The 144179-nt window shown below is 38.0% G+C and overlaps 1 protein-coding gene across 3 annotated transcripts; it reads right to left on the minus strand.

The window, feature by feature from the left end:
- Nucleotides 1–17728: 17728 nt before the first annotated feature.
- On the minus strand, nucleotides 17729–103685 carry LOC138938924 (opioid-binding protein/cell adhesion molecule homolog). Of its 3 annotated transcripts, none has more exons than XM_070306329.1 (7): nucleotides 103601–103685; nucleotides 97202–99698; nucleotides 41451–41620; nucleotides 38777–38987; nucleotides 38191–38302; nucleotides 37553–37731; nucleotides 17729–18436 (listed from the first exon to the last, which is right to left on the minus strand). In XM_070306329.1, the coding sequence occupies exons 2-7, from the start codon at nucleotides 97266–97268 to the stop codon at nucleotides 18327–18329; spliced, it is 849 nt and encodes a 282-aa protein (XP_070162430.1). In that variant the 5' UTR covers nucleotides 97269–99698; nucleotides 103601–103685; the 3' UTR covers nucleotides 17729–18326. The 3 variants fall into 3 exon arrangements, with proteins under 3 accessions (XP_070162430.1, XP_070162429.1, XP_070162431.1); XM_070306328.1 differs by having other exon boundaries at nucleotides 41451–41623; XM_070306330.1 differs by having other exon boundaries at nucleotides 37549–37731; nucleotides 41451–41623.
- Between the last annotated feature and the right edge of the window lie 40494 nt (nucleotides 103686–144179).

A 144179-nucleotide genomic window follows, 5' to 3' on the forward strand; every position in this document is an offset into this window, starting at 1 on the left:
CCCCCTTCTCCAGTTTTACCCCGTTAACGGTAGATCGTCGGCTTTTCAATTTAATAAATAGACACACATTGGTTCTTGCAAATATACGCTAAGTAGTTTCCTTCGTGCATCAAATTACATTTATAGCCTGAAAATTTAACGAAGGAAATTTTGACATTTAATCGAATTCCGTTATCATCGAATTTTTGCCATAGTCGATCTTGAATCGTTACAGGCGGTCAAGAAATATTTTTACACGTGAAAAATATAAAGAATATTTTCAAGGAAAAAAAAACAAAAAAAAACAAGAGATTTTTTTCGTAACATTTATGCATATTCAGCACGTTGTCATTGTAAAAGCGAGAGGAGTAAACTGTGTCGCTGGACCGCGCGTTGTCGGGTAACGAGAACAAATTGGACCATTATTAATTGCAGACTCGCGGCGGCGCACGCTTTTAATTAATGCTCTTTTAATTAAGGCTATGATTATGATTCCGGTATAACGGCAGCTCGTTCCGCACTCTCGTTTACATCGCGCAAGTATTTCGATGTATGTGCATCGTGACCTCGCGTTTCCTGCGCTCTTGTTTCGGTTTGATAAGCAATTAGATGTATATAAATTTCTTTTCGATATGACATCTCAACAAGTATAATAAACGCGAACGCATTTCTGTTATTATTCGTCTTTTTACATCGCTTTAGTAATACGATCTGGCATGTGAGAAAAGGCCAGTCGAAGAATATACGATTTCAAGTAGTGCAAACAATGATAAGTCCGGCAATAAGTCCGACGTTCCATTGATCATACGAATGCTTACAATGACAATTTTTAAGCACGCGGGAATTATGCGATAATTAAAGAGATAATGAACAACATCATTGTTAATTCCGCCTAATACGTATAAATAAACGAATGGATATTTTGATGCGGTTATATATCATCGACGCAGCTAAACAAAACATTCTCGACATATGTACCTTCAAACATCACGCGCGTGTACGAGTTGCATCCAATCTGATATATAATATTTCAGTATGTATCGTTGCAATGATAATATTATGTTTGGAGATTGAGTGCTGTCGGGGAAACTGTGAATAAGCAAGTTATAGGTTTTAACTGAGCGTTTATCCGAGCTAGCGAACGGTACAAGCGTTGGATTTCAACTGCGAGGAATTCCACGGCTCGCGTGTTTTTCGATGGTGTAAAAACATTTCGGGAAATCACGTGTATTGTCCGCGTGTGTATATGTTTCGTCTAACAGTAACAATTGAAAGTGATCAGGAGGGGAAACAGAGGCGATATAATCATCATATTTTATGGACTATAATAAATCTCGGTAATAAATCACAGATCGTTTTTTTCCCCAGAAGTATACGAACTGTCTCATAATATCATAAAGTCGTATGTTTATTTACACGCGCCGAAGATACGGCAGTTTAACGATTGAGTTAATAAATATTATTCTCGGTATAAATAATCTAATCCACGTTTTATACACAGGTGCGACTCTTGGAAATTTTTTTACATAATATACGAAAATTCGCGCGTGACGAAAACGGATTCTACGGTAAAAACAATTTAATCGGTCATTTCTAAAAATATCTTTTCTCATATTTTGCGATATAATCTATACAAATTTATTTAACAATAATAAAAACTAAGTGGATGTATAAAAATGAGAAGAAATATGTAGTAGAAAAAAATATAAATATCGAGTATCGCGACTGATTATCAATAATTTATAAAGCAAGTTTTACATAGTCGACTCTGTACGATCTTCTTCACAGTCAGATATATCATATGTGATACATTTTAAATTAAAATTCATCTCGATACGAAATAGAAATATTAATATTTATTCAATAAATAAATATCTTCAATCATCAACAATGCGTGGCATTCGAATTTGGGCAGATGATGAAATCGAATTCCTCTAACGAGAATTATTCCGTTCCTCCTTTTTCCTGGCATTTAGTTACGTCCAATGACTCGTCAATAACGCGATTCGAGCGAGGGACGGCTGATTAAACGAAAATCGGATTCGTTCGAGTGGGAAGACAACAACAAGCGCACGGTTTATAGTGTCGATGCGCTGAATAATGGTACTCGTAACAACTCGTATCCCGGGCACTTTACTTTCAATTGGCCGTCGCTTATTAACTAAATATTCGGGTCGAGTACGGCCGCGACCGCGTGTGCTGAATCGCGCATATCCGCATGCCTCGGTGAATCGTCGGTGTTCGATTGTTTGTCCCGTGTATATCCGATTATCGTAGCCGAAAGTCGCTGTCTCGTATGTGCGATTTAAATGTAGACGTATCCGCTTAAGGCTGTCGTGCAATTTTTCACGCTGTAGTTTTCGTAATATCCCCGAGATTTCCTGCCGCAATTACCGAGTTCCCCTATACCGTTTCTGGCAACGACGCAAAACGACGCGCGCGGCTGAATGTAATAATTAAAAATTGTCGGACATTAAAAAACGCTTGTATCGTATTGTATGAGTATTGTATTATTATTTTCATAAGAGCGCCGGGTTTTGATTTGTATAAAAGAGCTCTCTGTGAGAGAAAATTATGTTTTATCCCTTTTTATAAAAAGAGAGAAATCTTCCCTTCGTATTTTATCTTTAATGTACAGTGTTTGTCTCCTGTTTCTATTCTTCGTTAAATTTTTTTGCCCAACGATAAAGGTTTCATAAAACATGTCACGCAGTTTCTCATCTCTATTGTAAAATAAAACATATTATCTGGTTATGCAATTTTTGAAAAACAAGTAAATCAATCAATCTCGATCGGACGAAACTTACGCGATATCCCGCTCGCAAATTCTCGATTATATCGGATGGGAAATAAGTAGGGGGAGTACCGTCGCATCGTCCGTTCGCGAATTTACGACTCGTCTGACAGTTGAGGCGGGGAAGGGGAGGGGGAGGGGGTGGGGGTGGTGGTGGTGGGGGGGGGGAGGAACGTTTTACCGCTACATTTACATAGCAATCTACGAGCTGTATCTCGAAAAACGTAGGATTCCCGAGGATGATTTCGAGGCCGGGCATTTTACGAAAACATTGTATTTACAGCAAAAGTAGGACACTCCTCGCGACATTACGCGAGCGCTATAATTTTCTTGTCCCCGTCTAAATGCAAGGCACGTATCGCCATGTTCCTCGCCTTTTGAAATCGTAAATGCGAGCGCGAAAACGCATCTGCCGCTGTAACACTGTTCTCGTTTAGGTTACACCATAATTTATGAACTCGCCGTGTATACACGATGCTAATGCGCACGATTTTATAAACAAGAACAAACGTGCGAAATACATTTTTTTTTTTTTCCCGATATACAATAAATAGACATCTCCGATTACAAATAATATAAAATAAAATCTCTTCCCTCTTCTCTCGCGTTCTCTATTAGACTCCGGATTGCGATTAACACAAATTACCGCGGCAAAGGATAATTAGCAAACGCGATCGAATCGATTCATCGCGATTTTCTTCGTTCAGAGAAATCGAGATGCGAGTAACTTCTGATAACGAATTATTAACTTCGCGCCGATATAACGGTAAACTGCGACGGCCGCGCGATTCAAATCATTTCATGCATCGGCACGCGAAATTCGAGATTCGTATTATCCTGTTTCGTTCCCAAGGCGCTTCCGTTATCGTGGCGCGGTCAGTACAGAAATTACTTCATTATAATTTATAGTCCTGGGAATTTGCATCCGGGGAAGTTAATGCACTTTGCACACCATTTTGCGTGCTGTATCGGCCGCGGTGGGTGCTAAACAGGGATCCTTTTTTGCGGCGACTTTAGCCGCGCGTACACCGCGTATCTAACAGCCGATGCCGAAACATTTGTCGGTCAATTTTAAGATGGCCATCGGACAAGCCAGTTTGCTTTACACGCGCGCGATATAATTAACATTTACAGCTGCGAATAATTCTACAAATTCCTTATCGCTATTCATTAATTAGGCAAACACTAAGAAATATCCCGAGTGTTCAACGTTGATGTTACATCACGTTTAATTAATTTCATAAAATCCTGTATTTTGTTTAATTAATTAATTTTTTTTTTTTTTTTTCGTTGAATCCACTTTCTCATTCAATTTGTATAAAGGAAAAAGTTATACGCTAGTTATTTAATTTGCAGCACATTTTCATTTACAGCAGATCTTCTTTCTCATCAACACAAAAAAGCTTAATAGAAACTTTACAAAAAGTTTTCATTAACATAATACAATGTATAACCGTGTCGTATCAGTAGCGGATCTAAATCAATAAAACAGAATTTGTTCCGTTATATTAGACCATGGTTAGTTTAACGATACACGTGGCATATAAAAATTCGAGAACAATCGTATAAAGTGTTTTAATCCCTGCTAAATAAAAACAAGTCTAAAGAGTACTATAAAGTAGCTATAAAATGAAACTCGTAAACTATAGTAAAAAAATACAATGCCGCACCATTTGGCGGCGAACTATCTGAGTGATTAAAATTTAATTGCCTGTGCAACTTATTACCGTGTTACGGGTGACTGGCTTGCTTTGCTTCTTTGATTCCGCTTCGCGTCACCGACTGGCGAGAATTTTCATTTCGTTCCTACGGGTAATTCACCGTTTAACCAGGAATGAGATAAGACCATTGGTTTTCGTGGCGAGAGCGCGGTCGCTCAAGACTTTCTTTCCGGATCGTCTCGTTGATTCTCGATGATCCGCTTTAATTAACGCCGCGCGCAAGGCGGAAGTGTACGAGAGACGCGGTTACCGCGCCCCTTCCTTCCGGATCCCCATCCTTCCCGCTTTTTGCGAAACCCGTCTAAATGCTAATTGGTTTCTCCGTTTCCGTCCCGCTCGCCCCGTCTCCTTCTCGTCGCCATCGTGTATCCGTGTATATAATTTGTCCCCTCGGCGAGTAAGCCAATTTTTCCGAAGCAATCGCGATATTACCGTCTGGCCGAGTCGAGCGGTAAATACTGAGGTTTATATTCGTCGCGAATTTTTCCCATGGAAATGATAATAGAAAAAGCGTGGATCTAAAGCAATCGCGATCTAAAATGTAACTGAATTGATTGTTATATCGCTTATATCAATTATTATATCAAAAATAAAAGTAAAAAAAAAAAAATACATTTGCGTTAATTGTTACTAAATCAATGCACTATATAAATATTAATAATTTAAGCGATAAAAGCTATACGAAAGTGAGAGAAATAAAACTATAACAATATTGAGTTTTTTCTCTCTTGATTAGCGACAAAATGCGTAATCGCGTGAAACATCGATGTTTAGCCGCTGTACGCGATACATTGTTCGACAATCGAACGCATGTATCACTGATTATATCCACATCTAATGTCGTATGAAGATGTTCTAAAAAGGAAATAACGATTTGCACAAATTGATACAGAAAGATTCGCATATTAGCGATAAGATTCAAAATGCCATAATTTCTGTATATGATATCGTCTATTAAAAAAATTGACAATTCGTAATATATACCATATATTGTCACATATGTCGATTAAAATATTATACAGATTTAATATGGTTCAATATGGTTAGACAGATATATTTGAAATAAATTATTGCATGTATATTCAGTTTATGTTATCGATCATTAACTCTGTACAAAAAAAATTGCATACGTGGTAGTTTGCGAGAGATTTATCTTCGCGAGCTTAAAATACGAGTTGAACAAAAACCATTTTTTTGTTGAGTTATATCGTGACGCGTATTTATCATTTAAACGCAAACTTCCGTTTGCCTGACAAATAACAGACGGGATGTGATTATATGCTGGATGCAAGAATAATGGGAATAATTTTATTAAGTCAATAAAATAATTAATTTCAAAATAAACGGTGCTAAGCTGGCCTTTCTGCTCGTGACGTTCATCATATTATCATCTTTGATCACGTATGAATAAAATAATATCGGATAGCAATTAACAAATTATCATAATTTATAGAAATAATAAATTAGGCAAACGATGTAACAGAATCTTTACGCGTGTATGTTGCGCGACTTGTCAATTGCCAGAACCTCGATTAAACGTTAACGCAAATCCATTATTAACCGAGCATTATCATGCTGAGGAATATATTAAATGACATTTACTCGGTGTTCCTCGTTTAATTAATATAAATTAGTAATATATCGATTCATAATTTATTTTAATTAGTTTATACGTTATTCTATGTATACGATGGATTATTTATTCACTTTTATCTTTATATTACGTTCAGAATTGTGTGTGCAGTATATGTATATATACGGTCACTATCCCATGATATTATTAACTGTAGTATTAAATTAACGATATTTTTGCACATTATTTTTTAAAGTTATCCAAAATAAAACTCAATAAAAATTAATAAACAGGTGAAAAATTGATTATAAAACATAAAATATTATAAAACGTTTCAAAATTAATAATAAGTTTATAATCTCTCAATTTTTGTATATATAATAAAGAAATTTTCAGTTTCACTTTCATCTGCGGTAAATATGGCGCAGTTAAAACATATCATGTGCAAAATCTAGCTCGAGATACGAAAGGCAGCCGTTCGGAGCGTGCTACCCTCGCTGGTTCAATGAATTCATTAATTGAATAATCCTAAGGTTCGAGCCGCTCAAAGACAAGCACTTATCCTCGTCCCACAGCGGCTACCCTCGATCTCGTCGCGGTCCCGCGCTATATATGCAAATTCCGGAGCGAATTCGGTGTTATGGTCTCTCACTCGTTCCTCGCTTTCACCCACCCTTTCTTCCTCCCTCTTCGCCGTATAGCAAAAGAGGGGGGGGGGGAGAGAGAGAGATAGAGGGAAGGGAGAGGGAGTAACGAGCTAATGCGAGAGCAGTTTAGACGGCGCCGACCCCAATTCCGCTATATCCCCCACCACTTTCCCCCCCTCCGCAAATTCATTAAGCAATTGTGATTTCATCCACCACCGCGCACTTTTACACGCGCGTCCCCGTATAAAGCCTTGCCGCCCTCCCCCCCCCCCCCACTCTCGAATCGAGCAAGGTGAGCGTCCGGGGTCCGGGGTCTTAGCATCAGCGATATATAGCGGGTGTACGTGCTCTTTCCGAGTCGCGTCCGCATCCCACGGGAACAGCATTCCCGATATCCTTCGATCTCGTTTTCGCGTTACTTAACGTCGCAAGTTAGTTGCCTCCGAAGCGGATTTCAGAGATCTTCCCCGCTTTTCGATGAAAATTGTCGCCGTAACGGACAAGCGGATAAACAGGCTCCGCGCCTTTACTCGTAACTCTCTGACTAATGCCGTAATGTCTCCGGAAATATGCACAGTACAGTCTTCGAGGATACACTCAGGCTCTCGTGCTCGGGATTACGTCGCCGTGTCATGAATATTCCGCGGGCCAGCTTCCGGGAATCGCGAATACGCTCGCTACTTCCTTTTTCTCTCTCCGACGAGACGAAGACGTTTAAAACGCGACAGGTTGCAAGGAATTAATAATATTCATAAGAAAATTATTACGGTAATTCTGTGTACGTAGGAGAAAACACATTGATTTTTTCAATTCAAAGAAATCTTACGAAAATACATTAATTCTTTCAATTCGAATAGATCTTGCGAGGAAGTCTTTCAAGCTAACGGAAAATAAATTTGTATATATATATAATTTTCACAAGAATTATATATATAAAAAAAATAATAATTTTTGTAGTAAAGAAAAACTCTTATTTGAACTACTATATTTAACCAAAGGAAGATTACAATCCTTTATCCGCTCACAGGAAAAAAAAAAAAAAAAAACGCTTTCTCGCTTCGTCGCTAGGCTGCGTTTTTATAATTAAAAGCGCGAATGTGAGACGAACTACGATTCGCAGCGTATGCGAATGCGGTGGATAAATCCGGTTGTGCTTTCTGTAACGGAGAAAAACTGTATGCTCAGCGAGAAAAAGCGTTTCGCTCTAAGCTGCGGATCCTAGGTTACGTGCATGCAGCATGTGCTCAGTGCCCGTTAAAACATAAAATATTCATCATTCGCCACAGCGAAACATTATTTCGGAGTTTCAACTTAATTATTTTCGAACAGCGGGAGAGGACACGTTTTGCTATCCGGTCGCTTCGAGCAACTGATAAGCGATGCGTATATTGTCATAATGAAACAACGAGTCGCTAATTATCACTCTGGATAGTCATATATCGAATATGTATGAAAAAATCCAACAGTGCAATAGGCAATGAATCTATCATTGAACATCCGTAACAATCGCGTTATACTCGTATGTAAATATATTGTATGACTATCAGCGTGATTGTAATGATAATGTGGAATTTGCGACGCGAATGAACATTCGTCGGCAGCTTAATTGAGAATTTAATTAGAAGAATCATTATGTTATATAAGCAAGAAAAGATATTAAAATTTCATTGGGATTTGAATTTTGCAATGGAAGAATTTCAGTTACAAAATGTTACGCGACTTTCACATCGCTCATTTTCCGGCGCTAATCGCCGGATGTTAAATAACCAAATGATCTTTAAATCAAAATGTTGAACACCGTATACGTGTAACGCGTGTAAAATGTAGTGTCATCTGTGCGAGACGCGTATGCGTAACTTATATGTAGCGTAATGGGATACTTAAATATTTAACTAACACAAATGCCGACCCAATTACGTTCTCTACTTAATTATGCCATTAATATGTGACCCTTTTATAAAATATTTTGCAAATGACACGTAACGATGCCTGTCATTCTATAAGAGATACTGTAGTTTATTGTTGGCCTCGCCGATAATATGCAAAGCCAAATCATTGGAAATGCAACGAAAGTTAATCGTCAATATATAGATACTTGAATGCAAGTGGATTGCATATCCATTTTCGCCAACAAACTTAAATATTACATACTGTTTATTGTTAATAACTACAAATAAATGCAGACTATCGAGTTACATTACATTAAAGTTTTATGTGGTCAGACTGTCTACTTGTTGCTAATAAAATGTCTATATACATTATACAAACATATCTTACATATTTTAATCAAAGATATATATATATATATATATATATATATATATATATATATATATTATTTATTATTATATATATTTATTTATTTTATCAAGCGCAATTAATTTTTCAAAATGTATATAATTTATGATAAATATATATGAAATTCAAATATATTTCTTGTAATAATATAAAAAAAAATATTATTGTTGTTATCATATTTTGGAAATATTTATCAGATAATATCATGATGATAATTAAAGACTGAAAATCAATACGTGTCGATAAAGCGTATATTAATGAAGATCATTTTCCTTCTGATTGATAGTTTGAACACAAAATACGTTTGCAAATTATTATTAAATACGGTATTCCAAAGTTTCAGATATTATATTACGAGAGTTATACAGGAGAAATTATATACGTGGATTTTCATAGTTGTATGATCTCTGCAAACTTGCTCGACATGAATATGAATATTGACGATATTCATTTCAAATATATTCAAATTATATATATTACGAGTAAAATTTATTAAAATTAATTATTTATATACATATAATTTGTGCGGGTCAAATGTCGCAAACATTATTCGCGTAGCTAATATCTTTATTAAATTTGCAACGAAACAAATGTACTTACAAAGAGAATATGTAAGACATAATAACGATATAGTCGATGAACGAACACATCTCTCGTACGTTTAATATTATTTCTGTTTCTATAATTTCATGAAGCTACGATAACGAAAACTGACGATTAGATTCGCTCGCCTTCGAACGAAGGATGCGAGGATATATAATTAGCGGACGTTAATTTTCTATAGAATTATATCCTTTGTTCGCGTATACGTGTATTACGTGCATTGTTCATACAATTACCTCATGCACATACAATATAGTATAGTCACGAGCGTGCGAGTACAGGCAGAAGCTACGTGTCTGCCCATTATTGCGATGTTAACTCGATAGCAAATGCCAAGCGCACCTTCTCAAACGCACGCGTCGTCAGATAGATCAAAAGACAATGCTGTATTTCGGATCAATCTAGCTTGCAAATCTGACTTTAAAAGTAAAAAATGCGCCCCAATGAGGATAACATATCTCTGATTGATTTGACAGAGTTGACAGAGCATTCTTGCGAATTTTATCTATGGAATTATGAATTAATTTCGATGCAATTTCATTTCCTTTACTAAATTTTTTTCATGTAAAATAATGACAAACTCAGGGGGAGAAATAAAAATTGAGAAATAATTAGAAGCTTAAATATAAAATAGTTTTTCTCGCGAGAAGGAAAATGTCATATCCTACGTCCAATTGTAAATGGTAAAACTGCTAGGAGATTGTGTTTCTCTACTGGCACTGCTACTAAAAATAGGTTGCGACTTGTCACTCCTAGCTCGGGGACGTTGTCTGTATACATTAAGAATATTACTTGCTTTAATATTTTTCGTTCTGAAATTCTCTGAGCTCGTCTAAAGATATGCATTTTTTAATTTCACAGTAGCATTTCGAGAGTAGGAAAATCATAACGTATATATCTATGGTGTATGAGATATTTTTTTCCTTATAAAAATTATAAAACACAACAATATATGCAAGTTCTTCTCTATACGAAGAAAGAAAGTATTGCGCAATAAAATTACACAATGTGAGAACACTCGCGGCGAAGTTTTACTAAGAATACTGTTTTAAACTACCCTTTTATCTCGATGGAAGATAAATCAAATTTATTTAGATATCGGAAAATTTAAAAGGAGAGAATGAATCGTACAATCCGATGCTACATTTACTACTTTAATACTCCATTCATAATCCGACTTTGGCAACTTTACGAAGATAAACAGCTCGGTTTGAACATTGGATAATCTTTTTTATCTGTGTATAGAATATATTATGGACAAATGATTAAACCACCGAGGCCGCGCACATTTGTTTTTGCTCTTTTATCATGGTATATCATCTGTGATAAGCAATATTGCTATTTGCTTGGCGAAAAAATTATTAATTTTGACGTCCCGCGTCAATACGTGACAACGGCAGAAGCGACATCATAAAAAGCTGTTGTCGTAAGGGATTATAGTAGTATTGCGGGCTTTTTTGGAAAATTCAGCACGTGCTGCAATACATTCGCGCATTAATATAATTTCGAACGAGGAAAACGAGCCCAATTGGATTTACGATTGCGGTAAATCCTGAAAAAAATCTCGCTTCTCTCTCTCTCTAACTATCTCTCGCATTCTCGTTCTTTATGACACTTGTTTACAAACGTATTTAAGCTACCTATCATGATTTACCGCTAGTGTTGTTGGCTGTTGTGAAACACGATTCGAGAGTGGAATCGACGTGGATTGCTATTCCTCACTCGCGGTCGGCTAAAGTTGAATTATCGCTGCGCTACAAAGTGTAATAAAAATCAGTAAATCCAACAAACGCCAGCTATGAAACATTACGTTGTATTAATCGAGAAATGAGGACAAAACCAGTTCGCTACTTTAATTAACATTCATCATAGCGTACCGTCGCGATCGAATTGAGATATATAACTCGAGTAAGAAATTCCACCGATATTTTTTCACTTATATCTCAACGGTGAATTTGCATTCTATTAGGTGCGTTCAAATGAAACATACAGACTGAGACTTTTACGAAACGATGAAAGCTTAATCCCTGTTTCAGTCGAACGTATCTAATATCTTTCGATAGCTTAATTTTTTTTAATGCTTTATATTCACGCTTGACGCACAAATATAAAAGCATATTTTTTTTAAATATCTTCTTTTATAATCGATTTGCGTCTTTTCAATATTCGATAGACGTTTCAAATTTCTATAAATTTTATTTCTATGGTTATAAAATTTAAAATCATGAGAGAGAGAGAGAAGGGAAGTTTATATACTAATATATGATTTAGTTATTAAAATATGTTGGATTAATTCTTAATCTGCTTATTTAAAACTAACTTGAACGTTCGTTTTTCTCAAAGTATAAAAAACGAATCATGCATGCAATATTACACAGAAGAAGCAAACTTTTTTTCCATTTTTCGAGAGCCGCGCAATTATTTAATTTCTCGGTTAAAAAATCCGAAAGCTATTTTTATAAAATCGCCAGCCCACTCGATAAGAGACATGGAGAAAAAGTTCTCGCTCGCGGACATTACGCTGCAGATCGCGATTGATTTTACGGATGTGAACGCTGAGCGGATTAACGTCAGGCGCAATCATATTTGCTCCTCAAGCGTATCCACGTGGTGACCTAGATCGATCCTAATCTAGTCGCACCCGTCCGATTGGGGGACGGGGGCGTACGACGAAATAATTCCCGTTGGCAACCGATCGGGCCGGCCGGCAACCCTCCCTATTTCAATGGATCCTCGCAGGTTGTGGGGTATCCGCTTAAGTGCCACTAAGTAGGTGCGACATAAGATATGAGGAACGGCCGGCGTGTGTATTCATCGACCGTGCGCACCTGAATGCCGACGTTCCTATCGAAGCGCGCATAGAGAAGCGTGTTTACGCAGCTATCCTGGCCGCTGTTTATCGACAGTGGCTGTATATGAGACTGGATGCAAATGACCTCCGTATATCATGTTGAGAGTACACATTCATGGACAAAGGACGAAGAGGTACTTACCTATAACGCATGAACTCGGTCAGTGCAGCGGTGAAGATATGCTCCCGTCTTCGCCGGAGGCTTCTTGCTTCCCGAAAATTGCTATTAGAAAATTTCTGAAAAATTCGGAGGAGAGGGGGAGATAGCTAGGATAAAAATGAAGATCGAGATACGTTCGTTATTTCGATGCGTAGTAGTGCAGTTGTAGTAAGACGAGATTGCATCAATATGTCCGTCATTACTAAAAAGCGAAATATAAATAAATAAATAAATAAATAAAAGAAGTACATGTCAACATGTGAAATGAATAGAATAAATAAAATTCGTATTTTTAATTTTTGCGCAAGGGATTTATCATGATATAGAGAGTATCAATCCGCATTTCATACATAGAGCGAGTTAAACCTGTAAAATGAATTGGACCAAAAATCTGATTGTTCGATTAAAAATGCGGTGAAAGTCGAGGAATGCGGAAGTTTATGTAAATAAGTGATTCAATTTTTCCCATGCAGATTTTTAAATGGCGGAAGAAAATCGATACATCGCAGTAAACTCAGGTAGAGGTTCGCAAAATGAGCATCTCTGTATATATCCCACAAATAATCGTTATTTCTTCTCTTTTAATTGCCTTAGGAATTCTGGTACAATTGGATCCAACATAAACGATAAATCAGTACTGCTCGTTTATATATATATACATTAACGGTATGTTCGTTAGTTTAACATCGTTCGAGTAGTGTCGCTAAGAGCGTACGCTGATCGCTCGTGTGCTAACAAGTAATTGATCTCGTACAATCGGGTTAAACTTACTCGCTACCAGTCCTTCACGTTCATTCGCGACTCAGACACGAGTCAATTAATCGCTGCCCGCATCCGAGTCCGTATCGTTTTTATATTTTTTCCGAATATACAGAAGCAGGATTAGCGGCACCCGCGCGTACGCGAAAGCCATTTACAAATACTAACGAGGACAGATCTCGTTTAGCGTATAAAAAAAGCACGAGGATTGGTGTGGCAGGATAGAAGGAGTATGGAAAGAGGGAGATATGGTGTGTGTGTGTGTGTGTGTGTGTGTGCGAGGTGATAGCGGTGATTTTGCAGAGCTCGTTCTCGTGATTGACGACGATCGTTTCATCGGGAACTCTTCTCCAGGAACATACAACCACGTCGCGCCTTCTCATCTCGTTCGTCAAAACGAGGACCTCTTGATCGCCCCTAGAGGTGCGCAAAATTTCGTCGCGATCTGTCGAATACGGCAAAAGTCAAAAATTACCTCAGTTTTTCTATTGTACTTTAGTTAAAAAATATTGTAGAATTATTTTTTGGAACAATATATTGTAATACGAAAGAGACAAAAGGCAATAAAGAGCAGTAATTTATTGTATTTTACTAGAATCAAATTACATTAATATTTTAAACGATAGACACAATCACAGAAAAAGTAATTTTTTTAATCTTTAAAATAAGTTCTTGCGTATTCTTTTCACCCTTTTCTAGATTAGGAGAAAAGTAAGATGTGAATGAAAAGATTGACCGTTAGTTAAGAAAGATTTAAATGACAGATTTTGTATCTTTTTTACGCACCTCTGGTTCACACGAGCAAAACATAAAATGATTCTTTTTATTTACAAGACTGTGTGCTGTATCTTCGTTAATTACTTTCCTCGAAAATCACTTTTTAATCTTTGATCTGACAATCGATTCGCAGAAAAATTAAGCGATTTCTTTATCTCGATTCGTGTACCGATCAATTTTGTTCAACGCTATAATCAAACGATTAATATTAATTAAATAACAATTGACATTCATTAATTTATCATCTTCCTTGACGAGAAAATTCACTTGTACAAAGGCGCGTCCAAAATTTCTTTCGACAAACCATGATTATCGCGAGACTATCCGCGTTGATAATTGATTCATGATGAAAGTTTCGTGTGATGACTGCGTTTTAGCTGACGAAGCACTCGATTGATCTAAGAGTGTAAATTAGTAAGAATTGCATCGTGTTTCTTAGTCGAATAGAGTTACAGCGATCGTTTATCGTTACATTTGAAAAGGTATGTACAGTACGACTATTCGTGGGTCGATCGTGCTGCTAATAATGTATATCCGACGCGTATCAAGTTTTTAAAACGACACTCGGCATGAAAACTGTTTTTATCCACTGGAAAAATAGAGCAAATAAAAACAGTCGAGAACATTTTTTTTTTCTATTTTTATTGTTACATTATCTACAGTATTTTTATATTGTCAGTGTGACGTTTATTCATTTGATAATTTATGTAATATTAAAAAGAGGAGAAAAAGAGAGAGACAATAGAAGATAATTTAAATTTCAAGATATATAAATAGAAATGACAAAAAACGAAACATACGTTATATTATCATTACGTTTAATTTATTTTTGTATCGTAAAAATTGATAGAAATAAAAATGTATTTTTGGAAAAAAGATGTATTATCTTTATCTATATCGGACCATCTCCAAATCCAAGTTTATAAATGCGATAAAATTTGCTTGTCATAAATATAATGAATACCGTTCATAATAATAATAATAATAATAATAATAATAATAATAATAATAATAATAATAATAATAATAAAAGTCAAAAAAAAAAGTCAGCAGTTATATCTATCTTTACCTAGATATCCGATACGTTTCCAACAAATATAATATGTACGAAATGCACATCGCTGTATATTTACATTATTTGTATAACTTTTTACTCGCTCGAAAAAAAAAAAAAAACGAATCCAAATATAATCAACGAATTACTTATTCCCGATTTTTCCGACTATCGAAGGCTCTTCTGCACATTTTAAACATTTAGTGAGCGATGCCAAGTAAATTTCTTAAAAATAGTATGTAGCGTAATACATTATTATCCGGAATGATGTGTTCTACATTACGTGTCATGCAGTTAGGTTCGCAAACGTCGCCTCGGATTCCCTATATGCTACGACCGACCCACTGCGATTGAAGATCTATGGAGACGTATACACGGATAGATCAGTACGATACGACTTTTGTTAATCACTTAAAGCTTAACATTATCTTAACGAGCGCGATTCCGAGCATCTACGCGCTTTGCTGGAAATTCGGAAATCCTATTCTCGCTTTCGTAGCCATCCCTTTACGTCAATCTATCCGCTTAGCACTACGATCGATGTGCAAACTCCACGCCCGTGACGCGAGATCTTCGTGTGATTAAAAAGGCGTGCTGGATGCGCACCCGGACATGCGGTAATTAGAATGAAATCGATTGACGATGATGGAAAATCTCAACGGTAATAGAGCGGATTAAGGTATCCCAGAGACTTGAAATACAGATTTCGAGATACATTTAATCAGAACCGCGAAAGATCTAAGAGCTTCTCATTGCATTGAAGTCAACGAAATCCTGTCGAGGGATTTAGCGCGACATTACATCGCCGAGCGTCTGTTTTCCAAGGGAAACTTTTTGTCACTTTCGCGACCGATATATTTCCCAGGTTGAGACGGGCTATTCAGATGCCGATGAACGACTGAACGTTGGTACTTTATTCGAAGAATATTCCGGGCGCGTCAGCTGATTGCGTTAATCGCGCGCCTGCCCCGGACGACGTGATATAATCTCGAACATCTCGATGGAATGCAATTAATTTGATGTATATATATATATGTATGAGATGCCATAAATTAAACTGTGATAAGTAGTAATTAAAAATTTATATTATATATAAATGTGATAAGCGATAAAAACCGTGTGAAAATAAAATGAAAAAGAATAAAATTGAACAGCTTCGATTTAATTACGAGAGAAAATAGTCACGCGTAAAACTAATATCTATAATTAAACGCGCGGGTCGGAAGCGCGCTGCCTTAGCATAATCGAGACCGCAGCTCACCCTGTATCGACTAGGGTGATATTTCCCCCTCACCAACGACGATATTTCGAGAGAGAAAGAGAGAGCTTAGTTATATAACTTATCGGGTCTATGATACGCGCACACGAATATGCGGACGGTCCCGTGACCACATCGTGGATCGACGACCCCCGGGCTCGTAAATTCCACGTTTTGAGATGCAAATGGAACGCCGGGCGAAACTGCGGGCCGGCCGTCCACCCTAGCCAAGCTACGAGTTTCGCGCGATCCGTACCCGCATAATTCAGAGATACTTGAGTGACTTTTTTCGTTTCTCGCGAAACGCGAAAACCGTTTATTGTCGTAGTCGATTCCGTTTACCAGTCCGTAATGGACCGTGGGAACGATCGATGGAAATATATATTCGAAACTCCGAGCTCGCAAACCGGGCGGTAACTATAGATGAATTTAGAAATTTTCAGTTGCGGCTAAAAAATAATATCTATATACGTATAAAGTTTTATCGAAATCAGAATTTTCGGGTTCGTAAAGTTTCCTTTGAGAAAAACGTCGCCATGTTCGAAATGCAGCACAAGAATGATAACTTTATTTATTAGTCAATAAATTTATAATGTATTTTTTAAAACTGCATAATTTACTTTCTTCTGTCCCTAACTAGTAATAGATCGAAATTAATTGTTTCATAAAAATATAATATGTGCGTAAAATAATAATTGTGCACTTTGAGCTAGAAAAAAATACGATATCTGTCAAAATTAAAATACGAATTTTCGATATAGCATCTCAATATTGTAATAGCGAGAATAGTATTCTATTGTTACAGACAGTAAGATTGTAACATATACAAAAGATGATCCGCAAACGATTGTAAAGGAATTGCATCCGAGGGCCGTTGAGGCAAAGTTTCAGCATGTCAGAGTGCACATCCGGCGTCTTACGAGATATTCGTATGACGCAGCGTATATATATACATCCCGGAAGTTTTCGCGAGCACGGGTAAGTCCGACGAACCTGAAAATATTTGTTCTTCTCGAGGAAGAAGCGATACCGCATCCGGCGACCAGAAATTGAATGGAATTCCCCGCGGTGGTTTTGCCAAGCGTATCTGGGTCGTCGGTCGGTCTGACCGGGCGGACGAAAACACGTTGATTCTTACCACTGTGAATCCGCGACAGCTGCATTCGTCGATAGATCTTCATATATAATCTACGCGCGGAGGATAGAAATGCTAATCCCGTCGTCGCGAATATCGATGTAAGAGAAATCATTCGGTTTCTCGTCGTGACGCATTTTATTCGGTTCGTTGGTCCTTCGAACACTCGCTATTCTACAAGTTGCATCGTTCACGCAAGAGTTCGTTCGTCGCCGCATCTTCACCAATTCGCCAATTCGTCGTCGAGTTTACACGAGTTGTCATTTTCAATAATCGCTTCGCAATCGATAGAAAGTCCGACGAGTACGATCGTTGCAGCATGTACCCCTTACCGCTTAAAAGTATACGAATCCCGCGCGATTGCACGGGACACGGAGAGAGATTGCTTAAGGAAACCGCGAACAGGACCGGCTGGACTCGTACACTCGGAAGCGAGAATTGACAGATTATTTACGTGCGATTTATTTACCGTTAGTCCCCGCGCATCATCTTCTTTCTCGTTTTCGTCTACCTTCGCGCACTTTACTACTCCGGCGATCGCAATACGGAAAGAAGATCGAGCTGATTTATATAGAGTCCAGCAGGTGATGGATACGTCCTCCCTCCCCTTCTGGTCTCACTAACCTCGCACCATCCTCGTAGTCGTTCCCTCAATCTCGTCTGGGTGAAACTGTCGGCCGTACTACTCTCTTACTGCAGCGCCTCGTGATCGACCAGTCACCTCGCGAAGGAGCCGGCGTGCAGGAGCAACAGGAGTAACGCGAGCGTCCTCGTGGCCGCGCCGCTGTTGCTAGAGTTCCCGTGCTGCATGGCCGCCGGATGCTCCCCTGAAACCCAAGAAAGCCGCATGCACATAAATTATTTTGCAGAGACGGAGGTTAGGCGATAGGGGATGCGGCGAATGGAAAATTTACATCCCTCGCCCGCGCGTTCGTTCTCTCTGCTCCTTGAGAAACTCGCATGCATGAGAAGAATGTACACAGCATGATCCAGGAGACCTTGCCTTCATTTTAATCATGACTTGTTTGACAAATTTGAAATTCAGATATATATTGTATAAATATATATATTTTTTTCTTATTATTAAATATTTCGACAATTAAAACGCGAATAAAAAATAAATCGAGAAAATATATCAACTTGAAGTTAAATAAACTTCAATGGTGAAGTGAATTGATTCAACTATATTTAATCGTGCATTATTCGTATCATTATCGAGGATATTATATTAGAATAGATTTCCGCATGCGTATGATAATCGAAGCCATACTAACGTTTGTTAGAATAATCACGAATAATTAATCACGATTGCGCGAAATTAACAACACCGTAGCTCTTGTACATAAATTATTTTCTCTATTACAAATACATAAATATTTGAGTAAAGCATATACATGGAATTTTGTCTCTATATTTATTTTTTCTATATTTATTTTACGAATTGTATTAGCGATAAACAAAAGGATGTGTGTGGCTGAGTATTGATGAATTTAAACATTTACAATTACAATAATATCTATCGAATTACTGTATCAATCTCAGAGTAAGTTTATCGTTCGTGAAATGGGTCAGTAGATATAAGTGAAATAACAATGATAGCGTAGCGACATAAAAAACTGGAGATTCCACTCAGAGATATTCGCGTGCGCTTTCGCAGACGTAAGGCCGAATGTTCGCCCAGGGCGAAGCCAAAATCTCCGTCGCGCCGGGTATCGATTTCAAATAAATCAAATGTTCAAGCGAACATTTACGTTAGATATTGCAATAGCGTTACCGTTTGTCCTCGAATGGCTCGCGAGAAACAGCGAGATTTCTGAGAAACTGCGACTCCGACTAAAATGTCGACGCCAGCGGCGTTTCCAGTAACCAAGTTGCATTGATACGAGGGCATTCGGCGTAACGACATAAGCGTGAGTCGTGCATATCCAACAACTACCATCCGAACTCACCGAGACGAGGGGAGGAGTAGGAGCTATAACAACGGATCCTTGGAGAACCTTACGCGAGAACCCTCAGGTGCTGTACCAGTAATCACTTATCGGTCGCTCCAAGTTGCCGTCGAACTACGAGAGTTCTTCTCGTACTTCTTAGAGAGTACGTAACCGTAAGTGTCTTATTCGGCCACGATGCTGAAGTTATTATTAATTCAACGTGTTGCGCGGGTATCGCGAAACTTCATTATCGCAGTGTACGTTTCCAAGCACGCGAGACACTCGAGTGCGTTACATTTACGCAGTTTCTTAATAATATCAAATTGCGATTGCACCAGAGTTTCTCCATGCACTGCACGGGCAATTAATTATACTATCGCGATAAGTTTTTTCATTAAGATTGGCATTAATCAAACCAAACACTATTTAATAAGAAATATATATATCGTGTCGAGAGAGAAAATTGTGAAAAAAAAAAAAAATGTAAAACGTCAAACATTCGATCTAAAAATAGAATAACTTTTCTGAATAATATTTTTAATATTTTCACATATTTTCTTTCTAATTTTTTTTTTTTTTTTTTTCAAATCAATTTTTAAAACGCAATCTCTATATTATAAAAATATCGTAAAATCAGATATTGTAATAAATCTTTAGAAATCGTGCACGCGAAGCGTCGTGTATTTTTCTTTGACGAGAAAATTTTCCAAACAATTTTATCCATAGCTATCTTACGCAATCGCTTGTCGCTACGCCGATCGAATTCGAGAGGATATACTAAAACTAACCGAGACCTAAAGATTGATGCAAGACGTCGCGCTAGAAGATCAATGAAAAAGTACAATATCAAGCGCGCGCGCGCGCGCGCTCACTTGAGCGAAAAGGTCGAATTTCTTTCGACCCCAACAGTGCACCTACCTACCCGCAATTCTTCCCTCCCCCTTTTCTGCGCGTATCCATTCGACGGGATGGATTTCTGCGCTGAAACGTATTTCCCCCCCCCTTCCCCCCTTCCCCCCCGCACCACCCCGACGTCCGTCTGGAGCGCGAGCTAATTTACGACTCGCAATTCGACGAACGACTGCGCGGCCGCAAAAAGCGCTCATTTTTCAGCGAAAACGAGCATCAGCGTCTCGGGGAAAAAAAAGAAAGTGAGAGAGAGAGAGAGAGAGAGAGAGAGAAAGGGAAGGTGAAGGGAACGATGGAAAGAGGTAAAAGATGCGAGTGAGCGACTCGCGAAGCGGCGACCCGCGGAAGTAAATCGACAGCAACGGGGATAAAACTGCTCGGGGCTTTTCGATGGAAAGCGGGGCATCGACGATACGTCCTACGCCCTTAGAAGACGCTGATGTAACGCAGCACCGGCCCCTGAGTGCTTACACAAGTTCAAACAGAAAATGCACGGCGCGTTGCGGTGAAGTGGAGCTGTATTTAGGATTTTAATTTATTATACACAAGGGAGTGTATATATAGAGTTACATCGTCCATTTATCTTCTTGTTATTACTCTACAAATAAATGATCTCTTTTCTAACTTCTCTGGGGCTGCCCTTTAAAAGCATCCCTTGATAAGCATTCATTAAATGTGATGAAAATATAATATATTCGTGCAATAACTCGACATAAAATAAAACAACAATACGAAAATTATTATGTATTATTTTTCAGAATAATTATTTGCATATAATAGTTTTTTTTTCCCAAAATTTTTTTTATTTTTGGTTATATCGAAAATAAAATATTAAATAAATACGATAGTCTACATTTTCAAAAGAATTAAGCAAAAGGTAAATTATTAATCTGAATGCACCGAGTATTTTTTTTATTTTTTATTTTTTTTTTGCAATCCATACACTGCAATTTTACATCGCGGATATGCTAATAGTGCGTTTTAATATTAACAAGCGTAATCGTCGCCGCGCTTACTCACGGACGCGAGTTAAACAAATAAAGCACAGCGGAAATCGACAGAGATAAATACGTTTTAAAATTGCACGAAACTCGAACGAGACATCATCATGTGTACGCGGAATAGGAAAATAGCGAATTTTCAACAGCAATCTCGATAATGTTTTCGATTGCGGATTATAAAAAATACGAGCCGTCTCTAATAACAGGAGCGAGTATCGATGGATAAAAAAAAAAAAAAAAAAAAAAATCTGTTAAAATTGTTACATGCAACAATTCTCTAAATATGTCGAAAAAATCTCGCTGCTCGAAATTATTTTAAATTATTTCATTCCTGACGCGGTAATTATTACGGCGCTTTTATTTACGCATGCCACCATCACGCCCAGTTACGTAACATTACTCTATATGTAATATTGGCCGAGCTCTTGAATCAACATTAGTAACAACGGATAACGCGGCTGACGTTGATAGATTAACCCGCGGTCGACGCTAATCGGGAAGAGAAAAGCTAATCTCGATATCAATGACGACGCAATTCGCATGCTTGCGAATTTCCGGCTCGCGAAATGATGTCGCAAAAATTCTCTCTCTCTCTCTCTCTCTCTTTCTCTTCTTCGCGTAATCATACGCGCATCCACAAATCCGATTTCGTAACTTTTGACTTTGACGTTTGCGCAGCCGGATTCGTTGGATCATAAATCAAACGCGTGTAACAGAAATATATCGTGTATGCTTTTCGGTCACTTGCACATCGTTTGGAGTTAGTCTTTTTAGGGCAAATGCGTTTTATACAAATAATAAAATAATTACTGTATAAAATCGCTGTATGAAATCTTATTATTTTTGTCATGAAATAGAATGTGTTTTGCTACCACAATAAACAGATGCAATTATCGTTCAACTACAGCGAGCAATGTTAAGTTGAATATCTAATATTACAGATAGTTAAACTTTAATCCTTTCGTCGAATAAGCTTTTGTCTGTAAATTAGAATAGATTGAACAACCGTAATCTATAAAATATTTCCTAAAATTTATACAGATATTCAAGAGTACTTTTCATCAATTTAGATTTTTGTAAAATTGACAACGCAATCATATAAAGTTACTTTATATACATTGATATTAGATGCATTGCAACGTGAACAATCGAATATACGGCCATAATAATCGATGAAAAAAAATAATCTTTGACATCTAAAAATAATCGAGTTTCAGGCAAACATTCGATCGAATTGGATTAATCGCGAGATTGGCAATTTACCGGCGCTATTTGCGGCCGTATTAACGGCCCTGTATGTGCCCGGATATTCAAAGGCTAGGCTCGGAGATGTATGGTACCAATTAGCAAATCAGTTGTCACCAATGTTTACTCGTGACTGATGAAGGCAGTGATCTCGCCGACGGTAGCGCACGTGAATCTGACGTAATGGCGAAATCAAGCGACCGAAAATTTTCCGCGAAATCGCGCACAGCCAGCGAAATTCTACATTTTATTGTAAGTCAGCCGTTTTAGCTGCGCGCGAACGAAATGGCGTGATTTCATTATACGACACTTGCATTGTCTCTCATACGTGAAATATGTAACCATCGGTTAAATTGGATTCGGTTACGCGAGAACAGGCTAAACAAAACATTTACCAGAAATTGCAGGAAAGTTACCGTGAAACTCGATAAAATTTCGATTAAAAGACACAATATGCCAACATTCCAACCGCAAAATAATGTTTTATACATTTTTGAATAATTATAATTATTATTTTGAAATTACCTTGACACGCTGAAGCGCGGTCAGCTTTATTCCTAGACATAATCATCGCGTAAAAATTTTACGTCAATGTGCAATTTACATTAAATTTTTTTACATTAATGAAAATTGCTCTCGCGTCGCGCACAAACGCGTGAATTAATTTTTTTTAAATTACTATTCAGGATTCCGAGTAATAAAAAAGTGTAATCAAAGCGCGTGCTCGTGTTATCGCAGCAACCTCGGAGTATCGTCGGTCGGACGAATACATCGATCGTCCCCCTCACATAGCACAACACCAAGAATTTCTATTAATCGCTGTTTAATAAACCGCGAGTTATTCTCTCCCCCTCTCCCCGTCTCTCTCTCTCTTTCTCTTGGTGTGCTTTTTATGCCTCCGCGACTTTCCAAGTGTCGCCGTACGGTCGCTTAAATCACGGTTGAACTTCCGGGCGCGCTTCTCGGGAGGAGGGGGCACGTTTTTTTCCCCTCGTCCTTGAAAGTAAAATATACCTACACCTATACGGGTACTCGACGATCCCCCCCGACTGTCCGTGTGAGCTGTCCTTATGAAAATAATCTCGATCATAAAACTTGTCGAAGTAATTTTCCTCGCGAGTACGGGTTGCGCGCCGCGGACCTTAATCCCATTAAGGCGATCCTGATTTGCAGTCAGCGCGAGTGTCGGGACGAGAAAAGGACAACGAAGAGGAGGTGGAGGAGGAGACTGGCACACGCTCTCTTATATAGCGCAACGCGCAGAGGCAGCTGCCGAGAATTATTGCCCGTTTTTTACGCGACATTAGTAGGAGAGCATCCGGCCCGACGATGAATAGGCGGGCGCGTTAATACAATGTAACCACCGCGAGGATACACTGCGTCGCGAACGAGCTCGTAACGCCCGCGTTGACCTTCTCCGGGTCTATTCATCTCGAAAAGGGCGAGCGCCGCGAGGATCCGGGAAGGAGGAAAATACGACCGTCGTTCACTTCATTCCCGCGGTAATCCCGAAATGCGCTCGCGTATGTTCGCTCACTGTGCACAAGAACGGATGTCTTCTACGTGATGACCAATGAAACTCGAGCTTCAAAGAGTCCCTCTTCATTCGTGTTGATCATCGAATTAAATTATTAAAATATCGATTTATTAGATTAATAATTTAATAGAATATATATATATTGTATATACAGTATATAAGCATAAATATATAATCTCTTTTAAAATACGTGATCGAAATTAATTATATTTCGCTTTTGCCAGACTTGAAATCTTACAATTCTTGCTCGTGATATTTTAACGTAGTTGATCGCGAGAAAATAAAATTTATATTCAAATGTCATAGTAACGAAACGTTTCTATCTGAATAAGAAAAACTCAATTAGAAAATCGTCATAAGACATGACGTTTCCGTTCATTATAAAAACCGATCTTTTATATTTGAATATGCCAAGAAAAATCACCAGGGTTCATTACGTTACGTCAGAAACAAATGTAAATTACGAATCAGTGATTCCTTCAGAGATATGATTACCTTGCAAAGTACAATTTGTTTAGGCGAGGCAACAAAGGGCCTGTACGTAAAATCCGACCGTAGAATACTGAAGAATAATAGAAATTACTCAGATTCTCCGATTATCGTTACGACCACGGCATTGAAAGTTCGTTGGAGTTAACGTAAAGAATTCTCGGAACCGCGCGTGCAATTAGTTTGCAACGCGAATCGATCGTGACAGGGGTAAAATACCGTGTTCCAACCCGGGCAGTTCGCCGGAAAGCTCATACGTGAGTTGCACGTCGAAATGTAAGAAACGCGTACGTAATTTTCGTATCACGCATCTCGATTAAACGAAGCGCTATCCCGTAAATGCATGCTCGCCAAATTTTACGATTATCTAAAAGGACATGCTCCAAATACTCCGATATATTCGTGCGCGAGAATCAAAATGAGAAATGTTCGATATCACATGCATTACATTGCACGGAATGATTGTAAAGCTGGGTGTCACAGATGTCACGTTCTCCGAACCACAGAGACCATTGGGAATAATAGTGGTAGAGCAACGTTAAAAGCGTCATACTCAAAATAACAATAATTATTGGAATTTGAAACGTTTGAAATTTAAATTAAAAAAAGTATTTTTTGAATCAAACTACGTTTGATGAAGAAGCGCGAATAAAAAGAGTTGGTTGTATTGAATAATAAAATATTTCTCCGCGTCATCTCTGTCCTCATTTTCACTGTTATTTTATCTTCAAATGTGCCAATGACACGGTGGAGAAAGATTTTGAGAGAGAATTCGCCTCTCGTGCAAATCGTGACAAATGTGGCTGCGTCTGGCGAAATTCTTTTTGTTCATCGCCATGTAATGGAACGAAGATCTAATTTCGCGCATCGCGCAACGAGTGGACGTAGATAGATCCGATTGGGCGACTTTAGCGCAAGCCACAAATGGTCGGAGCGATCAATCTCCATCGAACCTGTTTCGAGAATAGTGAGAATGACATATGAATACCAGATATATATCGTGAAGGATACCGGAGAAGCACGTTCGTCCTGATCCGATGTAAGGCCCTCGCGTTATCTTTTTGTAGTCTTTTTTTTTTCATATCTATAATATTTTTGTTGATCTTCCGTTTCACTTCTCGACGATACGGCGTTATGCGCAAAAGCGAGCCGTCTGTAGCTCGAGTTCGGGTATAGATTTCAGAACATCTGTCGACGTATCGCATTCACAGTTATCGAATGACACAATGCACATACGCGTAATTTGAGCTATCGCGGTATGGCCAAAACGGCGAACATACATTTCATTGGTATCGCTGAATGCTGAACGTTTGCTTGATTGACGAACAGTCAAATGTCTCGTTATGTTAACAAATCGAATAGCGCGAACAGTAATCATGTATACTTACGATATATCTATCCGTCTTTGTGCTCAACTTTTCGATATGTATTAATCCCACGCTCAAGAATTAATATTTTTGTTATGAAAGAGGTTTTTTTTTTTTTCAATTTTTCTTACTTTTCACAAATTAAAAATTCTAATATACATTTTGCCATTCGCAAAATTATGTAAAATATATATCGTCGTTTCGCTTCGTGTTCTAATGTTACTGAACATTAGTATACAATCCTCGTTGCTCCATGCGCTAAGTGTATCGAATAACCATTTGTATTACGATACAAGAGAAGCTCGGAGCACAACTCGGTCGAGCATAACGATTCGATGATGATAGACTTGGATCGTTTGAAGGCAAAGAACGGGCAAAGAAGAAAAGAAGTTACGTCGTCGGAAAGGTTCGTCGAAGGGAAGAAAGAACTCTCCGTGCCGGAAAATTCGCGGTGACGACAATGACGGGCGAACGGATTAAAACTTTGTCATCGGCATCGCAGGATAATTGGTTTGGTTATCGGAGCCCCCTCTCCCCCTTTCACCCTCACCCGTCTCTCGACACTGTATCGCGAACAACTCGTCGTACAATCTGGGGGTACCACCTCGTTTGGATATCGACGTCGCTTTCCACGCCTCCGCGCACTTTCCGCTTTGCGTTCCCCTCTATCTGTTCCTTTAATCTCGCGTATCCGCTTCGCTCTGCTCCAGGTTCCGCTTCGCGTAGCTCACAGCTCGAAATCATCCGTTCAATCTTTCTTTACGAACGCGATGTTTTCCTCGGCCTGCTCGTAACTCGCGCCGATGACAGATATGTTTTACAACGAAAATCCTTCATCAAACTCGCAAGCGTAAAACTACAGAATACGCGAGACTTTAATTAACGAATGTTTGCGAATATTCTCCGACGCATATTTTTTTAAATAAAAACGTGATTGTATCTAGGAAGATATATCAAAAATACCATATATAATAATATGATTGAGAATACATATACAGAAAGCAATATAAATTTACATAAAACTTTTCTAGTAATTTCATCGATAGTATTAATGTATAGATTTTTTATCTTTAGAATGGAAACTTTAGAATGAAGATTCTTATAAAAAGAGGCTTTATTATTGAAGATATTAATATGATGAGAAGAATAAGAACTTTTACATACTTTTAATCGTGTAAAAGTAATATGGCTTTGAAAAGAGCCCTATTTCAATGTTGATCCTATTAAATCACGAGAACAGACCGATAACAATCGAGAAATAAGTACGGTTCGTTAAAGCGATAAAATTTTCTCTGCATGGCGATAGAGATGAGTCCAGGGCCCGGTAATAGCATCAAAGGGTAGCTTTGTACGTCGATACGCGGGAGAAAAAGCCTTTCCCTCCTCATCGCTGTTAACTGACAAAGAATCGATGTACTCGAAACATTTATGGGTAGCGATGTCAAGTTGCGATACCGTAATTCGGCGGCGGTTACTACTGGCTATCGTTTTCCTGTCAGTCCGTTGCGCGCGCAATGGCCCATTTTCATTTGCCTTTATCCATTTTAATATCACCATTTCCATGTCCAACAGCTGGCGTTAAGCAGATCAGAGTCGCTATCGCGGGAGTTAATGGCGAAATGCAATGGGCGCGGCAAGATAACCGATTTCCCCTTTAATTTCATTGATGCTATCAATAAAATAAAGCTTATTCGACTTTATTAGATCGTTATTCTATTAAACGCGTCAAATTATAATATTAATATTTATATTTTGTGATAAATCGATGTGAATAAATCACTTCAATTTGACACTATTATAATTAAACGAGCTTCGAAAATAATTTACACGAGTAATTTCGATGAAAAAAATATGCGAGTGTATCCCCGTTTACGAATATGAAATAATATAAAGTGTTATGCAATGACGTATTATTATGTAATCAATGCTGTATAAAAGACGACGTTCTCGAATAGGATAGAGTCAGACGACGGGTGGGTGAACGAGGAGCTGAAGCTAGGTAGCTCTCTTTCATGTCTCATGATCGGCGAGGTCCATTTCTCAACGATAAAATATTGTAGCCGATTTTGCATTATCGCGCCATGTCGCAGCTTTAATTATGCGAGCGTCGTATCTACCCGCCGTAGGTGCACGGTCATTTATTGCTTTCAACGCGTCGTAGGCGTTTCTTCAAGCGCACCGGCAACATGCACTTGATAAGCTAACCGCGGTTTACCTTCGTACAGTGTCGACGTAAGATAAATGTAAGGTAAATATCAGTATATCTCTGAAACAATGCTTGACTCTTGTTTAATTCCTTTCCATATATCTCTCTCTTACAAAATATCTTTCAAGAGCTCTCTCAATTCTTTAAAAAATTTCTTTTTTCTTTTTTTTGCAGAATTTTTTAATTAAATTGTATAAAAATGTTTGTATTGTCTAATGGTTACGAAATAAGATCGCAACATCCTGTAATTTGTACGTTCGTCTTAAGCTATAATCCCCCAAATTGACGACTCAAACTTTAAAGAGAAAGCTCTGCTCGTTACGTCTTCTATTTCCTCGTTTTCCGTGCGAGGGACGACCTCGAGGTTGTACCAAGGGATAGAATTTTATCCTTCTCTAAGCATTATCGAAACGAACGGCGCTATCGAAACGAAGAGAGCATCGTCGTAAGTGTTATCGACAAACGCTTTCTCCGTTTTTCTGTCCTCCGTAAGTGGCGTCTGCGGGCAAAATTGCGGCTGCGTAAATTTAAATCACCGATGCCGTGTCTTAAGATCATTTGATAGAGAACAGACCGGCTAATTCTCTCTTGTACCATAACGGAATGGCCTTTGGTACAAAGACGTCGAGGACTAACCGAAGAGGCAAGTTAAAATAGTAAAAGTTTCTTAACTACGTCTGCAATCGTTACGGCAACGAGATGAAGCAACTTTAATTGGACCATGTAAATATACTCTTGGCACCTCGCTTAGCTTTAATACTCTTCTAACTAATTGGTATTTATTTATATCGTGACTTTTGCCAACTACTCGAAATACTCGACTTACTCGAAATTCGCGAACATTCTTAATAATCTTTATAATAATCGTCGGTACCCCCGATTATTCGCGAACATCGGAAAAATTATCTGAATATCTGAATAGTTCCAAAAATAATAAAAAAAAATTGAGTGTTGGGTTTGGTTGATATAGAAAATACCAAGATCTATATGCCGATAAACATAATCCTCGACAAGGTCTCGTTTCAGTTGATTCCGATCAGAAGCCTTCATCCATCACTTAACTTACTTTAGTAACGACTATCTCGCACGCAAATCGAACATAGAAGCCTTTAATTCGTGTCCCCACATTGGCCTCTGCTTAAAATAGAAGATAGAGTAATGACGAGGCGCGTGATAATAAAAAAAGCGTGTCGAGAAAAGCTAAATCATCGTCGCGATTATTCCGTAAGCGCGTCGATCGATTCGCCGCATCGAAGCGCAATACGTGGCGGCAGATTCCGTGGGAAAACAAATTGTTTTCCCGTAACACCCTCCGTAAACCGTCCTCGCTCTCATAAGGCCGAAATCATGGCAATAGTCCAGACTGCTAATGAAAAAAGCGTGTTTCCAACAGTATTCCAACTGTCGCGGAATCGTCGTGTTCCGCTGCCACTCGAAACAAAGCGTGGCAGAAATCGATACCCGGCGTAAAAACCATGGGCCAACGAGTTCAGAACTATTTTCCATCTCTCATTAACTTCTTCCGCTGTTAAATTTAGCATAAATTTAAACAGCGAAAAAAAGTTAAAACAATAAGATTTCAACAATAAAGTATAATACATATAATAAAATACTAAAATCTAAAAAAGTTTGTCCATGTAAATATCTTTAATATTTTTTTATATAATAAAATATGAAGCGAGATATAACGTCTTTCTGACCGAGCGGAGTAAATCTTGAACGTTACGGATTGTTGACTTCGGATGACAAAACTACTTGACTTTCTTATCGCGGATGCGTGAAAGAAGAAAAACGGAAGAGGGACGTTAAAGAGTTTAAAATGGGATTACGCTAATGGGCAACCAGAGGTATCGTCACGCCGTAAAGTATCACCGGCAAAACTCGGAGATTAACTCCATCATTCCTCGACAAGTATTTCGCACTCTCCGCGTCCAATCGCGATCGGAGATTACAAAATGTTCGGCGCGAATAAACCGTTTTCCTATAATCCTCTCTATAAGCCCCGTTATAATTCAATGATACTTGCGTATATTTTGTAACAGTTTGCATATTTTCCCAGAAGTTATTATTCCCTGCATGCAAATATACATACAATATATCTACAATATTTCGTCAATTCTTGTAATCTGTTTTATAAAGTTTACTCTAATTGATCGTTCATTCATTATATGGTGTTTCGAATACTTGTTTATTATTTCGTTCACTCGACCGTAGTAAATATCGTTAGACGATAAAAAAAAAAAAAAATGTATGGAAAATTGCGTGTCATGTTATTTTCTCGTTTTCCGAATGACATTATTTAATTGTATGTCTCGAGCATATACCTTTGTGCGTAGTAAAACAGTGGGAATAAGAGTTAAAGCTAATGTCTACAAAAACTTTTAGTACCAGAAAGAACAAGAAATAACAGAGAACATCGGGAGCGAAGAAGCTCCCTGAAATCATTTTATTATTACGTCGCGAGTGTCGCCTGTCGATCAAGTTCGCGACAAAATGAGGGATTACGAGTGGCAAAACGCGCTGAGCAAATCCCTACTCTGCAAACTGCCAATAACTTGTTGTCAGTCGCAGCACGTACCATGTCTCAAAACGAGGCGACCGTATTTACGATGCGATTTTATAACGTAATAAAAAAGGATCGAAGGTAAATCGAGGAGTCTATAATTCGTCTCCGTAAACTTACCGTAATTCAACATTGGATAGCGAATCACTTCTCGACTTTGCTTACGACCTCTAAAATTCATGGTGAGATCGTATAGGCTTACACAAACACATTGCCTATTGGAATATATAAAAACTCAACAGATATTTTACGCCAAGGTTGACAGGATGACAATATTTTAATATAAATACACGGATCATTTTGCTTGTGCTTGATATTAATATGCGATATCTTGAAATTTTTAACGATGTAAATACATGATTAATTTTTTAATCGGAATATTAATAATAAAGAAATATCGCAACACTGTCTTTCGTATTCGATTATTACATCAAGCATCCAAGTAATACGAGAGTTAAAGTAATACGAGAATATTCAACGCAAGCAGCAAATAAATCATTTTCACATTATTTTCTTTCTGTAATTCGACAAGTTCGAGTATTCTTGATGTCACATTCCTTCCTAAAATAGGTACTGACATCGATGTCAAGTACAAAAAATTGTAGATGGCGAAAACTCTTGATTACTGCCGCTCGGAAAAATGATGAAATAAAGTGCGATGATGATTATGCAAAACTAATTAAACTAATAAAATAAAAGAAAATAAATAAAAATTCAACAAATAAAATTATAGCCCCGCTTTCAAGCCAGGAATGACATATTGACCGTTCTTTGACAGCTCGAAGACGCTGACATGTAAGAAGCTGACTGACAAGTAACAAGACGGCGCATAAAGGAGGGTGCGACGAAGCACCCTCGCGGAAAGTTTGTCTTTCGTGAAGATAAATAGAAGCGAACTGGGACATGAACCTCTTTGAACCTCGTTGTCCATCTAACAAATCTAACGTAGTGATGGTAGCGGGGAAGAATTTCCAACCTCCCCGCTCCCCCTCCTCTCGTTCTCTCTCTAACCTTCTTTTTGTTCGCCGTTGCTCGCGATCGTAGACGGAAGACAATAAATTCTGGTGCACAGTTACGGCACGAAACGCCGTTAACTCCCGATAATGTCTCTGTATTAGTTTCGTCTCGTTTGATCGCGCAACTTTTCTTATTCTCGCGCTGTCGGGAGGGAGTCACGTCCGACCATAGCCCGACAAGCTCCACTTCGTCGCCATATCTCGCCAACTACAATAAAATCCAACGATCGGCTTCGAGGGCGCATCATACGTACGATTGAACATACGCGATCGTGTGCATAAGAGCCTTACGTGTGCGTCGGTCCTGTCAACTCGATTGCTCGTCGGGGCAAATTGAGGATTTGTTTGCGTTGGCAATCGCGTCGGTTGTCTTGATAAATCCTTAAGCCGTCATGCGGAAATATCGTTCCACGTAGTACGAAGTGTTTACGGAGATCTACATACCCTTAGAGCCTTAGAATAATTTCTGATACGTAAGTAAATGGCATCCTGATAAAAGGCCGCAAACATCGCTTTCGCAAACAAAACGTATTTCGTTGAACGTGAATTTAATTTTAAAATAGTGACATATACCTCTATTTCTATACATCCCGTTACAACTGTTACATCGCGACAGTTTATATTCCGATATTCTGATTGAAAATTTGTTTCGCAAGTGAACTTATATAATAAAGTTTTAAAATAAATAATTGTTGGAAAACAGTTATACAGAATATTATACGATAAAAGTGACGATTTAAATGTTTAAATTAAAATATTCTATAACGCGCGTTATAATTTTGTTAAATATTTCATCAAGTAAATGTTTCCATCAGATTTTGTAAAGTTTGCATGACGTACGCACGTGCAATATTTTCCCCCCCAAAAAAATATCTTTAAATAATTTATTTTCTATCCACAATGCCATGCAAAATTCAAAATTAACGATGCATGACAAAACCATTGTTTTTTTTTAAACAACATTTTTATTTTTAAAAAAAGTTGTATTAAGCAAAGATTTGATAGAAAATAAAAATAAATAATAATTCTTTCCTATAACATTAGATTTAAATCGGTCAATATGATACTTACAAAACTTATAGTATTCCTCGCATTTCTTTTCATTTCATCAAATTTATGCTTCTTTTAAAATCATATTTTATTTTTTAAACGCTACAATATTTTGAATTTCAAATTACCTATAGATTTATATTTCTTAAAAAAATATTAATCAAGTTTAATAGTTATCAAACAGGCGTTAAAAGTTATGATTCGCGTCGCAGATATTTACGGTAAAAAGAAAAAAATCTTTTACAGCATCCCGTCTCATAATTGATAATTGATTTCTATGGAGTACGGGGAGCATGTATAATTTATCGTTCTACGCCTTATCGAAGAACTTGGCAATGTTTCAGGTTACTGGAAAGTTAACCGAGGCCGCGCAGATGTATCGACATCTACTGTCCCGGCTACAATCGCGCTGATAAATTGCACGTTATTATTTTCGCGCGAGCTGCGCGTGCTTACCGATTTAACGACGAGAACGTTCATATAAATATTAATAGCTGTGTTTCCTAAAAGTCACGAACGCGTCATTCTCAAGATAAAGAATGGGCGAATTAAATTACTTATATCACTTTTTAAAAATTTACTTATAGAAATTTAAAAAAATCAAGTTAACTGTATATAGAATTTTCGATACTTATTTATTTTCTCCTTTGTGTCGATGAAACGATATATTCGTTTCCATTGTTCTGTCACGGTTATAATTATACTAGATCGAAGGAGCAAAAAGGGCGACAGTGCGTCACGTGTCAAAATTCGACTTGGTAGAAGCAATATTGTTCGACGAGGCAATTGCAAAATAATCCGTCCCGCGTATTAGACCGCGTGCGCAATGATAAGCAAGGCAGAAATAATTTAATCAAAATTGCATATGCGGCGCACCGCAGTGTCTCGACGCGCACCGTCAGATATTCCAACGGCTGAATCGTATATGCAGATTTTCGGGATCGGGACGGAGCTCTATCGAAGACGACGCGTGTATCTTCCACGCACAAAGTTACTCGCCTATCACGGCTAATTATACGCATAATACGCAGCCCACGGGCCGCCTTGTTATTACACGCCGCAAAACTCGTTACTGAAATTTCGCGGGCCACGTTATTACGAGAGTGTGCGTTATACGCGCTATTTCGCGCTTTAATCTCCATGCCGACATTATCCTCCCCGTATTGTTCTGATCAAAAGTCTTTCTGGGGAGAAAGTCGAAGTTGAAATGCAAAGGGAGAGAGAGAGAGAAAGATATATTATGTACTCGCGTCTCTACCCGCGCATATGCGGTGCCATTACGTCAGACTGTGGCCGGGGGTAAATACGCATTCCGCGTATATACGGTGGCTTTCCCGTAACTTCCACAATTTAACTCACGGATATTGCAGTACATCACGCAGTAACGTAGTCCTTTGATAAGTCCCGCGGAGATTACAAGGACTTACGTTTCCGCGGCCAGGACGTTTCTCGACAATCCTTTCGCGCTACATGAAATTTTTGTCGCGCGAGAAAGAGTTTCGCGACGCGAAAAATCGTTTCTCTCTGCAAGTCGGTACAAATTAATTAAGACTTCAGTTCAGGCCGCCGATTCTCAAAGTTTTTTTTCCATTTATGTGTCTCCCGCGATTAACATTGCAATTTATATTCAAGAATACACAAAATAATGGCAATACCAAGAGTAGAGCGATACTGAAAGGGTTAACCAAAGCCGCCCGGAGCGGCGTTCTGGGCCGCAAATGTTTGCCCCAAATCCGCTGTGTACGCCCGCCGCGATTTACTTCCGATGACTGCGGTAGTATTTCCGATAACTGCGGTATTACTTCCGATAACGTCGGTATTACCTGCACGGGAATCCAAGTAGTGGAGAAAGAAATGAGGGAAAGAGAGAGAGAGAGAGAGAGAGAGAGAGAGAGAGAAAACGTAGAAAGATATTACCTATAGCAGTTTGCGCGATCTCTCATACCGCCGAGCAGTCACTTGACGTGCATATCTCAGGAGTGCTCGCGTGCCACGACAAGACACACGGACGTGAGGAACGAACGTAAGAAGGGAAGGAGAGAGCACACATCATGCCGGGTAACCGGCGTTAACCCGGCAGGGATTTGCACGGGACAATATCTCGACTGATTTATCCCCCCGAGCCCGAAGAGGTGGAAAAGGGCAGACGTGTCCGAAGGATTTATTTCTTCGGCGTTCAGCGTCGCGAAATAAAGAGAGAAGAGCCGACCTTTTTTTCCCTTCCCTTTCTTCTCGACAAGAATATCAGGTTTATTGCCGCTTGTACGCGGGGACGCGCGATCACGAATGCTGCGCGCGCGCTGAGCGGAGTGCATCGACGCGACGAATACGACCGACGACGCGCGTTTACAGCCTTTACCATTTAGTTTATCGGTAGAACACTCTTCTCCCGACCCCTCCTTCAAGCCCCGTGGGATTTACGGCCCGGTACGTAAAGTCAGATTACGCTTACTCTCATCCCCGTGACCGTCCCTTCGCGCCGCGCGCGCGTTCTCGCAATCGAGATATCGTGTGACTTCGCGCGTTCGTCCGACTAAAGTCGCCGATAACGTGTCCGATGTCGTTGTCAATGTGTATTCGTTTCGCGACAATCTAGATGAAACAAGGTAAAAAAAAAAAAGAAAAAAAAACTTGACCCCGTCACGCTCGTAGTTGCCATTTCGTTCTGAAAATGTATTTCTGTCCGTTACGACAATTTAAATGACGTTACCCGGAAAGCAATTTTGACGCAATAAAACGAGACTATTGTTGACTCTTGTAAAGGCTCTCCCCTCCCCCTCGCGTACTCTCAGTGGACAATGTAACCGCCGACAAAAGATCCATGTTAGAGAGATGAATTCTGACCGCTACTCTTAAGCTCTCGTACGTACGCACGCACGTTATACGCGATTTTACGAACGGGTCCGAGGTCAATGCTATCTTGACGAGGGTAACAATGGACGAATCAGCCCCGAATTGAATGATTAAGCTTTCAGAACTCTGTAATTTTTATCCTTGCTACATTACGTTAAACCCAAAGGAAAATAGCGATGATGAGTATGACGATTTGGGGGACGAGCAACGCGGAGAGAGATGTGGTCAGGGACGTTAATAAATATAACGTCACACAGATGTTTGATTAGCGTACCACCTTATTAATAAGTCGCCTGTCGGATGACCCGATTTAATCAACTTGTTCGAGGAAAACTCGGGGATATATTACACATCACGTGATTCCGGCGAAATAATTTATTTGTTGGCGCGATTTAATCAAAGTTATGACCATTCCCCAATGTTTTTCGATCATCACGACGTCGTACCCCTATTAGTTCTCAAATGAAGCCGCGGACCTAATTTCGATGACTCTGCGCACAAACGTAAGAGGGCACGAGGGGAACGGTGGAGTTAGTTGGAGACTTCATAGTTTGTCGTTAGATGCGAGTACGTATATAGTTTGCTTGACGAGAGTTTCATTCCGGCAAGTTCTCGCGCGGCTTTCCCCCGCAGTAATTACTTGTAAATCTCTTACGAATAACGGCAAACGCGAGATTAATTCCGTCTAGGATGCGTAATAATTGATGTTCTTACAACTAGTATAGAAAGTTAAATTGTTAAAATTGTTAAGCTCGTATAACGAATCTTTCCCTCTCTCTCTCTCTCTCTCTCTCTTTTACGTTGTTATTGAACTGTCTTCAAGATATATTGAAATTTTTATTCCTCTAAGATTCTTGTATGATTCCAACTACGTAATTTACAAATACATATTTCGCTCAAAGGAATAGGCAAGATTCGCAAAATAAACTACAAGTAAATTAGATTGCACGCTGCAATCGAGCGAGTTAAGAGAAAATCGATGACGCGCAGTCGAGCGATTTAATTTCGCTTCTTGTGATTCTGCCGTTTGCTTCTGCTGCAGAAAATTTCAATTTATTTTGCCGATTTGCCTGCGTCGGGATCGAATGTACGTGTAAACTTTCTCGCCGTGTACGCACCCACACATTTTATGCCGATGTATTATTATTTAATTCAGACGCGATAGAAATTGTTTCTCTTCAGCGTCCCTTCAAGTGGTCCACAACTTGAGTAATATCGAAAACTCTTTCGCCGGAAACTTGATTAAAACGGGTACAAAGTTGTCGAAATTAATTAATTGACTTTATACTTTCGCGTTTCTGGCGAAACTTACGAGAATCTTTGTTAAATTTAACGACAAATATCGCTATTCTTTCGTATCTCCATGTATATAACCGATATATAAATTAGAAAAAATTATATCGATAATATTAGAAAAACTATTACAGCGACGATTTATTCCGTGATCCTCACATTTATATTTTTAAATCAATTCGAAAAAAGATAATTTGCTAAAAATACCGTGTACAAGTGGATGAATTATGTAAAACCCTTTTATGAGGCAAAATGCTGACACTCTTATAAATATCGCTTGCTGTATATCTCTTATGCAATTATATATTTAACATTTATATTCGTATTAATATTTTTAGTTGACATTATCGACAATAATAACTGTTTAAAGTTTTATATGAAATGTCAGCATCGAGACTATACCCAGAAAGACTTTTTTATAAAAGAATAATCTCGTGACATTTCGGCAAATATTTTCGGTAATTTTATTCATGACTCACCCACCATTAAGCACGTGGACGAGGACGCTGGCTGATTCGGCTGTAGATGGTGCACAGGTGTAATTGCCGGAATCGGTTGGCAGCGCTTTGCTGATCAAAAGACGTGACGTTCGCGTCTGTTTCTCGGTCACAACACTAATGCCCCCGCGTTGACTGTAGTTTATCACACTGTCGCCCTTGTACCTGTAAAATTATCGAGAATAATTCGAGCCATTAGTAATGTAGCATAGAATATAAAATGAAGTCTATCTTAAAACAGCTGTCTTTGAACATGCTTGCTTCATCAACTCCCTGTCAAATTGTTGAATAAATTATGTAAAAGTAAATTGGACGGATATTACGATGTAAGTATTCATGCGCGAATGTAAAAAGAAGCGAGAGGATTTATGCGAATCGGCGCGAATTTTCGAGGGATCTATGGATTCCCTAAAAAACATAACTATTCAAGGAGCGTAACTCCGTCGAAGATTCACTTTATCGGAGATTCGTTTTACCGGGCATTCGTGTTGAAATTTTTCGATAAAGCAGATTCCGTCGAATGGAGGTCACTGTAAATTTTGATTTCGCAAAACTCGGCCGTGTCGAAATAAACGTGGAAGAAATTCAATCGCGCTATCGTCAAGGGAGAACGCTCGAACTCACCAATAGATGAAGGACGGTGGTTCCGGCGTTTGCAGCACGATGCAGGTCAGATTGATGTCGCTCCCGCTTTTGATATAGAGCTCTGAATTACCGTTGATCTTTGCCTTCGACACTGCACACGGGAATAGAACAAAGTTAAAGTGGTTTTTGGCCGATTTTACGCTCGGTCGAATCGACAAGTAAAGCCCGAACCAAAAAGTATGATCGCAAATTTTCCTTAAATTGTCGCAAAGCTGCAATTAACTCGCGTCGAAGGCGGCCGCTTAAAAATTCACTTAGGAAACAAACGGCTTTGGAAACTGGTATCGGAGCGCAGTATGGAACCTGTGTAATTGCTTTAAAACACAATCCCGACATCTATCTTCACAGTTTCCTTTTTCTATTTTTATCAACGAAAATTACACAGATGTGACATGGAAAATTATTTTTATTACTTTTAAATAATTTACGCATGTATAAAAAGTGACGTGTGTGTGTGTGTGTGTGATCTCGATTGTATAATTTATTTTATAACTTTCTATACTTTTTTTATAATATACTTGAGAAGTCGTCAAAATATTCTTAAAAAGAGACACGTGCTACGCACCTACTACGCTCAAGTTAAAAGCTTGACTAATCTTGGGTTCCGTCGAGACTTGACACTCATAGATCCCGCTGTCTCGCACTTGCGGCGAACTGATCTTCAGGGTCCACTCGTCGCTGCCATCGCTATGCAACGATTGAAAACGTTGGTCGTTTGTGTACGTTAGAATGCCGACAGTAAGGATATGTAAATCCCGTTGCCTGATCCATGAGACCTGCGCAATCAAGAAACACCTGCTGTTTCAGCAAGATACACCAAACTAGACACGAAGCCGGAAAGTTTGGTAAGTTGTCTTGTGCAACTTTCATCTCACGATGGCTTTCAAACGTGCATTTACACAAATTTACAATAGCGAAGCAGTGTAAAGATCTCTCTTGCTAAATTACATATATTTTTCTCCTACATAAATAAGAGAAATCTAAAATTTAAAAATTCTTAATCGCGATTTAGTTTCCGATCGTCTAAATGATATATCATGCGCATGAATGCAACCTTTGACTGATACCGACTGTTATGCGACAATCCATAATTTGCGCGTGAAGTTAGCCCGAGGCGAAACGCGATCGCGACAGACGCAGACGGTGCGTAATCTGCGTCGATCACGTTGATTTTACGATCCCAGATATAAACGTTCAGACGCATGTATGTACATACATAGGTGCGCGCGTTATCGAGGGCCGATGGCGTGGCTGTGAATGGCGAACGGAATGGACGCGGGGGAGTTAAAAGGGGACTCTGTCGGGAGAGGATGAAGAGGGGATAGGCTGGGAGAGAAATTTGATTTATTGGCGATTACGATCGGTGATTGGACTCTGACGGGTTCCTGTGCGTCATGCGGTGATGCATGAGCAGCGGCCGATAACGCGTAATGTCACCATTCGCCCGGGTCACCTATGCGCCTACCCGCGAAATTACTTTGCATTAGGACCACGAGTGATGAATACCGGGTTAAACAGCCCGAATCGCTCGCCGATTCACCAAACTGCCCGAAAAATAAATATATATATATATATATATATCCCCTGCAACTATGTATTTTATGCAATACTTCGAACTTTTTTTTTACAACGTTCGCTCATACATTATATTTTACTTTGTATGCAAGTACAAACAATAGTGGGAAGTTAACAAAATATAAGCAGGGATGTATATTTTATTTGAAAAAATTGAACCCGTTATTATAAAGAATAGAAGAAAAATATAAATTACTTTTTTCGCAAAAATTTTCTCTTTTGCTCTCTCGCAATAATATAATATTAAAAGCATCGTACAAAGAGGTCATTTTCTAAGGTACAGTTTGATTGTATTAATTTAATAAATGTTTAAAAAATATCAAATAAGCATATACTTTCTTACTTCTTTTCTCGGACTTTGTTAGAATTTAAAAATGACATTTTACAGCACGATAGCCATAGCCAGAGGTATCTCGACGTTAACGAGATCATATGTTAATGTCTTCCCGTAACTTTCTAAGTATGTGCAAGAAAGTATATGCGCGTTGGACTGCGAAAAGTTATATTCACCCTGAAAGTTTGCGCAGCAGGAACAGCGGTTATGAGAAAAAAGATTGCGAAAAAGAGTTACAAAGGCCTCGGCCGGCGTGCAGCAAAGCTGTGAACTAGGTTGCTCTAAAAACGCGAGGCGACGCGACGTCGCGTCACACGGATAAATGAGGAATGAACTCCGAACTGCAAGCCCCGGCAAGTGCATTAGTAAAGAGAACATCGCGAATTAATGCCTCGTCGACGCAGTTTACGTAACTATTCGATTTCGAATCGTGCGCGATCGTCGAATATACGCGCGTACGAAAATTTATCAATGTCAGCGAAAATCGGTCGCGATAGAATACAGAAAAAAAAAGATAATCGGGGACCTCGCGATAATCAAACGAGCGATTTACTTTCGCAATGATAAATTTGTTTGTCGCTGCTTTCGCCCCATCAAGTCCCCTCGCAACGGCAAAATTTAATCGCGAGAACCTGTTGACGTATAATCGAGCGTTAAAGCCTCCATCGAGTTTTGCATAATTTATCTAATAAGCGGATTAGTCGGTTAATCGATTTTTTTTTTTTTCTAAAAACGCTGACGCCATTGACAAGACTATTTGTGAAAAGTTCGAGCAAAATAATTTACGGTACTTTGTGATTTTATATTCTTTTATAACTTATGTTTTGTCTTTAATCTGCTCATGAGCAAGCGTCCGTCAAAATCATGCATAATTGAATTAGTAAAGAAATAAATAATATTAACATAATAATATAATATTATTGTGTGTTGCAAGAACGTTGTAAATTGACTGTAAAACGAATCTTTGAGAATAAATCTCACTGAATATTAAGAAATGATTCTTGCGATTTTGCGAGATAAATAAAATGCCGGAAAATACAAACGGGAAAATGGGAAAAATGTGCAAATCTCCCAAAAAGTATCACGCTTGAGAAAAAATACAAAAAAAATTTTTTTTGAAATCAATCGATAAAAATAAATGCATTCTCCAACAATATCGGAATACAAATAAATGTCCCATAAGGTGAGAATAATCTTTAAAATCAAAATCGTTAGACGTTCGAGATGTTTAACAGACTCGCGATTACATCATGGCAAAATGCTAAATTCCCCAACTCGGGCGTTGTTATTACAACGACGAGCTCTTGATAAGGAAACTTGGGAAACTTACCGCGCGATCGCCAAGATTGCGCACTCTACAGTGCAGGTAAGCGGATTGGCCGACGGTAGTTGTGGTCTCCCTCTTTGTTGTGTTGTCGAAGTAAGGCTGACTAAAGGGTTGCTCCCAATAAGAGGACGGATGGTGCTCCACCACCGCTCTCCCGTTCTTGGCCGCGCATTCTGCTAAAAACAATAAGGCTCGTTAATAAGATTTATTTATCGTCGCTATTAATGAAATCTTGTCGCGCAGCATTGGCGTTGAAGTAAAACTTAAAAGCCTCGAGTAATAAAGTCTCTTAAAAATTGAAGGTAACAAAATATAGCTAATTAATCGACATTCAATATCAAGATAAAAGAGAAAATTCATATTATATTATTTTTGTATTTATTCGTTAAAGAATAAATGGGAAAAAACTCGTAAATAAATAAATAAGAAAAAACTCTTAAATAAATAAATTAGAAAATTTGATAGTGGAAATTATTAAATCGTATAATAGATAGCTTAATAATATCATATCGATGGTCGTTTAAAATTTGTATCAATCTGATTTCCATGCGATAATGTGAAAAATTGAGAGTCCGATAAGAAAAAAATATAGCAAAAAAGGAATTTTATCGACAACTGACCGAAGCGTTATTAGCTTCTCGTATAAAATCTCGCTTGTGTCGCTCTTTCATAAGGAAATCGATTCTTCTCGCTCGACGAAACGTCGTGAGAACGTGAGTTCCCATTACCGGAACAAATTCGGGTTTATCAGACTGAGTTTAAAGCTGAACCTGCATTGAAACAGGACGAATACAGAAATTCAGATCCGGGACGCTGTTTGAGATGTCGATTGCCGCGAACGGACGAACGAACTCTAATAGAACACCCTTCGGGAATTCTATTTCGTCCCTGGTATGTTACGCGAAGGTACATTCTTGCACGTGTGTGAAGTTTGCATCTCAAGTGTTAGCATCTCACAAATAAACTTCATATTAATTAGCATCCAGCATAGTTCCATAGTTCTTGATAGGTTTTAACAATAGTTCCGTCTAATTTACTATTAAAATCGTATTTTTAAGAAATGAGATGCTAACTTCCGGTAACATCTGATAGCATCTCATCGTATTTCGAATATTTGATCATGGGGGAGTAGGATTCCGTGGAGTTTTACAGCCTAGACACATTCTGTCAATAGTTCTGACGATTAAATTCTGTAGAAAGTAATTTATCGTCACAAAACCCATCTAATCCGCGCTACTGGCACCTTACTTTCAAAAATCGGAAGTTTTATTAACAGTTCTATTTGCATCCCGAAGAGTTCTATCGATAAGTATTAAGGCCCGAAGCTGTAAAACCAAAAATGAAAAAGTTCTGGCCACTTTTAGTTATACGCTCTTAAAAAATTTCTAAGTCCCGAGGGGTTGATATTTTTTTCTAATTTTCGAAGTTCGAATGGTAGTTCTATTTGCATCCCGAAGAGTTCTATCGATAAGTATTAAGGCCCGAAGCTGTAAAACCAAAAATGAAAAAGTTCTGGCCACTTTTAGTTATACGCTCTTAAAAAATTTCTAAGTCCCGAGGGGTTGATATTTTTTTCTAATTTTCGAAGTTCCAATGGTAGTTCTATTTGCATCCCGAAGAGTTCTATCGATAAGTATTAAGGCCCGAAGCTGTAAAACCAAAAATGAACAAGTTCTGGCCACTTTTAGTTATACGCTCTTAAAAAATATCTAAGACCCGAGGGGTTGATATTTTTTTCTAATTTTCGAAGTTCCAATGGTAGTTCTATTTGCATCCCGAAGAGTTCTATCGATAAGTATTAAGGCCCGAAGCTGTAAAACCAAAAATGAACAAGTTCTGGCCACTTTTAGTTATACGCTCTTAAAAAATATCTAAGACCCGAGGGGTTGATATTTTTTTCTAATTTTCGAAGTTCCAATGGTAGTTCTATTTGCATCCCGAAGAGTTCTATCGATAAGTATTAAGGCCCGAAGCTGTAAAACCAAAAATGAACAAGTTCTGGCCACTTTTAGTTATACGCTCTTAAAAAATATCTAAGACCCGAGGGGTTGATATTTTTTTCTAATTTTCGAAGTTCCAATGGTAGTTCTATTTGCATCCCGAAGAGTTCTATCGATAAGTATTAAGGCCCGAAGCTGTAAAACCAAAAATGAACAAGTTCTGGCCACTTTTAGTTATACGCTCTTAAAAAATATCTAAGACCCGAGGGGTTGATATTTTTTTCTAATTTTCGAAGTTCCAATGGTAGTTCTATTTGCATCCCGAAGAGTTCTATCGATAAGTATTAAGGCCCGAAGCTGTAAAACCAAAAATGAACAAGTTCTGGCCACTTTTAGTTATACGCTCTTAAAAAATATCTAAGACCCGAGGGGTTGATATTTTTTTCTAATTTTCGAAGTTCCAATGGTAGTTCTATTTGCATCCCGAAGAGTTCTATCGATAAGTATTAAGGCCCGAAGCTGTAAAACCAAAAATGAACAAGTTCTGGCCACTTTTAGTTATACGCTCTTAAAAAATATCTAAGACCCGAGGGGTTGATATTTTTTTCTAATTTTCGAAGTTCCAATGGTAGTTCTATTTGCATCCCGAAGAGTTCTATCGATAAGTATTAAGGCCCGAAGCTGTAAAACCAAAAATGAAAAAGTTCTGGCCACTTTTAGTTATACGCTCTTAAAAAATATCTAAGACCCGAGGGGTTGATATTTTTTTCTAATTTTCGAAGTTCCAATGGTAGTTCTATTTGCATCCCGAAGAGTTCTATCGATAAGTATTAAGGCCCGAAGCTGTAAAACCAAAAATGAAAAAGTTCTGGCCACTTTTAGTTATACGCTCTTAAAAAATATCTAAGACCCGAGGGGTTGATATTTTTTTCTAATTTTCGAAGTTCCAATGATAGTTCTATTTGCATCCCGAAGAGTTCTATCGATAAGTATTAAGGCCCGAAGCTGTAAAACCAAAAATAAAAAAGTTCTGGCCACTTTTAGTTATACGCTCTTAAAAAATTTAGCACCGGGCCCAAGTGGCCAGAACTTGTTCATTTTTGGTTTTACAGCTTCGGGCCTTAATACTTATCGATAGAACTCTTCGGGATGCAAATAGAACTACCATTAGAACTTCGAAAATTAGAAAAAAATATCAACCCCTCGGGACTTAGAAATTTTTTAAGAGCGTATAACTAAAAGTGGCCAGAACTTTTTCATTTTTGGTTTTACAGCTTCGGGCCTTAATACTTATCGATAGAACTCTTCGGGATGCAAATAGAACTACCATTAGAACTTCGAAAATTAGAAAAAAATATCAACCCCTCGGGACTTAGAAATTTTTTAAGAGCGTATAACTAAAAGTGGCCAGAACTTTTTCATTTTTGGTTTTACAGCTTCGGGCCTTAATACTTATCGATAGAACTCTTCGGGATGCAAATAGAACTACCATTAGAACTTCGAAAATTAGAAAAAAATATCAACCCCTCGGGACTTAGAAATTTTTTAAGAGCGTATAACTAAAAGTGGCCAGAACTTTTTCATTTTTGGTTTTACAGCTTCGGGCCTTAATACTTATCGATAGAACTCTTCGGGATGCAAATAGAACTACCATTGGAACTTCGAAAATTAGAAAAAAATATCAACCCCTCGGGACTTAGAAATTTTTTAAGAGCGTATAACTAAAAGTGGCTAGAACTTTTTCATTTTTGGTTTTACAGCTTCGGGCCTTAATACTTATCGATAGAACTCTTCGGGATGCAAATAGAACTGTTAATAAAACTTCCGATTTTTGAAAGTAAGGTGCCAGTAGCGCGGATTAGATGGGTTTTGTGACGATAAATTACTTTCTACAGAATTTAATCGTCAGAACTATTGACAGAATGTGTCTAGGCTGTAAAACTCCACGGAATCCTACTCCCCCATGATCAAATATTCGAAATACGATGAGATGCTATCAGATGTTACCGGAAGTTAGCATCTCATTTCTTAAAAATACGATTTTAATAGTAAATTAGACGGAACTATTGTTAAAACCTATCAAGAACTATGGAACTATGCTGGATGCTAGTTAATATGAAGTTTATTTGTGAGATGCTAACATTTGAGATGCAAACTTCACACACGTCATTCTTGCGATGAAATTTCTGCCGGAACGAAAATCCGATCGATGCCTGGGAATTGCTAGATTTTCAGGCAGACTTGATCACATCGTTCATTAGGCAAGTTACGCGAACACATGAAAAGAACTTTCATTCCTAATATCTTTCAACGCAATTTTTTTATTCTTATGCAATTTTATTACTTTTTATGTCGCGCGCAAAATAGTCTCGACTATAATCTCTTGCTTTTCTACATGTATTTCTCAAATGTCGCATTTAAAGTCGAATATAAATAAATTGAATATCGACGGGAATAAAATGAATGCAAAAAGAAAAAGAAAAAAAAATAATGATAAGAATAAGATATTGTATAAAGAGAATGCGAAAAGATATAATAAAGAAAAATTATTTGGTATACTATACAATATCGTCATCTCATTAAAAATATTTAATAGACTTTGAGACACGGCGTTTTACAGCGTCCTTCCAAAGTACGGTTGTTTTTCAAAGTAACGATCTACCGGTGTGGCGTAAAATTCCCTGCAACACTCTGTCATCAATTTTTTTCAGCCCACACTCTCATCTCTCCAACCGCTCGTCTCACTGATTACTTTATTCCGAGAAGACGATACTCTTGGTAACCGGCAACGTAAAAACCCTTTCGAGAAACCTTTTATGTACGTTATACGAGGTCTTAGGAAAGTGAGAAAATTTACTAAAGGATGCTACCGAAGAATCCGTATTCTCGTGTCGATACTTTATAAACACTATCTTCTGATAACGGTAATATAATATGGCAGCAATTATGGCAGTCAATTATCAATCGAATTTTTTTTATATTTAGACGTATCGCGTAATATACTCAATACTTCGATAAAGTGAAAATTAATTGTGTCAGAAATTAATGACGGTACCTTATATCAACGCTAGAAATATTTTCCATTTTCAGAAAAGGCTAAAAAATTTGTTTCCATCTTTTTCTAAGGCAATAATTCCGCTTGTATCGATACGTTTCGCGTACAATCGATCGATACATTATACAAATTAACAATCGTAAATTTCTTTCGTTTCAAAGGAAATTCGCTCGGAAATTCCCGAATGCGGAATCAAACCGCCGATATTCTCCGCGTTTGAAATACCGCGGAAAGTTGCACAATACGGGGCAAAAAGCACCCAATTCCAATCGCAGGCTGTTAATCGGGTTTTTCGCCGGATTGCAGCCGGCACGACTACTAACGTGGATGGCAAAAAACGTTTAAAAACTATAGGATGGGTCAGAGCGAACTCGGAAAGAATGAGTTTGTTAACCCCGGCTCTTCTTTCTCCACTGAAGGTTCGAGGCAAAGGAACTCCAGCAGGATGAGAAGCTTCAGGTGTTTGGTAATGGCCCGCGGGGCCAAAATCAATCATTCCTCGCTACCCTTCGTTTGTTCAATCGTGTCGTACTTTTTGTCAGTCCCGTCAGCGTTCGTTTCCGTATTAACGCGAAACTATCTCGAAAGAAATCCGGTGACGAACATCACTGATATTTTTATGCATATACCACAGCGCGCACACGCGTCGACCTACTTCGATTAACACGCTACTACTGTTCAAAAGAAGTCGCAGATATACCGTAAAAAAAATTTAATTTCAAATTCCAATTGTAAAATTTTACAATCTCGATTTGCACGCGAGCGCAACGAACAGGTTAAAGAAATTATTATTTGTTAAATAATGATTGACAATGGATACCGCTGTAAATTAATTGTCGCATACAAACGCAAAGTTTGTCCCGATATAACGTAAAGTTAATTAAAAATTTAGATAAACAATTTTCACCTTGTTTTATAAAATACACTTCATTTACAGTATAATTAAATAGTAGGAATGAAATTTTTTCTCTCTCGGACGGTTTTTCTTTGATTTTCGCTAGAGATGCAGCGACTCAAATGCAAAAACTTGAGGTCTCCCAAAGTTACATTTCAACTATTTTCTTATCATTTCATTTCCAACGAAACTGGCGCAGCAAATCCACTGAAGAAAAGAAATCTAAAGAACAGAAAACTAAACCGCGACGTATAATACAAAGGGCTTTTGGTCGTCTCGATGTATTCGCTCAAAGAATTTTGCAATCACTTATCAAAGATGCTCAAGATAGTACAACGATATCGTAAAAACAAAAATGAAGTTTTACTAAAAATCAGCGGTGTTGTTATTATGTATTTAAAAAAAATGTGATATAGAGACAAAGAACAGAGTCTTGGTCGCGAGGTAAATTTGTTTGTTTAGTTGCTCAAGACAAACGCGACCCTCATTCGAATATGTTTGTTAGCTACGGAATGCAATCCTTTCGGAGAGATTACGAAGCGAGGAACGCGGAGAATGTCGTCAAGATGTCCGCTTTTCGTGAAAGTAACGCAACACTCCTCGTTGAAATCCAAGTAGCTTATGTTCCCGGCCTCTCAGCTTCTTCAGTCGTCGCGTGAGGAACTCGAACGAAACGATGTGTCTTCGGATTCAGGACGCGTCTGCTCAAAAGACACGCACGAAATTTTCTTCAAGAAATCCAGAAAAGATCGAGAGAAAAGTTTCTATTTAAGAATGTGAAGAGGATTCGCTTCTGCTCTCATCCACGTTTTTCTAGACCAAACAAGGTTCCGCTGCCACCTTGGTTCTATCGAGTCATCTTTCGACCGAAAATAGCCCCAGGACGTGCAATCGAATATATATAATAACAAAGAATGGTAGTTTGGAAAAACTATGAAATAATTATTTCACGTTATAAAAATAGTATTCTTTCGATATAGTAATTTATCCGATGTAATATATTAAATTCATCGTTGGTATCGCTAGTTCATAAAACTCGCTCAATTCCACGATATTAATCCGGATAAGTTATTTAATAACATTGTGGTTGTGGGAAACCACTATGCTTTCGAAGATATCGATTAATTTTATCAATATAATGGCGTATCTATCGGATAATAATATAGGATACCAATTGTCATCGTTAATGGAAAAATTAAGAGTGAATTGAATTTTAACTTCATATAATATATAACAATAAAATTTTTAAAGAGGCGAGAAAATGTAGAGTTTAAAGAAATTAAAAGTTCAAATGGACTAAAATAACTTTCAATATCGTTTCTAATATTATCACATTAAATAGTATCATTGTATAAAGATTTAAAAATGTATGAAAAAAAGAGAAATGTTATTATATACGAAAGTCAGAAAATTATTTTTTTCTTAAAAAATGTGCGTCTTGTTTTGAGGCTAACAACATTATAAAATGTTGAACACGATAGAAACATATTTGCATTTCAGTTTACAAAATTGGAGGATATCGATAAAATTTCGCGGACGCATCTCGCGATAACGTGTCATTGAAAATGTCATCAAAATATTCGTCGTAAGTATCGAGTATAAGATGAAACCTCTCGCTAAAATATAAGTGTGCTTATGTTTTGCCCCGCACGTGATCTCCTTTCTTTTCCAACGCTACTCTCGTATACGTAAAAGCGGAGCTTTTCTTCGACCCACCGTGCGGCAAGCATGCTTTTTTCTTCCCCTTTTTCTCATTTTATTACATCAAGTTGCAGTATCGGAAAATTACATCGAGACCGCATCTCGCATCTTCTTTCGAATAAAAAGTATTAAATATTTTACGTCGCGCAGTTACTTTTGCAAGCGCTGCGCGCAATCGACATTGGCGAGAAGCTTGCAATCGATCTGTTTTTATTCCTTTAATATATATAAAAATAATTGTGTGACGCAATATTTAATACCTTTCGTTTAAGACACACACACATAATATATTATACATAATAAATTATATTAAATTAAATTTAAAGTTTTATTAAATTCTTTAGACGAACCGATGTTATGTTGCTCGTCGATTGTGTGTGTGTTTTTCTCTCTCTCACTTTTTTAAATATTAATTCTCTCTTCATTACAGAGGCTTTATTTATCCAAATAAATTTCAAATTTCTTTATAAATAAATTCTTATAAGTAATTATGCAGTTTCATGGAAACCTTCGTTAAAAAATTAAACTTATCTCTCTTTTAAATTTTTAATATATACTAGGATGCGAATTTACCGAGTGGCTTTAAAAAATATATGTCTGTAAATAAAGAAGTATATCTATAATTGCGAAAGCTAAGAACGAAAGGGTTAAAGGCAAAATTACAGAGCGACATTCATTAGGAAGTGAAATCAACGAAGAAATGTGAAGTAATTAAAAACGTCGTCGCAAAATAGCATAATCACGCGACGAGGACAGTTTTAAGCGCTTCATTAGCAAGGATGGATAAGGAAAACGAGAAATATCTCGACAAAAATCGTAAAACAATGCACCGAGCCTTTACTTACTATTTTGTAAACTCGCGAACGGTATAGGACGAGTTTGGCGAGAGTTTCGACGAGTTGAGAAGCAACAGCGGCCGTTTTAAAAGGAGAGTAAGAGCGTAAAGTGAAACGGTAGAGATAGATTAATTCTTTCGTTTGAGCAACGCCCGCAAATGTTTGTGGTTTCCTGAACTCGAGTAATGCGTTTCAAAGCGATTGCCAATATCCACGAATATCTAAGAACAAATTATACATAATAATGTGGATGTGTAAATCCATTCACGAGAGTATATCATTAAAAGTTATAGCTAATTTCACACTTTTTTCCCTCTGACGTAATCATCGTTGACGCGGCAATATATATATATATATATATATATATATATATATATATATATATATATATATATATATGACGATATAAGCGATGAAATATATACAATATGTAATGCAAAGTGTGAACTGTATTATTCGTATAATTAATCATTAACTTATAAATCACGTTAAAAAAGTAAATTTAGAAAACAAACTAGAGGAATAATTTATTATTTTATTTAATTAACTTTAGTCTCTCAACGAGCTTGCAATATTAAAAGACTCAACGCTAGAAAAATATAAATTTCCATCTCTCTCGCTGGTATAAGCGAATCGTCTTGATTCGTGAGAAATATTTTATCTTCCACCAATTACATCCTCTAGACGAGCAAGATTATTTGTACGAGCCAATTGTTCGATTTGTCTCGATTATACCTGCGACTTCGTCCGTCGTTGTCGTTTTCGCGTCTCAATCGATAAAAAACACCGCGAGTCAACGCGTACACAGGCGAATATTGCAAGGGAATGCGTATGCCGGTCCAGCAATCGTGATCGACATCGGCCGTAAATTTCGCGGATGGTTGAACCTGATGGTCGCCTGTTCCAGGCGTTCGTCCTCTCTCTCCGCTCCAATTCCCATATCCGTCGCGTGTCCGCGCATTTATCAGCGATTTAAGGATCGTTCCTGGCCAAAGGCAGACTTATTACGATGCAGATATTCGGACCGGTAGCGGCTAAAGTGGCTCGTCTCTCGGATCCGCTTCGGAAGCAGAACCTTGCGGGGGCAATTTTAAACGCGCGAACGCGCCATTAGAGACACGTGCCACTCGTTTACATTTGCATTAAATTCGAACGAGCCGTTAATCGGTATCGCGCGGGATTCTTCAAAGAGAGAGAGAGAGAGATCGAACATATCCTGCCGTTCATTGAATGAAGCGGGATGTTTGACTTTCCATTTAGTGTGTCTTAACTCACTATAGTATCAAATAGTCGATGCTGTAGTGAGTTAAGACTTCGTCTTGCGAATCGAGAAGGAGGGAATATTCCGAGCAAAATGTTACGCGGTTGAATTTATTCAACGAGTTAATACTCGTTAACTTGATATCACGGAACAAGAACCGCCAACGTCATCGACCCTAGAACGATAGGCGAAGAAGAAACATTAGGAGTAAGATAGTCTATCGCATCCATTTATCGAACATTAACTTAATGCGCCGTAACTTTGTAGTAGCGAGGAATGAAAGTGTTAGGAACAAGATATTTCGCCTTCATTCACGGAGTATTAACTTGGTATGAAAACAAATGTCATTCTGTAACTTGCCGAAACGCTGCAGAAAATATACATTCAATATATTGTCGAATCCTTTTAAAACACATAAATACTGTGAAAATTTTACGAACGTTTATCTAATTTTTAATAGATATATTCATACAAAGCAAATAAAAATGTGCGAATTGAAACGAATTTACGAATTAAACCGCGTATGAATATATCTATCCGTCATAGTGGGCCTGAGCGCCATCGTGGGACATTTCGCGCCATCAATTTCAAGCGCTTACATCGACGTTCTCGCTACGAACTCGAGAATAAAGTAGACCAAAGAGAAGTTAAGCTCCTTATCGCGCGAGAGCCAGAAACGTTGGTCGCGGCAGGACCGGCCTCTCCGGGCCAACGAATCCGAGATTCTTTTCCAGGACTATTCCAGGCGAGCGAATTCGGCCGAATTCATCTCTTATTGCGGCGACTGGTCGCTTCGACAGCGCGGGATATCCGCAACGGGCACTGTCGTTCGCAAACAGAGACGTCGGCAATGGGGTCGCTTTTAAGTAAGTGGCCGCGGATACGCAAACTTTCGGGCGCTTGTCGAATGGAAACGTTCGCCCCAAAACTTTTCCAATTTCTTGCGTCAAAGGGAATATCCGATAAACACGGCCGCGCCGCCGTAATTAAAAGTACGCAAAGCCGCGGGATCGCGCATCCTTTTCGAGGCGAGCGTGCGAAACCGCGATTCACTTAATCCCACAGATTAGACAGAGAGAATCCGCAACGTGGTTTCCTCGAGATGCACAACGAGACCATCTTTTCTCGTCGCTTTACGACGAAACAATTTCGATCGAACTATATCAAGAAGGAATGGCGTAACTGTGATAATCGCACGACAATTTTTAACACACACTTAAATTGAATCTGCATTCGATTAAATATTGAATCGATTCAATATTTATATCGAATAAATATGTTATCGCCCTGTCGTGTTGAAACGCAACAAGTAATTTATGAAATTATCGTCCTGTGAGATGTATGTAAAAACGACAGTAATTAGATTTGCCAATCGAAGTATTAGTTAGCTGTTATTGGTGACGTAATGTCAAAGTCGATCCTCGGCGAATTAGAGCGTCACGATAACGAAGGCGTGCAATAAATCCGCATTCGTATCTGTGTAAAGCGTTAGACAGAACAAACGCGGACAATCGGATGAAGATAGTAAATGATGCACGGGACGAATATTGTTTACGGATTTAATGGTGAGTTTTATAGTTTGATCGATGCGCGGATTAAATCGAATATGCGGATTTCATCTAAAGCGCGATCTGATACATATCGATGGCGAGTGACCAAAGTGATATTCATTATTCCCACATATGTATCCATTTTAAGTCATTTCTCGGGTTAAAACGATCGTTATATTTTGTGCTAACGCTTATTAATGTCTTGTAAATCTACACTTTATTTTATTATTATATATATATATATATATATATATATATATATATATATAATTTTGAAACAAAGAGAATATACAATAGTTACTCAGATTGTATTAGTCAAATTAATCAAATCCAAATATTGTATAAATTTGTCGTAACTTCCCAAGAATTTGTAAGAGTCATCCAAGAATTTTCATAAAATTTTCATTCATGCGAACACGCCATTATTTTTCTTAATTTCGCATATTAAATATATGGATTAACTTGCAATCTTAAATCAAAATTCTCCCAACAAGATTTGTTTCGCATCACACGTAGAAGGCGCACAGATTCGAATGTATTGTATGTTCGCAGAATACGATCGAGTCGGCGATATTAACGAGACAAACTTGAGATCGATTCATTCATAATGGGATCGATCGAATGGCGATTCTCTCGAACTTTTATCGGAACGCGACAGCGATGAAAACCAGTTTCAATGTATATACGCAATAATAAGGGTGCAAGATTTATAGCATTTTTCAGTTGTGTAATAATGCTGAGGATAAAACATGGGGGGAGGAAGAGGGGGCAGGTAGATATAATAGCTTCCATCCATATTGAGCGTACGTTTACGCTCGAGTAGACGCGTAAGCTTATGCAGAACGTTCACGTTCGCGGTAACACATTTCTAGTTTGGATCTTTGACAATAGCTAATGTCAAAAATATTGCTTTCAATAACGCGAGAGAGGATGACGAAGGACAGTGGGCCGCCCGATCGGTCCCCTACGATCGAAAGGAATTTTAATAAACGAGGTTTCGCGTCCGTGAGAGCCATACTATTCGCAATACCATTCGTCTGAGCGTAAGTAAAGATGTGTATGTGCGCGAGTTGCGTGTATGTGTGCGTGCTCCTTTGCCTTGCAAATTTCGTGGATACGGCCGCGCCCTCGTTACACGAATTGTACGTCACGAGCTCGCATCAGAGTCGCAAACGATGTTGCCGCGCTCAAAATTATGTGTATATTATTGCGTGGCGAAGAATGAAGATTATTTTTTTCCGCGCGTAATGATATACGATTAGAAAAAGTCCGAAGTCACGCATGTGGTATTCAAAAATTTATGTGGAGAAAAGTTTTTTTTTTTTTAAAAGATAATTTTTTGATATTAAATCGTGTATGTCTCGTATTGTAAAGGAGATACAAAATAATATTTAAAAGATACCGAGTTGTGGAAAATTGTTTCATATAAAGTAAAATGTTTCATTCCCCCTTTTTTCTTCCTCTAAGGAAAGAAAAAGAAATAGTTACTTTTGACAATAATTTCTCTTCATATCGCAGAGATCAGTGCACGGATTGCAGCGCTTTCAATAGTTGTTGACCGATGGAATTTTTCTCGGCCAAACAATGTAAATCCCAGAGTATCAAATCCTACAAAGTGCGTTGCGTGTTGCGTGTCATTAGTCGCGCTGAACACGAGAGTTTCTCGTTACCGAATCAGCGGCCTCTAATCTTTGTGACGCGAAAAAAAGCGTGTCTTTGATGATCGTACATCGGATGACGCTTTGTCACTGTATGGCGTACGGGTTTTTGCACCAACAATCGGATAAGTCGCTTATCGATGTATGAAACTCGCCATACGTCTCGATTGCGATCAAACTAACAGCGTTTTTATCGAAAATCCGTAAAAGCTTCATTAATTCTGAGTACGTCTTTTTTTTTTTTAAGCGAAGCTTGATTACTGTTGCGCGCGACGAGATCGCGAAGCAACAATATAAATGGTATTTTCTCAACGTAATTGTATTTGCAATAATTAATCATCTCAGTATACATTATTATAAAAATATATCGAATCGATATTTTATTGAAAAATCGTCATATTAAAAAAAAAATCTAATTCAATCGCGTCTTATAATTATAACTGCTCTAATTATCTGGCTATTTCTTGTAAACGTTCAATAAAAAATTTAAAAATATCGACAGTTCTAGGTCAACGTGAAATGAGAAATGTACAGCCACATTTAGCGCTGCAGCAGAGCATGCGGCAAGATTGCGAGGCATTGTGCCGCATTGTAGCAGATGTCAAATTAAAGTGATTACGATAGCGTAAAATTCCCCGTAAAATTGCCATAGCTGATATGTAACCTCGTTATTTCGATTTTACGATTGCAAAACTTTTGCATCGGTATACTTTTGGATAAGTTTGAATAAATTTCGCAAACATCTTCATATTTCTTCGTCAATCAAATTCGATAATTTAAGACCGGGGTTGGAAAAAATACAAGACACGTATAAGTGCGATATTTCGAATATAAGCCAACTATGACGACCAATTATTAATCCAGCTATATAGGACGGGTTTTTTTTTTTTTTTTTTTAACGGATCGAAAGGCGTGGTCGGGAATTGCCGTGGCAAAGTGCCCTGGGTCATGTCTATCGGGGCAAAGCAATTTCGTCGATTCGTGGCACGAAGAGAGTAGATGGAAGAAGAGGCCGAGTGATGGAAAGATGCGGGAAAGAGAGCGTGAGAGAGAGAGAGAGAGAGAGAGAGTTGGGGGCGCGAGGAGAACAGAGGCGAACGATATAGAAACGAGAACTGTCACGGACAAACCTTCGGTCAATTATAAGTTGCTTCGGGACGTGTCTCGCTTACGAAAGGCATATTCTTAAACCGAGGCGCAGATAAGGATACTCGCTACACATAGAAATGCAAGAGATTGTACGAGGATGAGTACGATTATGCAAACGTTAGATGCAGTTGTAACGATGCAAATTCTTCTCTCCGTCTCAAGAATAAAAAATCTCGTAAATGTATACTTTAACCCTTATATTACAAAGAGCTTTTATTTTAGTATCCTAAGAAAATGGAAAACGGTAGTCCCTATAATTATAATTAAAATTACTCGTTATAATATTATATTTTAAAATATTTTAATAAATAAAAAAATGACATAAATAGTCACATACATCATAATTTATAATAATTTTATAATAATAGATGAAATAGATTGTATATGATATAACTTGATATATATAAAAAGTTATATACTGAACGTACAGAAGTAAAGAGAGAATTAATACTAATACCTTCTAAGCATTTTTAGGAAGAAAGAACTGAAGAAGCAAACAAAAAGTTTCGAAAGTTCGAAAGTCCGATGATAACATCTCTATCTATAGATGTCATAATCACGCTTTGCCATACAGCGAGAGAGAAAAGCAGCGATTTTTCTCTTCATAATACCATTCCGGAAAATCTAAGTAAATAACGTGGACGAGTCTTCTTTTTCTACAGATAAGCGATTAACGTAAACGCGATTTTATCTCTAAACTCGATGCCGAGCTATATAAAGATATAATGCTACCGATCTATCGGATCGCCGAATAATCGCACCGAACATGGATTTTCTCTACAAACTTCATCGACACCCTCTGTTTCTCTCTTCTTACTTAATATTTCCTCACAACGAAACAGCGAATTTAAGATCGAAAGAAGAGAGCGAGTCTTTTTAAAGAACGCTTCATCGTAAGGATTCTCTTGATATTTTCTAGAGAGTAGAAACTCCATGTAGACGCCTGCCTTACATATTCAGCATCTTGTGAGAATCCTCTATGGAATAGGATTTGAAAAGATCAGCAGAATAATTGGATTTATCCTTATTTCTAAAATGATATAAAATGTGTGATAAAGATTATAAATATAATTATAAATTTTAGTCGCGCGTGCAAGATAAACTCTCATGAAACTGTTCTCCCAATATTTTTATCATAACGTAAAGTTGATCTCAACGTCATTATCCTAATTTTTATCACTAATTAATCTGTAGAACTTTTGACAGCGAGCATTGAATGGTACCAATTGACTTTACGAAAGTTCGATAATCAAAGTTACGATAAATGACCTTTCAACCAGACAAGAACCAACTTCCTCGTCAACTGTCATTATAATATAAAAATTATCGACTCTAAAGTCTTCGCTAAATTTCATTAAAAGTAAATTAAAATGTAAAGTAGCCCGATTGAAGCGTTACAGCAGTCGGAAGGTAATTTGGCAAAATGTACTTTCAAGAAATCGGGAAAGAATATTATTTTCCTCGATATTCCTTTCGTTTCACCAATCTATCAATATCGCTATACGACTTCTCGATGGAGACCACGGAATGAATCGAGAGATAATATAGATACGTATATCGTCGCAACTAGGTTATCTCTTTGACCATCGATAGATTCCTCAGGGTACCAGCGCAATCTTTTCACATTCTTTGCGATAGATATCGTTTTTTCGATACGGTTAACTGAATATATTCATGTTGCAATTGTTTACTTGATATCAGAATCGATACAGATTTCGCTCTAATTATTACAACAATATTATGTTTATGCTGCACTGCAATTATCTCCGCGCTTACTATTACGATACAATAATATATGTATAGTTTATCGAGAGATTTTACAAAGCTGTTTGCGTCATCGTCGCCAAAGACAACGTGTGAAAGGATCGATACGATTGCCAAACGCGAGAATAGGAATCGTCGGAGAGCGTTGATGCTGACAGCAACATTCGCGTGTTCGCGTTCGAAGTCAATTATGCAAATCGCTCAATCTCAGGAGTCGATGCAAAAATCAAGGGAAGGAGTGGATTCTTCAGTCGCTCGCGTGAAACTCTCGTCGCGACGCCACGTCGCAACGAAGACGCGACGTGTAAATCGATGTTCCGTCAGCGCAAGCGGGAAAACGGCGGTTTTACGACGTTGCAGCCGTTTCCCTCACTATCTATCCGGGCTCCTTGGTTACATATTTTTTCCTCTCTCTGTATGGACTTTACCAACGCAGCAGAACAAACTGTAAACGCGAGGTAAACGTCCGCGCGAAATACCTCGATTATGTCTCGCGTACAGCGTTATTTCATTACCTTGCGCTTGTAAAACTCTGATTAAAACTCCGACGACGCTAACTCGACATCACGATCGTGCACAGGTAATGCCGTAGTTGATGCTGCACGATGCGAAGTGTTTCAACGATTCGATGCCGAGCCAGCAATCTGGTTGGCAAGTATCCAGCTAGGCCCTCGAGATGCGCGCTTACTAAACGCGAATAAAATAAACTATTGACAAGTGTAGATTAGCAATAAGATACCGATGTCCGTGTTCTCAAATTGATTTATACAATAAAATAGCCATCGATAATGTTGACGGACTATAGATTGTAGGAATTGTTTTATTAAAATATTTGCAAAGATATTTCTTCAGAAAAGAAAGTTTTTAATGAGACGTGATGTATCAAAGATCCGCTTAGAATATTTAAATTTAATTAAACGATACTATTACTCAGAGATATCATTTCTCTTACGCTTTCAAGATTCAATCACAGCGTTGAAACATTAGAGAGAAAACGTTTCGCTGATTTCGTGACAGACTAATTGCAGCGGCACAAAGAGAAACATTTTGGAAACACGATATAGAGCGTAGTAATTTGACATAACACCTAGTCGTTAACGAGCGGTCACAATAGAGACAAATTAGCGCAGGAATACGATATTTCGTTAAAAGTTAACTAACTCTTTTCTCCTTTTTTCACTTGACATATCCGTCACTCGTCTCGAATAGCAAACGAGTAGTTTCGCTCGCAAGTTAAACGAAAAAAATACAGTTACATTTGACATGTATTGACTACTGTGCTTGGCTATTTCGAGTACCTTTCTCACAAATATTTTTCAGCGCGGTCATGATATAGAATTGATGTTGTCTGAAATTTATTTTCCGAACGTATTTGATTATTTTGATAGAGTACGCCCCATTGTCAGAATAATAAGTACTTGCGAGAGAGAGAGAGAGAGAGAGAGAGAGAGAGAGAGAGAGAGAGAAAGAGTCGAGTACCTTCAAAGACTTTTAATTATATTTGTAAAACTCTATTTAGTGATTAATAAAAAGCTTCTCACCTTCGATTAAAGACCATCACTATTCTGTCGCGTAACGACATTAATCTGTATAAGAGAGTGTGCTCTAAAAGGTTCTAAGAAATAAGAATTAAGTGCAAAAATGCATCCCAAGATGGTGAAAAATAATGGCGCGAATCCGCAAAAAACTTCATTTACACCAAACTAACGGGACTTTCGCCTTCTTCTAGGATTCGTCGAACCGATTCTTATCCCTTTGACGGAGATGGCGAATATGCGATTGTAAGCCGTTTCTAATTAGGGAAGGACCGGATTACGCTCTGCGAAGCGTCATCATACGGAGTGTGAATGCGGCCAGTAATAAGACGCGCATGACTGGCCCGCAAGAGCAATCCCATCTTGCGTAAATGTAATTACCAGGATATATCCTCGTGCGAGAAGGAGCCCTTTAAAGGATCCTAAAGGTCTTACAGACGACGTCGCGCGGCCGAGAGAAACTGCACCGTCGCTGCTGAGGATTGGCGTGTCTCTCTGGTTCGCCACTGAGCAAATAAAATGTCGATCGCACAGACGAGGAACGGCGAGCGCAAACCTTTTCTCGGGAGAAAGGGAGAATTGCATGTAGTACACCGTGGCACATACCGTGCATACGCTTCCCTCGCGAGACTACGATAGGTGTTAAAGCCGGCTCGAATATTCCCTTATCGCGATCGTTGCACGAAGAGCCAGGAGCTTATCAGTAATCGGCCCTTGTGTGGGACACGGAGTCGTGGCTGCGCGCGGAAAACGGAAGCGCGGGGCTTTCTCTGCTTTTATTCACCCTTTTTTCGCTCACGACCAGAGAAAACGGGTGAGTCATGCGTTCTCTCAACCCTCTCCACTCGTGATTTAACGTCGCGACGCCTCGGATCGCGAATGACTCCACCAACGAGTGACTTTCTCTCGGTCGTTGAACGCGAAACGTCGGAATGTAATTCTCACGCATTTAACGCGACTTTTTTATTCTCACTTTTATTCGTCGAGCATAAACGTCGGCTTCCGTAAAGTAGAGTTATTACACTAAATTAGCTTGATTTCGTGTTGACAGAATGATAGAACTGTAACTGACTTTGTAACTACATCGAGAAAATTAATCGGCGAACAAACTTTCGTAGAAAAAAAAATTAACGAAATGTGAACCTGAAAAAAAATTCGCTGCGTATAAAAGTGAATTTATGATCATCCCATATTTCTGATTACGTTAATATTGAAGCAAACGCCATTTCATTGCCATAATAAATAAGGAAATGTCAAATGAACAATTCTAGCAGATGCTAGTCGGTTTCTATTTTTCCGACCTACAAACATTTCTCAAGAGAGAAAGCCGATTCTTCTCTCGTTATTTTTCAGAAGCTGGGAAAAATCTATAACTTCTCCGCCAACAGTTGGTATCTTTTTGCAGCAAACTCCTGCACGTAAACATCCCGATGGCCCGAACACTAACAAATGTTAGTGTTTCGTTTTCGAGATTGCATTTAATCGTATTGTTGTAACATTCTTTTAATGTGCAACAATAAATTGTATTAAACTAATCAACGATTGTATTTTTTTTTCACAGAGATATAGCAAAACCAATAGAAAATTCCACTCAAGTCATTATTATAATCTATTTTTACAACATCTTATTAATGTTATATATATATATATATATATATATATATATATATAGATGAGAAATCAATTATTATTCAGAATGTGATGTTTTTAGAAACAAAATTAAGTTTTTAAAAACTAAAGTTTTAGAGAACTAAAGTGTGTCAAAATTTAAAAAAAAGTATCTACTTATAAAAATATTGATTAAAGAAATATTTGAAGAAACTTAAGAATTTTACCGAATAATTTCCTTGCGCTATTAGTTTACAGTTATAACGAGTTGCAGCATACACAGCCGTTAAAATTCAAAAGTTTGCTCATTATCCGTAAATATGTTTAATTATGTAACAAACACGCAGCTGCGCTATAAACGCACGCGAGTCGTTTGAAATAGGTCGAAAACTGGTAACGGGCGATGTAACATCAGAGGATCAGATATAAAATCCGGGGAAAAAAAAAAAAGGCAAATAATTTTGTAATTTATACACATTTGCGCTATCATACAAAATTGTACGAGATAAACCTTTTCCATATTATCTGCACAGAGTTCTTTCCTTGCCGCTAATCCCGACACGATACCGCAGTCGAATTGTCCTAGAACCACGACATAGCACTTTACATTTATTATTAATTCAAATTACGCCACTGGCAGCCCGGAATTCCAGAGGCGGATAAATTCCGTTTTAACAAGCGGAATTCTTAACCGAGCCGGTATCACGTTGTCAATTTAAACTACAACGGAAACAGATACTTTTCATAATTTATCGCGGATGAAGCGTAATTCGACGAGAGTACACTTACGAGATTTTTTTTTTAAGTAATAAAGAGATTGCGTGTGTTTATTTTATTTTAATCGAGCTTATTTTCATAAAAAATGTAAAAAGTTTTATAGTGTAATACTTTTTTTATTTAATTATTTTCAATTATCGCAAACTCTTACTTATGTAATAATATACGTATCTCTTTCTCTCTCTCTCTCTTAGGTAATATATACTCTATCCTTAAGATCTCAAAATGTTCCTATCTGTCATTGATGGGGTAGCTTTATGACACAGGTCCCGCGCCATTGGAGTTATTTCGTTTCGCTTCATCTGAGGCGCGGGTCGCCGAAATATAGACTTGGACCATTGCCAGATTCAGATCTTCCACGGAGCTAGCGAAATTTAACGAGCGGTCTGGTAAGACTATGCGGGTCGGGATTTAACATCTCCGCGAATTCCGCCGAGGGATCGATTGTTCCTGCGAGATATTAAAGAGAGAAGAATCTCTTTTTGTTTCGTAAAGAAAAATTTCAGGGCGTGGTAAAATATCTTCGTTCTTTTATAAAATAATAACTAATACCGTATCGACAGACGTGTGATTCGTTTTAATTTATTACTAAAACGGAAGTTGTATGAGTATCACAACTCGTTAGATTATATGTTATTAACTTAATGGTTGCAAAATTTATTTTGAGAATATGCTACTCTAATTAATACGGTCGTAACGTTTCGAGATTTACCTTATAATATTTTCATGCTATGCCGACATGAAATAAGGACAAATTATTATATTATTAATCACTCTGAGTTTCGCTCGAGAGACTGTCATGATTTTACGTTATCGATGAAATGCCAGCGGATTTCAGATTTCCGCCGCTGTCGAGTGTTCAAGCGGCGAACCGATGTTCCTGCCGGATTAAATCACGGGGTTTATCTTAACACTCGATAAATTACGCAATTAATTAGAGCTGAGCAATTAAGCGGAATCAGATGGTGTACGAATTTAGGAGGGCGTAATTCTCGGCGAGCGGGTGCGTGCGTGAGTTGAGAGCATAAGGCTCGGCGCTAAGGCTAAAAGAAAGCAATTATCCTTTTCAAGAGCGGTCAGACACGGAGAGGTTTCGTGCGGTGTAACACGCTTTATGATCGGACGAGAGTCGCTAAAGAGTCGACTGCTGTCCCAAAATTCACATTATCGGGCACGCGTGATATACAAGGTATAACCGAGGTGGAAAAATTAACGAGCGTCACGGTAATTAGAAAGAATGGTTTCCACGAGATGCGAAGAAAGGGTCGTCGTCGACTCTACGAATATCAAACGATTAAAGCGAGAATTAAAATTTATTTCACCTGCAGAATCAAAGGTTTCGCCATTGGCCTTAAACACATGCGAATTTACTCCGTCAGGAATCTTTTGTCTGCGTGATTTAAAAAAAAAAAAAAAAAATTAAATCGATATTTATACAGACTCGCGAGCTTACTAAGAATTGTTAAAGTTACAGTTTAATGCATCATAATCACTAATTTGTTATACAAATAAATATGATTTGAGTGATAATGTATACGTATAAATCGATTTTTTATCTATAATTCTTTTACACCAAATATATTTCTCCGTATCTTGCTTAAGATTCTCGGTCGCAACATGTTACCTTTACTTTAAAATAAAATACACTCATATATTTTTCTATGCAATTGGTACTTTTATCGTAAATGAAGTAATTTCGAAAGCTTAGATATAAAGATAGGATGGATTCTTTGAAAATGGAATAAAAAACTTTATGTACATAGGGCTCGTAAAACATCTTTAAGATAAGGTCTTTGAAAACATTCCTATCACTATTATTCTTCGCCTATCTACGTGTCATTCTATTTATGCCACGTAATAATTCCGTAATAGAAAACAGTCAACGGAGAGAGAGAGAGAGAGAGAATATTGCTAATAAATCAATAATTTGTGTATTTTGCAAAAATTTTTTGTATTTATACACATCTCTTTATTAGAAAATATCGTAATCATAAAGCTCGAACTGCCAACGCGACATTTCGTCTACGGGCGAAAAATGGAACATCTTGTAATCTTAAAGTTCAACCTAAAAATCATCACGTGCACGAGGTCGGCTTTTCTCTCCACAATGGCCAGTGTGGCCTTTCGGGATTTAACGCGAGCTGAATCGATACCCGGCGTTTGCTGAAGATTCGCGCATCCATTACAACGTCAAGTTCATTCTCCGTATGTAAAGTAGACATTTCAGGCGGGAACTTGTCAGAGTGCGAGAAGAGCCTTTATTGGCCGCCGAATAAGCACCACTGACAGCGTAACCGCGAGAGAGCGCCCGGACCATTGCAAACACAATGACGTATCCCGTCGGAATTTTAGCCAGAGTGGAAATTTCGGTTGGTTGTACACGCGACCCGATAATGCAACGGTTACATTTGATATTTACGTTTAACGATAGTATCGCGAGAAGAGAGATACAAGAAGGAGTGCGACAGGACCGAGTCATCCTTTGATTTAAGTCCTCTTTCGCGGCGGACGTATTCGTCGCTCGCTGACCGTAAAATCGCATTACAGCCATACCCGGTCGAGCGATGTGAGTCGCTAATACAATATAAGCCACACGGAGAGTGCTGTGAGAGTTCGATGGACAGTCGCGAATGAAATTGACCCTTCGCGAGCACTCCGCTCGCTCGTTTGGAACTTTACAACACAAGCACGCGTTGCGGTCACATTTATACTCCAGACGACAGTTCGCCACAGAGAAAATTGGAACGCGGTGAAGTTCTGATCTACGTAACGTGCGGCGCAATCAGGTAGAGACGATTAATATTTAAAGATTGTGAGAGGAAAGTTCTCGCCGACACGTTTTCAAAGTTATGTTACTTATTCGTATGTATTATATATACTTTCAATTTTTCACACACAAATGGAAATAAGATTTAAATTTTATTCGGGGATACTAAATGTCAGAAAATGACGTTTTGTTGATTGCGTAAAATATCCGTGTGAACAATTCCCCTATCTAATTCACTTGCACTTTAGTATTCGGGGATTGCGAGATTAAGGAAAATGGAGACTCGCTTGATGTCATCAAAATTTCATTTGAGGAAAATTTCGATTTAATTTCGGGCGAAAGACAGAGGGGTAGAAAAGGAAGAAAATCGACAATTTGCGACATTCCAGACTGTCTTGTCGATTCGTCCTCCTTTCGGAAATGTTAAAATCTGCATTCTAATATATCGTCAACTTACGCACCAAAGTAATTGCATTAATCGATGGCGGTATCACATTATGTCCTTACAATCTATTAACAGAACCGAGAACGTAACACGATTGACCTGATTAATATAAAGGCTTTTAGCGTAAAGGACACAAAAACCCATGCCCATCTCTCTTTTTGTCTTATACTTGTATGCATAAAATTTAGTAAAAGTATTCGAAAAGTTTACTTCTAAATTTGGCGTTGCACATTTTATGTTACATAATGCTTATCGCTGTATCATATAATAAAATGTTTTATTGTATTTATAATAAACGTTTTCGTCTAGGTTAACACGAAACTCACCTAAAATCGCAAGTTGGTTAGTTAGTTTTTTCTTAACGATCAAACAGTTGCAGTTGCACCTCGCGTGTCACGCACGCCGACGATTTCTCTCGCGTTAAAACTATTTACGGCTGACATACGCGGTCCCTCGCCTCGCTGACAGTTTCCCGATGGATCGATGATGGATGCAAGTTTCTATCAGTTTTTCAGAGATCACCGGGTAAAATGAACAATGATCGATCACGCGAGCGATGTGAAAAATGAAAGAGCGCGCAACTAATTGCGAGCGCGCGCGCGCGAATAAATTCGTGTCCCTATCACGCGCACCGTATGTTACATGCATCGAAAAAATACGGTATGGTCGTAAGTACGAGCTCGGTGCATCGGTGAACAGGCGCGATTCCGCGGACATTAATTTTCCACGCTACCGTATCGCGTTTCACTCCGTTTCTGTAGTAACTGTATACCACTATGAAACGCTTTCGTAAAATGTTCGCGACACATGATGCGTATCACGAAAGTTAAACAGCTGGATGTTACTGTCATCATTAAAATATATTTTCAATATATTTTCGAATAATTAATAATCTTGTATTATCCGAAATTTAGATATTATATTTAACGGTAATTTAGTTACGGGTGTACCACGTTTCGATAATGAAAAAATTATTTTATAAGGGAAATTTTGTCATATAATTCTACGAGAACTACAAAATTACGTATGTTCCGGTAAACAATATTCTCGTTTGCGCTCACTTGAGGAGAAATTCAAAAACAGGAGTTCGTTACACAAAGAACACGAACGCACAGAAGGCTCGATCGTGTGACATCAAAGACTAGCAGACGACGTTATTACACATACGCTAAAGTCAAAGTCTATTTATGAAGCGATACCCTTTAGTAGCGATAGACGAGTCTTATTCGAGAAATTTGCCCTGCTTTGAGCTGCTTGGATATGTCAAACGATCTCAACGTAATTATAATTATAGCGATTGATTTATCGCTGCGAATTATCGATGCGAAAGCAAACGGAAAAGCTTCTATTTTTTAAGGCCGCAATAAATAAACGGATAAATCTTGGCCAATAAATAGATAGGATATATTTCTTCTCTGTAGAATGTAAAAGAATATTTATAAGAATTCTACTTTTACAAAGATATAAACTTGAGTAAAATAACTATCATCTAACGAATAATGTATGTGTATGTTATATAGTAATTCAATCTATATATATTATTAAATATAATTTTCTATAGAATATAATATAATAAAATAATATTTATAATAAGACAAAGATATTCTTAATTTGTTTTAAATATTTTAAATATTATATATGTATATAAAAGTATTTTATTTTTGTTAAAAGATATTAAGAATTAAAACGTAACACACATAGAAAAAATATATTTATCACCTATAAATGAAAAACGATAGTAATATTAAAAGAACATCTCGTAACACTTCCTTCAATTTCTGTAAGAACGTCTATTCGCCAGGCGATTCCTTTTGATATCTGAGAGCTCTCAGTCAGAAGAGATATCCTGTTCCATGCATTCAAATAAGTATTGGCTGAAGAGCTGACTGGCGTCCCAATGCAATTATAATTTTTACTATTGCCCTTTGAGACATCTTCGTTACAGAATTATCTAGAGAAATTTATGCGACAAGTTTTATATCATAAAAGATTATAATGAAAAGAGTGAGAGAGGAAGTATTAATACTCTTATTTGCGTGTATATTTTGTATATATATAATTAAAATTTCATAAGATTTAGAAATTTCTTATGAAATTTAGATCATTTAAATAAATTTAGAAAATTATGTTATCGATCCACACGTTAAATCCACCGATAAATTTCAGGCGATATTACTTTTCAAATATTGTGTCATAGAAAGAGGGAGGAAAAAGAGGGAGAAAGAAGGAGATAAAATTTTCAAGTTTATAAAAATTCTATTATCAAAAAGTAGAAGAAAGAATCAAAAAATTTATATTAATCCTCGAATTTCGTCTATCATTTTTCACGAAATGCTCTTAAATTAATCTACGTGATGCAATGTTAATTGTAACTATACATATTAATGCTATTTTGCATAAAATGCAAAATTTTACAATTGATTTTCAAATATTTGATATTTTACTAATGCTTTTTTTATTTGCTTTTTTTAAAAGGAATGAATGCACAAATATGACCTAGTGTCTGTATCTCGTGTAAAATAAAATCGATATGCAGTTTTGATTAAATGATTTAATTTGAAAAGTGCTCATCACACTCGCTACATTTATAACGACTCAATGCGCAAATTATCTCATTCTTCGCGCTATTCAAATACCATGGAATTTACAAAAGCCACAAAACTAGAGTTTCAATTAGACGATCGTTTTCCTCGTTTCATTATTTTTGTTACATGTATGAAGAGAGAATCGATAAATTATTCACAAAATTTTTATTTTTGAACCAAATATTCAGTTATGATCGTGAAAAAAAAAACAATTTCTTGTTTGTAATCCTTTAATCTGGTACAATTAGCGTCTGCTAATTTGTTCGCGACACCAAGAAATTTCCGGTCATCTTTTATGAATTTTCTCATAGAGAAAAATTCCCTTCCTCGACTAACAAACCAGTAGAAGTAACAGTCGCTTCTAGTTACATTGAGCATTAGCATATCCTGACTGATGGGATTTTTTTCTTTCTTCTATCCCTCTCAGGACAAGACGTCTAACTATGTGGACTTCGCAACGAATTTTTTTATTATTCTTTGCACTCCCTTGTGATCCGACCTGATTCTCTTACGGTAATTAAGCTCGATGCAAATGAACTTGCTGCGCGAGACTCATATCGCGCGCGTGAATATATTCTCTATTGCTAGATTATCGTCGCATTTTTATACACCTTCGAACTTAATATTTCCAGAGCCTCGAAGAGATATTTTACCGCAATATCGTTTAGCTTATTTCATAATCAAATAGTATACCGAATTATTTTAAATTAAATTATTACATCTAAAGTTTTAATTTGCATTATTTTCTATTTACATACATATATATAAATCTTTTTGTTTTCTCATATATATTCGATATAAATAAATAATAGAATGATTGGAATATTTTAGATTCTGCGTGTCGGCACTTGTACAACGGTATTGTCGTAAAACCGATTGAAATTAAATCGATTTTAATGCCTTTTCACACGCATTGACCCGGAAATGAATACTTTTGACCGCCATACATTCAAATATCGCCAGAGAACCCACCGCAGAGCGACAGTACTATTTCAATGGCGCGTAAAGTTAGCTAGCGCTCGCACGCCTTCGAAACATTTCGCATTTTCATCGATTTTGAAACATTCATGAAGTACGCGTAACAACGACGCGAATGCATTTACGAGGTAACGGAACCGCGGAATGCCGGCATAATGAATCATTTCGCGCTTACGAGCCCTCTTTTCATGCATAATGCGTGATACGCGGCGTTGCGATTGCGCGCGCAATATCGTAAAATGCACACATCGAGTAGTAAATTTTGCTTTTCCGAGAGGCTTCATTAATTCGAACACGTGCTTTTTCCGGCAATTTTCTTTCTCGCTGCAGCGCGTTGCTTGCCCTCAACCTCGATACAGATCTCCGAGGGTCGAGCAAACGCGCTTTTATACATATTTATGCGGCTCGATCCTCGAGTCTAATTATCTGTGCCGAGTACGAAGCGCCGTGAGCATTGTCCTTTCACGTTTTCGCCAAAGGAACAATACGAGAAAGCAGGATTTGTAGCATTTAGTTTATAATGAATTTCGTATATGTTGCATAAGTTATACATCTATATGAAAATGAGACATATTTTTTTACGAATGCTTTAATGTAGAAGAAATTGCGCCTCAAAATACAGGATACAGAATAATGATAAAAGTCAATAATGAGTCAGAAATTTCAAGAGACATAATTCTCATAAGTATTACGACGTAAAATTATTTTTTTTTTACACATTAAAAAAAAAACTCGTCAAAATTAAAGAAACGTGCCCGTAAAATATCTTTGTTAGTCATGTAATGATGAAAAAGTAATGAAAGTGGCAGGCAACTGGAGAAATCTCGATGAAATAAAGCAATTTCAAGAAAGTTTCAATACGTCCGGGACAGTTTCATTAGAGGCAAAAACACGAATCGCGAAAATACGAATATGGCACAAGGCTCTTGGCTCAAAGAGAAGCCTTGTTTCTTTCCGAATGAATGCCGCGAATGCGCACGCTCTGCGAGGGAAATTTCGCCGGCGTTATCAACGAGAATCACGCAAGGGACGCAAGCAAACGCGCGCACCGTCGAGGCGCCTTTATGAGCTCGTCCCGTCCGCGCTCTCTACGAGACTGTGTCTAATTGTTCTGCTCGTTTCCATCTTACACACGTCGCTCTCGAATGCCGATTGGGTGCCCGGATTGAGAAACAACGGCAAGCTCCAACGTACGCGAGAAAGACAACGGTATGCTCTCTCGCTGAGAAATTCAATGACGTCCTGTTTTCGTTAAAACGCTATAAAACGCCGCGGGCGTACAGGAATTGCGAAAGATAACGTGACAGATCTATTCTTAATGCAACAACCAATCATATGTACCTGTCCTATTTTTCCCTCGTGGTTATTTCTAATCTTCTAAATCCAGTTCAATTTCTTTTCTACTTGTATATATATATATTTGGATCTTTTACGTAAATTGATATTATTATGAAACCTGCGAGAGAGAGAGAGAGAGAGAGAGAGAAAAGTTAGTTATATAAATCTTTGTTTTAAGATGAATTATTCAATAACACAGATGCGGCCAATTTTATAATATTGGAATTTTGAATTTCATAAATTCAAATTTCAAATTTCATATAGATTTCGAAATTATTTTATATACAATTCATTCGGTTACTAAATTCGTATTGATTTAATTGCGCATACTTGATTAAAACATAATTCATCCGTATACATCGAATTACTGATAATTATATAGTGCGTCCTTGTTCAGCAACACGTAGATTAATGAATTCTCATTTCATTAATAGAATACTGGATAACGGACGAAAAGCCAATCAGATATACAGTATATATCGATAAATTACCCGAAATATATTCGATTAAAGACTTTCCACACAGCTGCGCGAATCGTTAATCATTTTGAGAAATTTTAAATGAAACAAAATATTGATTTAATTTCTCTGGATACAAGATTAGTAACTAATTATTTAAAGTAAAATTAGTTATTTCACCAGAGAAAATTAAAAGTTTTTAAAATCATATTTAATCTATATTTTCATCTGAAATCTGACTTTTTAAAACTTTATTATCATATACATATTTTTATCGCCTTAAAGGATCAAAAATGTTGAAATGAAAAAGATGCTGTGTACTATTGATATAAATATTTCGTAGGAAGGATCTTAAAAAACAAAGCGTCTATAAAGTCAGTCGTCAACTTTCTTATTTCGACTCAAACACAATTTCGATGAAAAATAAATAAAGCGCTATTAAGCTGCGAAAGAGAAACTCTCCGATTACGCGAGGATGAAAAGTACGATCGCGCATTAATCAAGTGTATAGGATAAATTATTTCAATTGTTTTACAGTCCGTTCATTGACACGAGTGATGAGCCTCATCGGCTTGGTCCTGGCAGCACGAAAGCAAGTGGACCCTTGTTAAAGCATGACATACAGGCCGCGTCTCCTCGCGAAATAAAGTGACGATGCAAATTCAGCTGAGAGCGTCCCGGGGCGTAAAGAGCAGACGCGTCGGCGGCGGAAGCAATTTCCATGAAACATTCCCCCGAATGAATGAAGGCCGGAGGATAGAACTCGAAGAGAGTATACCTATCGTCACTTTTATTTTCGACCCTTCTCCACTTTTTCGCGATTTTCCATTGTCTTCCCCTCTGATTCCGCCGCCGCGCCGATCCCGTCCACTCGTGTTCTTCCCGATTTGTCTGTTATCGATCGCCGCTCTTTCGCAAGCGAGAGATCTACAATACAACGGGGTTCTTCAAGAAGAAGCTCTCGTTAACCCTCCATCCCTTCGTCATCTGCGATTCGAGTACCGCGAAAAGATCTTTCGCGGTTGTTTCGAAATTTGATATTTCTCGCGACGAATCTCTTCTCCAGGGATGGTAAAAGTCGGGAGAATGTGTCGGAAGTTGCAAATGCAACTCGACAGTTGACTAGACGAAGAAAATAGCATCGGGTGGTCCATCTACTGTCGTTTCCGCCGAGTATATGCACTCTAAATGCATAGGCTCGCCAAGAGTGCGTATACATATACGCTCTCTCTCTGCATGACGTTATCGCGAAGAAAAACGACGCGCTGTCATTCTCGATCATTACTGGCAAAGCGTGTAACGTACGATTTAGCAATTTAATCGCGAAATTTAGACTCGAAAATATAATTTTTCGCTCAACTTCTTTCATGAAATGTTTGCATGGAATAAATATTACAGTACGCGCGAAATAATTTCTGAATAACTCCGTTGTATAGAGAAAAGCAATTATATTCTGTAACAATAGTGTTAGAACAATGAAAGTCGTAAAGTTCATATGGCAGTACGTATTTTCGTGAAAATTGTTCGATAGTTAATGAATCTGAACTGTTTAAAATCATTATTTAATATATTTTTCGATGGATTTTTAAAATTTCATTTCGCCGCTAGTGAGATAACATCATTATGCGATAGTAAATATTAAATGGAATATCTTCCAAAATTCTTATAAGAATGCGCGTTTGTTGCGAATCGTTTAGCCGTTAACAGCTTCCGCTCATTTAAAGCCATCTCGAAGAAACTCGTGCCGCGATCGGGACTTGAATATCCCCGAGATCGAAAGTTCCTTCCGCGATCTCCTCGTCGAGAACTTGGGATTACATTTCGCCAGGAAGACGAAATGGGCTCGAATTCCACCATTGAATTCCGGTCGAATCCGAATTGGCTCTGTTATCGCTACGAAGATATCGTTCGTCTTTCAAGGGACATGGAGATATCTCTGTGTTTGCCTCCTCTCCGCGCCTTTTTCGCGCGCTGGTAAATTGAACGATTGGAAGATCTGGCAAAGGTTTCGTCAAAGAAAAATATAATATTTTAATCATATGTGAAATCGGCATGCGCGTGCATAAAGAAAAGCCGTTTCGCATGAAATACCTTCCCTCCTTCCGTCCTGCTCGAGATTAATCACGAAGAGTTGCTGCTGCTGCTTTTCGCCACACAACTGTCTGTGTGTGTATATACAAACTGCCGCATGTTCAAATAGCGCGCAGTACCGAGCCGGCATTAAATTTAATCGTATTTAACTTCGCGACCTGGTGGACGCGCGCTTCGCCAGCCGAACTTCCGGGAAACAATAAACTTTGCGTGCGGAAAGCGGCAATTCCAATGCAGGAATTTCGACGTATCGCTCTTAACATATTCCGCACCACGAGATCGCGTAGATCGCGTTTCTGGAAAGACAGTGGAAAGGCCGCGATCGTCTCGCGATCATCGATTCGAATTTAGATCAGAACGCGCCGTGTGTTGACGCGCGATCAAAGGAAGTGTGTCGTTAGTCCATTAAGATTTCACAATGCAGGACGGCATTTCCAGCCGCCGTTGCGCCGCCACCGATCGCAGTAGTAAGCACGAGCAAGTTTCTGGCAAGACGCGGAGTCAGCGTACGTTTACGACGGTGGTGTTGCGGATGGCTGACTCTGGGTCCGGCGTGCATCGGATAGCCATTAAGTCCATACGCCGCGGATATTGATTTGTGATAAATGGAATAGCGCTAGTGAAAACCAGAGGGCCGGATCAGCGTCTAATTACATGGCGAATAATTAATCGGCTATTTAGCGTCGATTGTGCCTCCAACTGGCTCAATCACGCTATTCTTGTCGATAATATCTAGATTTTAACGATACGAATATATATATATATTAATTAATTAAATATATATCCATATAACGTGTTATAAATATAAAGATCAATCCGATCTGATGAAAGTTTGCAAAAGCGCATTTTTAATAAGCGCTTATTTCAATTCAATTTCATGTATAAAAAGATATAAAGACAATACTATAAATGCGTCAAGTGTTGACGCAGACCGTACATGACACGTATTTTTATTCGAGAGTATACTCCCAAGTCTAAACATCTCTCGCACGCTTCTCACGAGGTGGTCGAATTACGTTTCGTCTGAAAGTGGAATCGACTTGATAAGTATTCCGACATCGGATCTCACTGTCCGGAGCATCCGAATCGACTCCCACTGTCGTTTAAGAAAATGGTTCGGTCGTTAAGAAACGCCTCGCCCTGCTACCTAAAGCAATTGAAGCAAGTCCTCTTTTCATCGGGATGATACTACCAACGCGAACTCGGTAGACCAAATACAATACGAAGCACGAAAGAGGGAATTTTTTTTTTCCTACCATTACAGAATCCGCACGATTCCAATACCGATACGATAGAGAATCACGCGTTTTCCATCCTCGTATAATATCATAGAGCTTTCAGCTCTCTACCTAACGCGTCTATATAAAAATTTTTCTCAGTCGATATCCGATTTCTGATTTTTTTTTTTATACTAGAAGAAACTGCCGCATTTTCATTCTTAATCGCGACAAACTTAGCAGACACATGTATCTTATTCGCGCCTCGTACGCGAATAAGACACATGACAAACGACCGAAATGACAGTCGACTTTCAAAGTTTCGCAGTTTATATAATATCCGACGAGATAAACTTCCATGTCTTTGTTACGCTTTTGTCAGCTGCTATAAGGTGAGTATAACGATGGATAAATTTAAATATATAAATTTTGATAAGATTTTTTAAACTCACACGAAATTAAAATATTCTGTGAAAATTTAATTATCTCTAAAATATAATTATCATTTTTTTCTCTTTGTCACTCTTATTTCTATTACTATAATTAGCATTGATTAATAAAATATAATGCTATTTATATAATAACAGATTATTTCAAACGCAAGGTTTTGTTCGCAGTTTGCATCAACGGCATCTCGTTTTATAGCTTACCTTTAATATATTCGAAGAATTTGGATTAAATCTCTTTTATCTACGACTATCTGATATCTGATTAGAAGATGTTTCGTCCGGCTGATGATAATCAGACGGACTCCCTTTTTCACGTAAGCGCTACTCGGGCCGAGACTTTTGCCTTCATCAATTTTGAATGAGTTCTCTATTTTAACCTCTAGCAATTAAGATTCTATCCACACTATCTTATTGTTAGCCAAAAATCATATTCAAAAACTGCAAGTTAATTTTTCATAAAAGTACGGTTTTTCACATACGAAAAATTTTCACGAGAAATCGTGAAAATGTCTGTATACAATTAACAAATTATTAAATTAAATTTGAAATTTTAAAATTCTTTGCCTCTATGAAATAACGAGTTTCCTTGACGCATCTGCGCATTATTCTCTTTTTTATTATATAATATCAAAGCAACAAGTTTTCACAATATACGAGAATATGCGAAATTTTGGCGCGAATGTACGTCGTAGAAAATATTCGTCGCTGATCGTTGCGAGGACCGCAGCGAGAGTCGACGGTATGTATCTGCGATTTTCTCCGTGGGTACGACTCGTTCGTGCGCTCCGTCGCATCGACGTTCTTTTCCATGCTGTTCTCAGCGCGTCACGTCTTTTGTACTATTCCGAAAAATGTTGGCGATCGGGAAGTTTATCGAGAAGCTATTAACCCTCCCGGGGACAGAATCGAGGATTCTTGACGCTATTGTACCGATAACGTGACATTCGGTGCCGCTCGCTCTATCGTCACGTTGTCAACCCGCTGCCATCGCGCCATTATCGAATTATCAACTTTTCGCTGTCGCCAAATTATTTTCCGATTCGTCGCACAATGTTTTTACATATAAAACGGTCTCATTAATTTAAAAATGCACAAATTTTTATATTATCGCAATAATAATAATTATAAATAACGGATTTATGTTATTGATAAATTATTTATGAAAGATTTAATTTTGTTTGAAAGAGGTTTCTGCTGAAAAATAATAATACTGTATCACAAATTGGACAATTGGATTGAGGGATCGATGATGCGAGCGTACGTGACATGCATGCTCAGCTTCAATGATGCAAAGAAAATAAGATTATGAAATCTTCGAAAGCAAGATTCTCTCTCTCTCTCTCGCTCTCTTCAATACTATACTATATTTGCTCTTCTAAGAGAAAGAACGGAGTTTCTTCTCTCTCGTCATGAACCAGTTTCGAATCGCTGGCACATGAATCAGGACGCGTATATTCGTATCCGGAAATCCACTTCGAGTTCTTAGTTCGTCTTATTTTTCCCCTCCATCTCTCTTTCAGGAGAAAATTTCCGTTTCTATCGTGAAGCCTCTCTACACTTTGATATGTTTTAAAAAAGACTAAAAGATACATCGCAAAGTAAAGTTTACATTATCCATAAATAAAAATACTTTTTACAATAAGAGCCTTAAAATAAGAAAATGAGAAACTTATTTTTCTTTCACGCTAATATTTTTATTTTGAACGAATGTTTCTCTCGAATGTTACGATGTTTTTGTGTCATAATAGTCCTGAAAAAGCATTAACACTGCAAATCCAGAATTATTTCTAATGTTGTTTACTGTAAGAGCGATTGGTACTTATCGAAGTCGCTGTAAATAGAACGGCTTGTTACTTGCGCAATAAAGTGCTAAGAGGTCCAACATACAAATAATATATTCGATTCATACACTCAAACTCTTTAAATAATCGATGAGGTATTCAATTATCTCGCGACACATGTCGATTTCTGGCTCATCCCGGTAAAATACACAAAGTTTCCTAAAAACTGCAGTAAAACGCACAACGACACGAAAGCTAACACAAAACAAGCGCGACGCGTTCAAAATTAAATATTTTATATAAACGCTACGAGATCAACTTTCTCTCTCACTCTCTCTCTCTCTCTCTTTCCTTCAATGAAGCGCTGGTTACGTTCGGATTGGGACAGTATCGAGAATAATTAAATTTGCAAACGGCAGCAATAAATTCCGTTTGCACTTTGACGAAAAGATAAATAACAATTTGCACTAGGAAATATTAGAATTGTAGAAAAAGATTATATATGTATCTATAGAAAATTTAGATTTTGATTTTTATAAAATTATAGGGTCCGCCGCAAATAAAATTTCGTTGAAAAAAATTAAATATAAAAATTTTGAGAGAAACGTAAAAATTAAATTCTATAAATATTGATTTATTTTTATTTGATTTACTTTTTTATCGCGTACGAAATCTCCTCTTCGCAAATATGCAAGTTGAATGTTTGATTTATTCAGGATAGCGTCAACTTGTTGCAAAATATGCGAGCGTGTTTACAACGCCAAGACATATTATTCTTTTGTAAAGCGTTAAAGCTGTTGTAAATTCTGTAGTAAAGAAATCGAACAAATCCAAGAGGCTCCGACTATTTCTCGCCATGGCGCAAGCAAGAGGAATCTGTGCGTACGGAAATCTGTGAAAGCTCAACTTCCGCGTGCTCGGAGAAAAGTTCGATGCCATTGTATGGGATAGCTGCAGTAAAGGCTCGGGTAAAGCTGACGTCTCGGATCTGGATGTACGAAACAGGAAAGCGTGCGAGTGGAGAGGAGTCAGTGAGATTCCTGGAGAGCCAGGGAGAAGGAGGGAAGGGAAGGGTAAGGGAAGGGGAGGGGGAGGGGTGGGGGAGGGAAGCGGAGAGAAGCAACAAAGAAGCCCGGGTACTGCCTAGAGATCGGCACGCGACGCATGCTAAACGCATATCTACGCAGGTGTTCCGCGAGTTCGCCATGCCAGGCTTACATAACAACGATCTGCGGCTTTCGAGCGTGAAATGCGTAATACGATTGCGAACGAGGAACGTAATGTTTCGACGGAACTTCCTTTAGCCAGCATCCGCGTTCCCGACCGAAAAATTTTATCCGAAAAACGCGACCCAAGATTTTTCATTCAAATAAGAGAGGAGAGCTTTCAATATCTTTTTTTTTTTTTTTTAGTGCCCATCATATAGAAAAAAAGTTTAAATCGTATTATATTATTCTCAGTTTTCAGACGAAGAATATTGCCTCTCTGGTATTTTTTGTGCACGATTAAAAATAAACCGACTTGTAAAAGATGTTAATTTATCTAAATTCTATCTCTCTCTCTCTCTCACACACACACACACACACACGTACAATAAAGTTTTTTCTTTCATATTTTAAAACAAACTGCAATTTGCTATATACTAAATCATAGACTATAAGAGATGATAATCCGTATAATTTATTAGTCTTAAATAGTTTTGGCACAATTTGAAAGAGGCAAAATCAATTTAAAGTGTACTTTCCACTCATCATATCCGATGTTGCGACAGAAACATCGATTGTCACGGTTTATAAGCACTACCACCTTCCACTCTGAAATACAGAATGTCGTACGCATATCTCGCTTCGTCTTTTCACCCTACTCAGCATAGATTCACATCGTGCGATCGCATGAATAAAATAGGACGACAGGTGCGTGTAGACGACAGCACGCGACGTTTCGAGGGGGGTGGTATGACACGATAGGCACGAGAGGGAGAGAACGACTATCAGTAGTAGTACAATACATGAGGATTAACACCATAGGGAACGTAAAGAGATTAGCAAAATAATCGATACAAAATTAATTTACGATCAATGAAATATTATGCGATAAGAATTTGAAAAAATGCGATTTCTACAAAATATGCTAAGTGTGTGTGTGTGTGTGTAATAATTATAATAAATGATGGGATTAAAATAATCAATAGGATGACACAAAAATTTTTTATACAATGGTGACATAAATTGCTTTTAAAGAGAGAATTGAAGAAACTATTAATCTCATTTTTCATAAAAAAGTTAGAATTATTGTTCCATTATTACTTATAATCGAATCGTCTAGATAATAAATTATTTTCCTTTTTAACCGTTAATCATCTATCTTCAATTTTTCACATTATATGCCATTATACTCTAGACAGATACTCTTGAAAATGCTGAAGAATCATATATTGTATCTTTACACTATTCTATTTTCTGATTAGCTACAATAAGCTTTATATAGGCGACGATAAAACATCGCCTGAATGATCAGCCATGTAACAATATTTACACAGGGAAAGCATCGTACCAAAGACAATCGAGCAAGGGGTCAAGGAATCCGCATGTGGAGCGATACTATATTGCAACCACATTGTATACTCGGACGCCGACGAGAGTATAAATAATCGAGGAACGGCTTCACGGAAATCTGACGCCGTCCTATTTTCCCTCGTTCTCGATCGAGGCAAACTCGCGACAAGGACGGTTAATAACCGTGCTAACCAGCGATTTAATTATTTACGAACAGTAAAGAGACGACGAAGAAACTTTTGAACTTTTCGCGGAAATCGCGGTGGGTACGTACCGGACGGGCGTAAAAAGGGGCGGGAAGCTAAAAGAATTCGGCTCGCGGAATCCGCTGGACGGAATTAATTACACAATTTCGATCCAAGCGGTCCAGATCGCCGTCCGCCGTTACGGAACGTGCAGCACTTTTACATTCCACACGGGAAAGCAACATTGCTCCTCGCTAACCGTTGACACGTGGCGTATTTAATATCAGCGTCAAAACGCACGTACTCGTTCGATCCTCGCTCGAGATTTTCTTCCTTTTCCGGCTCTTTGAACGCGCGTTTGGGATATGATACATCAGGTTACGGAATCGATAAGAAATAAATGCCCGCGGACGTTTCGACGGTAGGTGAACATCCGGCGCGCATCCGTTCTCGACTTTAATCTTTCACAAGGCCCGAATCTGTGCCGAGAGATCGGCACTTGAGAGTGGCGCGATATATGTATTATTCGCGGTATTTATTCTTCCAAGTTCTCGACAGACGCGAATCCATAATTCAGCAGCCGACAATCAGAAAGACGAGCCCACTGGCTCGAGACGCGGTTGAGGAACATTTATTTTGAAGCGCTGTCAGAACCCGCCGTTTCTCTCTTTCTCCTTGATTCATCGGCAGCGAGAGAGCCCCGAGACTCAGCTTGGAATATTTATGCCAGACGGATTCCGGGAATCGTACATTTGAACCGATATCGAGAGAAGCGAGATGGAAGTACGTACAAGATACGTCGCGAGTCGAGCGGCGGTATAAATGACCGCGTGAAACTTTTAAAAGGGGATACTCTGTCTCTGGTCTCTTGTAGATTAGAAGAAACTACCGTCGCTCGGTATTTGAATACGGATCTATAGTCGTGATACGCGCGCGGGACTTTGACCTAAATAATGATGCCATTACTTCCAATGATACTATGCTAAAGCATCACGTTTCTTTTAAATGAGATTTAGATCTGAAAGAAATTAAATTGGACCTATATAATTCTATTATCATTAAAAAATAATTTTTCTCTAAATTTTCTCCACTCAGAAAAATGGGAGTGATTGAGGAAATTAAATAACGATCGCGCTGATTTATATCCACAAATCTTCGACAACTTCGGGGGGGGAAAAAAAAAATGGACGATAAGGACGTCTTAATACACGTGAGAACTGAAGATAATGAAGTGGTGCGAAAGTTTCTCGATATATACGCGTTTTTTTTTTTTTGCACGGTTGAATATCTAATCGAGGAGTCGGGTTTGGTTGGAAAATCACGATGCCAACTAATTGCTAATAACCGACGAGCAAATATTACTTCAATCACGGTTCCTCGATAACATCGTTAAAGCCCGGCGACTGCTGATTGCGCGACGAGAGCGAGCGCGCGGAGTAGAACGAACGCGGCTTATGGCAGATGAATTGTATCGCCAAAAATAACTGGATAAAAAGATTTCGCCGGCCGTGTCCGCGAGCCGGTCGCCACCGCATCGATTCTATCGCGCCGGCGTTCCAACGGCGGAAATCCCTTTTCCGCGACATCGCGAATTGATAACCGATAATAATTCGGCCAAAAGCTCGCTCAGCATTTTCGCCTTCTTTCTTGCTCCTTCTCTCGCTTTCTCTCTCACTCTCACTCTCTCTCTCTCTCTCTCTCTCTCTTACTCTCATTGTGTTTGCCGGCCCTTCGAACACGCGGTCTGCCTGCTCTAGCTAAAACGATCTCTCCTATTCGGGATTATAACGCCGCGTGTACTATGCACTCCGCTGTGAACTGCATACGGCTTTGAGCCAGAAGCGACGCGACACGATAAACGGATGCAACGGGCGGTATCGAGCTGCAGGCTATGCTCGTCACGCGGTTATGCATCGTGAGAACTTGCTTTACGACGCTTGGATATAATTTCTGATACTTGTGTCACGTAAACAATCGTAATCCATAACTTGTGCATCCTCCTGCGCCGGGGATGCACAAGTTGGATGCGCGATGCAAGTCAACGAAGTAAACAGCTAATGCCAAACTATTAGCGAACTCCGAGAACGCTGTTAGAGCGATCCGCATTTAAATCATCGCACGTCTGATAATAACAATATTTGCGTACCTGCTTTCTCCATCGTTTCTATTTTACGTAGTTATTTAAAACTCGCTCCTATATAAATAAAAATTAATATTCCTAATTAATATATTATAATATATACATATATATATATATACATATAGTATAAATATTTCAATTCCGCACGCAATTTTCAATGTGCAAAATGAAAGAAAAGACTGCGTAAATTTTAAAAGCAACGAGCGGGAGCTTGTTGGTTTAAACATATTCATAAAGAGCATCATCGTGCAATATTTGGAAAATCTGCGGACATTGTGTCCGGTTTCATTGTCGAATGAGTACGCTGATATGTGAAAGGGGGATATGATTTTACCGTGATTTCATTTTGGCCGGTAACCACGTCGCGCTGTTACGTTTGTAGGTCGAAAGAGAGATAATTTAACAACGACACGCGGTAGAAAATTCAATTACGCGTCCACGGTAATTTCGCTGGCTCGCATATCATTACGAATTTTGACGTAGGGATAATCTCTCCCCGATGTAACCCGTCGGACTCGTATCTCATTATGGATTTTCACTAGTATGATAAAAACCATTATGGTCTGTTTATAACCATATAACGGGGAACGCGGTGCCAAATGAGTAGCATCCAGAGCGTAGGGAACGAAATGTTGGTAGAAATTATAAAATAGTCGCTGGTTTTGTTTAAACGTCACGACAAAACATAAGCTTCTGTGCCAAGTTTATACATCCGGGCTTAAATAACGCCTTTATGTTTTTACAGCGCGTACGGTTCTTTTATATCGCAGATTGAATAACCAATGTACATATATATATATACACGCGTTTTGGAATTATATAAATTCAAAAGAGAGAAAGAGCGTAATATAAATTAATTGATTTTGATTTTGTATGGATGTATAAAAAGAATATATGCGACGTGTGTCGACTTGTAAAAATTATAAAATGATTATATTTCATTATAGACATATTTAATAATCAAGATTACATATAGATAAAACATGAAATGAAAATTAAAGTTTCCATACAAAGTATCGTTACTTTCGTACGAGTTCTATTATGTTTGAACAAATATTAACAGTTTGGAGTATACACCTTAGACAGCGATTGTGTGCCAATTAATTTCGCGATGGCAGCGCGATCGCGACAACGATAATTTCTTTTATTATCATAGCTTGCACCGTTAGCACAATAGCGCGCTATATTTGGCGTGTATTATCGCGTGCGCGGATAATAGAATCCGAGAGCGCGAACAATCGCGATCGTCGCACAATAGCATAAATCCCAGCTTTTCGATTAAAATCCAAATGGCTTGTGGTCGTCGATCGGGGGGAAAAAAAAAAAAAAAAAAAAAATGGAGAGAGAGAAAGTAAGGGGACAGAAAAAACCGATCGTTCTAAACACTCGTCGCGTTTGCTTATATACGCGCGATGGGGGGCGGCCGCTCGCTCGGATGCATGCCGATGCAACTCGCGTTTTCACAATACCGACGTAAAGAAATAGATTTTCCGCCTAACGAGACGGAAACTAACAAATACACGACCGCAGGGTGAGGTCGTGCGTGCGTGCTCGTGGCACGCTGCCAACCGTACATGATAAAACACATTGGTTTTTTTTTTATTTTATATTCTCTCTCTCTCTCTCTATTTTTGTATGTATATAACGGACGCGCCGAGCGGAATCCTTTTCGTTCGCTGTTCGTTACACGAACGCACGCTCGTTGCTGTTGCACGATGACGACAGAGGAATCCCCGACGGAAAGATTGCGAAAAAATATGTTTGCATTTCAACCGGTTTTCTCTCGTCTCCGCTCGTCGACCGAAAGTAATACGTTACGATGGTAATTTGAAAAATTTGTCGACTAACGAGAGCGCGACGCGACGCGGTAATATTGCATTTTTCTTCGCTTACCAACGACGAAAGCAACATATCGCGCATGCACTTTGAAAAATTTCCTCATCATTTTATAACAGTATCGGAGAGGAGTTTCTTTAACAATTCCGCGAGGCGAGGAATTGTTTTCTTCTCGGAGAAGGCTCGTAGAAACGCGAACTTTGTCCCTCTCTCTTGTCCGCGCGCGCGTCTCATTATTCTATAATTTATAAATATTATAGAGAGATTTCTTCTTAAACAAAAAGCTCAACACACACACACACACACACAAATCGATTCAAAGTACGAAACGACATCAAAACGAGTATCAAACATTGGGACTGAGATCAATATGTCCAGCCACCTGTCGTACTTTATGTAGAACGGTTGTTTCGCCGACTCTGCAACTTTTACTGCAGAATGACAAAGCACGAAACTTGCATGCATCGTCGCGCACGCGGTCGCAACATTTGCATAAGTGTCAACAAGTTGCATGAAAAATGTAAGATGGATGATGTAGTAAAAATACAAAGGAAAGGAAAAAATCAAAATTTCGTGGACTTTGTGGGATGGTCTTTATAAAAAACTTTACGGTCAAGAGATCATTTCATATATATTTATCAAAGAGTTTATCTTTCATACATTTAGAACTCTAAATATATTTCTAGATTCTAAAAATTTCATTTTTAGAATCAGAACATTGCCCTAATAATTTCCAATCTTTGCTACTAAATTTCTTAAATGATTAATAAAATATAGAATTGAGCTTCCTGAATATTTTTAATCATTCAAGAATAGAAGGATCGAACAATCTTCTATAACGTACCAAAGGATTAACTTAAAGTTCTATCTCAAAGGATTAACTATATACGCGAAATCAATTTTGATGGATATATATATAACGTGCTCCGCTTTATCTAAAAAATATCTCAATCTATCAAAGTTAATACAGCATTCTACTCGGTAGTGCAATTTAATTTTAACCAATTTTATCGCCCACATACTGATGAATGAAGAGATGCTACCAGCCGATGAACTTCTTGAAAATGCGGCTCATCATTTACACGCAATCCGACAAAATCCGGTTCTTTCAAGGCAGAATGAAGATAGCGCGACACGCCCACATTATACAGAAATCAATTGTACGCGAGTTGGCTCCTTCTAACAATCACAATAACAATGTGAGAGCACAAAAGGGATATTCATAAGAGTTGCGCCGGCGAGAAACGTTACTTTTATTTTTAATAAATGATAAAAATCGATAATATTTTATCAGAAACAGAGCTTGACAATTAATAATATTTCTCAGTAAGTCAAAATCTTCTGAATAATACGTTACTACCTACAAAGCCTTTATTATCAACCGTGAACATGATGCGATAAGATTGCATTGATTTTCACATATATCGGCGAAAGAAATGTTGCATTAAAACTGGTTGCAAACTTACAATTAATTCACATATTTCTTATATTAATTTTGTTTTGTTTTCCACGTATTATAAAAATAATCAAATAGATAATATATATCGTAAAGCTATAGCTTGTCTAGTCACGCGCTAAAATAACTGTCGACGACCGCTGTTTTTATCTCTTAATCGATAAATGGAAGGAAAGAATATGGCTGAAGAACGAGAGAGAAAGAGAGAGAGAAAAAGAGAGTGTGCGACACGCTATGAGAGACAAATATTTTATTAAAACGATCCACCGTATTGACACAAGTTGCACGATATTTTTCTCGATACACGTGGATGTTTTTGTGTATTCGCGGACAAACGGTTGTACAACACGCGCTTTTCATGTTCCATAGTACGTATCTGTATTCGTATGATAAATATAATTCAATGTACATTCCGATTCGCGTTCTTTTATTATGCAATTTATATTGTTCCCTGTGGGGAACAAATGCGAGGACCTATGTACCGAGGGTGCTCATAAAAATTCAAAAAGTTATGTGAACCCATTGCCGCTATTATGGAAACCATCAAAGAGACGCGGGTTTTGTTCTGAAAATAGAACTCGGTCTTCACGCGGGGTGAAACATATCCCCGGATCATATACTCCAATGCACGCTTTAATTTACTGGACTTTCAGTTTTGTTATTGCACTAACACACGCGCGATGGCAACCTAGTTTTTTTGGCGAGTACAATGGTCTAAAAAAAGTCTTAAAATAATGGGCACGCTGTTCATTGTGAAAAATAGTGTTTGCTTTTTCTACAATATCTTGAATTTGCTACGTCGACCAGTGACCCATTTTCCCCTCTTGTCGACTTATATTATAACGAAGTCTATATAACGCCTTTACATCGTGCTCCATTAATCAAGGGTTTCAATACTAACGCGATAAAAATTAGCAATCGGAGGACGCTATTTATATAACGACGAGTAATTCCCGATAATTGACCTCGTGTAACGTTTTGACGTTACTTTCAAGCAAAGTTGCACGAGATATCAAGATTAGTCTTGATGCACTTTTGTCTTGTTTCTTAAAATTCGAGACAAAATTAAGACGAGACTTTTAATTAGTTATCGAGACAATACCAAGGCTAAGATTGTCAAGATTTTTTTATTGGATAAAAAGAAATTGTATTTAATAAATAAAAACATTTATATTAACAAAGTTTTCGAAAATTTTCAATATCAATACACTATTTTTGAGAACATTGTCTTGTCTCGAGTCTTGTGCAACCTTACTTTCAAGCAAATTTGTAACTTGTTTTTTATCTTTTTAAGAAATTTTGTGCATATAGTGGAAACATGTTCGCTTACACCTTCGTTAGCAGAAATTTTACAAAAAATTCTCAGCTCTTACATAAAATGATACTTACATGAAATTTTTTCACAATTGAATTTCGCGTAATGCACCTACAAAAAATAATTCACATTGTTATTAAATTCTTCATCCCTTTTAGCTTTCTTCTCGACCAAGATAATTTTAACGCGAAATTTTGCTTTCATCCCTGTTTACAAAATTCAATAAAACTAGTCACCCGCATTTTCTTTCTTCTCCTTGATTAAGAAAATTCCAGGACAGAGTGAATGTCTTTGAGAGACAGCTTTGCAATTATCTCCGATGTTCTAGATTTTACACGCTAACGAATCGCTTTGTTGCCGGGCGTAAGAACTACAGTATAATCGCGTGACAGTCCTGAATTTTGAAACCGCGTTGCAATTTCACGATGGTCGAGAGTATCGTGATAAGAACTCTCATTACCACGCGTTCGCAAATCGGCAACGAAAGATTATGTTCATAGACGATAATGCACTTTGAGAGATCTTTCCGCGAGAAGCAGCGCAAATCGTTGTTGTTTTATTTTATTTTATTTTATTCTCTATATCCGTTTAAAAATCTGAATATCTGTATAGTTTGCTGTATAATTATTTTTATTAAGTCTGTCGTTAAAAGAACAAAAAAGTAACTCATTTTAATGATTTTTTCTTTGCTAAATAATTGTGTAACATCCTGTGTCGAAATGTCAATATATACTATTTTCGAAAAAGTGTCCGCATGTTAATAAAATCAATTTTATGCTTAAATTGTCAAAATTATGATATGTTGGAATCCAAAATAAACGTCACAAGATAGAATTCTTTCAAATAGTCAAGGAAATTTCAATAATTTACTTTATGATACAGAAACAGTCGTCGTATCGATTTTAGGATCGGTATAAAAGGGGGACAGTCGTGCGCTTACAGGATAACATCCCAGGAAAACTTTCGCGAGACTAGCAATTTTCCGCTATATCGAGTTCGTGAGAGCGCGCCGGCGGAAAGTTCGCGTCCGAAAGTCGCTACGAGGTGATGTGGAAATAAATTCAAAATATGGCGCATTCTATGTACAATGATAAGACTTCCGTGGGGTGAGACAGGCTCGGACGAAAGCGGGTCAAAGGATTCGAAGGTGTCGCAAGAATCGTTATCATTCTCCAGGCTCAATAAAAAGTGGGAAAAGTCGCGTTTATAGATGTGCCAGCTATTCCATCAATAATGGAAATACTGAGAACGTATAACTTTATTTTGGGAATGGTATTCGAGATACGGCTGATGATCCCCGCGAGCAATGGAGGAAGAAGAGGATGCTGCGCGAGATCTTCGTCGCATTCGGATAAGTCGCTTGCGGCGAATTTACGACCGTCTGATCTTCTCGTTCTCTCGTACAGCCGACTCTCGATTAAGATTTTCAAGGATAAGAATCCACGGATGAAGAATCTGTAAAGCTCCAACGATATCTCGCGAAAAATATTTCGCTATAAAGCGCGTGGAAGTTTTGCCTAAAGCCTACGTACACGATGTACAGTATATAAGTTTCGCCGGGTATAAATAAAAACGCCGGCTGTTCAATATACGTTAAAGGGAGATGATTCCGGAGAATTTTCCGACTCTCTCTCTCTCTCTCTCTCTCGTCTAATGAACTTTTTCGCGCTTCTGCTTCGCGTTTTTGTACTTCTCTTTGAAATCACCGGACCCTTCGCCACCAATGTTGCTCCTCTCGAGAAAGAGATCGATCTCGTCGAAGAAACGAACATTAAACGAAGGAGAAAAAAAACCGAGTGGAAAATCAGGAAGGAAAACAAACAATTGCAGCAACAACAATTCCAACGTTCGCGCGTAATCAACGCGTCCTTTTCAAAACGTTTTATAACAAAATCTATTTTCGCAGAGATCGAGAAACGGATTGCACAATACACGAGAATATTTAATAGCTCCTGGCAATTTTTCGATCGCGATATCGAACCACACCGCGCGTGTCATCGCCGTACATTATATCGCGCAACTAAATTAGTTCGATAAGATACACAAGTTTCGCTAAGAACATTATTTGTACAAGCAGTACAAAAAAAAAAAAAACCGCGACACATCTCGCTGTAGCTAAAAAGAATTAAACCATCTTCAATTACAGTAAAATATCGCACAAAACGGTTTTTTTTTTTTTTTTTTTTTTTTTTTTTTTTTTTATAAATGTCAGAGAAAATGATGAAAAATAGCGCTATTTCGGTGCTAGGCTATTGATAAAAGTTCTTATTTTATGAATGGCCAAAACTGAAATGATTTTAGTAAATTAATCTCTAAATAATCAAAATCTGTGAAATTTAAAGACTTGATCAGTTTTCACCTGACGAGAAATAATGATAAGAAAAATATAAACTGCATACATTTTTTTCTGAAATACCTAATTTATATGCTAAGCAAAAATCGATTTTACTTATATGGTATGTTCGCCGAAAAATCTGCAATCTGCCGAAAGCGCAGGCATCGCAGAAATATTTAGTATAGATCCATGCGGTGTTTGCAGCTATCAAGGATCTAAAAGCTTTACGTCGTTTATAAGGATAAACTGTAATACGGTACACTTTATTTCTCGCGTTACGTACGCTACCGATACTTTACGGCGCCGCGGCGCGTTTTATATCGCGTAAAAAGAGGGGGAGATTTCTGATATTTCTGATTAAATAGTGCACACGTTCATCTCCTCCGCTGGATATCGGGGACCCGGAAGAAGCCCCGCAGAATCGGTCGATTGTTGTAAAGTTACGATCGTATCTGAACGCTGATAAGATGGAGCGATTCAGTCAGATCGAGCAGCGTAAAATGTACACAGATGGACGTATTTACCCATATTAAGTTAGCCCCTCCACCAACGCCAAATTAAATCAAATACATCAAATAATTTAGTGCTAATTATGTGCTAATTAGTTGCCGTAGTCCGAATTTTGTTGCTCAAACCGTTTAGCAGGAATTTACATTCAAAGTGGGGGGTGCTAGCTTGACATTAAGCCAGCCCCACCCATAGTGAAAAAAATATAAAGCTCGAATCAAAAAATAAAATACACTAGAATTTGTTGCTATTTTGTTGCTCTAAAATAACATAAAAATATTTTTAAAAAAGTATATTAATTAATTAATACCACTATATACTCAGTCTCGCCGCGCCGTACCATTCACTTGCGCGAAGTAAAAGTAAATAAAAAAATGTATCGCTCGCATATATTTGGTACTGAAATAATCTGTGGACAATATACTGTCGAAATATATGAGAAACTGAATTTGTTGCTCGTCTTAAAGTATTAAAAATCGATACTTTGTCGCCGCGGACCCTATACGACGCGCTATTATATTATATAAACTAACTAAAAGAATTTGTTGCTCGCATGTTTTTGGTATTAAAATAATCTGTGGACGATGTACTATCGAAATATATAAGAAACTGAATTTGTTGCTCCTCTTGCTTTTTTAAGAATGACGCGTTAAAGATATATGTTAAGATTACAGAGTGATCGGAGTTAAATAAAATGTAATCGTATTAATGATGATTTCGAATGCTAATAAAATAGTAAAATTAATGCGCTCAACGATTATAATTATGAAATCATTAATAATCATCAATGACGAATAATAGAAATAATCAAGGCAAAGATAATATGGTCAGTTTTAATTCTAAATATTTATATGATTATCAGATTATAAATAATTAATCAAAAAACAACTCGATTTTTCAATATCATCGTTTCCATAAATTAAAAAATAAATTGACACGCATATTGTTAATTTTGTTAATGCACATGTTTGATAATTTTCATTCTCTAAAAATGACGCGTTAAAGATGTTAAGATTACAGAGTGATCAGAGTTAAATAAAATGTAATCGTATTAATGATGATTTCGAATGCTAATAAAATAGTAAAATTAATGCGCTCAACGATTATAATTATGAAATCATCAGTAATCATCAATGACGAATAATAGAAATAATCAAGGCAAAGATAATATGGTCAGTTATAATTCTAAATATTTATACATGAGCTATAAATCATTAATAAACCCCCCCCCCCCGATTTTTCAATACTATTGTTTCCATAAACTAAAAATTATATTGACAATTTTAAATGTTTAATAATAAATTCTACTGACCGACCGATGCACCGCCCTTGCATGTCTCACTTCTTTCCGCATCTGGTCATCGCGAGATCCTTTCCGTTTCCGGTTGCTCCCTTCGCTTCAAATTGAGACAAGACAGTCTATCAATTTGTCCACTCCTGCATAATCACTATTCTCATAATCACTATTTCACTCGTAGTCCAAAATCCGCCATATGCAATGACGCGGTAAAATTATTTCCATGCCGATTATAAACATGAAAGAACATATAATCGCGTATTAATAAATGGACGGAGACGATTTTCCGTGATTCTAATCGACATTCCCGATACTCGCGACATCCACTTTATACACGGGATAAACTTGTGATGGATAAAAAAAGGCGAGAAATACGGAAAGAATATTTCAATCTCGCACGCTAATGCAATACGACGGTTACTGTAACGGTTACGGAAAATTTAGGTAGGTTGAGTAGTAGTAGATGGGGAGGGGGGGACGCGTCGTCGAATATCCGTTCCAGGAAAAGGAGCGAGCGCGTCTCTTCCAAGAAATAAACCGTACGCGAAGAATCCTGCGCGAGATAAATCAAACTAGCTCGAGCGACGCTCTTTTGCGATCTCGATTTATGAAATTGTGAATATAACTCTGAAAAAAGGATTACATTTGAAAACAATATTAAAGAATATTAAAGCAGAAACGTGTGGAACGCGACGCGCTTATATTTTCAACGCAATATTATTATATACGACAGCGAGTAAATTATTTCAGCGCCTAAAAATATGTTAAATAATGTATTCATCGATCGTTGTATCGTATTGTAAAGTCGATATATCAAAACTACAAATTACTCTCGATTCGGATATTTCGAATATTCGTTCGGATGCGAAATTCATTTTCGATAGATAAAAGATGCGTGGGAAAAATCTTGTCGTTTGCGAGTATATATATATCGAAAGATGCCTTAATCACGATTACACGGGTTAATATATTACACTCGGATAATCGCCTGTTATTCGATACAAGACCCCCCCGACACTCGTTTGTACGCGGATCTCACTTTCGACGGATAAAAAGACGCGAGAAACACGGAGCGCGACCGTAATTCGTCTTGAGACTCGCGCTTGTGGGAAGAGACTGACACGATTACGGAAAATTTAGGCTGGACGGGTAGGCGAGGAGAGGGGAGGACCGCGTCGCCGAACGTCTCGGTACGGAAGCGTTCAAAAAAGTTGGATGTAAACATTCAGATATAAACAAAGAAGCGCGGCTCGAGAGAAAGAGAGAGAGAGAGCTTATATTACAAAATCTCGATCAATTTTCATGGCGAAACGATAATACAACGAGAATAATCGTTGAATAGAATGTGTAAGATTCAAGGAGGAATATATCTGAAAAGCAGCTCGCACACCACATATGAACATTCCTAATAAAATATTCTTATTTAAGAGAAAAAAAAATGTGTTCGGTTAGTCGACTAATTTTACACGTCAGGTTTAATAATATTCATGGTTGTAAAATTGACCAATCACGGTCATTCGATTCTTGATTGGTGATTGGTTAGTTTTAAAACTATGGATGTTACTGAAATCCAATTAAGGATGACGTGTCAACGTTAATCAATGTCTCTGAAATGCCGCGAGAAACCACGAGTACCAACAGCTAAATGAGAAATTTTACAATTGGTGAAGCTTCGCGTCGCATATTTCAATATACTTTAATATTCTTTTAAAATATATGATTCTTCTTCAATTATATGTATAATTTCGCCAGAAAATAATCGCGAGATTGCAAAAGTATCGCTCGAGCTTCGTTATCTTATCCTTGTTCGTATCGCGAAGGTTTTTTGGCGCACGATTTTTTTCTCGCAAAAAACTCGCTCGCTCCTGTTCTTGGAAGAGATATTCGACGACATTCCCCTCCCCTCCCCCCACCTATCCGTCCAGCCTAAATTTTCCGTAACGCTCTTCACACAAGCGCGATTATCGAGACGTATTATTTGTTGCTATTTTGTTGCTCTAAAATAACATAAAAATATTTTTAAAAAAGTATATTATTTAATTAATACCACTATATACTCAGTCTCGCCGCGCCGTACCATTCACTTGCGCGAAGTAATAGTAAATAAAAAAATGTATCGCTCGCATGTATTTGGTACTAAAATAATCTGTGGACGATGTACTATCGAAATATATAAGAAACTGAATTTGTTGCTCGTCTTAAAGTATTAAAAATCGATACTTTGTCGCCGCGGACCCTATACGACGCGCTCTTATATTATATAAATTAACTAAAAGAGTTTGTTGCTCGCATGTTTTGGGTACTAAAATAATCTGTGGACGATGTACTGTTTTATACAAAGATTTATAACTAACGCAATAAATCTTGGCGGATGATCTCTGAAGACAATTTCGAAAAAAAAATAAATAAATAAATAAAATTTTATTGGTTGCGAATTATATCTATGCGAATAAATATAATTTTGAATTAATCTAGGGGCTCTCTCTTATAACTTTAATGATATTACGCCATTTATCTACAAGAATATTTAACTTATCCAATTAACTTTGTAATCTGGTCATTCATTATATTTTAATCTTCGTATTATATGTGTAAGCGTGAAAATTAGTCTCTTCGTAATTATCTCCATCATACACAACACATGGTACACATTTCATAATTACACATTTGCAAATTCTCTGAAAAATTCCTAATACATCTCTACGTTGCAGTGTAAAAGGCTCAGAAAATTTCTGCTAATAAATGGAATCGATCTGAAAAGTAGAGAATGCGATGAGAGACGATTGAATCAATAGGGGCTAAGAAAAACTTTACCCGAAAATGTAAATAGTGTCAGCAGCTACCGTCGACTGCGATAAAGCACACATTTTTACGTATTTACAGCGAGTGTTAAATGCGCGCTGCGACCTAATTGCAACGCGCGCGGGTGTATCTCAAGCGACTACTCTACAAACGCCACGCGTGAGTTCTCCCGAGACTGTCGTAATGCGATTCACGCAAATGCGGGGCGATTCATCGGACTGTAATGAACTGTAATTTGCGCGAATGTGTGACTGCAAACGAGCGGATTTATCGCGAGAGTCGAGTTACGCTACCTTTGAGTTTGCCCCTTAATGATCAATTATACAGCAATATTACTTCGCTTGAGTTTGCTCGAGAATATATAAATATAAATTTGCCGCGTATTTTCATGTTAACTGCATACTTAATATGCAAGCGTATCGAGATTCTTCTAACACAGTATCATTACCGTGAAACGATATTACCGTGCGATAATTGAAAGTAATTCGTGTACGAAATGGCTGCATTAAGGGGTGTAAGCATCCCGCGCACGTGTGCCAATCTCTCTGTTTATGACAGGAAATTCTTTTGCCGCGCTCGAGCCCGCTCACAATCTCGACTTGCAACATGGTCATCGAAAATCTTTGATCCAGTTTTAGGGCCATTGTTCTCTTCGGCGGCCACTATGTAATCCCTTTTGAAATTGATATAGGCGCGCGCGTTCTCGTTGCAGCAACTGTCCGCGCGTATAAATTTGCCGGACACATTCTCGACGGCAATTGGAGGAATCGCTTCCTGTTTCCTGTACTTCTGGTTAAGGGGAACGAAGACATTGATAACTCGCCAAGAGGCACACTGAACGGAAATTGCTACCACTTATCCGTTCTAGCTAAATCATCAATCGTCTACGTCACTGTATCGTAACATCGAAAAAATACTGTTCGTCATCTCGGATTTTTATATTTCAACCAATTCTCAATACACTCGGAATGCAATCTCGTGCAAGATACTTTTTTTTTTTTTTTGCTTTCACAATATTAATTTTACTGTTCCGATAAAAATTGAGAAAATTTCGTACGCTGAAAAATGTTCCATTCACAAGTATGTATTTTACTCTGATAATAACAATATTGATTTTCGAATACGCGATTGTTGTCGATTCAATATTCATTACGATACGCGATTCATATTGCACTTGAACGCCACTAGCGAATAATAATAATTCAAAGACAAATTCAGTTTGCATAACGGAGAATTATTATATAATCTTTGCCTTCTAAACTAAAGCGACTATCGGCTATAGTTGCTACAGTTGCAGTAACGTGCTCTGTCACGTATAAGTTCAGGCATCCCCTTGTCTGGCGATGCCTAAAGGCTACGATAATTTTACGGCTCATTTGCATAATGCTGTCGGCCAGTCACGTGAATCACTTTGATAAGCCCAATAGTAATGGTTTACGCTCTCTCTACTATAGTTCGTCTGTTCGATTGCACCGGGATCTCTGCGGGGAGTTTCGATTTACTGCTCCACCGTGCCGACCGCAATTCCATTTTTCGGCATTTGCTACGATATAAAATAGAACATAGACAAAGAATGTCCCAAAGAGCCACCGCAAACATCCCTATATATTCGACGACACACGGGAATTAAAAATGCATTATCGTTATTGACAAAACATCATTATAACGGATATTCGGATGACAAAATATCTAATGGTAAAATTATCGTAAAATTATGTAAAAAATATTTTCAGTTATTGACTAAACCACAACGTACAATAAAATGCTAATTATTAAATAAAGCAATTATTTCTGCCGTTTACAAGGTATGGCAAGTATCGTTAAACATCGGGCCTATATTCAGTTTAACGCTTTTGAGAAATGATATATTTACCCGGTGCACAAAAGTTAAATTACGCCGACTCACGTGGAGTTTAATAATGCGCGTGCAATTTAATTTGAGCGTTTTGTCGTTTAAAAGTGACGCGAGATGCCAGGATATGTGTAAATACACGATACGCGACCGCCTTCGGCAGGTAGGTAGATAGATATATAACAACATCGATTACAACTTCAATAGAACACCGCGGCGTTCTTGCGGTACCTCCCTCCTTCACCGCCCGCCCGCAACAAACTCGAGTTTGGCAAATTGGCTTCCCGACTTACAATCAACCGCATTCCGCAAACGTGTTACATCCGCTCGATATCTATAATTTTCGGTCACGATGCTCGTCAAGAAAGATATCGGGCTATCGATATCGCGGTCGGACAATATTATGTGCAATTATATCGCGCGAATCGTTACGAGAGAAGAAATTTGAACAATATCGTCGAAATTAGCCGTGCAAAAAATTATTCGCGAAATTGATTCTTTTGTCTGCTCGTCTTGTCTGTTTCATCATTGCGGCAACAGCAGCCGCCAAAGTAAATTACGGGAATCGCGGGATGAAAATACAATAATTGTCTGCAGATTGATGCAAATCCCGTGCATTGATATAAAAGAGCAATTTATATTTCTACGTCTTTCATTGCGCGATGAATTGTCATCCTTTTCATTTCAACGTGACAAATATTACCTTTTCCACCATATTTCCCAATAGAAATATCTCCTTCGAATAAATCCTAATTATACACCGCTATTTTTTAAAATACGGTTTATATCATACTAGAACAACACAGGCGCGCGCTTTTATTTATTTTCCAATTTTTAAAATTTTTCTTTCCTAACTTTAATTTTTTCTCTCACAAATTGTCAAACTGTCAAAATTCGCATGAATTGACAGTTGCAAATAACACGAATGAAGCAAGTCGCAGCGCACAAGCGAGATAGTCAATCAGCATCGCGGAAAAGAGGCTTCAACGTTTCGATATATTCGAGTTCGACATCTCGTGCCTTTTTTTTAGAAAGGCGTATAAAGATCATAATTTTTTTATATACAGTTTCTATGGATCGTTTCAACTAGTGTAACGGCGTATATTATAGTTGTAACTATGTAACTTCCATTCAATAGCGACATCCAAAAGTCGCGACTAATTTAGAAAATACGCACAGACGAGTCAACGCGCAAAGTTAGAGTTAGCCGACTACTCGCAAATGACCTGTCACTTAAAAATTCAATTTTCGCGACGTTCGTAAGAAAGTTCGCATTCCTCGATGAAATTTCCAGACACCCTTTTCCACGATCCTCGGGCTAGAGGTAGCGCGCGATGAAAGTCATCCGAAAGAGCAAGAGAACGACGTCGGAAAACGAGATAAATTTGTTCTACTAATTCGGGCGATGTTTATTCTCTCAAAGCTAACAGCTAGCAGGAACTAAGGATGCGTTAATTACAGAATATGTCTAATTCGATTTGTAGCTTTTCGGAGTGACACGGAATTATCGCAAAGTTTTCTACTTACATACAAACACACCATAAAGTTATTTATTTACTTGATATTTAACGAGCTCGAAAAGTTATCTCAATATTTAATTTTGTTATTGATCTATCGACATATATCATGTAAAACATGTGATGAAATAATTAATTCTAAACAGATTGCCATAAAAATATGAGAAACATACTATTTCAACTATTTAATTTCTCTATACAAGTTCTCGATAACGTAATAAAGTAAAAAATATCCGATAGAAATTTCTATCCGAAATGCAATTTTACGATACAGGAAAATACCGTAAAGAGAATTTCCGTATAACGGCAGTGTGTGTGTGTGTTGTGTATATGTAACATTATAGTCCCGTATTATTCATCATTCTTGGACGTAGCAAAATTTCAGGTAATAAACTTATATACAGCTCACTCGCGCAGCGTGTTTATGACGAACGAGTGAATTTCCGTTACATGTCCAACACGACAATCGATCGATATCTTCTTTAAGAAATATTCTAAATAGCAAATTTAACACTATTTGGGGGGGAAAAAAAAATTAAACTTTGCGAGAAAAATATTGAATAATCGAAATAAATACGCGATATTGTATAAAGTATTTGACGAAACTGCAGAGAAACACAATTTGGTATCAGAATAACTTGATTCTCGACAGTCAAATCGTTCATTGCTCCTACTGTCTGTTCTCGATTTAATGCATTTCAGAATACATACAGTAAATTATGAATAATTCGGTATGTCGATAGAGTTCACCCTGAAATTATTGGCAGACTGCCTTTCGCCGAACGATCTCGAGCGAGCTTACTTAAAGCGCTTTATTCATGAATCCATTCATTCTATGGAAATCAATTCGATAGTGGCCCGCAGTGTTTAAGAATACCTGCACTATGAACGGTTAGCCCTTTCTCTTTCCGTAATTATAGACGGGCGACATTCGGAATTTGTCTCATCGTACAGAATGTTACGATAACGCGATCTTTTCTTGTCGATGATTTTTTTCTTCTCTCTCCTTCCTAAGAGAAAAAGAGCACAGTTATTTCAGATAACCGCAGGCTTATATAACTTGGATTATAACTGCCCGATAACTACTCGGGGTCGGGATAGATCAATTCGTCCGGCCAATTAAACCGCGAAATATTATTAAATGTCAATTATAATTATCAACGCCTATGAAAAAAATATTCCACAGAACAAACTTGGGCGCTTTTCATCGAAATAATAAAAAAAAAAAAAAGTAGCGCGTTCAACGTTTGTTGGTACAAACCACATCCTATAAAAACTGTCGATTATTCGCGGCTCATTAATTATAATATTCCGTCGAAAGTTAGATCTCTCTTACAATATTTTACTCCTGATATACACTTCGATATAATCACGTCCATGCGAACGTACATGGCTGTGTGTGTTGGAAAACAATATGTCGGTGTGACCCATTTTACCGACACATTCTCGTTTTGTTCGAATGAGAGATAGTGCCGTTGCACCGCTTTAAATTTATTTAGGCCAGCAGAAAATAAATAACAAAAAATATTTATTAAATCATCGAACTAAATTACATTGATATGAGAAATCTATTCGGACGCTTGAAATATGTTTATACTTTATCTAATTATTAAAAATCTGGCTTTAAATTCTGATTATCGATGTGATCATATATTTCAGTTTAATCATTAAATTCTGCTAAATTATAATTAAATTATTGTTCATGCACTTGATAATATTGTAATATATGATCAATGTGCATAAATTATATATAATTCAAAAAAAGTATTTTAAAATTACACAATATTAATTATATTATTATACATCTTTCGTTTTCTATCCTGTAATTCTATCTTATTCTTAAAGAATAATATTTTTAGATTACGTTTCAAATCTACCTCTGTAATAAAAAAAAATACAAGCTTTTAAACTTTCAAGATTTTTTTACGTCATCATGCCTCTTTTACGATGGATTCCCAAACTGATCGTAAAATGATTTATGTTTCATAAAAATGGATTCACGATTGAGAGATCCGATTAAGCGACAGATGACATAAAAAAAATCTCGCGTGGCTCAATCATCCCTGATTCGTGTGAAAAAAAGTCGATGCGATAATAACGAATATAGAATTGCGCTCACCCGTCTGATGCGAGAGGAACGTTATCAGTAGCACGGCGCGCAGCCATCCTCCTCGATGATCCTTCATGCTGGACGTTTCTCCGAGCGATGTCGGCCGACCCTGTTCTCACTCTCTCCGGCGAATAACGACGACGACGATGACAACGAAATCGATCTCGTTGCGCCGCACTCGCGTCGCTTTTACTGACAGTTACTCACTACAGCATCCCGGCACTGAACAACATCCGTAAACGACGTACACATCACCGTCATTCTCTCGTAGCCAATCGCGCCACTCGTTCGTCGTCGCGCGATATATCACATGTCGAGTCCGATAAGGTTTGCCATTTGCCCCGCGGCGACAATCGTCGACTGTCGGTCGATTATCGTTTTTCCAGTGATAAAAAATCCCCGCGATCGCGACCACGCGGCCAAATTTCTCGATCGAATATTCTTTTCTAGACAAGTATTAGATAACAACGCTGCGCGATGATCTCTTTTACAGGGATATTTTCCTATATGATATTCTTCCCGTGGAATATTTGAATCGACAAACCTATCAATGTCCGAATGCTTTGATAGGGACCGTCATACTCTTACATGGATAAATAATAATTGTTCCTCTGATTTTTTTTTTTTTTTTTTTGTACGCAATATGTATGGGAACTGTTTTTTTTTTTCGAGAATAACTAATTTAAAGATGTGTTTTTCTCGACTTTCCCTTTATCACGATTTTTTTCCTGTGGTAATGCGCAATCGTGCTCGTGAAAGACGAGTCCAATTTTCACACGTGCGTTGATGCTCGAGTTGTCAAATCACAAAACGATGTCATCGTAAGTGCATCGTCGGAATCTAATTTGCGAACACTCGCTCTACCACGTACGAGTTTGTGACACGTGGTTGACGATTACTGTCAGTTTAACGAAGCATACATGGCACCGCCCGCATTCTGGTTCGCCCAGAATTGAAACACGAACGCGAAAGGTGATTGACTTTCTCGGATCTACAGTGACTTCGAAAATTCCGTACGTCCGTGTTTTCTTCGCGCGCTCGTATATTTCCGCGATTTTAAAGACTCGTACATTCGCGAAAGAATTCTTCGTTGCTAATTAAAGCTATTGTAGAGAATTACTCGCTGTACATTTCTATTTTTACGAATTACGCGCCGGTAAATCCATGTAATGATTTCGCGGAAGAGAGAAAGGGGGGGGATCCTTTTGCCTTTTCTAAATTCACATTCAAAAAATTGATTATCGCAAGGCTTGTCCACTTTAAGCACCTTTGTTATCCTGAACTATTAACGTTAATTACCGATTTTCCGATTTACTTTTATAATTACTCATATACCACGATTTATACGTTTTGACACGTATATACGAGTTTTGTTTGATATCGGCGTGTCAATATGGAAAGTCACTATTTTTCACGTCAAACAATGTATTCTGAACGACGATGAAACACTTTGTCACACGTTAAACGACACAATTTTGAAGTACCGATAAATATTTGCCAGATCCAACGCTATACCATTTACTATTATCGACGAATCGCAATGACGTCACGAAAACCGATCACGTTGGGAAAAAAAAAAAAAAAGAGATCCGCACTTTCTCGAACACTCGTGTGGTATACGCGATCACTTATACCGGATAATACACGTATCTTGTTAACCCTCGTCTCTAGTTCGTGTGAGGATCAAGCACTCCAAGTCAACTTCACCAAATCGATGCGGACAACACAATGTCCGTGTTGTAATTCATGTTGTGAGATGGTTGTTTCGAGATTCTCTCAACACCAAGGATGATCCAGCGTTTTTTACTTCACACCCCGGAACATCGATCAACCCGATAGAACTGCATTATTTATCAAACACTGCTGCGTACCTCGCGCAAAGTTTTACGACCCGGCATTATTGATTGTCTGAACTACCGGCCCAGGTACACGCTTTAATTCACCGACGAGCATATCGTTTACGAAATCTCTACGCCGCGATAATCGACTTTTCAAAGATTCGTAAGACATAGGGAAATTCTGTTCTCAGCAGGCGATCCTTCGATTATACGGGTCTGATCGGGCGATTTTTTTTTTTTTTTTTATATAACAATTTTCTTCTTTTTTAGTCAATTTGTTATCACGTATAAGACCACAATTTTCACAGATTTATGAACCGCGCGTGATCGAAGCAGATTTTGCGCGGCACGGAATCTAGTATGCGAAATTTGAAGCTCTTCAAGAAGCTTACGTCGATGATTTAATTGATCTAAGATGAAGACAGGAGTTCACTCGGGTTTTAGCCGGCCTTCTAATCCTGTCTCAAGGAATCTTCGTCTTTGGCTGGCAGCGTGTCATCGCATCCCTTTCCATAGGCTACGCTCCATTAACGCGAAGCGGCGATGAACATGAACAGCCGGTTAATCTTGGTTCTTCAATCTCATAGAATTTCTTTCGTCACTGTTCAGATTCCATCCCAAGCGACCCGTTATAGTCCCGAAAAAAGATTTTTCGTATCTGTAGCGTCCTGCAAAATAAAGAGAAAATTGCTCGAATTAAATACACAATTGATTAAATTCGATCGATTAATTATTTACAGAACAATTCTATTTTTTCATATTAACGACGCGTGTATATAAACGTAATTCTTTTTATTTATAAATAGTAAATAGAAAGGAAGCGAGTAATTTTATAATCACGAATTAATTAATCTAAGATTATTTAAAGCAATTATAATTTCAAATCATTTAAAACCAAAATCGAAAATTGTAATTAACCAAAGACTATTTAGCGAAAACTGTCAGAGTTTGCGGAAACGGATTTATGGGTCGATGGCAATCCTCGGAAACCGACGAAAGTCCGGCATAGGGTACTTAAACGAATCTCGACAGTTAGAATGTGGGTACAAATCCCGAGATAGTTAAAACGTCTTAAGCATCTTGTATGTATTCGTCCAATTCTGCACGAACGAGATGTAATTGGGTCTACCACCTCTTCTCCTCTTTCCCCGTGTCCTTCTTACGCCTGTCTCTCTCGCAAGCTAACCCCAAGTTCGCAGCCGGAGAGATATACCATCTAGCAGGTGCACTCTCAAGTCCCTCGGATTAAAGTGCGCGAGTGCCACAGAGTCACTCGTATAACTCAGTAGTTTAAGATCGACCGTGGAGTGACGCGATTACGACATGCTTCGGGGCTTTGAAATTTGTGAGATTTTAAGATTCAATGAACCTTTCTACGTCGATAATCTTTATAAACCTTTTAAGGAATTTAAAAAAGAGAGAGAAAGAGAGAGAGAGAGAGAGAGAGGGGGGAGGGAGAGAGAGAGAGAGAGAGGGAGAGAGTTTTACAATTAGGATTTTATTAAATTTAGAAATTTTATATATCTCGTTAAACAAATATGTATATGTAACATATTTAAAAAAAAAATGTCTATCTCATTTCAAAATATAAAATTTAATAAAATGCAAACATAAACCAATACGACAATTATTCACTGCAAAAAAAAAAAAAAAAAAAAAAAAAAAAAAATTACAATAATTGATAGTCATTCGTTGATATTAGCTCGCTCTGGCTGTATTTCTGTACGACTATATTTCATGACGAATCAAGAATTTATATGAATATATTAAGGTATGAATGTAGATATATAGCGTCATCGGATGAGCATTGTTGAATTTGTACATCCAATTTCCAGACGACAGAACTTAATAACCGAGAAACTTCCTACGTATGCGTATTAATTAAAGTACACACGCGTTATCCGAATTTGCCTAACTTTAACTACTTCTCCGTTGACCGAAAGTTTAAATAACTGCACATTCGGCTAGTAGTATGAAACTGGAAATAGGAAATGGGAGGCGAACTAAATCAACGACAAGAGGCTTGACCACATTTGTCATACATTTTGATTTAATTTATGTATTCGCGAATACGTTGATTAACGTATTTATTTTCTAAATTTTCGGAATATTTATATATATATATATATATAATATTAAACAATTACTGTAGTTTCTATTAATTGATCAAAACTATTAAAATTTCTTGAGGTAACAGATGGGGTCGCAGTTTTGTAACGAGATACAGTCATCCGTTACGCAAGAATAATCGAGAGAGGATACGAGAGGTACTTGACGAACGATGCGTCGATGTTAAGAAAGTTAAAGGGGAGATGAGAAAAAGCTTACCGCTCCGCTTCAGCGCAACTCGGGAATTTCTGTCGAACTCGAGAGATGAAGCAATATAACGTCTCGTACGGAAGCTTAACGGGAAGCGAGAGCTAGTTCGATTACCCATGAATTGGTCTTTCATCGTCGCTCTAATTCGACGATTACATGGCAGCTTCCCGGCCGTTAAGACACACGCAGCTACAACTTTGCAATCAAGCGACGGTTGCAATGGTTGTGAAGAACTATAGCGGATGAAATTTGTCAATCTCCTTTGCCGCAGCCAACCAAGCCATGAGAATCCACGTGAGAATGGTTACATGAGTGAAGCGCGTTACGTAATCCGTTACGAGGACAGAACAAAGAGATGGCAATATTAATTTGGAAATGTGAGGACAAAAGGACTGAAACGAGAATCGATTTCACGAGGTAACTACATAATTCGCTTAATAATTCATGGATTTCGTAAAAAATGCGAAGTTATTCATAAAATCTATTGCGCTCTTTGTTTTGCGACTCGCTCGATAAAATACTTTTCAGTTATTCAAAGGGTCAATAATAATTTTGGGGAAACAGGGATGACTCTTTCCTCGTTTCATAAATTAATATCGCTATGATATAAAATTATGGTTCTATCTTCACCGATAATACAAAAAAAATACCAATTAAATTTAGCAATAATGACAACGACTCACAAATAGCTTGTTCCTAACAAGATTCGGGGGGGAAAAAAAAAAAAAAACCGCGGACAAAGTTCGCAAATATATTCCGCAAGCTTTGTACGAGCAACTTTCGCTTTGTTGTTATACTCGATTATGATATAAAAGAATCATAAATAATTTAGCCACTTGCCGGTCACAGCGTCGCGGGTTGTCATGAATATTTAACGACTGTTGCAGACACGTCGTGTAATGCGATTAAACGCGAATCTATTTCATTCGTCGCTATTGCACTTTGCGTTGGTTGACCTCCTTTTCGTATGTAACACCCGCAATTGCCAGAAATTGGAAGTGACCCAAACGCTCCGAATGATAAGTAGTGTACCCATTCTCATTCTCACCTTCTCATAAAAGTACTTAGCCATTGCGTGAATTAATAAGCTCGTTTTGCAATTCCGTTACGAGCTTATCCCATAACTCGAAGTTAAATGGAAAAACCACAACTTTAACTGCTCGAGATTTGGCGGAAAATAATGATGTATTCTTCACGCGTATAAAATCATTCTGAAAACGAGATATCGTTGCACGCAAGCCGCCCTCGTTGCAACACTTTGTGAATTATGTCTGCGAGGTTGCATGTAATCGACGAATGAAGCAATCCGCTCGTGCCGCGTAATCATAAAGTTCGTAACTACCTTTTCGCACGGTCAACTGGAAACTAACCGGCCTATATAGTTGCCAAAAACCAAGCCATTATATCGTTAGCACGACCGACTCAAAGAGAATTTTATATTTGCTTAGGAAAATCTGTCACACGTCTCGCTATCTTCATCATAATCATCGCGTTATATCGATTCTTTCAACTGGACAGTGTCCTATTTTTATCCCACCAGCACCAGTTTATATATAAAATATGGAAATAATAAAAAAGAGAAAGAAGTTATTCTATTTCTATATCGATCAATTAATTTTGTCATTCCAATTCATTAAACCTATTTGCTGAAAAAAATTCGATTGACTCACGTTTCTATTATACGACATTTTTCATATGTGTCAAATATCTTTGTGACAGTTGAAATATTGAAAAAAATTTATAAGATCGACATTTTATTTTATTCAAATATATGTACGAATTTTTAGAGATATAAAAAACGTAAATATATGAGATGAAAATTAGCGGGACAAGATGGATGTATCATTCTAATCACCGGAATGATGGTATCTCGATAAAATGATCCAATGAAATAAAAACACGGCCGTTAGTCGCGATTGCGCGTTAAGCACATTATCAGACGATGTGTATCGGCTCTGATAAAACGTAAAAACCGCTACACATCCTTAATTACTCGGCGCTTGCGTAACGTTTTACTCGCTTTGCACATAAAATCATCACCGGAGATATCGCAGAACGAGAAGCTGAGACACGAAGCGAACGAAATTGCAACTGAAAATCCCAATTTCCATAGCAATACTTCAATCGAATCTCCGATCCACCACGTGGATCTTGCAATCGATTATCGATCATTTATTCAACACAATTCGATGTTCGATACTCCAATTAATAGATTGAATTAATACATCCATGCTCTCGCTAACAAACTTACGCTCTTATCGGAATAGAATTCTAGTCGTACGACACGGATCGGATTGAAGTTGCCCGCGTTATATAGGGTGTTATCACTGCGTGGCGGCTTGTCCGCGACTGAGGGAGCTTTCGGACCAACCCCGTCCGAGTTTCCCGGGTCGGCCGCGGTAGCGCTGCGTAGCCGAATCAACCCCCGATCTCCCGACCATCTCTTTACCACCCTCTTCCTCCCCTTCTCTTTCTCACAGCCCCATGTCCCGCCAACTTCCATTGCCCCCATGTCAAAAACAATTCCCTCTCCGTCTCTCCTCCTGCAACGCTACCGCCTCCTCGTCGCACTGTCCGAGATACGTATCCGCATTCCCTATGTATTAGAAATTAGATAGTAAAATGGCTCCACTCTCACCCTCCGTCGAGGAAATCTGGAATTCTTGTCGTATTTAAATTAGCGTCTACGGCGACAGTGCTTAATGCCGGATAAGGGAGGAGTGCCTGTTTCGCGTACGACGACACCCCGAAGCACTTTTTCAGCGCAAGGTCGGTGACTCGGCAAACGCGATAAAAGCGGCAAAGTCGTGAGGTAAATTGTAATTGAAAGTAAATACAACAAGCGAGTCAAACTGTGCAGTTTTATTTAACCTTAAGAGATATTTGAGTCTCACAGTGGAGAATGTGACCGTGTCGAGTGTGCTATCTTATTTTATTTGACAAATAATGTATCTTAAAATAATATATATAATATTATAATTCGTATACAATCATTAATATTACGTAAAACATGTGTAAGTAAAACATTTGTAAATCATTGAAAATAAATTTTTCTCATTAAAATATACATAATAATATATACGTATAATTGTCGCGTAAAACTGCAATTTTGACAAAACTGCACGAATAAATTTTATCATTTTCTTCAAATTGGTGGAAATATGTATTGTACGCCAGACAACGGAAAAACGAGAATGATATAAACTCAGCAATTATTCTATTTAAAACTTTATAAAATCAGATGGTCAATGATTACGTGTGGTTCATTCTAGCACGAACAAATCTCGCTGCGCTGCGAATAAATGAACAACAGTGTATTTAATATCTGATGTTCTCGGCAGTGACATTCAGCGAAAAATTTAGATGGTCATTCCCATCGACGAATTTAGAATGCGCTATAATGCGAGTAAAAGATGCGATGCGAGGCACGAGCAATTCCTCATAGGGATCCTTGGGCGGAATATTTTTTTTTTTTTTTTTTTCAAAATTGAATCGGCAACAGAAAATACATAATGCATTAGCGGTAAATATCTCGCTGCTGATAGCTGTGATTTATTCGTTTGATTCCGGTCGAGAACGGTCACTGAGAGATATCAAGGATGAAATGTTGTATGCTCCGTAGACGAGATCAGTCGTAGAAAATGTTTCGTACCGAGATAATTTAATTCGCATCGTTTTCCTATATATTATATATATATATATATATATAAAAAAAAAAAAAAGGCACCGGAATCGCGGTCGCTCGTATCGATAATCGAACGCTCATACCTTTTACGTCGTTCCGGCTCGTCTTAGATCCCGAGGACGCTCGCAATTTTCCCCGAAGAGAGCATTTCCGCCAGAAAAATCAAACGGGCGCTTTATGCGTGCTCTAAAGTGTACTTTTTAACGCGAGCGTATCAGGAAGTGAGCGTCCAGGTTTCTCTTCACAGGTATTGACTTTCCAACAAAAGCGCTCTTCCGATAAAGCGTCAACTACACGCCATCCCCGTACAACTCACCCTACCTGCCTGCCTCTGACTTGTCGCCCCTTGCCCTTCCTTCCTCCGGCCTGCTGAGCCTGCCCGCCCTACAGGTATTTCGATACACTCACCAGCAACGCCTCGACCAGCTCTTGCCGTAAAATAATTAATTTTCAACGGACAACAAACCATTAAAGTGCTCGGACTCGTAAGCGCATATAATTATCAGCATGCGTTAGAAACATGATATTCTTTCGAAGCCGGCAGGCCTTTGTTAAACCGGTTAAAAGACAAAGATTGAGCAGATTAATTGAGGTCGAGAGTCATCGACTCGATGAAAAAGACTCGGTTTTTTGTTCAACTGACTGGTGAGTCACTTTGAATGTTAATGATTGAACCTTTTCTATATTTCGTCGAAAATAGTTTCATATAGATATTCAATCCTTGCAATAGCGTTTCAATCGCGCAAGATAAACGGTTATCAATCAAATAGCAGTCGATTAGATTCCACGCTCGTAATTATTGACCCGTACAATAATCTGTCCTTTGTATTGATAATTCGATGCACGTTTCCGGTCGAAAGCAATCTACTTGGAGGCACTAACGTATTTCACTTGTTAGCGTCCGTATTATGTAGAATCGTGAGTACATAATTCTCTCTTCTTTTGCAACATTTTATATATAAGAGAATAATTTACGTGCCAAATATATTATATCGCCTGAAAGCACATATGTTTTATGCGCGATAAATGAGATTATTATATTTTATTGCCTTCGCTGTAAGTACACAATTGCGATGCACGATATTTCCATATTACGCCAAACAATGCATCGCTTCGATATAATATACGCATATATGTATAACATTACAGTTTTTTTATAACGAAAGCACTAGTGATTTTAATTAAGTATTTTGCAAACAAGCAAAATAATAATGTATTTTAATAACATTTACGATTCGTTAATTCAACGTCAGTATTAGCGCCGATATAAGTAAAAAAAAAAAAAAAATTGACGATGTAAAAAGTTCTTTTATTCAAAAGTTGAAGTAAAACTAAAAAATATTGTTATTTGGACTATCGTAAATTAAATAATTTTTTGAAATGTAATAAATAATTTAAATAATGTAAAAATTAAATTAAATAATCATCATAATTTAAATTGTGTTACATTAATTTTAATCATCTATGTTTTTGTTTATATATATATATATATATATAACGTATACATTCTAAATCTATATTCGTATATATGTTTTTCGTGTAAGGCCAGTTGACGAAATTAATCCCAATTTTTTTAAATGGATACGATAATTAGAAAATGCCATTAAAGTGTTAATTGCATCGTTTCGTTCATAACTAATTCGATTCGCGTACCTCTTTCATTATCCTCAACCCCGTACCGTATAATTCATTCTGCAACAGACAATTTCCGATATGAGATTTTCTCGGCTTGATAAAGCAACGATATCACGCCGTGTTTTCTATAGTAACAGATTAAATCCCCAGCGAGTAAAGATTTCTCTTAACTTCAATTATACAACTTTGAATCATACCGCTACTGTTTGTTTTTCAAACGGTAATAAATTGCATGCGAGAATCTGTAACTAATTTTTTGCATTAATCGCTCACATAAAAAAAAAAAAAAAAAGGCAGCTAATTTTTTTCCAACGAGAGATATTTCAGGGATATGCCGCTAGAGAATGCGCCAGTGATGTTTGCGAATAAACCTGGAATTATGTAAAGGCTTGCGAAGATTGCAAAGGTATAATTTAATCTTCGATTTTGTTTGACCTACATTGCGCGTCTCACGCAAGCTGTTCATTCAATTATCCTTATTCCTTTTTCCATTTATTTCTTACCCATCTTACTGCAAATTGCGACGGATCGGTTAATTCCCATATTTGTTATTTCAGCCACTTTTGACGACTAACAACAGATGCTTGTTAACCTATACAGTAAAATATTATTGCAGAAAATATTACGGCAATGATATATAAGGCTATAAGATATATAAAAAATACATTCAGATTTCATGTTATTCATCGAATCTTCTATAATTATACTTCATATATAAAAACATTATACGAAATATAAGGAACATATAATTATTCCCATGCAAACCAGAGAAGCAATACCATTGCTAGCATATATATATTACACTGATATCACTAACCTTGAATTAAAATTATTAAATTAAAATTATATATCATTTGATTACATATACCATTAATTTATTATTTTTCAAATATTTCAATGAATTAAATATATGATTCTTAAAGAGACATTTTTTTTTTTTTAAAGAGAATCTTACAATTAATGCTCGATGCTTATATCTAGCTCGTTTTATCATCGTAGACATCTACGGATAAATAAATAAAATGCACGATTCAAAATGATACACAGTTGAATATCAAACTCGAAAAAAATCTCCTTTCGACATTTCACACTTTTTTTTTCCAATTACGTCCCACTCGCAATTCTCTCCGTAATCGGACTTTCTTTGCCATCGTCTCTTCTCGTTTCTTCTCGTTATATTCTCCTCCCTATGCCTGCTGTGTCCCAATCCCACAGAGTCCTGTCGTTCTGCTTCTGCGGCACCACATAATACCACCGCGAGAGATTATCTTAATGGCATCACAACTTTCCTCGAGCATCATGTTATCGGGCCTTTAATACAGCGTTAAGTACCGCATTTCTCGCAGGATCACTGGGACGCTCTAAGGACGATTCATAGGAGGGAGGAGAAAAAAAAAAAAGCCGCCAATGCTGACGAGGAATCTACGCCGAGATGACTTTGTGCTATCTCGTCTCGTTTATTCGAATATAACATTTTGTAATCTCCATTAGTCGCATGACTCGAGAAATTCATTTTCTTCGAGTAATCATTAAGTCGCTATAATAGTATCTGCTTTTATGCCAAGTCGAGTCATTTGTGCCGAAAGATATGTGCGTTTAATTAAATCATGCTCGATAATATCGCGTTATAACTTTGAGTTTATTATTGTGAGAAAATAAATAGATTGTTCTGCCTGCAATCATTTTCATCCTACATAGAATGCTGTTTCAATCGATGATTGAATAAATAGCTGCGATTTTTACCTAACAGTTTATTTTCGTAATAAAATAAAAATCGAATCACACGATCACGTTTTAATAAAGAATAATCAAAAATAATCGCACTATATTGCGTTCAACTACTGAATGTGAGTGAAAAATTTTATTAATTTAGATATTTTCAAATTTTTCCAGCGACATGAAATCTAAATCTCTAATATTTAGAACTTTAAATAGCATCGTACGATCCGAAGGTATAAATTCCACCAAGAGCCTCTGACGTGTAAAATCTACAAATTTCCTGAATAAGACTATATTATACGATATCATATATATGTAAGAATTAATAAGACACAATGGCCGATACATATTATTTTGACATATAATCCACGAGATGTTTCACGGTCACTTTGTAGGTCGCATAGTCGGGACGCATACAGCTAGTTACAACTTAACAACGATTGCGCAACACTACATACGATGCATTTATTAAGTCTCGAGTGGCAGCAGGCGTGACGTCATGCACGGAATGACGCGTCGGTTGTTATTTTCTCGCGAAGCAGAGCGCGCGCGCGCGCGCGCGAATAGGCAACGTACAGAGTCACTCGGGCGATAATAAGGCATGTCGTGACTGGAAAGTTGTAAACAGCGTACCGTGCATGATAACAACGACGAGATTCCCGGGTACATTAAACGACAAACCTTTACTAACTCGCGCCTATACGCGAGATGTATCACGCCGGACAAAGTTACGAGATAAAGGATCTCTTTAGCGGAGATCGAAGCGATCGATCATCTTCTCCTAAGTCCCATCTGTCTCTCGAAACGTTCTAGTGTGGCGAGAATTGCGGATAAACGATTATTCTAGCGGCTAAGTCGAATGAAAGACCCGCGAGTTAACCGTAATCGGGATGGAATAGAGGGGCGACGGAGCTCTACCCGTTCTAAGATTTCCACTTTTTGCCAGCTCCTGTGTCGCGCTATAGTCCAATTATCATCGATCCGAAAAATGATTACGTCGACGCTCTCGCGGTTTGTCGGTAACGTAAGCTCCGCGCGTCTACCGTTGGCTCTTCTTCATCTTTGCCGCAAAACTACAGCTTTAAATCACAACTATGTACCGCTGCTTAGAATGGCGCGAGAAATGAAGACAAATGTTTCGAGACGTTATGAAGGGGAAACGCGATAGCCAAGGACACGAAGATTCGTCGCGCGCGCTCCTCAAGGTGCAGGATCCGGCCAAGCGGCATAAACCAAGGGAGGAAGATGAACTTTCAGAAAGCGCGACGACACGTACACACACGCTCCCTCTCTCTCTCTCTCTCTCTTCCTCCCTAACGTTGTTGATGAAAATTTGAGCGATTCTACTCGGTCGCACGTTTCGCGCGTCACCGTTTCTCCATATCTCCGTCATTTCTCTTTGGGGAATTCTCGGAAAGTGTCTCTCTGAGAACGTTGTCCGGAAGTTTGGTCCGTTCCCCGATGAACATCGGTCGGTCGATTAATTTTAAAACGACCGAGCGGAGCGGAGTCCGTCGTTCTATTTGCAGGCGTGTCTAACACCGTCGTTAACTTTCGGGACTCCGGGCTTGGGCGACGTTATTATTACCAAGTTAAACCCTAAGCGACGAGACTACCGTCGACATACGAAGTTTAATCGTCGATTTATCCGGAATCTCATATCCCGTGAATCTCGAGTATCCAGCGGCATTAATCTCATTTCGCGCGGCGATCAACTATTTTTTTTTTCCCCCTTTTTCTTTTTTCATATAACATATATTTTTTTATACGAAAATAATTTACATGCACACTCTATAACAGTCTTATTTATCGCAGACGTTGAAAAATAAACTAGGAAAGAAATGACAGTTATATAAATGTCTATAAAGTTCCTGATAAACTTTCAATTAAAAAACTAATTAAATTTTGTATCATGCAAATATAAAATATATTATAACAGTTTAAAATATTACACTCGAGCGACTTTTAACTCAATTTCGAGCTTAACCGTAAAAAATTATTCCGATGTTATAAATTATAAAGATTCTCTCTGTTCCATGATACTGATTGAAACTTGAATCGAGGACAATCAATTTTATATTTGTAGTTTTAAAATATATATAGTATTAGAATGACAGAAGAATAACCAATTAATTTAACATATATAACTTTGTTTTAAAGTAGATAAATATTGAAAAATTGACAAATCTTATTGATTATTCGAGAGGAAAAAAAAAAAAATCTATTCTTGTAAGTAAGCTCTAATTCGATTAAATAAATGATTTCAAACGAGAAAAAAAAACAACCCTGATTTTGTTTTATCAATGAGTCAATAAAGTTAATTGCTATTAAACGGCCCATTATCGAAACGAAAGAGATTCTCGACGCAGATGATAGATAAGCTACATCGAGATCGCTTCGGCATGAAATTCAACGTGAAATACACGGCGGATGGAAAATTCTACCATTTGCATGTGGGGACGCACGAAAGGAAGAGAACAATGGTGTCGCGTGAGTAATGTTTCAATTTTTTCCCCTAGAATCCTTTATATACACGAGCGCGAATATATACGCCGGATCCAGGAATACAAAGGTCGCCGTATATATGCGAAGACAGTACGGCACGGCCTCGATCCTCTCTCGATTATTCGATAAGTAAATTTATTAATGGCAAAGGGCCTGGTGACCGTTCGATGTAGTGTTGCAATTTTTTTTTTTTTTTTTTTTTTTTTTTTACCGGCGAAAATAGAATATATCTTACGCGCGTGTAAGAAAATAGTTTACTTATCTCCGAAAGAAAAGTATCAGTGTTTTAATTACGAATATTTTTCATTGTTTTTATGCTTCATGAATAATTCAAGTAGCGCATAAATATTCATAACGTGCGTATCTCGCGTAGCTTAGAGTATCAGCCTCCGTGTAGAATCCTTTCGAATAAAGAAATCATTTTCTGAAAATGTGACAGTTACACGGCCCTTTTTGCGTCGAGGCTCGGCTATTATAGTAATTTTCACACGCGCGATAGCCACGCGGGAATTTGATCGACGCTTCTTGTCTCGGGCCGCGCGCGATCGTTGAAACGGGAACGCGTCGTGCACGCGACGCATAAATTGCGATTCGCAATCGCGTTTATCGGATTATCGAGCGTAACGTAATGCATTAACTTATCCCGAACGGCCGTACCATGAATCGTTCCCGTAAATATTAGTTAACGATATCTGAAACTCTTCATTAATCCTCTCGGTGGCATTTAGCGGGAAAAGACGCGAAATCGGTTAAATCCTCGTAAACTTTATAGATATTAGCTATTTTATATTTTTATATACCTCGGAGACACTCTATTTTATGCGCCTTTTATTCATATATAAAATATTACAAGTACAAATTATTATCTTGTAATTTTACAATTTGATTTAAATGTGTTTATAAAAATAATCTCGCGTATAGAAAACGAACGTGAATTAATGCAAATTATTCGTACATCACGGTGTTGATTGAATCATATTTCAGAGACACTCTATACACGTCTATTTTATATATGTGCCTTTTATTGATATATAAAATATTATAAGTACAAATTATTATCTTATAATTTTATAATTTAATTTAAATGTGTTTATGAAAATGATGTTGTGTATGGAAAAGGAATTAATGCAAATCACTCGTATTTAATGACGTATATTACGGTGTTGATTGAATTATATGCGAAATTATATAAACTTAATACTTCATTTCCTCGTTAACATGACGTATCGCAATCCTTTGAACCGTGAGAGCTGACGATAATAATAAATAAACGTATAAATTATTTAATCTTTAGATGTCCAAAAGACGAGATATATTTGTGTGTCCTTTCGAATCTCATAATTGTAATTATCTCGATCGTGTTAAGAAATTATGAAATAATTCACTCACCAATTTTGTTACCTTGTTGCCTTTGCCACACGTATATATCTCGTTGTTCACGTCGTATTTACACTCGCGTAATCGTACGCGAGTGTAAATACGACGAGGACGAGCCACTATCGCAGTTACGGTCCCGTCCGTCATCGCGAATGATAATCGTGTACCCGCGAGTCGGGAGTGCCGAGAAAAAGTAACGGGCGTGAAAAAGTGTACATCATCGCGATCGCAACGTACGTATTCGAATCTAAAGTGCCGCGAGTAACGGTGAATAATGCGATGCAACGGATCTCGCCGCGTATAGATGTCGTCGGGAGTGTCGGGTAAAAATATCGAACGATTATTTCGATTATGCGAGCGCAAGGATTGCGAATATGTCCCGGTAAACGAATTGTCGCGAGAGACAGTACGATATAAATATATCGGGAGTGCCGAAAAAAAAGTATCGCGATATACTGGACCAACAGTCGCGACAGTGAATAATAATTAATATCCGATAAACTAATTCAGTATTAAACATACATGAGATAATCATCATTTTGGACAGAAAGGCCAATGAATCGGGTGATGAGAAGGAAACAACGGGACATCGATTGGTGAGTCATAATTATGATTATAATATATATATTTAGTTCATGGTAAATTTATATTATTATGTAACAATAATCCCGTTTTTTTTTTATATGGATATACATTATTAAAAAAAAATATTTATTATAATTTATATATATATAATAAAGACTGTTTGCAAAATATTTAGAAACTATGTCAAAAATAAGATTTAGTTTTCCACAATTTTTACACATTATTTTATTTATTTAGAAATGATTGATTATATAGGCATAATTAATGCATGTATATATATATATATATACCGATATTAAATTTTTTATTCTAAAAAATATGCACGGAATTATTTACATAATACTAAATAATATTATGTCTTTTTATTATTCATTAAGTAGTAATTAAATAATTAAACTATATTAATATTATATATAAGCAATATTTTATTCAATAATTGACAATTATTTATTAATTTTTTTATTTCCTATAAAAAATGCAGATTAAAGAATATTCAATAATTACTGTATTAGATGTTAATATAAGCGTGGTCAAGCTGACCTAATTACAGTAGTAAACATTAATTGACCGCCGACATTTATCGCAGTCATTTTATATATTCTACGTAATCCGTTTAGCAACACAAATTGTTGCCCATAATTAATACTACGATATAATATTACTTATTTGACCAACAGTTTAACCGATAGTTGATTTTGCATAATATTGCAATTATGGGAAATACGCAAATATGTATAATCAGGGTCAAAACATATAATCTTTCAACGCTAAATTATTTTTCTCAAAAGATGGAGGAATTATTTACGTAATATATTACTTTTTAATTTTTAATTACTACTTAAAGAATAATTACGATATTAATATAAATAATATCTTGTTCAATAATTAATAATTATTTATTAATTATATAATTTATAATTATAATTTATTATTACATACATATAAACATTTTTTCCCCGTTGAATTTCCAAGCTGATTTTTGCTATCAATTATATTAAAAGAAACGATAGAGACATGTGTGTAATTTATTCCATCTGCTTTAAACAGTTAATATATTCGCGAGAGACGACGTAGACATATTTATTCATCGAGATCGGATAAAAAAAAGGTTCGCGCACATGTACGTTTTAAAGTTAATTAAGGATGTCTCTATTCTCCGTATACGTTTCGGAATTAATTCGCATCGTGATTTAAAAGAGATACGCGACAATTTAGATATCGTTAAAGGTCGTCGCCTGGTAATCGTCGAGCGTTAACGGCGAGAAAGTAATCGCGCGCTGCGATTTAGAGAAATGTTTGTGCACAGTAGCACGATACGCGAAATCGACAAGCACAAGCTCCTCTCGGACTCTAGGATCGTTTCATTATTCAGAGGACCCGCATGCGGTAACACGCGTCCTTCCCGGGATTCACGTGCAATTGAGGCAGTCGAGCTGGTCTGCGTACGTGCTCGGGGTTTTTTTTTTTTTTTTCCTCCCTCGTAGCTTCATTATGTATAAGGTGGCGGACAAGCTGCTCTTTCTCGTTACCTTCCGCTCAGATTGCTCCTCGATTAAGAATTACCGATTCAATCTCTCTTTTTTTGTGACGAAATTTGAGAGTTTGTAATGTCGCGTTTTATTTTGTATAGCGGGGCGAAAAATTTTCTCGCCTCTCTCTATTTCCATCAAATTTTCGTCCAGCCATTGAACAAATATTTTAATAATTTTTCATACAAGATTTTCATAAATTTCAAATATATTCAATATTAATAGAATATTATTTCAATATTAATGGAATGTTGTTAGAATATTATTTTCAATATTAATAGAATATTATGAATATGGCTATTTTTATACGGCAAGAGAGACGAAATTTGTCAAGCTATATATATATATATATATACGATACTTTTGAACGCTATTATAAATATGATATTGTCGCCCGGTCCAGCAGCAATTTAAAGAGACGATACTTTTTTTTTATCATCGCATAAGAAGCTTCTTGTTCCGTCGTTACTTTGCAAATCTTTTCTCCATGTCAACGATTCTCGTTTGATAATATCACTGATCTCTCAGCAATGGCTATAATCTTATTACACTAACCGGCAGGTTATATTGTATTATATCCAAGCCAAGGTAACAAGTAAACTTCGAAGGATACTGGACCGAACAACCGACGATTAAGGTGTTAAAGCTCTTGTAGCAGAGAAATTAATATTGTATACATTTGATAACGCGATCGTTAAAAAAAAAGAAAAAAGAAACTAGTCTTATCGTCATAATGAATTCATGACGAATTTTATTTAAACTGTACGATATATTTCTAGTTTCTAAAATATCTTTACAAGATTATAAGCACACAATATTTCGAAAAAATAAAATGGTATAAAAAATGAAAGATTGCGCGATAAGAAATTTTTGAAAGATATGGAAATAATAATTTTGAAAAATTAAGATATAAATGTTTTGATACTGCGGCATTTAATTTTTTAGAGGAATAAATTGAGTTGTGAAATCTGGCGTGTAACAAGTGAGTCAAAATTATGCAGTACTTACAGTTAGTGAATTTTTCTTAAACAATATTACTATAGTACGTAATTATACAGTACTTAGCGAGAATATTTCTTAAATAATATTACGGCGCAGTTTGTTCTTAAGATAAGCAGATGCGGCGGATAGGTATAAGTTAGAAATTAACCCGCGTCGGCGTTTGTGGTTTAACGTAAAGTGCGCGCAAAGCGCTTCGCATGCGTGCTTTGCTCGCTTTTGAAACACAAACTTGGTAGTTGACTGCACGTGAAGTAGCGGAGAAAAGTTTTTAAGTCGCGTAAAATTTCGCGCGAGCCCCCTCCCTCGCTCAAGTCGATTACGTTTCTTTAGAAAGAAAAAGGGAAATGATCGCGGGAAGTGCATTAGTTCGACGACCATGTCTAGGTTTATCGAGTTATGCACGTATATCGTGGATCGATATACAAAGTCGTAAATTATCTTTCACTCTCGCTTATATTACTTTCCACTCTCTGAAATTTTTTTCCATAAAATAGATTCGAAAAAAAATCAGAAGCAAAGCAATCCTTTATTTAGCCACGCTGTAAGATTTAGTATTGTGATTGTATAGAAGATAGTAATAATTAAATATAATTAATAATATAATTAAAATTGTCGAATATAAAAGGATATATTCTCGTTGAAATTTTAGCACATTTAACTAAATTCTTAAACAATTTTATATTGGTTTATTTTTCGTGCGATCGATATACAAAGTCGTAAATTATCTTTCATTCTCGCTTATATTACTTTCCACCTCCGAAATTTTTTTCCATAAAATAGATTCGAAAAAAAATCAGAAGCAAAGCAATCCTTTATTTAGCCACGCTGTAAGATTTAGTATTGATTGTATAGAAGATAGTAATAATTAAATATAATTAAAATTGTCGAATATAAAAGGATATTCTCGTTGAAATTTTAGCACATTTAACTAAATTCTTAAACAATTTTTCCAAGACATCTGAGATTATTATATTGGTTTATTCTAATATATTTTTCGGACATTAAACTGTCACTATTAATATCGCGGGATATTTCGAAAAGTTTCCTGACTGGCGTAAACGAGAGGGAAGTTATTAATCTCCAGAGTACAGGAGGGAAAGGTACGGAAGTAATGTCTCTTAGTTTGCGTTAATGTGCCCGTCCGGAAAAAGAGAGATCAGCGAGAGATAAAGCTCGGCATGGAAAATTCATACATTTCAGGCTCCTTGTATCCGACCACTTTCCCACTGTTCAACTTCGTCCCTTTTTCTATACCGCCTGTCTCTTTTTCCGTCATCCCTGTCGATTCTCCTCGCTTCCTTTCTATCGCCACTCTCTCTTTTCTCGCTCCGTCCTCTCGTCGAATCGATAAAAGCGTCAAGTTTACAGGAATACTTTTACCTCGCAATTGCATGCATGATGTAATATCGCAAATAACAGTCTTCCTGAAAAAGGGATCGCGCGTTTCGCTTAGAATCGCCCATTAAAGAAGATATAATAACGTAAACTCACAAACGAGGAAAACATATATAATGTACACGTTTTTGAGATTTGACAGCGCAAAAATTTTAAACATAATTTTTTATAACTTTCAGATGATTAATTGCAGTCTCTCGTCAAATTCGATGAAACCGTTATTTTCTCGCTATATATTACAAAATACATACCGGTTGTTGCGTCTGGCCAAGATCACTTTGGCTTTCATCATACAATTGATACTGATCTTATAATTAATTAGTCGACGTTGTTCTCTGAACTAATCGTTCAATTAATTAATATAATGACAGTAGTCGATATAAGGTCGCCGATGGGTTTTGCGCGTACATTAGCGATTTGCGTTTAATTTTCAAAGCACGATAGTGCAAGATAATTTACACAGCTCTGATTAAGCTATGATTAAGCGCGTATACAAAGGCCGTCATACACGATTGATAAAAGCTTAATGCTTACACGCGTGACAGACATCACGCGTCGGACAACGAAATTATTGATAGCGGTTTTCTTTTTTCGACGCTCGTCGCGTCGAAGAGTTTTCGTCGTTGCGGTAACATAAATTACTCGAGGTCGTGAATAATAAAAATGTCGCATATTTTATCCGATGTAAATTTTTTTCTCTGCATTAATTATATTATGGAAGAAACATCGAGACGTTTCTAACTAGATTGGACCGGTTTTTACGATAAGGCGTTTTATTTTATCATTCGTACGTGCTATGGCTGTGCAAGCGAGCCGCAGCGAAGAAGTTTTTAAATGTCAATTAACAGTCTGCTAGCATACCGGCGTGTCACGGGAATAAGAATAACAAAAATCTAGATGTCTCGTTATGTGTGCCCGCTCTCGTTCTCTCTCGCTCCTACTTTTCTTCGAGGCAGACAGACAGACAGACAGACAGGCAGGCAGGCAGGACGGCAGGACGAAAAACTTGGCGCCGGCTTTGGCGCGAGCATTAAGTCCTTTCCAGTATCGGGGGAAGCATACTTTGGTATACCTGTGACCCACTCTTTGCCAAGTCGTTGAAAAGTTTCTCACCCAAGCGCAACTCTTTATAATTCACCTATTCCGCTCGTTCGAAAGTGTTTTCAGGACGCGATGATGATTATTACGTAATCAAAAAGGCTCGTCCCCCTTGTAGAGCCGCGATTAATAACAGCGTCGTTTAAATTCAATATACGAACGCATGCGCGTTCTTTGAAGTGGAAAAGTCGCGTATTCACCGCGTGCGAATACAAACGGTGGGACAAACGAATTTGATCCACGTAAACGCGTGAGCTCTTTTGACGTCTATTTTCAATGTGAAAGTTTTCTTCGCGATAAGCGTATACGCATCTCGTGCAAGCGAAGCGAAATCGGTAGCAAGTTGGCAATGCAAACTGAATGTAACTTTGCCTCTTTGTATCTTTAATTAATGCAAGGAAGTACAGCCTTTGGTTGGTGAATGTATCTATAAAGACGCCAAGACGATAACTTTTATACATATATATACATAAAGTACACGGAAGTGAAATTTACAAGGCTTTTATGTCATGGGCGGATGAGAAGTTCCTTATTAAAACGAACTCATTACGAACTCGGTCGAAAAATTACCGAGCGCGGTTGAGAATAATCGAATAATTTTTATTAGACCTTTCTAGGGGACTCTTTAATTCTCGCTCAATTAATAATTCAATCTCTTACGTTCAAAACCATATCGCGATTTGCCTACCATTTTTCTGTCCCTTTATCCCCGTTCATGCCCCTCCCCACCCCTCTCCCCCTCTAGCTACATCAGACTCTCGCAACACAATGTTGAATTTGTTTTAATTAATTTGCCCTGTCATACGACTGGCGTACGAATGGACGAGCGAAAATCCTGCGTGCGTAACGAGGAAGCGTGCGTTTGATGCGCGTGTTAATCGAGCCTCTGCCATCAGCCAAACGCAAAAAGTGATCACAGTCGCAGGCTACATCGCGTAGGAAATTTAATTTTTTTCGCGTGTGCGCGCGCCTTTGGTTTATTTTACACGATGCCTACGTGCGTTGTTTGTTATACACAAATGTTAGGTATAGCCGCGATATATCGTGTATGCTCTATTGCTTTTCCAGTATGTCGCATCGCATTGCATTGCGTGACGTGACGTGTCCCTTGACTAGAAGTGATTAAAAAAAATTTCCGCGTCATGATTTTTTTTTTTTTTTTTTTTTTTTTTTTAAATATCTATAGCTTATATCGCCCATAAATATACACGCTCTATACATATAACCGGTTACAGGCGACGGTATTTTCAATACGTTTCTGTCTATCGATGTAATTGAGTCGACTAATCGGTAAAAAGAGATCAAATACACAATAAGCAAATATAACAGCAATACACAAATATTTCTTCCCATTTTTTATAGGATGTAAAATATAACGGATGAATATCTTTCGAGAAATCTACAATTTTCCAGACGCTGAAAAAATTAATATAAAGATATATAAATTGTCGATTTTTGCCTTTGCCGGATTTTCAATTATATTGTCGACTTATGGTTAGAAAGATTTACTAAGGATTATTCGGGAATGTCGTCGAATATCTCTTCCAAGAACAGGAGCGAGCGAGTTTTTTGCGAGAAAAAAATCGTGCGCCAAAAAACCTTCGCGATACGAACAAGGATAAGATAACGAAGCTCGAGCGATACTTTTGCAATCTCGCGATTATTTTCTGGCGAAATTATACATATAATTGAAGAAGAATCATATATTTTAAAAGAATATTAAAGTATATTGAAATATGCGACGCGAAGCTTCACCAATTGTAAAATTTCTCATTTAGCTGTTGGTACTCGTGGTTTCTCGCGGCATTTCAGAGACATTGATTAACGTTGACACGTCATCCTTAATTGGATTTCAGTAACATCCATAGTTTTAAAACTAACCAATCAAGAATCGAATGACCGTGATTGGTCAATTTTACAACCATGAATATTATTAAACCTGACGTGTAAAATTAGTCGACTAACCGAACACATTTTTTTTTTCTCTTAAATAAGAATATTTTATTAGGAATGTTCATATGTGGTGTGTGAGCTGCTTTTCAGATATATTCCTCCTCGAATCTTACACATTCTATTCAACGATTATTCTCGTTGTATTATCGTTTCGCCATGAAAATTGATCGAGATTTTGTAATATAAGCTCTCTCTCTCTCTTTCTCTCGAGCCGCGCTTCTTTGTTTATATCTGAATGTTTACATCCAACTTTTTTGAACGCTTCCGTACCGAGACGTTCGGCGACGCGGTCCTCCCCTCTCCTCGCCTACCCGTCCAGCCTAAATTTTCCGTAATCGTGTCAGTCTCTTCCCACAAGCGCGAGTCTCAAGACGAATTACGGTCGCGCTCCGTGTTTCTCGCGTCTTTTTATCCGTCGAAAGTGAGATCCGCGTACGAACGAGTGTCGGGGGGGTCTTGTATCGAATAACAGGCGATTATCCGAGTGTAATATATTAACCCGTGTAATCGTGATTAAGGCATCTTTCGATATATATATACTCGCAAACGACAAGATTTTTCCCACGCATCTTTTATCTATCGAAAATGAATTTCGCATCCGAACGAATATTCGAAATATCCGAATCGAGAGTAATTTGTAGTTTTGATATATCGACTTTACAATACGATACAACGATCGATGAATATATTATTTAACATATTTTTAGGCGCTGAAATAATTTACTCGCTGTCGTATATAATAATATTGCGTTGAAAATATAAGCGCGTCGCGTTCCACACGTTTCTGCTTTAATATTCTTTAATATTGTTTTCAAATGTAATCCTTTTTTCAGAGTTATATTCACAATTTCATAAATCGAGATCGCAAAAGAGCGTCGCTCGAGCTAGTTTGATTTATCTCGCGCAGGATTCTTCGCGTACGGTTTATTTCTTGGAAGAGACGCGCTCGCTCCTTTTCCTGGAACGGATATTCGACGACGCGTCCCCCCCTCCCCATGTACTACTACCCAACCTGCCTAAATTTTCCGTAACCGTTACAGTAACCGTCGTATTGCATTAGCGTGCGAGATTGAAATATTCTTTTCATATTTCTCGCCTTTTTTTATCCATCACAAGTTTATCCCGTGTATAAAGTGGATGTCGTGAGTATCGGGAATGTCGATTAGAATCACGGAAAATCGTTATTAATACGCGATTATATGTTCTTTCATGTTTATAATCGGCATGGAAATAATTTTACCGCGTCATTGCATATGGCGGATTTTGGACTACGAGTGAAATAGTGATTATGAGAATAGTGATTATGCAGGAGTGGACAAATTGATAGACTGTCTCGTCTCAATTTGAAGCGAAGGGAGCAACCGGAAACGGAAAGGATCTCGCGATGACCAGATGCGGAAAGAAGTGAGACATGCAAGGGCGGTGCATCGGTCGGTCAGTAGAATTTATTATTAAACATTTAAAATTGTCAATATAATTTTTAGTTTATGGAAACAATAGTATTGAAAAATCGGGGGGGGGGGTTTATTAATGATTTATAGCTCATGTATAAATATTTAGAATTATAACTGACCATATTATCTTTGCCTTGATTATTTCTATTATTCGTCATTGATGATTACTGATGATTTCATAATTATAATCGTTGAGCGCATTAATTTTACTATTTTATTAGCATTCGAAATCATCATTAATACGATTACATTTTATTTAACTCTGATCACTCTGTAATCTTAACATCTTTAACGCGTCATTTTTAGAGAATGAAAATTATCAAACATGTGCATTAACAAAATTAATCATATAAATATTTAGAATTAAAACTGACCATATTATTTTTGCCTTGATTATTTCTATTATTCGTCATTGATGATTACTGATGATTTCTGATGATTTCATAATTATAATCGTTGAGCGCATTAATTTTACTATTTTATTAGCATTCGAAATCATCATTAATACGATTACATTTTATTTAACTCTGATCACTCTGTAATCTTAACATCCTTAACGCGTCATTTTTAGAGAATGAAAATTATCAAACATGTGCATAATTAGCACTAAATTATTTGATGTATTTGATTTAATTTGGCGTTGGTGGAGGGGCTAACTTAATATGGGTGAAACGATTGGCGGCGTGGTGTGTGAATGAAAAAGTGTGCGACGGTTACCACGCGATCGATATACGCAATCTCGACAGGTTTCGATGGAAACGGAAGCGCAGATAGCCTGCCTCTTTACGGAAATGAAGCAATCGCCGAGAGCCGACGCGGCGGTCTTATTGCCGTCCCGCCAGATAGTCGTAACGCCGGTATGCCATTGACACCTTCTCTCCATCGCGCGAAATAAGCTCCAACTTCCAACCGGGAATAGAAATTTATGCGCCAGAACGAAGGCACGTAAACTTCCCGGCTGACCAATAAAAACTACGTATCTGGTCGCAGTATTTCACTAAAATGTAGCGCGAACAAAGCATCGCGAGAGAAACGAGGCCATAGAAATTCGTACGTTGTCGAATAGACTGACTTAATCGTATTTTTATCAGTTTAACGATGATGGGTTGATTTTCGATTAGTAAATACGTCGATTATTTCGCGAAGGGACGAAAGTTGTTCTTTCCATTAAACTGGAACTTTGCTGGTGATTTGCGTGCACAAACAAGGGATTACCATTCGCTGAAACGAGGTCGCAGATTTCTCTCTCTCTCTCTCTCTCTCTCTCTCGCTCTCTTTGGTTCTTCCGCCACTTATTCATAGAATATGTAAAGAGCTACGCGCACAAATGACCTCATCTCTGGGATTAATGAATAGACAAAGGGAATTGCGAGCCATAGATGGGTCACGTAACGAGGATAAAATTTTACTTCGATTGATCCTGAGGAAAATCTCTGCGATTTTCGTAACGATGTCGTTCGATGAGCTAGATCACTGACATGTAATACATTCATCGCACTGCAGCGAGCGTTTCCTTTAATTTTTTTTTCTTTCTTTTCTTTCTCGCCGCACTGCCCACCGACTGGTAACGGGGATAAAAAGAAAATGGGAGAGAGGAGGACGATCGAGAGACCCCGAGAATGTGGCAAGATAAAGGGGAAACTTTTCGAAGCACTTGAAACACTTGGCACTTTGGAATTCACTGATCTCGCGCGCGCGACGAGGTAAATCTGTCGACTAAAGAAAGAATCTTTCATCCTTCGCTATTCTCCACCTCTGTCCGACTAGAGTTTAATCAAGATCTATTCCGAATAACCGAGCATCTCGCATATGGTTAAGAAAGAATGCTTACTTCGTTTTTTTTTTCCCCCATTTTATTCGGGGATTATTTTTTTAATCTTAAACTTATAAATCATTATCTATTACATCCTTATTTCTCATATTGCTTATTTTTTAAATCTTTATTTTTAAGTAATTTAAAATATCTTTTTTTGAATTTTTTTTTAAATGTATTTAAATTATCTAGGATGCTCGTTGATTCAATTTTAACATACATTTTGTTACTTTAGATTTTCAAAAAGTCGCGCTAGTTCAGAATATTATCATTGCATCATTATTATTCAGTAATGCCAAAAATGAAAAGTATCCGATTATACAAGCGTAGAAGCAATTTTATTCAGAAAGGTGTTCAACACAATTAACTTTTAATTTAATTTTCTATGCTACATTGCAAACCATATCTGTATGTGCTAATTGCATAGAATTAATATTAATTTTGTAATTAGAAATATGATATATAAAAATATGATCTTATCGAAAATAATAATGTAACACGGGTATTAAAAAGAATTAATAATTCATCGATTTTTATACGAAAATATATATCTCGCAATCTAATAATTGAACTTTGCTGGATCACTATTAATGATGCGAAGACTCTATATAGCAACGATCTACTTTTCTCACGAATGTATTAATAATAGAAAAATTTAAAAGAAAAACTTGTTTTATTTTGCGTTTTTCTCCAGTTTTATTTCTCTAATTGATAAACATCAAACATACTTTACTGAAATAATAAATAAAATTTTTAGTTAGCAATATATTTAAAATTGGCAACATATTTAAAATTAAAATATTCCAAATAACATTCAATCATAATTTTAAAGGCAAATCGTTTGTCCGACAACTCTGTAATATAAAAGAGATTTATCTTGCGAGCTACGGGGGTAATATTCTCAATAAAATCAGATTTATCTAGTTTAGCACGTGAATCATTCATCCATCGTGTTCGCCGGCTAATGCGAAACGTGTGTCTAGACATGTTTAATCGATTGTCGCTTTAGGGAAGTCGCGCTGTATGCGACGTGTCGATCAAATGTCTCGAGGATACAACCGGCGTCGATACGCGCATAGATATTCGTTGTGCAGACGATGCACCTAATGAATTAGTCTAGAACGATTTGGAAGGAATTTTCCTTGCGGAATTTTCGTCGCTACTACCCCCCGATTGCGTCGTAAAAGCGGCTCGTAATGTCTATCCAGTGGACACACAATGGGCCATAGTCGCGCGCGTTTACCGCTAAACGCGCGGCCATTCTCTCCAAAGTTTTAGTGCCACATTTGGAAACGTCCGTGGAGGCCGATCGTAAATAAAAACTCAGACTCCAGGTGAGAACGTTCGCAGCTCGACAGTCCAAATGCGTTCGCGTCGGTCGCGCGACGATGAAATATCATCGCGCCTTATGTTCGCGTGAAAAATTTTCCGCGTTACGAGGCATATAACTTTTGTTTCGCATCTCGCGCACACGCTATATTTCGCTAATGTTATTCTTCGCGCAATTCAGATTCGTAACTATGTATTTTAATCAGTATCTCCACACCGCGCAATAGCAATGAATCATTCTTCGATTCTTCATTCATTATATCTCGAAATTATTAATCCGCTACGCATTCTATCGTGTAATTAATCATTCACATTATTCTTAGCAACAATATTTTCTATTCGCGTTGAAACTTTAAGAGTCTTTTCGATTATCAATTGGCGATATTTCCAAGTTAGGATGAATATGGGAGGGGGGAGGGAGGGGGGGGGGGGAGAGAAAAAAATCAAATGCTACATCCAACAAGGAAGAATGTGAGAAAATTGGAGGCTGCAAAGGAGCGAAATTGAGATAGAGAGAGAGAGAGAAAGATGGGAAGGGAACGAGTTGCATTAGTTAATTAGATTGAGCAGGAGGCGTGACGTCGTAATTAAAGCAACGTGGCTTTACCTACCACGCTTACCTGCCTGCCTGCCTGCCTGCCTGCCTGCCAGTGTTCCCTGCTGCCTACAGCTCTGCCTGCCTGCCTGCCACGACAAAGTTATTAATTGCTTCCTACCATTCCAGCAATGCTTCGCGCAAGCAAACCCTCAACCTCAACCCCAACTCGGCGCGCGTGAAACGTTCGCTCGATCCTCTCCCTCGCTCGTTCAACATCCACCTACACGCTCGCGTAATCGCTACCGCTATTTGTCATTGCGCGTTCTCGCTTGCGAAGGATATTCTTCTAACGGACAGCTTGCCACTGCCACGGTTACTTGATGGCAACGCGTGACTAGAGCGAATCGTCGACACAGTTTTTTAAAACGGCAATTTATTCGCGTGAATTGTTTGCCTCGTATTTTCCTAGTGTATCGATTTTTACGAGATCACTCGTATTATGGTATAAATCTAGAGTAAATTATTGTTTAAAACAATTTTTTTTTTATAAATAGATATTTAATTTCGAGCGTATATTAAAAAAAAAAAAAAAAAATCTATCAAGTCAAAAGACACATGACACTGAACATTACGCGATTTAGTCGAGATAAACAATATATTAGGATGAGAAAGCTTGTTATGCAATTGGATCAATTTGCATTATCTCATCAATTTCATGAAAATGCATCTTCAATATCGCATTTGAATTTCCCTCGCGGCACGTTCGCGAGACGCGGTTTCGGAAGCTTTAGGTTCCGGTGAAATAAGAAAATGTCGAGATTAGAGTGCATACTGTGTATCTTAACTTTCGCGTATTATACGGCGAACTTGCCGAAAGTTGCCTTATCAATCATCACGCGGCGGAAACTTATAGAAAACGCCTCGCGCGTCTGCATCGTGATTTATAATCTTCGATAACTTTTGCGTAAAAACGGAAGACGCCATGCTCATGAGAAGCTCAACTTCGTTGTACGCCTTTCTATAGGAGATGTAGTCTTTTTTCAATTTATTTTTTTATTTTTTCTAACGTCACGATTAAAGGCAGAGACGCCAGGCCATCTACGGGGTCGGAGATAAAGTGATAACGTTGACGGGCGAGTGCATCGCCGATCCGAAGGTAATTTTAACCGTTAACCGTTTGTGTATGTGTGTGTGTGTGTGTGTAGGTAGGAACGTCGGTATCGCCATTAAAGCACAATTTTCAGTGGTAAGGCCAGATAAAAAGACGTGGAGCTTTTTGTGACGTCAATGTCAGGTGTGCACTCAGGTAAGTGGATAAGGATGACGTCGCGGAAAGGTAAAAGTACGGATCCAATGTGCAGATATTATCATGTACATGTTTGCGGTCTTTTTCCAGCACGTAGCGTTTTGGACTATTAATACGTGTAATTTCGATTAAACCATTTAATTTAGAAATATATATATTATCTCTCTGCGTGTGTTTATTATAATTACGATATTGTTTATACAAACATTAGTGATATATATATTGCGGTTTGCGCATAAATGCCACGGAAATAATTCAGTAATTTAATGCTTTATGCGAAACGATGTTCGAACCATCGTTGCATAGTTAAACGACACAATTTTATAATAAATCGGTAAACATATGCAAATATATTTCGCAAGCATATTCCATATGCTACATAATATCTATTTATCTCAAATTCTCATATTCCGCGCAAATCTTTGGAATTTAACGATGGTACATATGCTTTAATCGTATAAGTAAGAATAATCGGAAGAAATCAAATTTGCTCGATTGATTTGGCTCGATTGATCCATCTGTAAATCACCATGTAAATGGAAAAAGGCCGCCCCAACATATACATACGCAACGAGCCGCGTAAAAGAGAATACTCTATTTTTTACGCGTTTCGATCTCGTGACGCGGCGTTTCAATCGATAAAAAAATAGTTTCGAAACAATTCGGCCCTTTTTTTGTCGTTTAATTTTTCAAACTTGGTCACTTGCATCGCGTCGGGCGACCCGGCTTATTGGCAGGGCAAACGGCCGGGACACATCGCGATCGTACGTGACATGGACGTCGGCGCGATTGGCGCTTACGATCGGGCCTCGACGATCGGGTATCACCGTCTGCATAGAGTTCGCGTGTATGAGCACAGAAAGAGGACTCTTCGGACGCAACGAAAATTCATGCCTGTACACGCGCAATGAATTCAATCTCGCGTAAATTCGCGAATGAGTAGAGCATCATTTCACGCAACAAAGAGAGCCCAAAATTGCGCTAAAGTCCCGCCAGACAGATTGCGACAATGTGAATTCCGCTATGGATGATTCAGAAAGGACATTGCAGAAATTTCTAGTCAATCGTGTGATGTTGAAGCTCGGCAACTATTATTGATAGTTAAATATTTTTACTTTTTTCTTTCTAAATATTTTAAGTGATAAATGTCGAATGAATTTTTTTTTTTATCTATTAAAATAGATCGACATGTGTTTCGTATAGAAAAAGTAATTGTATGTATCCAATGAGAGGTAATTCAATAATGCCTGCTGTGATTTCTCTCTCTTATGCAAACCGATGAATTATTGTGCGCCAAATGACATTTCGCGCAGGAGCTGTGCACACGTTTCTCGCTGTGAATAAAAAGCACGATGGAGAGACGGCAGACCGACGAAGCTCGGTGATTCGCCGTATCGCGATTCATCGTAGCTAAGAATCGAGCAAGATTCAATATGCTATAATCACACGCTTCGCTTCTCGTCGCGTTTGCAATCTATTTTCGCATTATTGTGCGAAATCAGAAGCATTCGTTGACACTTGAAGTCACGAACTGACTGAAAGGCTGCGCCGTCGATGCTATCCAGCATCCAGCAAATCGAATTACTGTCTGCGAATAGCACAATCGACGGCTATTCGATCGACGATTGGATTATTTATTTAAAATGACGTTATTTATGATTGATATAAATACTTTAATTCGCAAATGATCGAATGAGGTCGAATCTTGATTCGCACTTCTTTTATTAGATACTCGCAATTCTGATGAACAATTATATTTTGAAAATATCATCTACATAAATTTCCATATAATAAATTTAATACTCACGCATTTTAAGGGTACATATTTTAATAGTACTATAATACATTCAATGTATTAAAACTTAAAACAGTCGTCAAAATTATTTATACCTCGACAACTATACGTTACTAATTATAATATGTATTACTAATTAGATATTATATCAGATATTAAAAATATCAAGTGTAGCGATTAAAAAATCGAATATTTATACCGTATACTTCTTTAAATCAAATTTAATAAATCTCTTAAAATAATTTAAATCAATTTCCTTTGTATAGGTATATGATATATTGTATAATGCATTTATATAATCTTAGTAAACAGTTGTATATTTTCTTCCTGAGCGAAAACAAACATAATTCTATCGGGATGACGGCATATCGCGTTCGATAACCTCAATCGAGGCTACACGAAGACACGCGGGGGACAATTTTCAAATGACGGCACGCGCCGCACACGTGGCGCACCACGCCCCATTTTACGTTTGACATCAGCGTCGTCACGCGTCGGTCTCTTCGTGTAATCGTGACGCAACGCGACGCTGGAACGTGTGGGGAAACGGGCGGATGGAGGATGGAGGATGGAGGAAGAGAGGGAGGATGATGGGATGTAGAAGAAGAGGGCCGCCGCGATCCAATAGTGATTTACTGCCCGCGGAGAATACAAGCGTAGCCAAATATCGATGTAAACGGTACTGATGCGTTGGAAAACTGGATTTACGCTCTCTAACGGAAGCTGTAAATAAACGCGCCCGCGCGTCCGAAGCGTGTCGGAGGATACGTATGTGCGTGTATGTACATATATACCGCGTTATAAAATGACAAGTAAATAGGGGAAATCGGCCGATCGTCGATTTCGAGACAATAGGGAGACGGCGCGCCTATCGTATCAAAATTTCTATTTCAAACCGATCGAAATTCTATTTTTACGCCCATCAAACGTATCAGATTGAAAAGTCGCGCGCGCGCTGCCTTATTTAGGGAAGACCGCGTGATATACTAAAAAAAAAAACATGTGAAAATAACAAATAATGACATTTATTTGATATACGTAATCGAGAAGGGGGAGAAAGAAAAGTTATCGTACCGGCTATGAACACTCACGCGGAGTATTGTCGCTTAAACGCTTATTTCGGTTAACAATATCAACTTTTTTATTCACCCTTCCCCCGTTCCTCTATCGATCGTAGCGATGTTGACATTTTAATACACTTCGAGGAATCAAGTTCCTCGAGAAATTTTAAAATTTCGTGTCTCCTCTTATTCAATTGTTGTTAATTATATTTTATTCTCCCTTTTGTTTGCCTTAACGAAAAATATTTAATGATGCGCATTAATTTTTCATTGCGGATCTGACGCGAATTTTGGATATCTTTTATTTGTTTAATATGAAGATTTACATTGTCAGCGTCAAATGAAAATTACACAATTACACATTTAGCGCTAAATACAATACAGAGGAATATGGAACAATGGCTCGTATTTTCATTGCATGTTCTGACAATGAGCTAAATATAAACGTCCAATCTTCATATTACGTTGACGTGGAACGTAATTTTCATATTAGATTCGTGAAAGCCATTGTAAAGGAATGAATGTCTATTGTCAATTTAATGGTCAAACATTTAATCCTTTCGTCGGTAAATCTTTATTCGATTAATTTGATTGATTGGAAAGCGAAGGAAAGTTAAATTTGGCGAATAAACTCACGCGGGCATTTCAATGGAGCAACGTCGAGCCAGGTCGAAAGAAATCCAACAATAACCGCTAGCGTGACAACTTGATTTAACTCCTTCGTCGGGCTAAGGCGGTAGAGGTCTTTTCGCGAGAAACATGATTTATCGACGCAATTCGGGCCACAATTGTGGATCGCCGGCGGCAAGCTGTCGATCCGGTGGTTCCGCCATGAATCGATACGGAGGCTGGTCGATTCGGCGAGTGAACGTCATAAAAAGTCAACGAATGATTCGCGTTAAAGATTGGATGTACCGGCACGCGAGTAAGAAATTTCGATACGGTAATGGAGGATACTGTCGGAGGTGGCTGACGTGTATATATTGTACGTACGTGTGTGCGTGTATGTGCAATGTGATGTTGTACGACTGAAGCCGATAGGCCGCGGCAGCAACAGCTGTTAGCAATTGTCCGTGGGAATTGGGGTGAGTAGCGCATGGTCGCCTCGATTCTCAAGAGTCCCGCGCCAAGTTGGACCGATATGAAATTTGATAACCTTAGGTTCTCGTCAGGACCATTTCGTAGGATCCGTCCGTGTCTCTTTGCTTGTCCATTTCTCCAGCTCACGCTTGTCTCTTCTCCTCCGTCGACTCTCGTTCTAGAAGACACCGGTTCCGTGGCCAAAATCAATTTCGATAAGTAGTAGCCGGCTGCTCTTACACGCTGACATATATATATCAATTTTTTTTTTCGAATAGCCCCTTCATTAATTTTAATCTAAATCGAAGTGGCTTCATAATTTATTTATCCGGAGAGATTATTTTCGAAGCAGAAAATAATAGATGAAATCTTATCATATCGCATGTTTTTTTTTTTTTTTTTTTTTTTGCACGTAAATATTATCACATCTTTAATATCAATTTTGAAAACGATAGAGTTTACAGACAGACATTTTCAGCTATTGAATACTCTTTACATAATATAATGCGTTTATTATTATCTATAACTCTCGTGCATGAAACACCGGAATTAATTAAATGGAAAAAAAGTCGAGTAACCTAGTACTCTGTACCGGGGATAAGCTTTATCCCGCTTGCTGTATGAAAGTGTTTCAGCGACGGTTGCAAAGTTTTTTCCTGGGATAAAGGACCGTAAAAAATTTCATGGGTTTGAGCAGTCGGAGTCACTATGCGCGTTTTTAAGCGCTACGCTCTAAAATTCAATTCCAACATTGAGAGTGTTTCTCTTCTCTCCGTTCTTACGACGACGCGCCATGCGATATTACGATCGTGCAAATGAATTTCAAAGGGCGCTCGGCTGCATAAAAAGCGCGCGATCTTATCTCTTAACTTGTTTGAAACTCTAACTAACGTTTTTTCTTCGGTTTTGATGCGCGATCGATCGAGCGACAGGTCGGGTGATTATCACTAGATCACAATAATTTAGCGAAACGATTGAATCAAAATATATTATTTATAATCAATTACTACACCTTAAAATTGACAATTGGTAGGATTATATATGTAAATCAAACGCAGCCAGTTAGTATTACATTCTGTGTAAAATCGTTTATATCTGAAAAATATCAATCTTCAGGGGTATTTATATAAATATTTAATACGTCACTTTTTTTTTTTTTCCCTTAGCCAAGGAATTGAGATGTTTCTAAGAATACTTTTTTCTCGATTCGTTTAAATCTTCACATCGTCGACGAAAAATTTCAAACGTGGTTACTGGTAATTTGGCACGAATATCTTTACTAAACGCTGATGTAACGGCGAGATATGTATTTACGGCCGTTCGAAATGGCTTGCTAAATTGCACCAGCGAGTCAATATATATCATCGACGGCTACACATAACGTACTCTTGCCTTTTCTTATGCATTCCCTAATAGCTCCCCGTAGTCCGTTGGCAAGAAAATTTAGCGAACGAAGGTATGGATCCCGCGCAAAGTTAGTTCCGGATATTCAGTTTATTCCGACACAAAATTTTGCGCGTTGCTCAAAGAATGCATAAGATATAAAAGCTTTGCGAGTCCCTTTTCGGAACCTCGATACCTAGCCTCGACACCGAGGCGCTGAATAGGAATCTCCCCAAGTGGCAGGGGGTAAATTTCCTCTCGACGGCGGTATCGCTCAACGGCGACGATGAAAATCGCATGACGGCGGGCGATGCAATATTTATCGTCATCGCTTGAAACGCGAGCACTTTCCATTCGCAAGCACGCCCTCGAGAAATAGACGCTCGCTCGGGCGTGCATCATTTGTCCGGCCGATATCCCGCACGTTTTTCATCCGGGTACTGGATCTACTCTAGCACTTGGATTAATTTTTACGAATACAGATATCTTTTGGTCAATCTAAATTGTACATACCCGAGAATTAGATATAGTGGCAAATTTATTTTTACCCCATTTATTTTACGTACAAGGAATTATATTTGTGCGTGAGAAAAATCTTATATTTTTTTAACAAACTTTTACTTTACCATTCTCATATTGCACCCGTCGATTTTATGGTACATATCTGGCCACGTCGCAATGAAGCTCTATCCATTGGCCCTAATCTCGCCCTATATTTCCCAGTTAGTCCCTCATATAATTACCTATTACGCGCCCGTGACGATTTTCCCCCCTGTTAGATAAATGGTTGCGATATCGCGCTCGTTTCGCGACGATTATCAAAATACATCGATTCGTCCATACGAACAATTGATGGTTTCGACGTAATTTCGAGAAAATCACGATGAGAGAACGGTGGCGCGTGTCGATACCTGGCGGCGATTCACCGTTCGATTATATGGCGATCCTCGCGAATTTCCATCGTTTATCGCCGTAAAATATACACGAATATTATTGCCGGTAGCGGCAACGCACGATCGGATGAGCGTCGCGTTGTCGTTACGTTGTGGCCGCTCGCGCAAAAAAATAAATATAAGCGGAATTAGAGCAGGACGTGAAGCGGGATATCGGGGATACGGCGAAGAGGATAGCGATAAGCCCTCACAAAAGTGGTTATCGAAATAAATGTCGTACGGATAAAGTGAAATCAAAGCCTTGGAGCCCGCCCGTACGGTTTTTATGTCGACCGTGGCGGCGCGGCGACGGGTTCGGCAAAAAGGGCTGTGGGGGCGAGGGATCCCGGGCAAATCCATTGTATTGTAATCTCTGTTTAATTACATTGTCCGGTCCGATGAATAGCCCAGGCGTCGCCGACCGCTTTGTTCTCGTTTCGCGGTTTTACAGATTTGCGTGCCCGACCGTAAAACGCGCGCCGTATGCTACAGAAAACACGCGCGCGCGCGCGCTTATTTTTCGATTATACGCGCGGCGGCTTATCATAATTCATACCGCGGTGGCCATTTCGGATTTCGCGCCCGTCAGATCGAACGGAAAATTAGCGCCGCGACGTATTATCGGTCGACGCTATTTCGGCATTACTCCGGTCGCATGTGTACGTAACTCTGGGCGATATACGACCCGCGAGCGTACACTCTGGTGTATGAATGCTCGCTCGCTTCGAATGTATCTTCAGCTCGCGCTCGCGCAAAATATTTGCGCCGAATTAATATAGCCTAGTGTACAAGCCCACAATGTTACACCGCGATAATAGCAATAATAATCTTGCGAATCGCAATCAGCAACGCGCATCCGACATTGTTGGCCGATATATTGCATCGATGCAACGTCCATCGGAATATATTCGAAGAGAACTAGGAAAATGGGGATCTGCGAGATAAAGAAAAAGAAAGAGACGAATGGACTGAAAGATCTTACGCGCGGAGAAACGGCATGCATAATATAACCGGTCGTTACTCGCGCGATACATCACTAGCCGCGCGAAAAGCAGAACGGATACTCCATCCTTTCGCGATGACATTGTATAGCGAGCCGCGACAGGCAAAATGCCTCGAAGGGGACGGTTGCATCCTGCTCCTCGTTCCGTTTCGTTCCTTTTTCGAGTTGCGACACAACACGAAATGTCATACGCGCGAAAGCATTTTACGCGTTTAATCTCAGCGTCGTATTTTATCGATTAAATTAAAGTCCTTTCAAATATTTTTCAACCGAGTTTCGAGTCACGCTTTAAAAAATGCAAATAAATGATGGAAGTCATTTTTTAGCCAACTCTTTATATATAATTTTAAATTCTTGACTGAAGCCGTGATTAATTCTGTATGGTTTTCAGGATCGTTTGGATCTCTATCATGCTTATTCACGAAATTAGTTGCAGTTCTTCGATTTGTACGTCAAAGGCGAACGGTATTCGTGACGAATGCATATTCGTGGCGTATAAACAGCGATAGAGCGAGGGAGAGGGATAGAGGGAGAGAGACGAGGAGGGAATAAGGGAAATGCCGCGCGAAACTCGAGCAATTAGAACTAGCGAAGGCCGAGTATTCAACGAAACTGCGCTTAAACTTGTTCCTCTCTGCTCGTCCCCGTTGATTACACCGAGACTATCGAGAGAGATGCGTAGCGTACTTGCGCCAAGATCGTAATTAGCGTATCAGTATTTTCAGCAGCATCCTAAATTAAAGTACCGAGACCGTTACGTAAACGCGCTTTATGGTAGAGCAATATCGTTATTCTTCGCCTCTCTCCGCATGTACGATGCATTTAGAAAATAAATACTATCAATTATACGCGACGAAGCGTCAAAAGTTTGGCGATAAATTTGACTTTATTGCGCGCGATCTTGCGCAGCGATCGTGGAAACTTTAAGGAGAAGTTAAACTTTCCTTCGACATAAAGACATCGTGAAACATCATACATTTCCGTTTTTATCAAAATTTATCGAATAATCAATTCCAACAATTTTAGTAATTTTTATATAAATATTTATATAAATTATAATTATTCTAATTTATATTTAATAATTTAATAATAATAAAAAATAAAACGATTATAAAAAAAATAATAATTAATATAAAGTAAAAGAACAATAAATATTATTCAAAAAAAAAGAAAGAAATATAATAACGAGAACTATAAATATAGAAGACTGTAAGAGAATTTTATTTGTGTATAAGTTGCAGGAATTAGAAGGAACGAAGAAAAGTGGAAGGGGAAGAAAGAGACTGAATTCTTGAGTGTTCAACGGCGATGTTATTTTAATCCACCTCTAAATCGTCCACTGCATCTTTTTGCGAGCATCGCACGAATAGCGACAGGCCTTAATTCGTAACCGGGCGCTGATTGCACGAATAACATTACCGAAATGTTTACGGGAGAGAAACACGCGCTTCGAGATACGCCGAGTCTGCGATTAAAATTCCACTTTGGCGGTGGATGGATGCACGCAAGCGCGAAATTCATCGCGCTCGAGCACCGGGCCCTTACGCCGCTGATATGTCTTTTATCCCAGTATTACTATGTACTTATATCTGCCGTTATTATCCGTAATAATCGTTGACAAACGCGACAGCGCACCTATGTATATTCGTGAAAGTCGTTGGCGCCATCGCGCATGGCTTTCGGTCACTTACATTCGGGTAAATTGTTCCATTTATTAGACGCAAATGATTACTCATTTTCGCAAACGCCCGGAGCGGGGTTGATGCGACGCACGAGTTTACATGCGGATCAACGTTGGACAAGGTTTTCGCGAATCGTCGTTAATTATAAAGATGTCCTAAGGGAGGAAAATGCCGAGGAAAATTTAAACGTGAAAGTTTGATTATTACAAGTTCTCTTTAATCCGAACCTCATTACTTTGGATTTACGGTATGCGTGTTTGAAGCCTGCAGTTTTTCTTTTTAAGATATACGATAAATATAGAATAAATTTTCCTTATCGCGTTACATCTCCCTAGAAAGTTAATTTTAATGTTATTAATAATTGGGAACATCCATTTCAAAATGGTTGAATAGTTCGTGGATGAAATTTGCCGCGCGCGTCGTGAAATATTATTCTACATAGCTCGATTTAAACTTGGAAACGAAAACTGGGTAGTGAAATTCATGTCAGGTGCCGCAATACTACCACCGCGTGTATCACCGATCTAGTTTGCGCCGCTAAGTCTGCACGAAGCAAATAGTTGGGCGATACTAGATGCAAGATAAAAGAGCTTCAAACAGTGTCGGATAACCGAAAATTTTTAGAAGCTTCGTTCCTCGATAAAGATTAGTAAGCTACACACTGCATGCGACAGTGTGCGGTCATCCCGTTTACATTATAATCAATTATACAGCTTATTTATACTATCGTAATCAACGAGCATGTAACATTCGTGTAGGAATGTTGTCGACAAATTATGCAGAGTTCATGCTTACGTTTTAAAAAATAACAATGAGGTAGCACATTCAATCTTCAACGCGCCTTATTATCGCTTTATCTCATGTACAAATTATAAGCTTTACTAAGAGTGGTATTTTTTGGGCTAAAATTGAGCATATTTCCCTAGATTGTATTGATAAAACGTAAAATTTTTTTTATTTCTCTATAAAAAATTAATTATATAATTTTGATATTTTCTCATTTCTTTTTCTTTTATATATATAAATTTTTCCTAATGTCGCTTTCCATCAAATTTATTGACAATCTGACATTTATGAAAACATCTTCGAGAAAACTGAGCATAAACGATATACCATAGAAAATTATTTAAAATTATTCATAAAACTGTATCAGTGTTATTAAGATAATAATGCATCGATTTTTAGTGATTTGTCAATTCGATTTTTTTTTTTTTTTTTTTTTCCCATCCATTGTGTGCGTTTACGCAATCGAATTTATCACGCATTAAAACCCTTTACATGGCAATCTAGTTTATGGAGCGATATCCAAGCCAGTAGTTAGAAGATGCATTAGACAGGATAAGCGTCATAATGCAGCACGGATAACTGAAATCCGACGCAGCGATCCGGTGCGTTCTCTCCGGATAGGAAAAGTCGTTACACTGCGTACCTGCGTACCTGCCTGTCTGTCTGTCTGTCTGCCTGCCTGTCTGTATGGCAGCACGCAGCGCGTACCGCCGCGTTTATGCCGCTGCCACCCGTTCTCTGCGTGCGTCATGATAAATTATACCGTTTATTACGGTGCGATATCAGCCTATCCACTCTCCCCGCTTGTGTACACGCTGAACGCTGCCGATGTATCGCGCGAATTTATGGTAGCGCCGATATCACGATTATACGGTAACCTACTTGCGGAAACGTAACATCTACCACGGCAGCAGTTCCCTCCTCGTTTTTCGCGTACGATTTAACTTTGGTCGATCATATCCGATAGAATAATAAGAATTTCTTTAAAAATAAAAATAAAAGTTTCTAAAAATACATGAGATATTTCAAGTTAAAATTCGAAAGGATGGTCTTCTCTCTGCACATATTATTTTACAATTTAATTTTCTTTCTGACATGCAAATAATCGTCACCGCGAAAATGTCGATGATAATATAATGTCGGTAGAAATGATTTAATATCTTCGTGCGACTGTCGCCGAACATTTCCTATCTTTCGAGTTGCAAAGATTAGAAGGTAATACAAGAGTTAGAACACACGTAATCTTCGTAGCAATAATGTAGAAATAAGGGCATGGGCTGCCGCTGCGGCGCTCGCTCGCTTACACTCGCGAGCATGACGGAATCGCGTAAAAAGCACAATGGCAATGTGCCAGTACAACGCGTCCGGAATGTCACGTACGTACGCGAGGTTGCGCGGAGTTTTCTTACCCGGATTCGCGTTGCTTGCTTATTCCCGTGGGAAAACCACTTTGGCGCGAAATACGTGAGAAAGGCCGGCGAGAGAGAAAGAGGGAGGGAAGGTGGTGAGGGGGGTGTGGGAAAGAGACGAGTTGCCGCGCGCGCATGTTGTGCGAATCGCGCAAATGGCTCTCGCGCCAGGTTATTCCGTTTATCGCTCGCAAATATCGCGGGCTCCCGATGATAAATTTATTCTCATCCGGGAAGCGTGCTCGGCCGCTCGAACAATGTTATTGGCCGATTTGCCGCGCGACTCACGGGATAAATTGTTGTTTCCGATATAGGATGCTTGTGGCCCTGACCCCGACGGCGCGCGATATGCGATTATTTTCAAACCGTGGGACACGCTATTTCACGATGTTAATGTTTCATTTGCCTTGTCCTGTACGTTTATCGCGTATACGCAGATATTTAATTACATTATAATTGCATGAAAACTCGCCTGGGTATCTCTACGTTGCCCCGATCGATTCTTTTGTAATATGTTTGGCGCATAATTTTAATTATACAGCAATTTTATAATTTTCGTATGCATTACTTTTATATTAATTAATAATTTTTAAAGCTCAATGTCTGATGTCTATGATTCTACTCCAATTATTTGATATAGAATTATGATGCTGAATTTTATTATAGCAATAAGAAGGAATAAAATTTCATGCTATTGATGCGTGAAAAATTATTCGGTGCGAGATAAGACGCGGCGAAATTTGAAATGTATGGAAACGGTAACCGAATTGAACTTACATAATCTAGTTTTATGCAAGCACGCTCTATTTCACTGTATCGGAAATCGAAGAATTGCAATTATATCGCGGTAAAGAACGAACTACAGAAATGAAACCATGATAGAGGGGCCGTAGAAGTCGGAGGTGCCGCTTAATTATAAGATTTCGTTTCTTTGCATTATTTCAAACGCGAATAAAATTTATAGCGTTGTCTACCGTTCCATACTTTTTCTCGTGAAAAGAATCGTCGAAATTATTCAACGATTGTGACTGTTTTAGCCTTTAATATTTTCGTACAGTAATCTCTACAATCAAAGAAGGAGTTAATTATTTTTAACGGGGTATTTATTCATCTTTGAAGATACATAGAAATACGTGGTACATGTTGGGCACATTTAGAAAGTGCATTGTAAAAAAAATACATGTTTTATACATTTTGAATTTTACCTGGTCGCCTAGAAATGAGTGCAGAATGTTCACAGCAGATACGCATTATGTTAAGGCAAATTACATTAGAGTACATACAAGGAAAGCCCGACTCGCGAAGCCGAAATCTCTGCGCTTGTCGTGCGCGCATTGCCAGCTTTTACGCCGGGCCAGATTATGAACCGTATAATACGGGGGTTAGGGCGAGAATGTTACATACGAAAATGGAAATTGTACGCTGTTTACGAAGAACGCACGCCTGGAATATTATTCCGCTTGCATTCCGATAAAATAACGGGACGCTTTTACTGCGCCGGATAAATATCCGGTCCAAATTAAAAGCACTATTTTATCGTACAAAGACATGCCCGCGGCGCGCTCAACTAGGCCGAAACGTCATAATTTGCCGAGTACACTCATTCCCGGATTTACGCGCGCCACCTTTTTCACACCGGGATTTGTTTTTACGCCGTGAAAAATCCCTCGCGTAAATATTCCGAATATTGTTCATCTCGTGGAGCCTTTTCGAACTAGTCTGTGTAATTTGTACCACAAAATCCGAAAAATTACACCAAAAATTCCTGAATCGAAAAATAGGTTGATCGAACACTAAAAGCTGGCTTGTTGATCATTTGACTGTATTTAATAAAATATTAGCACTTGGTATACATTGAAAATATCGTATACGTGTTGACAACGGATCCAGGCTGAAGGAAATAGGCAAGATCGACGAACAAGTGGAAGTAACTTTGTAACTAACGGCGAATAATCTATTTCAAAAGAGGGAGACGAGGATGGGAGTGTTTGGTTAGATGGTTCGGTAACTAGGAGAAAGGCGTGGATGTGGACGGGGATAATTCTGTCGTCGTAAAGACGTCGAATATCCGAGGATGATGGAGACGAGAACCACCAGCCCACGCCTCGGTGTCAAAGAGATTTTTCCTTTTTTTTTTTTTCACATCCGCCTGCAGCTCGTCGCAATATAACGACCACTTCAGGATATATTGCCTCACTCGCGCTAAAAGCGCGTATCGTATCGCATACGCTCGAAATATATATATATATATTTATACATATATACGTCCAACAGTAGAACCCGTACGAAAATGTTTGCGCAGCCGGCAATTAATAACGTCGATGGAATAAAATGCATATGGTGGTGGTTGCAACTCGGTCGTCCCGCGCCGCAAAAGACGATTTCTTTGTCGGACGTAGCGAAATTTATTTCGTCGCTAAATCGGCTTGTTTACCTCAAAGGCGACCGAGAAATTGCGTCCGAGCTGAAAATGTCGATGACTCGATGTTATTTCTCTCCTGTTTGTAATTTTCCTAGTTATTATGAACCCTTGACTACGACGACGACGACGACGACGACGGGGTAAAAGAGGACTTTGCAAATTTATGACTTTCAATCGAGGTTATTATTAGTAGCGATGGAGAGAGCGACCGTGTAAAAAATGAACCGAATTGATTGCGTCTTAAAAGTTGTACGGAAGTAACGTTGTTTGCACGGTAAAAGGCGTTTTCGCGCTTTTATAAATAGAAAGGAGAAGGAATGGCGCGATGAATATAATTGCGAATATTTCGTCGCAATTATATAGTTTGCTTTTGTGCCCCGGCAATTGACCATCGAGAGATCTCGTTCGAGAATTAACTTTCCGTTACGAAAGACTTCTCTAAAATGTGCTCTCGTACTGATCCGCGCGCTACAAATTAATTTATATTGTCTACGCTGGAAGTTGTGCGAATTTATGTCAATTAGGATTGTCGCAGAAGTAATGCGCTTAGTTGCCGCTTTCTACGGAATAGATAATAAATGACAACATAAATTTCTCTTCGTTAGTATAGTAAATTCAATGGACCATGTGTGTCGGAGAATTAGTACATTTTGATATATTATATAAATGTCCAAAAAAAAACTCCCGTACACGTAATGTCGTATAAAATAAATTATTTGAAATATAATAAGTAAATTTTATAGAATACTCTCTCTATTATATACGATATAATTGAAAGCAGCTCGTCCAGAGATATTTTCTTGATTTTGTGGAAAGCTATTGTTGCGTATTAACAATACGTTAATAAGATTTTAATTTCTCTAATTATATAAAAATTTTGACAATTAAATTCTTAACATTAAATTTTCGTCAAAATATAATAAAAACTGTTCTTTACTATCACGCAAACACGCTTCAATTTCCTCAAGGTCCGATCAACTAGAGAGTTTTCAAGAGACATGTGGACACATTGCCGTATAAATTAAAAGATTTAACCGACAACGATATTCCGCGGGCACGGAAGAAGAGCATTCGAGCTATTTAACCACGTGGTTAATCGGTCGATATTTTGCGGAGACCACCGGGGTCCCTCTTATCTCTCCTTTTCTCTTTATACGCTCGTATACGCTCGTTGTCCTTGTCAGGTAAATAAATGCCAGCGTTTCCGCGGGCTATCTTACGCAAGCTCGCAGTGCCGATGAAAAGATGGCGCCATTCGCGAAGCTTTGAAGATGTTGCTGTGCGCGTCGAATGAGGTCATTTGAATACTGCACAGCTTCCGGGATAATACTACTATTACGCTCGCGCACGCGTACTCTCTCTCTCTCTCTCTCTCTCTTTCGCGAAAGAGCGTTCCATTCACGGGCCTGTCGCGTTCTCCGTTGACATTCTCTGTCTTTCTCGCTATACACCGTCGTTCCTTTTATCGTGCCACACGCGCTTTTCCGGCACGTCCGTTTCGCCGCTGATAGTCCGTAGCGTCGGACTTTGACGAATGACATGTTCGTTTTTCTCCTCGACCACTCGTTTCCCGATCATCCTGCTGGACGCGTCCGATCGCTCTTTTTATTACTTTCTCTCTCTTTTTTTATCTCTTTCACAGCTCCTCCATGTCTCGTTTCAGCGCGACCCTCCTCAGTCCTTTGCCCCTCTCGCGGTCGTTATCTGCATCTTCCCTCCGTTTCATGTTTACCCTAACGCAGACGGGCAACACGGAGATTGAAAATGTTGATTCACCAAACGCGAAACCGGGACGCTATCCACACCATCGGCCTGCTATACGGCTGTTTACAGGTAGATAAAATGTCACTGATTACAGCGGCTTGACAGATGCCGTTTACTATGCGGTCGGCTAAAAGTAGAATCGCTGGGGAGGATAGCGGCCTGCCTCTTTGACGATGTCGCACTCGCCTCGACCAGTCAATTCGCGCGAACAACTAAATCGCGATAAATTTTTTTTTTTTTTTTTTCTTTCTTTTCTTTTCTTACGCGCTGCGTCGATTTATTTTTTCATGTTTCAGATGATATTAAGGCGCTTTCAATAAAACATCTACTTGATAAGTCCGTGTATTGGGAAATCATTACGTCGTTCCGTTTACACTGACAATCTCAATTACGCTCACGGCTCGATTTTACTACGTATTGTTGCGGAGCGTTTAATGCTCTTTAGGTGCACGGCGGGCAAGGGCCCGTATTATCGCGAATATTGCAATTGTCTCTCGTTACAATTGATCTCGAGCTCTCCTCTCTACGCGTAACCGCAATTTGTCGAATCCAGACAAGGACATAAATTCCGATCGGACTTTGTCACTAAATGCGCGATTCGTTCTTTAGAATCTCGCAATCCGGTAGCTCTCCAAGCGATATCCAAGCATCCTTTATCCTCGTCTTTCTCTACCGCAACTTGAACTTACCACGTATAAATCTACTAAGGCTATTACATCGATCCATTCGTCTACGATGATTGCGGTTCTCAAAGTCACGAGAGCTCGTGGCTTTGTACGCTCTTGGCTCTTTCTTTCGCTCACGACAAAAGCTAACGCGATTATAAAGTTTTCGGTACGCGGACGATCGTGCAACGATTGAAAATCGGCTTGTATGTTTCTGGGAAGTTCAATTCTTTCTCAAAGGGATTTTAATTTAAAAATATATCCATCGTTCAAGAATAAATTTGAACGTCGTAAAAGTAATGTCGAATCTAAAAATTACGACGAATCCGAGCTATATTCGAAAAGGTACTTGTATTTAAAAGATGATAAATGATCCACTTTTAAAAGTCATAGCAAAGTCAATTAATTTTAATAATTAATCGTAATAATGCAAAATTGGTCTAACGTCACATTCAAGCTAAATATAATCCCGCATAAGTTGAGAATTTACAAGAATGAGTTGTTACGAATATATACCATATTTCCTGTATAGTTTGCACATGGGAAATAATTTTCGTTCCCCCCTTACTCCAATAACGTAGCCGTACTTCAAACATATCTTTATACACACGTGCATATATTATTCGAGCATAAATATTAGATCGGTTGTGCGGTTTTACTCTTGGGGATAGCCCACCTTGTTCTCGTAACTGTGGACTCTCTGTGTAAGTATAATACATATGCTAAAATATATACATTACAAGTATATATTTTATGTATGTATTACTCTCATCTAAGTACGGTATGCACAAAACGTGGCTTCTTCGCAAACGCTTATTAACGTTACCGATACGTACGAATAACGAATAATAAATGGGTGCTAAAATTTTGAAATTTCAACACTTTGTCACAAATACATTATTCAATATTCTTGATTGAAATTATAACATTTCTTTATTTAATTATAATTAATCTTATACATTTAACTTTGCAATTTTTTTCTATTACGGTAGCTTTTAATTAAGTCTACTTGCTTAAAAATATCTCAATTCCGATTTAATAAAAATTGCATCGTATATTTTACTCCTTGTCCATATACTTTACACTTTGCTATTAGACTGCCAATTGATTCGCGATTTCTATTCGTTCGTCGATTCCGATAACATACGCGCCAAACGAACGGTCGCTACGTTAAATCCAAGGACGACAATGGATCGCGATCTCTCCAATGAAACCAGTTTTGAAATGATCGCTCCATTGGCGATATCGTTTATTCGGAATGTCGCGTTTGTTACACGATCGGTAGCTAGCTTTTACGACATATATTCGTTACATTCCATCCAGTAGTTTTCCTCTCCTCTCGGAGAATTAATGCCTCCATTCGTTCCTGGAATTTCAAGTATAATAAGACATACTTCTCTTTCTCTTTTTTTCTCTTTCTCTCTGTTTCTCTTTCTACACAATTTTCTCTATATTTCTCCGTTCGCGCGACCTTTTCCATCCTGCTCTCGCTTTATATCTATCTACCGATTCTCTGTAATAGCGTACTATTATGAACCGTTATTATGTGCCGATAACATTGATTTCCCGATACGCGATCGTATCCTAAAGCTTTTTTGCGAGAAAGTCATGAGAGAGAGAGAGAGAGAATCGTACACAAGTCCTTGTTTTATCGGGGAGAAGATAACATAACTTAAGCGAAACAGTAATTTAAACGAGAACATATCTTACGCAAAGATTTAGCTTTGTGTTATATGTTACATCGCTTTTAAATCTTAAAGAGAATAGTACGGTTGCAACTTTCACAGCTTCAATGCTCGTGAAACACGGAAAGTGACTAAAAGTTAGATTACAGCGAACAAAAGCTGAGCAATTTATTCGGAAATTATTTCGCAGCGTTGGTCATATTTTTCAAAAAGAAACGGCGAATGTTTTTAATAACTCGG

The sequence above is a fragment of the Polyergus mexicanus genome, unplaced genomic scaffold, assembly GCF_030449975.1.
Source record: "Polyergus mexicanus isolate NDT 795.1 unplaced genomic scaffold, iyPolMexi1.0 SCAF_13, whole genome shotgun sequence".
NCBI lineage: Eukaryota > Metazoa > Arthropoda > Insecta > Hymenoptera > Formicidae > Polyergus > Polyergus mexicanus.

Excerpts from the sequence above, each read along its gene's own strand:
- LOC138938924 (XM_070306328.1), bottom strand. The coding sequence starts at position 97,268 with ATGAAGGATCATCGAGGAGGATGGCTGCGCGCCGTGCTACTGATAACG. Across the intron at positions 41,624-97,201 it reads GTTCCTCTCGCATCAGACGG|CAGAATGCGCGGCCAAGAAC; the intron begins GTGAGCGCAATT and ends TATTGTTTTTAG. Across the intron at positions 38,988-41,450 it reads GCAATCTTGGCGATCGCGCG|GTCTCATGGATCAGGCAACG; the intron begins GTAAGTTTCCCA and ends TTGATTGCGCAG.